Raw genomic sequence first — 144,179 nt, 5'->3', positions numbered from 1 at the left:
GAGACATTCTCAAATCAATGTTCAAATAGGTTTATCACCCAAAATGCTTTACTAATAATATAATTTTTTAAGAAGAAAAAAATGGCCGCATTGCAAAAGATTGCAAAAGGGAAATTTGGGACCAACTCTACAGTGAAATATTCAGGGCCAGCATCAGGAAAAGTGTTTGTGTGTGTACTTGTGTTTTTTCTTCTCACTCTAGAGTTGTGTACAGATTTACAGACCTGCATACCGTATGTTTCCCAGCCTCCATACCATGGAGAATTGTGTTTTGATTCATCTCCTGCATAACTCATATGATGGCGTTCCTCAATGGACTAGTCCAGGATTATTAACCCTCGATTTCCTGGTAATTATGTTTTAAATTTACACACTGTTTGCATTTATGCTCCTGACAGATGCTTTCTTGCCAAATAAGCTCAAAGTAAAATTCATACTGTATGTTGCTAAGGACATGCATTTCAGCCAAAAAGGGGAATGAATGTGGGAAAAGATCCATCGATGGGTAAATGGTAAATATTACATATACATATATAGAGAGGCTCTTTCTAAATATATGATTATTTATGAAAAAAATAAATTAAATAAATAAATAATATATATTATTTATTTTTTTCACAAATAATCATATATTTAGAAAGAGCCTCTCATATTCAGCTGCCTGTAACAGAGAAAAGATAATAATTATTTAAAAAATAATAATAATAAAAGCAAGTAAATGAATGTTAATTTTCTTGGTAGGTAAAATACAAACAATTTTATGTCAAAGTCTGTGTGTGTGTACAAAAATGTTACGCAGTAATCATCATATTAGAAACATTTCTGAAGGATCATGTGACACAGAAGACTGGAGTAATGATGCTGGAAATTCACCTTTGACCACTGGAATAAATTACATTTTAAAATGTATTAAAATAGAAAATAATTATTTTAAATTGTACACACACACACACACACACTATTTTTAAATTAGTTTTCTAAAGATTGAGACTATATTTGGCCAAAATTGTAGCTAAGTGGTCATGGTTTGGGGTAAGCTGGGTCAGCGGATCAACAAATAACTCCAAATCTCCAAATGCAGAAAATATTATAAAACGTAAAATATTACATTTGTATGAAAATGCAGATAATGTGAACACCCTTGACGCAACACAATTTCCCAGCTGACACTTTCTTCTAATTTCAGTTGACAGCACACATTGTAAAATATTACTAGGCATGTAAATATTTAACTAGTTCATTTCTCCTTGACCAGGGGACACATAAGTAAAAGGTGTCGCTGCTTAGCCCACTCTCCCCTAGCCAGAACATGCATATTGCTCATAAAACAGCCAGCTACAAGGGAAATCCTAACCCTTCGGATCGTGCTCAACGAGAGTCGGGAACGCACACACAGCACAGGCTGCCTCCTGTGGCTCCTGAAGGGATTCGGAGAGGAGCGCAGTATAAGCCCGGCTTTATTACGGCTGGGTACCCAACGAGCACTTGGGGAGGCACGGAGACATAATTATATCCCTTCTCTGTGCCGTCGGCCCGCATTAGCGTCTCCTCTCCTTCAGCGGCCGCGACAGAGACAAATGAGGGAGTTTTTCCAGCTCGGCCGGCTCATCCGTTACTGCCAGTTCCGTGCGATAGATCACCGCAGTTAAACGTGGCAATAGATCACGGCGTAAAGCAGACTCGCTCGCGAGCGTACCCCAACGGAGAGCCGCTACAGATCAGTAGCTGCCTAATGCACATGTAGGTAAGAGTCAGATCCCGTTAGTTGACACCCACATGCCCATTAAGCCCCATATAAATGAGGGCGCGCCGGCACGCCAACCTCGGGCACAGAACGGCTTTGGCATTTACAGGAAATTATGGGATCGGTGGCATTTTGACCTTTGGGATGGCTTATCAGCTGAGCTGTTGTTCACCGACAACAAAAAGACAGAGTGCAAACGAAGACACTTAATATGCAACACAGTACGGCAGCGGGAAATTAGCCGATAAGAATTCTGCGGCATCCGTTCTTTGTTTGTTTCTTAATTAGCGGAAAACAGACATCTCTAAATAGCAAAAAAAGTGTTTTTTCTACCTTATGCTGTTAGTAAGGCAGCGAATTAGCACTGCTGCAAGCATTCAGGATTTCAATTAATTCACATCAACACAGATGTTCAATCCTGTCTCTTAAATGCAGGCTAATTCTTATGCTAATGGGTGTCAACAGACAGACACACAGCAGACGAAACCTTAGCAGGAAAACAAATCTCCGCGAACGTCGGGCCAAGGTCTTCCTCGCTATTTTTAACAGACATTTCAATCGCTTCGGGGGCCGTCGAACTCGTCACATAACAAAGAGCTGGTCATCTGCCCTCTGACACTGTAAAAGAAAGATAGTACGAGAGAAAGAGACAGCGAGGCATCGTCACCGGCTACTGTGCTTTCCTGTGTTCCTCTGCTAAAACAAACCAATGAATGCCTGCCATAATCAAAGGCCAGGATGTGCCAATGTGACAAATGAGGGTAAGAAATGAGACCCCAGCTGAAGTCTGTGCGTGTGTCGCGAAAATCACGGACGCTGCAGGAACTCTGGGAAATTAGCACATCCTTACTCAAACAGGAAGCTGTCATCATGCGAAAGACTTGTCGAAATAAAACCCTTCCCTGCGCAACTAGCATGATGACGTGTCTTTTGTAGCTCCTGCATGGTGTTGAGGTGTGGGAACCAAGGTTATGGAGCGTCGCGTCTGAGCTCTTCCATTGTTTATGTAGCCGTATTGTTTTATTGATGAGCCTTTGTTTGGTTTGGGCTTTTACGTAATACTGACTGGTGCTAATAGATCTCAAGAGTACCTCTCCGAATTATAGGAGACTATCAGAGTCACCGCCACACAATAACCGTAAAGTGTTCAGAGTCAATGTTTCCTGTAAGACAAAGACATGCCAAGCGGCTCTTGTGTAATACACAAGCACACACATCCAAGGAACCAGATTTTTATCGCACAGGAAAAACACTTAAAAGGTCAAAACGTCAGGTTGAAAATCAACAAACTTTATCTAACATAGTAGTGGATAAGGATTTACCAACAAGCATGGATACTTCTTCAAGTGATGTGGACTGTCACTTTTGCACTGACATTGATGCCAAAATCAAGGAACACAGAAATCATATAAGAAATGAGTTGCTCTAGCAGACATCCTTTTTGGGATTTTGTTTTTAGCAATATGTACACTGTAAAAAATGATCGTGATTTTAACGGTAAAAGACTGTTAAAATGCTACAGTGCAAAACTGTTAAATGGGTTAACAGAAAGTTTCCTTACTATATACGGTAAATAACTGTGATAGATCTAACGGTACATTTAATGTAATTTTACTGTAAAATACTGTTAAATTTACAGTTTTTGAAAGTGAAAAGAACAACTCATTGTATAATTTACAGTGAAAAACCGTAAAATGACATTCCCACAATTCCCTGCATGACACTTCACATTTGATTTATTTTTGTTGAAATAACAATGTTTCTTCTTAGTTTTCTTAGTTCTTTTCTAATCAGTTATGTACATTAGGGTTTTATGTTACATTTAATGTTGTTAAATTAATGTTTATTGCATTTTTAAAATGTCATGTGTGTTACCATGATGGTGTTTAATGTTTGTGCGAATAACACTGTGCAGCTTCAATATAAAAGTATTAACTTCCTTGTGGAAGAGCTGATTATAATGAGCTTTGATTGATCATGTGACTCTCATCACTGCTGTGATTGGTGGTTGTCAGTGTATCACAATGGTACAAAACAGATATTAATACTTCAATAGGTTGGTAAATGATCATTATATCAGATAATGAATTTCGGTTTATTACTGTAAATTTTAAGTTAAGTCTGTAAAACCAAAAACGTTGATACCGTTTTTTTTTTACGGTAAAGTTCTGGTAACCACAGCTCCCAGTTTTTTTTTCGTAAAAACAACGTTTTTTTTTTACAGTGTAGCAAAAATACAATCCTATAATGTAGTTTTACAGTTAGCCAATGTTACTCTAGTAAACATTACAATACATTACACACACACATATATTTACACCACTGTTCAAATGTTAGGAATCGTTAAGATTTTTAATGCGTTTGAAATAAGTCTCTTAAGCTCAATGAGGCTGCATTTATTTGATAAAAAATGAAGTAAAACTGTAATATTGTGAAATATTCTGTTACCATTTTATATGTTAAAATGTGATTTATTCCTGTGATCAAAGCTGAATTTTCAGCATCATTACTCCAGTCTTAAGTGTCACATGATCCTTCAGAAATCATTCTAATATGCTGATTTGATGCTCAATAAACATTTATTATTATCAATGTTGAAAACAGTTGTGCTGCTTAATATTGTTCTGGAAAACTTGATACATTTTCCCCTGGATTCTTTTACATTTATAGTAGACAATTCACTCACTTTGTCCACCAACACTGAGCTTTCACTGACATTCGTGCAATGAATTCTGGGATTACACCCTCCATCAACGATTTATTTGATGCTACCTTTGAGTTTAGACAAAATAAGATATCTTTGTTTGCAGCATTATATTCCTGCCTACCTTTTGGTCTTTAATATATATAATGTCTAGGCAAACAGCTCACTAGGTTTTGCAACAGAGCTTGTCTTTGCTTTGAATCGAAGCCCATTATACCTGTCTAAGCACAGGATTCAGCACAACAGGTGTAGGGAGCAGAGCTGGGGTCACAATGTTCACATTTCGCTTGCTAAAGACTGGCAACAGAACGCGAAACCAGGGAGAGAATCCAAGATATTAGGGAAGATGATTTATCTCCGCTGTCAAAAATGTGACAGCCAATAAAAATGCATCAGGGTGAAACTATGCAAAAGATACACTCGGATTTCAGTAGAAATGCTGATGGGTCTTGTTGTTCCCTTAAAGTTCCAAATAATTATTTTCAAAATGTATGACTAAACTGTGTGCTATTCACTCTTTTTTTACTCTTTTCAGGAGGTTTATTGGAACAATCATAACGAGGCAATGAGACGTTACCTTCTTTTTATTTTCCCATTTTAAAAGAGGAGGTGACTTCCCCAGAAGTTTACAGCAGTGATTCTGTAAGATGGGGAACGTCTAAAATCTTACAAAGTGAAATGAGGTCCACATGACTAAAGGTTTTTATACAGCAGTGGATTGAGCGGAGTAGAGTGGGTGTTTACAGTTCATTCACAAAAGTTTATTAAAGTGCTCCTTTTTTTTATTTTTTTTTTTTATGTGTGTAATGGCAGTTCTTGTTATTGTCTCCTAAATGAAAGAACAGATTCCGAACTGCCTGAAACAGGTCATCAGTAATTCTATAGTCTAACTTCCTGCACAGCCTACGTAGGTTTGTAACAAATTTGCATAATGCCAGTCTATGATCTTCATTGGCTGCCGGCGAACAACGTCAACTTTGACCAGCCCTCAAACACTAGTTTTAGCTGAGGCCTGGAAGAGTTTGGTTCGTGTTGTCAAGAAACAGATCCACTTTGCATGCACTTCCAAAGAATGAGGACTCGGAGCTGAAATTCCAATATGGAAATGGACGCTTTGTTGCTGCACGTGGTAGACCAATCACAACAGACTGGGCCAACTGACCAATAAGAGGAGAGTAGGGTCTTGGAAAGGAGGAGACTGAATCCTTTATTGAACAGTTTCAGACACTGTGAGAAAAGAGCTGATGCTGCAGTGTATATTATGAGAAAATGAAAGTGTTTTATGATCTTTGAATGCATGTAAACCTATTGTAGGAGACTCCAGAACAAAATTAGGAACCTTTAAAATAGCATAATAAGGGTGCTTTAAATTGACGCTGTATCTGTAATGTAGGCATTCGGAAACAAAGCTTGCATCTTTCCAATTGTAATTGTATATTTGATGATTATATTGGCGATGCGCTAAAAAACACGGTACAAAACAGTTGTAAAAAACACGGCTGTAACCCCCCCCCCCCCAAAAAAAAAAACACGGCTTCACCTCAAGAAACTTGCCAGATTTTCAACGTTGGATAAAAACGAAGTGTCAGCACGCGTTCACATACGGGCGTATACTTCGTTAGAGGTCGCCGATTTGATCAGATTCAGCGGATGCACGGGGGACTGGCGGCACTGGGATATGAAGCCAGTGTCAGAGCGAGAGGAATGACTGAAGATCCGACAGCCTCCCAGAGAGAAACGCCAGGACCCTGAAAAGCTAATTTACTCTGTTGTAAAAGTGATGGCATCTCAAAAACAAAGTGACATTGAAAGATCCATCTGAGAGGCCCAAGCCAGTCACGTCCCCCTCCCCAGCCCCGCCCCAGGTGTCGATATATAACATCCCTGCTCATATCAGCTCAGAGGGAGGGGACCAATCAGTGTCCTCCGAGCTCACGCTTGATACCCCTCCACCTCCCCGACAGCATAAGGCTGTCAGCTCCCAAAACAAGATGTCGTGTCAAAGCCGGAAAATTACACAATAACGAGGCCCACTTGAGATTAGGCTAATGAGAAAATCAAAACACAATTTAATTCTTGTCAGCGACGAGACATCTTTAAATTACCTCTCCTTGCATGCTGATTACCCGGCGCACGCCACTCAGCCAGAGGCTGCTTAAAATAACCCTCCGGCTCTTTGGACGACACATTTGCTTTGTATATCTGCAGTGGAGGAAGGGAAGAAAGGAACCGTTTCATTCCGCTCTTGTAATAAAGACCTGACCTGAGGTGTGACTCCGGGCGAAGTTTCAACGTACAGTTCGGAAGCTGAGCGTGCAAACCAATTACCTGAGTGGAATTGGAGCTGTGATGCAATTCAGAATTGCTGAATGCTAGCCCCCTCATACATGCCACTAATTTAGATGGGAAGTGCTTAGGGAGAAATGGTAGATTTGAGATATCTGCAACAACAACATATGGCAAATGTTTTAAATTTAAACCAAAATGCAGAACATTACCTTTTTTTTCCCCCTTTATTGGTCTCACAAGGGCTCGTCTTGTCTCGTCTCTTTGTCTTTGGCGTCTGTCGTCCAGTCGTGGTTATAGATGTCACCGTGGTAATTAACTGCCAAAATGTTTGTTACATTCAGTCACACAGCGGCTCGTTTTCTGTTCCCAAACAACCAGCTAGCATATGGCACAGAATGTTACACACTCCTAATAGCCCATGAGAGCTGCCACTTCCTAATAAACCTGCGGCTGCAAAAGCGCTGAAAGCACAAAACCTGTTAGTGTAACTCACCTAAATGTGAACGCATGAGATCGGGAAAGTATTGGTGTTTGCGAATGGACGATAACAAACTGTCAACGAGGGAAAAAAGCAGGTATTTCCAAGACGAAAATATTTTTCCAGCTGGTGTAAGATGGCCATTGGGCGGTCCAAGCTAATAGATCATGTTAGACTTGCAACAATCAAGCTACAACTGCAGGTGTTCAAACTGGTTTTTGGGCACACATTGGCTGGCCAACCAGAGATATGACTGGTAACCAAGTTCAAAAACACAAATACTTGGTAGCCAGGTCATTGCCTCTTCTAGCATGGCATGCTTGTATGCATAATTACGACTTATTGATTTCCAGTTTACATCCCCAGTAATGAGATGAACTGTTATTGGTGGACTGATGGACCTCAAATCATCAAGTTGGGTGGGGATGTCAAATGTGTGTTGTTGTTGCAGTTGATTCAGCCTACAAAAGCACAAAACCAACACAAGGGTTACATTTCAATTTGCACACTATCCATCTTAAACAGTTTGCAATTACAATTAGTGCATCTCAAATCAGTACAATAATGCAAATAGAGCCAAATATATGGACACTATGGATTTTCGAAGTGCATCCCTAATGTTAACATTACCAAGAAAGAAACGTTTTTGAACCATAAAAAAAAAAACTAGACGTTTTGAATGTTCAGAGAGCATTCACAAAACATATACGAATTAATAAACCATCCTAAACAGTGTGTAATTGCAATAAGTGCATCTCAAATCAGTATTGCATGCCAAATACATGCTTATGATGTATTTTCAAAGTGTGCATATGTGATACGAAGTTTGTGAAGATTCTCTTTCAATTTATCAATCGATGAATACAAGGCTAAAGCTAGATTTTTTTAACCTAAATGTTATGAATTGTAAGACAATTAATATACAGCTGGATGCTAGGGCTTACATATGAACATAAACAGTATGTGACACAATGGATCTGTGGCATCATAATTGGGGGTCGGTAACGTTGGGGGTCGGTAAGATTTTGAAATGTTTTGGCTGCATTTATTTGATGAAAAATACAGTACAACTTTAATATTCTGAAATATTATTACAATTGTAAATGATTCTTGTCCATTTGAATACATTTTAAAATGTACTTTATTCCTCTGATGGCAAAGATGAGTTTTCAGCATCATTACTCCAGTTTTCAGTGTCACATTGTCCTTCAGAAATCATTCTAATATGATTATTATCATTATCAATTTAAAAAAAAAGTAGTGCTGCTTAATATTTTTGTGGAAACCATGATATTTACATAGCCAATTTTAACTTCTTCCTCATGAAACAAACAAACCTTAGCACTCCCTCTCCCCATCGCTCAGCCTGTTTTGTTGTGTTTTTACGAGACGTCCTCATCCGGATGAAGGATACACTGGCCAGCACGGGGTCAAATGGTTTTACCATTTTTTCCTGTCACACAGGTTAGTATCTGGGCCGGCGCGGGGGAGGGGGTTCTTTACAGGTTCGGCGGCTCTTTAATATGACTCTGAATCAGTAGAGCGAGTAAAGCGTTTCCACCTCATGGTTTCGCCTGGGCACTCCTGGTACCTCCAGCTGAGCCATATGGCCCCGGGACTCTCCTCATCTCTCAGATTTCTGCTCATGTGAGGGGAGGAGAGACATGTCTTACACACATCACTGCTTTTATACACTCCATGAACACATGAGCTCCCAGATCTACTCCGATCCATTCTACAACCACTGTCATGACTATTGATGCTACATTTTTTTTACACAAAAGCTTTTCACTTTCACAGCTTTTACAACTAATCTTGCAGAACGTATGTTTGTTTACGATCAATTATTTTTTGAGAATGTTTTTGTAAACAAGAACATGCTGCTATTTGCACACAATCAATTGTAAAAAGACAACATAAAAGTAAAAAAAAAAAAAAAAAAAAAAAAAAACGTTTGCACTGATATTTTTAGCATGCAAGAGTCATTCCTTTGAGGATTATTTTGAGAAACTAAGTTTTACCATTTTCTGAAAAGAAAATGTTTGTACAACAGTTGATACGTCGTGACTAAGATCAACCAATTAACATTCCATTCAACCAATCAGATTTGAGGGATAGCTTTTTAGTGAGTGTCAAGTTTATGTTTACAACAAGGGTTACCGTTCTTATTCATCTATCATTTCCCTCTGATTTAAAGGATTAATTATGTGTTGGGTTAGGTTTAGGGGTAGGGATAGGGTTAGGACTATGTTTTTGGACAGGAATGTTGTTCCAGGATCAACAATAGATGTTGATCCACATGTCTTAGCAAAATCACAGTGACATTCTAGATGGTTGCTAACAGCTTGACATTAACACCCACCAACCCGCCCAACGCAGGGGATTTGGTCACTTGGTCAATTTTTCAATTGTAGTTTTTCCCTTTTTCAAAAGGCATCTGAAATAGTAAGCTAAGTGCAATGAAGTGTTGTCAAATATATATATATATTATGCATATCAATGCAATTTAAAGATGTCTTGTCACTCACAAGAATTAAATTGTGTTTGGATTTTCTCATTAGCCTAATCACAAAAATACTTGGCGAGTATTCATGTAAACATAGTCAGTTATGTTTAAAGTGAACGTAAACAGTTGAGAAAGAAAACGCGGATCAGTGTGTCAGGTCATAAAGCTACACTGTGTGATTTTTACCCCCATCTAGCGGTGAAAAGGTATATGACCATCGAGTGAATATTAGTTTCTGTTCCTCTCAATTCCGATTTCGTTTTAACTCCTACGGTGGCCAATGTAGTCCAAGATTAACATGGCTTCCAGTTCGACCTCGTCTATGAGTGTTCCTTCAAGTGATGAGGTTATTTTAGAAAACTATTATAATTTCCAGTAATTTAATTTGTCAGGTAACATAGGTTATGACATCTATGTAAAATGAATAATAGTTTTATGTTTTCGTTATTTTTTTACCATTTCATTGCTAACATCAGTTATCAGGTTGCCAGACGAATGCAAGCTAATCTTAGTAAAGTAACTTGTATCAGTGCTATCGTTACTCGGTATGTTGTACGACATCATAGCGTAAGGCAAAGTTTATATTGTAGGCTATATTATACTTTCAAAAAGGCTTTCAGGTTTTTATATATCAGTCTCAAGCAATTCACCTCTTGACATTCGACACGGTGCCATCGAGTGTTTAAACGCGAAAGGCGAAGCTTGAATTAACAGGTATGTCCCTCTTTGGCTAATGTACTTTCAAGATGGAGGGGCAACATGGCGACCGACATTAGCACCCCTTACCCGTATGTATTTTCAATGGCATATTATACACTCACGAGAATACTTTATTGAACGAAGTAAATATACATTAATGAGCACATATATTTTTGAAAGAACTAAGTGTTTTTAGCTAAGAATAAACTAAAAAAGTCACACAGTGTAGCTTTAAAGCATAATACCTGCTGCCAAATTATGCGATAATATTAAAAAATATCTAAATGGCAGTTTTTCCCCATGATATCGATGTCAAAATTGTGGCCAGTGAAAATGCTGAGTGGCTAGTAACTTTGTAAAAACCACTGGTGAGAAAAAAAAAAAGTTAATATAAAGCCCTGGTTGCTAATGTTGTTTTAGCACATTTCTATGCAGTTTGCACACATTGCGATGTTCTTAAGGTGTGATGCTAAAGTAATTTTAGCATGTTGCTATGCAGGCAAAATGTTGAGAAAAATGAATTTTAAGGAAAAGACAACAGGGTGCAAAATGGACCGAATGCATGAGCATTTAGTCCACGTGAGTCTCCTGCATGAGCACCTGGGCTCAATGTGCTTGAAGCCTGTACGCTTTCCGCTAGGCTACGGCTCCGACTAACACTTTACCGTAAATGAACACCTTCCTTCCAGTCTCAGACCTCAATATTTTGTGCTGATAAAAGGTTACAGCTGTGTTGTGGAATAGCTGTCCCTACCTAATCGCATCAGTCTTGCCTAATGTATAGCCTTCTCGTGGACTGATGTGGTATATAACCTTCAGCGCGTATGATTTCCCACTGTTTCTGCAGTGGAGGGATTGGCCAGAGCTGCCAGCACTCGGTGACAGCATATGTAGGCATGACAGATGACAGTGCAGAAGGAAGTGACTCGGGAGAGGAAAACGATCAGGAGGGAGATGCACAAGCACACACACACGCACACACACACACGCAATCCTCCTCAAAGGCATCTTCCCATCTATTTGACACAGTAATTACAGCACATGCTGATTCCAATGATGGATGAAGTCCCAGTCTGGGATGCACTCTTTCTTCATTTTTCTCTGTCTCTCTCACTCTCGTTCTCACTCACACAGTCAACTGTTTATGTGTTGAAGCCCATCCTAATGAGGGCTAAATATGCACACTTTTTCAAACACATGCAAAATCCATTGTGTCAAATAAGTAGAATGTACAAAAACTAAGTCATGAGACACAATTCCTGGATGATTGCATCTGTAGAGATTCTGCAACCAGTGTGCAACCAGTGGATCATTCTATCTTATAAGACAATGGAACCCTTGTAGAAAAAAAAGTATACTTTTAAAAAGAGTATTATAACGAAAATAATATACTTTAAAAGGAGAGTACTTCAGTGCAAACTGAATGCAATGTTTACGGACACTTATTTGCATGTCAATTGCAATTAAATGAAAATGTATCAGTTTCAATATGCATTAAATGCAACTCGCTGACATTTAGAGTGCTTTATTGGTCCACTAAAGTATCACTCTTTGTAATGTGGACTCATGCACTTTCTGTAAAGCGCTATACAAATAAATGTGAATTGAATTTGCTTTAACATGTTAGTGAACACATCAAAATATGCGATTATTGAAACATTCTGATTTAAAATGTATACACTGTACAAAAAAAATTCATAGTTACTATTTCAGTTTTTTTACTTCGAAATTCTTGTTTTAACTTAATGTGTTACTTGCTATTTCTTAACCGTTTGTGAAATTTACTGGACAATTTCTGAGTGAACATTGTTTCTAAACTAATTTATTTTTCAGTGCACTTTAAATATGTACTTTAAAATCTGACATTTTACAAAAATGTGTTAAGAAACGTAGCCATGAAAGTGTGCTCTTTTATTTCATTCATATTATTTTTTCTGCAAGTACAGTTTTTTTTTAAATATACTTTTTAAAGATTTGAAGTGCTCATTCAATACAATTAAAGACACTTCTTTATCACAAGGGGAAATTCGAGAAACTGTGAAAAAACATTATTGTTGAGAATTCTTAACGAATTTAGTCCATGCCATGAGGTAATGTATAGGAGGCAATCCCATCATGCACTGCGGTTCTACTCATATCTTTTACTTCCAGGCAAAGGTGACAAATGACTAGCGGGTTGCCTTTCAGTCAAGCTAGACACACACACACACGCACACACATGGCAGATCGCTCTCGCAGGGTGAGTAAGTGAACGGTGTTTGCCTGTTCAGCGGTAGCAGATGTTGGCTAGCGTTTAATAGAGATGTTAATGCCGAAGCGAAGACGGAGCTCATTCAGTTTGGCTGCTCTCCCTTCGTCTCGCCTGCTCTTTTCTCTTTCATTAGCACGAGTGTGAACACCTGGTGGGAGCCCCGGGACACCAGCAGAGCTGACGGACCAACATGCCTCTCTGCAACCCCTCTCGCACCCCTGCTCACCACACACACACGAGCACGCAGCAGTGATGTAGACGGCCATGTTGGCAGTGATGGGAAGGGGATGGAGAGGGTGATCATAGCCTGAGGGTCTGAGAAAGAGAGCGAGAGACTGGGGAATTGAAGCATCTTTGGCTCACATCCTCATCCTCCTCAGTGTCGTCCCCTCATGTTCCCTTAGTAATAGAACCAGCGACCCCTGACGCATCACAGTCCGGGCAGTATATATGTGTGTGTGTGTGTGTGACAGAGACACTGTCAGCTGAATGTCTGACCTTTAACTCTGCCTTTATATGAAGAGATGGAGTCACATTTGCTGCCACATGCACCAGGCTAGTTGAATGAAAAGCATAATTAACATTAGTAGTGTTGGCTAAAGCAAGAATCTGTATTATTACTACTTTCTTTAGAGCATTGCTAAGAGATTTGAATGAATCCCTAATCCCTAAATATTACACATCAAATATTTGCAGTTCAGGCATAAATGATTTCTCAAATTGTGCGACTTGTTAAAACCTGTGCTATTACTTTTTAAACAAACAATTGTTGTTATGCGAACTATAAAACAGGTGGAGCAAAAAGTCATATAACCATTCAAAATATTGGGGTCGGTAAGGTTTTTTGAAAGAAGTCTCTTAGGCTACGTTCACATTGCAAGCCTCAATTCAGATTCCAGTGTGAACAGCTCATCCTGAACTGACCCCGCATGCGCAAAACAACGATACAAGACAGCATGCTGTCATAGAAGTAAACACAGAGGACATTAACGTCAACAATTACACATTTCTTTATTGTGTGATCTGTCGCGGAAGCCAGCTAATTTATGCGCAGGCTATATTGAAAACTAAGACGAGAATGCAAAAAAAAGAGAGCAGTTTTTAAACATTTATAATACAAGACTTCATATTTATGCTTGTACCGTATACAGAGCTGTCACTGTAATACTTATGAGTACTGACACATCACTGTCCTTCACTGACTACCTTTCGCAACTGTCTTGATAACTTTGTGTATGTCAAATCTTTAAAGTGACTCCCATGAGCGCAGAACTGTGACGGATGTCGATCTAGAGTGATGTAAAAGTCACACGAATTCCGATATGACTGTTCAGACTGTGGTTGCATTGCAAAAGACCTGACCTGTATCTGATTAAGGACGACATATGGAAGTGGCACAAATCAGAATGGAATAGATCAGATTCAATGTGGTTTGTGCCGTTCACACTGCCAGAAAATCAGATCAGAGTCACACATGACTTTAATTGAATGTGTCCTTCTTAAATAGAAGTACTAATGTCTTCTTTTTTAAGTCTTACTAACCCCAAACGTTTGAACAGTAGTGTAATCTGACAATATATCTGAGACTTGGTGGGGTTTTGACCTCCTAAAAACACCCCATTAAAATCTAGCAGGAACACAATAGTGCACTGAAAACAGAGAACTGCAACATAACGTGTTAGGTTTGTGTTGGATATTTTGAATGAGCAAGTACATCAAAAAAAAAAAAAAACTACAATTTCTTCAGAAAATGTAAATAAGTAGGGTAAAGTGGGACCTTTTCTGATTCATTGTCATTGACTTTGCCAATTGGATTCTATTTGAAAAACATTGGCAATGTCCCATACTTTTTTTCCCCAAGTTTAGAATAAACTCATTTTTTTGCTCAGTGGTGGAACATACAGAAAATAATAAATGTTTAAATGTCTTACTTTACCATTCACCCTGGGCAAAATCTCTTGCAGACTTTAAAAAACAGATTTTTTAAAAGACCTTCATACACAAACCTGCATGTCAGTCTGTATGCATGAAAAGCCTTGTTCCGTTGTGCTTAATAAGTTTCATTTAATTTTACATCCAAGGCATTAAGCAGATGCTCGTGTCCACACAGCATCACATACATGCCCTCAATGCCCTATGCCTGCAGACTGCAAATCAAACCTGTCAAAAGACAAAAAGACACCAATTGAGTGAAAATGAGTATTACAAAGCAAACTCGCAGACATATATAGTCTGTGAAATATAGTACAGATAGTGCGCAGTATAGTAAAGAGTACGAGTGACTCAAACATATACTCTTTTTGACTCTAATGGCATGTAAAAAAGAGGAAGTGGCTGAGAAAGGTAGCGTTTCCAGAGAGGATGTGAGCACGTTTGTTGGCCTTGAGTGCTTTTCAGCTTTGCGTTGTGCCCGTGAGCTTTGGGCAACTTCACTCCACCTACACCAACTTTCCGTCCCACTGGCATCGTCCCCTGGCACTCTGCAGAGCAAGAGCAGCCAATCAGAGTGGAGAACGTCCCTGATTGACGTCAGAGCAGCCGGGACTTCCTGTGTGTGTTGAGAGAAGTGTGCTCTCTTCCTCTGTGGCAAAGCAGATCAATGACAGAATAGAATTAAAAGTGTCTGAGTGTGTCTAAATTTACACCGCCTGCACTCTGGAAATAGTTGCACATATTTGAAAAATGAATAAGATATATTGTTCACGGTTTTCAGCAATGGATCATTTTCTTTCGCCCCGCTGGAAGTAACTTAGGAGTTGTTTTGTTATAATGCCACTATTCTGAAAATAAAAAATTGATTATAATATCATAGAATATAACAAATATTGTTATTAATATAATATATTATTAATATTAGTAGTGTATTTTTTATTATTAGCTAAAAATGTATTTATAACTTTAAAAAATGATAACTTTATTTATTATAAATTGCAACACATTCAACATTCAATGTAATATAGTCATGCAAAATAGTTCAAATGATTGTAAAATAATGCTTCTATACGCATGGACCAGAAATGAATGAACGTGACATTTCCACGAAACTAACTACTATGTAGGAAAATGTTTTCCATTATTTTAGTTGAAATAAATATATATTTGACCACAGAATTCCACGATTTACTTTTGGGTGCATACTATCATATCAATATATGACTATTATTATAAGCCCCGAATCTCAAAAAATGGGCCACTTGATGCATTGGATAGGACTGCATTATTCATCTCACTGCAACTAGATTTATCCTTGTCATGATTTCTCCAGCGGTCGAGATAGCAGTGTATTTCTGTCAGACAGGTTATATTTACTCTGGTCCAGAGAGAGAAGCTCCACCAGAGGAAATGACAGAGCGTGAAATGCTTTTCTGTGATTAGTAAAGACACGGGATATGGCTCTCAGCACATCTTTTAGCGTGAGAGAGTTGGCGCTGTTGCCAAGCAGACGCCACTTCCTAAATGATCCTCTACAGTAGTGTTTGGTGCGGAAAGAAAGATTTACGCCGTTTCCTGCTGCATTTACGAACTCCAATGATCGCCCGTGGCTTGTTGTTTTCAAAATGATGACAATCATTTTACTGCTGTAAAGTTCTCATGATTAGATCATCTCAATGTCAAATGAAAAAGACTGTGAAAACTCAATTGGAAGGCGTGTTTGGAGAGTTGGCAGGCTTGGTCTCTGCAGCGCGGGACTGAACTTTACACGCTCTGTCAATCACTTTAAAATGTTTGAGATGGTTTGCAGGTAGTGTATGCTCTCTTTGGCCTGTCTGTACGAAACGACTTAAAATAACCTCACCGACTCAACGCCTAACTGCCTTTCATCTTTGTTTTTTCAATCGTCTAGTTGTTTTATGTTAACATTTAATAGGAAAATGACTTGGTACAGATACCAGACTCCCATAAACAATGGCCGTGTTTGCATTCTATCCTATTCTACGGGAGAAATGAAGACGTCACTGCTCAGATCTTGACTTGACTTGCTGGTGGTTTTAACAGAGGCCGTTAGTCTCAAAGACACCTTGAAGAAGAGGAGAAGACTCTGTCGAGGTAAATGGCACAATGAAAGGAAGGATGTGAAGGGAAGACAGCGGCCCAGTCTAGTAGAGAGAGCAGATCGATAAATCAATAAGTGTGTATATGTGTTTTATAAGGGTGGATGGGTGAATGTCTTTAAATGTCTGACAGTTGACAAGTCGATTAAAGATATTGAAGATGACCGACAACAACAACAACAAATAATAAAAATCATCATCATTATTATTAGCTAAAAAAAATAAAATAATAATTATAACTTGCATATTTATGCAACGTAATATAGTCATGCAAAATAGTTCAAATAAAAGGTAAACATATGCATTGACCAAATTAGTAAATATATAAACATGAAATGTCCATGAAACTATTATTATCAATTGTAATTATGAAAAATATTTGACCACAAAATGCCACAATTCACCAATCATAATGATAATATAAATAAGAGCAATAGCAACAACAATAATTTACATACATTTAATATAAAGAACACTTATATTTATATAAATAAACTATTTTTATTATTTGTTAATTTATTACATTTTTATACATTCATTTACCTTATATTAATACTTAAAACATTAATTTAGTAACATAAATATTTTATAAATATGATTATTATTATTAATAATAATAATAATAATATAATTGACCAATATGAGGTCACTTTGTCTGCATAGACTCTTTCTTTCATTATGTTGACCTAAATTCTTTCCAAATATCATTATTGTCAATAATAATATATATTGTTTTTAATGATTTTTTTTTACAGTAAGTTTTGATATAAGCATTTTCCCCCCTTGACGTTCAGTGTTTGTTTATAGTTTTCAGGGCATAAATCTGTACACACTGATATTCATCAGACGAGCGGAAAGCATTACCCTTGTCCACAGTCCAGTCCTTCATCGCCCGTCATGATCCCATTGTGTGAGCGGGACACAGCGGCCCTCTTTGATGTGAGAAGTTATTTAGCAGCCAAGTGGATGCAAACAAATCGCTCATACAGGAATTGTCCAGGAAGCCACTCCGACATCAAACAGCACAGTGCGAAACAATAGTCTGGGACAGCCTATTCTGCACAGTTTCTGCTGCTGTAGATGGATAAGTGTGCGTTGCACGCAATAACCCCGGAACATATTAGTCATTCGGCCGGTCACATAGTGAAGCAGAGACAATGTCTCCGTGTTATTTCAGATGGAGATATTTCGGAGACTTATGGAAGTCTGATTTCCTCATCTCTCGCTGTGAATCACAGGCACTCTTCTGTCTCAGAACATGTATTTCCAATCTCCAGTATTAGTTAAAACAACCACTACCCTTCATCATGTTGAATTATAGCTATAATTATAATACATTTTACAAACCATTCAGGATCATTACTACTACAGACTCCATGGCAAATAAATTGCGACATACTGGACAACTATAGAAACCCTGATATATATATATATATATATATTAGGGCTGTCAAATGATTAATCGTGATTAATCACATCCAAAATATTTTTTTTTTACATAATATATGTGGGTGCACTGTGTATAATTATTTTGTATATATATAAATACACACACATGCATGTATATTTAAGAAAAAAATATAGTTTATATATAAAATATGTATATTTATATATAATATAAATTATATATAAATCTATATACAGTATATACATGAAAATATTTCTTAAATATATACAAGCATGTGTGTGTATTTATATTAAATAATTATACACAATGCACCCACATATATTATGTAAAAAAAAAAAAAAATTGGATGTGATTAATCACGATTAATCATTTGACAGCCCTAATAATATATATATATATATATATATATATATATACTGTATATATATATATATATATATTTTTTTTTTTTTTTTTTTTTTCAGGATTCATTGATGAATAAAGATCAAAAGAACAGCATTTATTTTAAATATAAATGTTCTGTAACATTACAATTGTGGGAACATTTTACAATAAGGTCTCATTTGTTAACATTAGTTCATGTATTACCCAACATGAATTAAAAATGAGCAATACATTTGTTACTGTATTTATTAATCTTTGTTAATGTCAGTTAATGAAAATCCATCTGTTCATTGATTGTTCATGTCAGTTCACAGTGCATTAACTAATGCAAAAAAATACAACATTTAATGTATTAGTAAATGTTTAAATTAACATTAACTAAGATTACTAAATGCTGTAGAAGTGTTGTTCATTCTTAGTTCATGTTAAAGAATGCAGTCCGTAGTTTTTCCTCTTTGTCGCCATCTCTGTTCGAAATCTGCAATTGCAGTTATTCACGGAATTATCAACTTTACGCGGGTTGTGCCTCGGCACGGCACAGCGCGGATTAATCCAATGTTTTGAGGAGAGTGTGCAGCTGTCAGTCACCGCGTCGGTGTGGATACTCGCATTCGCAATCACAGAATTTACTTTTTGGAAGTATGACCGACATAATAATTTTCACCGAAAAATGTCATCTGTAAGTAACATCCACTTTTGTTCTGAACAAACAAAAGGGAAAAAAAGCATTTTAGTTAAATCTAACGATCGCTTATCATATCACGTCAAACCGTGCAAATTATACTTTGTTCTCAAATTGTTAATGTTGACAACATCAGCATTGCGTGACTACATTTAATGTGTATTAGGGCTACCTGTAGTTCAGTTTCCATTTCTGTGCAGTCTAATTTCTAATACCAACAAACTATTGTTCCTTAGAACTGGTTCTCGTTGAAATACAAACACACGTATCTGTAATCAGATACATTTTTAAAACTAGAATATAATCAAATTTTTATCTTTCAAAAGCCCTTCCGATATGTATCCTTGTTTTCGCATGGGCCGGTCACAGTTTTTTTCTGTAGCCACTCCGAAGTCTTTTGCATTTTACAACGAGTGAATCTCCAGTTGCCACTTGTGATTGTCGTTTAAACCTTTCTAGATCCGCCAGCTTGATAAGTTTAATTATATCAAGTGCTGTGAGAAAAGGCTATAAATCTCCACCTCCAGCATCCTCACACGCAATATAGCTTATACTAGCCGAGACTCTTCTTTATGTGTACAGATGTGACGTAATGACGCAAAGACATGATCGAATCTTCCGCGAAAATCCACCAGTACCACTGGAGTTAAAAACATTATTACAAGCTTACCGCTTTGAATCGAGTTACGGCAAGCAGATAGTTTTGAACACTGGTTGGTTATGTATTTTCTCAAATATGTATTTTGGGTCATTTTTAACCCAAAAAAGTTACGGACTGCAGCTTTAACTAAAGTAGTTAACTAATAAAACCTTATAGTAAAGTTTTACCGAATTGTATTAAGTCACTTTTGATCAATTTAATAATGTATACTTTCTGAATAAAATTATTCATGTCTTTCAAAAAAAAAAAAAAAAATCTTACTGACCCCAAACTTATAAACGGTAATGTAAAAATGTAAATCACCAATGTGTGTGTCTAACGTGTCCCTCCACGCCTGGCTGTGCTTGTTCTTCTGTTCCCCAAATGTTCTCCAGGGACGAGGGCCCTGCAGTGAGACACAGATCCAGCTAGGTTACAAAGTGAGAAATAATCATTCATTAACCTCTGGCCCGCTGGGTCTGGAGATCGACCCGCTCCGGAGACAAACCCCATTGTTCCCCGTCCTACTGCAGCTGGGTCAAGCCAATTGACTACACTCATAATGATCTTAACGGGATTAAGTGGGCAAACACGCCCGAGAGTTCTTTTTTCAATTACACCACGAGTCATTTACATGAAGTGAAGCAGAGAGCCAATAACCCAGACCTGAAACACAGCGGCCCTCTGGGAATAACGGCCCCGAGCTGTCCTGCCTTCAACACGGGCTGGATTTAAGTGTGTGTATGTGTGTGTAATACAGAGAGGAGAAAGCTTGTCTTTGACATGTTGTCTTGTAACTCATTCCCCAGGGAAAGTGCTTTCATTCACACAGGGCGACAAAGAAGTTAATCAATCTGGCAATTTAGTGCAGCTGCAGCATGAAAAAGTGAGTTTATTTATTTATATGTTTAGTCCATTAAATAATTATTTCCTCCTTTGTCCTCTGAGATGTTTCATTTATGCACCATATTGAAACCGTGATCATAATGTGGCAAAGAGATAAACAGATTGCAATTATACACCCCAGAAATTTCTGAAGAAAACATTTGTGTTTGCCCATGCATCATACAACACTAGGGTGGTTGTCAGGGTGTTGCTATGGAATTTCTAAGGTGGCTGCCAGGGTGTTTGTTATGCAACTGCTAGGGTGGTTGCCAGGGTATTGATGTGCAATTGGAAAGGCGGTTGAAAGGGTGTTGCTATGGGATTTCTAAAGTGGCTGCCAGGGTGTTCCTTTGTATCTGCTAGGGTGGTTGCCAGGGTGTTGCTATGGAATTTCTAGAGTGGCTGCCAGGGTGTTGCTTTCCAAATGCTAGGGTGATTGCCAGGGTGTTGCTATTGAATTTCTAGGGTGGTTGCCAGATTGTTGCTATGGAATTTCTAGGGATGCTGCTAGGTTGTTGCTTTACAACTGTTAGGGGGATTGCCAGGGTGTTGCGTTGCAACTGCTAGGGTGGTTGCAAGGGTGCTCCTGTGCAACTGGAAATGCTATTGAAAGGGAGCTGCTATAGAATTTCTAGGGTGGTTGCCAGGGTGTTGCTTTGGAATTTCTAGAGTGGCTGCCAGGTGTTGCGTTGCAACTGCTAGGGTGGTTGCCAGGTTGTTGCTATAGAATTTCTAGAGTGGCTGCCAGGGTGTTGCTTTCCTAAATGCTAGGGTGATTGCCAGGGTGTTGCTATTGAATTTCTAGGGTGGTTGCCAGATTGTTGCTATGGAATTTCTAGGGTGGCTGCTAGGTTGTTGCTTTGCAACTGTTAGGGGGATTGCCAGGGTGTTGCGTTGCAACTGCTAGGGTGGTTGCAAGGGTGCTCCTGTGCAACTGGAAATGCTGTTGAAAGGGAGCTGCTATAGAATTTCTTGGGTGGTTGCCAGGGTGTTGTGTTGCAACTGCTAGGGTGGTTGCCAGGGTGTGGCTATGGGATTTTTAGGTTGATTGCCAGGATGTTGCCATGCAACTGTTAGAGTGGTTGCAAGAGGGCTGCTATGCAAATGATAAGGGGGATCTGATTGAGGTTGCATGATTTTCTGGTTTAAAATGGCTCGGGTTTTTCCTTTAATGGTGGTTTATGGTATCTGGGACGGGTTACACACCGAAGTTTAATGCTTAGTGTTGAAATCGTTAAAGCAAATGATAGTAACAGTTATATAGTGATGCTCACCTTAGCAAGAACCACAATTAACACATGACTGCCCTTTCCTCTCAAAACAAAAACACAATTTTGTGTGGTCTTTTGGATTTCACATATCAGCAGTTTCTTATTAGTGCACTGGAAGATGTGTAGATCTACGCCAGGACAGACCGGAGCAACTGATGACTGACTGGTGATGAGAGGATGAGAATAATGTGATAATAATGACCCTCCTCACCTCGCTGCGCTGATGTAAGCACTGCTGTCACCTGTGTCCATCAGAAGAGGTCATAGGTTAGGAGATAATGATGTTACGTTTTGATAACAGAGAGGAGGCGAGACAGCGATCGATGACCATGCGTCTCTGTCACCTTGAGCTGGCCGGAGGACGCCAACTCTTAGCCGACACACACAGATCTGCTGAAAAACAGCACATTCAACTCATATTATTGGGATATGAGAAGCATATGCATAGTGTACTGTTGCTTTATCAGTTCTCTAACACGGATAAATGGCAGATTGTCCAATTGTTTTATATGGTACTGTATTTACACTACCGTTATTTTTTAAAGTAATTACTTTTGTTCAGCAAAAATGCATTAAATTGATCAAATGTGACAGTAAAGACATTTATAATGTTACAATATATTTCTTTTGAACTTTCTATTCAGTATATAATGCGATTTTTTTTATTGTAAAACGGTTTTCACACAAATATCAAGCAGCAAAGCTGTTTTCAACATTAATGATAATAATAAATGTTTCTTGAGCAGCAAATCAGCATATTACAATGATTTCTGAAGGATCATGTGACACTGAAGACTGGAGTAATGATGCTGAAAATTCAACTTTGATCACAGGAATAAATTGAATTTACAGGTCTTAAGTTGTTATAATATTTCACAATATTAGATTTTAATTAATCAAATAAGAATAAAGCATTATACAAAATTATATTTAAGAAAAAAAAAAAAGGTATTGTTAACAAGTATAAAAATACTCTACAGTTACATTATGTCACAGATGTTGTCTTTAGGTCTTTCAGGCTGTTATTTGAGAGCTTGTGCTGAGTGGAGAGAGTTCCCACCGTTCAGCTGAAAGTAACAAGACTTTGATCCCTGGATCTAAAATCCCAGAGAGTTGCAGATTCCTTGTCAATTACGCTCATCTTCGGAATGCTCACTATGCAGCCCTTCCTTCGTAAGCACTGAACTATCCCGCAGTACCCGGTTTCAGACCAGAGCAGCTTCGCAAGGCCTTGTAGAAAACTTTCATTTGCAACATGATTTATATTTGTACATTTTTCTGTCTTCGTACATTACACTGATATATAATAATCATAATATTAATAATAATAATAATTGTATTTCCATAAATAAAATTGTAAATAGTTACAATACATATATATATATTTAAAAAATAATTTAAAAAAATCAGTTGAATATATATATATATATATATATATATATATATATATTCAATTGATTTATTTTTTTAATTATTTTTAAATAAATTATTCAATCAGTTTAAAAATGCTACACATTTTATAAAGCACAATTATCATTAAATTTAAAGCCCTTGAAATATTTTTGTAACATTAATGTGATATTAATTGATTAATCGCCAATGCTCTTGCTGTTAAATACGGAGCCTCTAAAGGGACCTGGTGATGGAAAAAGAAATATGAGATGGGATGAAAAATTACATGTCAATACCTTTGTATTCGCTTGCAAATGTTCTTGGTTCCCCCGATTCACTCTCAATACCTTTGCAATCCCTCGCAAGACTTTTGCGGTTGCTCGCTTAAGAACTCAAATGTTTTTGCGAGTGAACGCAAAAGCATTGACATGTATTCTTTCCTCCCATCACATATTTTTTCCTTCACCGCGTCCCTTTATGGGTTCCGTAGTTAAATAACTGAAATTATATTATTTTATTAAAAGAGTTGGAAAGAAATAAGCATAGAATAATCAACAGGGGATGATGATGATGATGATGATGATGATGATGATAATAATAAATGTTAATACTAACAATACTTTATGAAACTAACATGCATTTGCTGGGATGTTTTCATTTTGAAAGGCCTGATTTATATTTCCCGTTGTAGACAGTAATTTGTCATTCATTATGTGAACATAGAGCTTAAAAAAACAGAGCTTAAAAAATGTAAAAAAAAAAATGTAAAAAAAAAAAAAGAGTAACAAAGGACAAATGTACAGTAACCATTACTCATGTAATGCAACTAAGACAAATGGGCTCCAGCGAGAGTTCTAGAAGACAAAGTTACTCTAGAACAGCAACACAGTTTGATCTTTACCCCTGCAGAGAGACAATATGGAACACAAACCTTAAACACAAAGCAGCAGGACACCCAAAGATGGAGAGAGTGAGGAAGAAAGAGAGGGCGAGGCTACAGAGGCAGAGAGAGAGAGAGAGAGAGAGAGAGAGAGAGAGAGAGAGAGAGAGAGAGAGAGAGAGAGAGAGAGAGAGAGAGAGAGAGAGAGAGAGAGAGAGAGAGAGAGAGAGAGAGAGAGAGAGAGAGAGATGCCAAAATGCCAGTTTCAGTTGCTTGGGGAACTTAAAACCACAGATGACAGCGAGGGTCGTCTTAAACGTCAAGATGGATTGGCTCCTTATGACAGCGCCAGGCATGGTTAAATGTTTGTCTCACTTGATACAAATGAGCATTTCAACAACTAGTGCAACTGAGACTGTATTAACTATTGACGACGGCTCATAAATAAGAAAAAGCTAATGATTTACTCTATAAATATACAGTACATGCCTTTGCTGTAAATGATCAATTTTATACCAAAAAAAAAACAACATTTAAAGACAAGTAAAGACATGTTACAAAATATTTCTATTTCAAATAAATGCTGGTCTTTCTATTCATAAAATAATCCTGAAAATCTTTTTATCACGGTTTCCACCAAAAATATTAAGCGGCACAACTGCCTTTTTTCAACATTGATAATAATCAGAAATGTTTCTTGAACAGCAAATAAGCATATTAGGATAATTTTACTGTATTTACATTTTCTTTTGAAGCCTTGAATTAGCATATGCTTTTAAAATTTATATTTAAAATGTATGTAATGTCTCACCCTCATGTTGCTCCAAGCCCATAAGACTTTCTTTCATCTTCTGAACACAAATTCATATATATAAAAAAAAATAAAAAATCTGTGAGCTTTCTGTCCCTCCATTGAAATTCAAGCAACTCCCACTTTGACGTTTTAAAAAAGGTCATAAAGAGATCGTAAAACTGAGACACGATCACTTTATATTATAAACAGATTGAATTTAGTCTTTTATTCACATTTAAACATTAATCAGAAAATATAAACAGAAGCTCAACTGAGCCTGCTTGACAAACCTCATTGGCTCTTGCTGAAGCTCAAACGTGCTGCGTAACATGAGAATGAACCTCATTGGCTCTTGCTGAAGCTCAAGCGTGCTGCGTAACACGAGAATGAACCTCATTGGCTCTTGCTGAAGCTCAAACGTGCTGCGTAACACAAGAATGAACCTCATTGGCTCTTGCTGAAGCTCAAACGTGCTGTGTAACACAAGAATGAACCTCATTGGCTCTTGCTGAAGCTCAAGCGTGCTGCGTAACACGAGAATAAACCTCATTGGCTCTTGCTGAAGCTCAAACGTGCTGCGTAACACGAGAATGAACCTCATTGGCTCTTGCTGAAGCTCAAGCGTGCTGCGTAACAGGAGAATGAACCTCATTGGCTCTTGCTGAAGCTCAAGCGTGCTGCGTAACCCGAGAATAAACCTCATTGGCTCTTGCTGAAGCTCAAACGTGCTGCGTAACATGAGAATGAACCTCATTGGCTCTTGCTGAAGCTCAAACGTGCTGCGTAACATGAGAATGAACCTCATTGGCTCTTGCTGAAGCTCAAGCGTGCTGCGTAACACGAGAATGAACCTCATTGGCTCTTGCTGAAGCTCAAACGTGCTGCGTAACACGAGAATGAACCTCATTGGCTCTTGCTGAAGCTCAAACGTGCTGCGTAACATGAGAATGAACCTCATTGGCTCTTGCTGAAGCTCAAACGTGCTGCGTAACACAAGAATGAACCTCATTGGCTCTTGCTGAAGCTCAAACGTGCTGCGTAACACAAGAATGAACCTCATTGGCTCTTGCTGAAGCTCAAGCGTGCTGCGTGACACGAGAATGAACCTCATTGGTTCTTGCTGAAGCTCAAACGTGCTGCATAACACGAGAATGAACCTCATTGGCTCTTGTTGAAGCTCAAACGTGCTGCATAACACAAGAATGAACCTCATTGGCTCTTGCTGAAGCTCAAACGTGCTGCGTAACACGAGAATGAACCTCATTGGTTCTTGCTGAAGCTCAAACGTGCTGTGTAACACGAGAATGAACCTCATTGGCTCTTGTTGAAGCTCAAACGTGCTGCATAACACGAGAATGAACCTCATTGGTTCTTGCTGAAGCTCAAGCGTGCTGCGTAACAGGAGAATGAACCTCATTGGTTCTTGCTGAAGCTCAAACGTGCTGCGTAACACAAGAATGAACCTCATTGGTTCTTGCTGAAGCTCAAACGTGCTGCGTTACACGAGAATGAACCTCATTGGCTCTTGCTGAAGCTCAAACGTGCTGCGTAACACAAGAATGAACCTCATTGGCTCTTGCTGAAGCTCAAACGTGCTGCGTAACACGAGAATGAACCTCATTGGCTCTTGCTGAAGCTCAAACGTGCTGCGTAACATGAGAATGAACCTCATTGGTTCTTGCTGAAGCTCAAACGTGCTGCGTAACACGAGAATGAACCTCATTGGTTCTTGCTGAAGCTCAAACGTGCTGCATAACACAAGAATGAACCTCATTGGTTCTTGCTGAAGCTCAAACGTGCTGCGTTACACGAGAATGAACCTCATTGGCTCTTGCTGAAGCTCAAACGTGCTGCGTAACACAAGAATGAACCTCATTGGCTCTTGCTGAAGCTCAAACGTGCTGCGTAACACGAGAATGAACCTCATTGGCTCTTGCTGAAGCTCAAACGTGCTGTGTAACACGAGAATGAACCTCATTGGCTCTTGCTGAAGCTCAAACGTGCTGCGTAACACGAGAATGAACCTCATTGGTTCTTGCTGAAGCTCAAACGTGCTGCATAACACGAGAATGAACCTCATTGGCTCTTGCTGAAGCTCAAACGTGCTGCATAACACAAGAATGAACCTCATTGGTTCTTGCTGAAGCTCAAACGTGCTGCATAACACGAGAATGAACCTCATTGGCTCTTGCTGAAGCTCAAACGTGCTGCATAACACAAGAATGAACCTCATTGGCTCTTGCTGAAGCTCAAACGTGCTGCGTAACACGAGAATGAACCTCATTGGTTCTTGCACGTCAAGCGAAGATGCTTGAGCTTCTGTTTACCACAACTGATGTGTGAGTTGATGTGTATAAAAGCCTAAATTAAATCTGGTCATCGTATAAAGCGATCTTGTCTCTTCAGAAAATTTGGACTAAACCCCTCAATTCATATGGATTAGTTTTACGATCTCTTTTTGACCCATCAACGTGTAGTTGCGTAGCTGTCAATGGAGGGACAGAAAGCTCTTAGATTTAATCAAAAATAACTTAATTTGTGTTCTGAAGATGAACGAAAGTCTTACAGGTTTGGAAAGTATATGATGACAGAATTTTCATTTCATTTTTAACCCTTTAAGTTCAATCAAATTTGATTGTTGAACCAACATATTACATATATTGGAATCAGATCATTATTTCCAATAATTAAGTTATTTAATCTTATGAATGTTAATGCATTTAATAAAATTAGTAAGAAAATGACTAAAAGAATCTAGCATCCTTTAAAACTGGATTTCACCCTGTGTTTAAGAATGCGTCCCTCTTTATCAAAGCTCAGCTGCCAGCGCTGGGATCCTCTCATTTGTGGGACAGCCGACGATAGGATGAAAGCAGGTAGCGCCCCGTGCGGCCGTCCACATATGGTCCACATTAGAGCTGGGACGTCCTGCTGAACTCCACCCCCGCACCCCTGAGTGGCTCAGCCCGCTGACAGACAGGTTCTGGTTCCACATATGCTGAAATCCAGAAAGCGTTACATGGCCTCTTTGATACTGGCTGATTTATTGGGCCTTGGCACCAGTTGTGAATGTCTTCAGCGACGGAGAGGCTCGTCTGTGTAAGAGGATAGTGTCTATCAGATGGCAGGCCGACAGCACAACAAATGCCGCACCATTTCCACATATTATTCAGGCTTACGAAGGCTATGCGTTTCACCCGCCCCCTTCTGCGGCCTGCGCACCAACATATGTTACCAGGCCCCCATAACCACTATTTAATTGCTTTCGGTAAAAGATGGACCCGCTCATACTCTTGTACAATGAGCAGTCTCTTGGCTGAGCTTTTCTCTCTTTTACGTTTTCATCACCATTCTTTCATTTTCATTTTTCAAGCTATGTCAGCTATTGGAGCTGGTTGTAAGGCTATTATAATATACAGGCTGAAAGGGACTGTTCTTAAACGTTTAATTCAAAGGAACTGTCAGATGTTTCCAATCACAGTTTAATTGTCTGATTGTTCATCCTCTCTTTCTCTGAAGCACGACCGGCTCGGTTCCAGGTATTCTCCAGAGAGACGATCTAAAATCTTCTGTTTTTGGTTATTAATATAGACTCGTACCCGGAATTGCACTGCACACTCATGGATATTTATGACAAAAACTAAAATGGAATCAATATTGACCATATAAATAAATGTTCCTGGTCTTATTGTGCATGATTTATCAACTTTATTCGAAAGAAAATAAAGTTTTTCGAAGTCTTTCATCAAAATGTAATATCTTTCTCAGTCTCAGAAACAACTTTTCCTTTCTGCTGACATAACCAAGGCTGCATGTTTAGTGGAAATATATTGACTAATAATATCATAGCCTCGCAACTTTTATGATTTCCCCTCCCAACTTCGTAAATTCAGAAACTTAATCCTGATCTACTTTATGTCCTGCTGAATACTTAGTTTCACTTTTAAAAATGTCATATAAATGCACTACAAATGCAATGTCTTAATGTTGGCATAACAGACAAAAATTTCTTCAACAGACAAAAGGAAGCTGTGTCCTGCACAGCAGGTCTTAAATGCAACTGAACAAATGTAATTTATGTAGCTTGTTCTTAAAAAGCATTCAATATTTTGCATTGTTCATAATGTTATTCCTTCACTGAGATTAAGGCTGGAGTTTTTTGTCACAGGAGCCGTGAGACGCAACAGAGAGGAACTGTCTCCACTGTGAACCAGGGAGCCAGCAGAGGTCAAGGGTCAAGGGTCAAAGCTGTGTCACAGCAGTTATGTTAATAATGATGTGCCTTCATAGATTCACTCGGCTGCTGAAAGATATGATGATCACCCTCCTTTCTTACCCTTCTTCACTATCTCTGAATCAGCTCACTTCTCTACTCTTGCTCAAATGCATGCTAATTTCTCTATTAAAAAAATACACCAGCTTTTAACAATACACAGACTGCCAGTTTGTAAGTCACACTGAAAATTTTAAGTACACAATTCCAAACTAGAGTAGAGATAAAATGTAGAAAAGAAGATAACTAGATTGAAGGTAAGTAAATAAATGTTAGTGTAAGTGTATAGTGTCAGTGACCTATAAGTGCCACAACATTGCTATTTTATTTCATTTAATTTATCATATTTTATTGTGCACATTTTCTTTACAGCCATATGAGGCAATAATAAAACATGCTCTTATAAAAAAATCCCTCTAATAACAATCTGATTGTTTTGTGGCATATGCTGTGCAGGTACTGAAATCATTCATTGAATCATATTTTTGGACTTCCGGCTTTCCATGAACCATCCAATTAACCTTTACTAAAATTGACTAAAATCTAAAAATTTACTAAATTCTAAAATGAATTACACTTTCCAACTACATATGAGAGACTTCACTTTTGCCTTACATCAAACGGCTGTAAAAAAAGATTAATGCACAATACAATTTGATATGATAAAAGAAAGCAGGGAAAAATAGCATGTTGTGTTTTGTCTAATGTTGTCTAATGCTACATCATACTCAATAGAGTGGTGCAGTGGTGGCGCCAATCCGGAAGTTAGCATCACCCTGGTTCCCTCGACAAAAACCCAATATGATTTTGGATTATTGTAGAAAATAAGGTCTGTGACTAGCAAAAGCTTATGATTATTACACGTTTTGTTCATTGTGAAAACCTTCACGCATTAACACAACATTTATGAATTTTGAAGGATAAATACAATCAGTAGGAGTCAAAAGCTAATAAATGAACTGCATCACGGTTGCATGATTTCAATGTCACCATCACTAAGCTTCTGACGACTCTTTCAGTCGGTTTCACCCTCTGGTGCTCTTTGGTCATTTTTGATAGAAGTCATAGAATAGAATTGATAGAAGAGGTCATTTTTTAAAATTGTTTTTTAGATTGTTTTTCGTCATTGGGATGGTACAAAACTTGGCTTTACTGTCAACAATTACCGGATTGGAAATTAATGGGAAACAAATTTCACCTAGTGGAAATTTTTGGTACTGTGCCCAAACTATCTTAATGAATGCTAATTTCTTTTTGAGATATCAAGCTCAAATTTGGAACTCAAATTTATGGAATTTGTGGCTTTGATTTTCTTGCAGTCTTAGAGTAAAACTTTTTTGAGAAAATATATATTTCATCTAAAAATTTCAAATAGTATTTCTGTGCATTTTTCTATGACGATGAACATAAAATTCAATAACTTTTTTAAAGTTCACTTTTTAAAATTTTGTTCACTTCATTTATGATCTGCCATGTATCATCGTTAAAAAGAGACCAAAACTTCAGTCTGTGCTCCAAAGCATTCAAGATTTATGAAAGTTAAAGTTGGAAACTTCATTTTCAGGTCTGTGCTTTAATTTAAACATATATAATTTAATACCGCAAAATCCCATACAAATACAAAATATAAAACATTTTCAAACTAAAATATAGTACATTCATTTCATTGAAAGAAAAAACAATTCTCTCATTTTTACCACTTTGTGAAGTGCACCAGAGGCTTAAATAAATTTTCCCTAAAATATCGAGTTATAACAGTTTGCAAAAGAGTGCAATGATAAACACAACGAGGCTGTGAAAGCAGACTAGTGCGTAGATGAGTTTACCTATTCGGCTGATGACGTTTAATGTCCCAGACAAACTCTAGTCCCATTTAGACACTTATTGGCAACTGCCTTTTTCAAGACAAGCAACTGATGTATTTTATATTGTAGAATAAAACATGAATAAATCTTGAGCCTGTGTTTAAAAAAAAACATTCAAAAAACCCATCGACTTGGAACCAGAAGTGCTAAAATGCTAACTCATGGATTTGGCCTACACAAATATGTCATCCCTGCACCTCTATTGAAAAAACACTACTGAAAAATGTGTTAAAATGTCATGTCCCCTGACACTACTGACACCTAAAACACTGCCCAACAACAGTGGCAAGCAGGGCGGGGCCGAGAGCCATGGGAAGAGTTAAGAGTCATGTTTCAGAGTTAAACAAAACCAAGTAATTCCTATAATAATAAAACACTCGGCTAATCTTTGTAACGTTAATCTCCTCAGCTGAAATAGACGCCTGACAAACTTTGTTGTTTTGATTACTCTCAACAGGGAGCTTTTCCCTCAACACTGTAACGTGCTCCATTGGGCAAGGTTGCGTGAAAAAGTTTCAGCTTTTATTTTCCTTGAACGCCCTGAAGAAGATATCACGGGTTCATCAAGTTCGTTCAAATTATCCATTCTCGATCACTTTTAGTCAGCTTTGGCGAAACTCCTCTCAGCTAACGCGTCTTTTCGAAGTGATTAGCAGCCTTGTCACCTGACCTGAATACTGCGCGCTGATTCGCTAAAACGGACTTATCGGGTTGTGTTCACAAACAACAAGGGTGCTTGTCGGTTTCTGCTGTAAAACATAAAACTCGCGATGCCTTGACAATGGACAACACCGGCTTTTGTGACAAAACGTGTTTAGGGTTCAGAACGTGCTATATGTGGAGAATAACGCACGGCGGTTAGTTCATTTTTTTCAAACGTTGCGTTTATCGGTTTTTGCAAATGAACTCTTCATTTGGCGATTAAACTTACGTTTACTGTTCTCGGGTTCCCACATCCTTATTGTTGCATTTACATAATGCAAATGATCTACGCATAAGGTTGATCTACATGAAGACTGTCATGTCAGAGTCCAGCAGTGGTGGGAAAGAGGCTTTCGGGCAAATGTTTACATTGCAGATAAAGGTCGTATCGGGTCCATATTCTGCACTTCATAATTATACCATGCTCTAATCCCAGAGCTCTGTGACAGAATGCTATAAGCACGTCTCCAACCAAGCTCTTCTCAAATTTAAAACCAAAACAGCACGCTAATTCAATTAGCTAATAGAGGATAACACCCCACTAAACAGGGATTGATTGGAATATACACACATGTTCTCAAAGGCTAATTACCTATAGGGTTACTCCAGCCGGCATCAAAGCGATCGCATAACTCCATGGCTGAATCCGTGCTTAGCTTCCCAGCATCAGTCTATTAGCTGGGAATAACTAGTGGCACCTGCTCATCACACAGCCTTCTAGAGTTTGCAGCTGACTCATGACCCTCTCAACAAGGTACAGCACGCAAACAAGCTATTTAGCCACGTCAGGGGATGTTATAATGTGATTTCTGTTGCATCCATGAATAACCGAGCACCAGTGATGTCCATTCTAAGTGGATACATTCTGCATTCGAACTCCAGAGCAAATCCTGACAGCCGATTGTCTGACAAACACTCATAATTGGGAGTGGAGATGTGCCAAAGAGCCGTCTGATTTATGATTCATTGTCATCTAATAACCATTGAATCATCCATGTGACAACTCGCGGTTTGGCAACATGTCAAGCATTTGTCATAGACTTTCTCTTGATCCTGACAAAACAAACTCACATGGGAAGACGTCTCTGTGGTGGGACTTCTTGAGCAGGGACACCCATCTAATGACTGAAAGATAAGAGGGAAATGGAAAAGAGCATAAAGACTGGTGTGATGATTGGACGGGTTTTAACTCTTCTTTGCATTCATAATCAGAAATCGTGATGAATAGTCATTCCTTCTGCAAATATTAAGCACAATCAATAATGGTACATTCCCTGAATTGTAAAGCAAAACTTAAAAGAAAGAGTCTTAGTTTATAAGGTTAAAATACACATTACTATGGATGGGTCAGTATGGTCAACTAGTTGATTAGTAAGGTTTTTGAGGGTGTTATTTTAGTTTTATTTATACAGTATACTATTATAGTATAGTATAGCATATCATATTCTGAATTTTGGTAATTTTGTTATGTGCTTTTGTCATTTTTATTAGTTTTATTAGTTTTTATATCAATTCCAGTTTTAGTTTAAATCTTTAATAGTTTTAGTTTAACCACAACACACCCTTATCCACAACTTAATATGAAGTTAGAACAGTCCCATTCAGTTATTAACAACTGAGCCTCACATAGTATTCAATATACTGCAACCACTACTGTAATACACACTCCACATAAGTGGATTGACATTTTATCATTGTAGTTTTGAGTTGTGAATATGTATTATTGAGTATATTAGACAAAATGTGCCATTTACAATTCTTTAAAATTCACATATAAGAGTCCAAATCAACAGAAAAACAATACAATTGTTGCTATTTTTTCAGTTGTTACCAGTTTCTGTTCATAATTTAGAGATACTGAATAAAAGTGGGGTGTCCTGTAAAAGGAACAGTTGCCTGCCTTTCACAGCCTCGATTTTAATCGCAAACAAATTAAATACGGTGTCCTCGACTTAAATCCATTCACCAAGTATAAAATCAAAATCAGGTTATATAATACATAGGGGTGTAACGATACCCTCATGTCACGATTCGATACATATCACGATACGATATTATTGCGATACTCCAAGACATATGATAAAAGGTTAACAAAAAATGTACTGTTGATTAAAATGCTAACTTTGATATTACATTGTGGGTTTAAATGAATAGGTTTGGACTTGGTGCTTGTAACCCAAGGAGAATGGTGACACCAGAATAAAAATATTTAAGAATACAGAATTATTTTAGACGAATATGCTTTTCTCTGTCACTGACTAGATATATTTAAAATAATGTAAGCCACTTTTTACTGGTAACATAAGACATTTGGCATTATCCGGACCCACAAATATTCCCCCATTGCATTATTATACATTATAATCAACATTATGTATAGTAGTTTAATTTAGTACTGACACTAAAACTCAGAAAAAATGTAAAAAAATTCTCACACAGTAATTTTTATTTTGGGGGAACTATCCACGATACATATTGTCACTATCCACGATACGTATTGTTGCATTTTTGTATTGCGATATATTGTGGCACGATATATTGTTACACCCCTCAGATAATTTTCAGCATGTTGCTGTATCCGACGTGACCCACAGACATTGCTTAGAATAGCGGGTTCAGGCATGCTAGCCTAGCAGTAGCTAATCTAGCAGATAATGCAAAGTAGAGTGGATCTGCAAATACATTGTGTGCTGTGCACTGGCAGCATGTTTGTTTACACATGGGCCGAGATAATTAGCCAGAAGTAATGACCGAGCTACGATGACAGCCGCGGAAACTCAATGCCGTTGCACTTCGTGCTCCTCCGCCCAGTCGGAGCAACTGCGGGGTGGAGGTGTCACATCTATTTTTGCCCACCGGCTGCCGAAGCGCTTCTGGCGCCAGCCCTAGGGAGCTGCAGTGCAAGAGCTGACATGGCCAGTGTGGTTATTTGGCCCCTTGCACCCTCCCACAACCCCTTACCCTCCCAGGAGCCGGACAAAACACTACACTAAGAACACTGTCAGGCCAGGTCAAGAGCCGGGCCTTTGCAGCAACTGACATGAGAGATGCATGTACGTGTTTACGCCACAGAACCTGTCCATGGCGCCTCTAGAGAATTACTTTTCCCATGAATCAAGGTGTAATTTGGCACTCCAAACTATAGTCCCACTGTGCAGAGATTTGTGCACTTCTTTTAGGATCACAGGTGAGATTTTCCTAGTGTGGCAGAGTAAACACATTGTGTCCATTATACCGCAGTCCTGCACCAGATCGTCCTATCAGAATATACAAGAGCGGTATGAAATACTTTACTGTGGCTTTAGGAGACATACAGACATCTCTTTGGCATCAAAAGCACAATGAGTAAAAGGTTTAATAATTCATAGTTCTGGCTCAGAGATTGTGGTCCATCTAGTTCTCTAAACACCTACAAACATATTATTTATCTGTTGTAGAGGCATAGTGCTTTCTGTTATATCATCTTTAATATAAACTAGGTTGAACCGGAATCCTCACAATTTCATCAAACACAAATAATTAGGACATTATTAAAAACAGATTAAGCTATATTAAAAAAAGTAACATATACGCGCGCACGCACACACAAACCAAAATATTTTTGCAAAAAGTCACCAAAGCTGCAATTATTTAATCAAAAACAGTTAAAACAGGAGTACCGTGAAATATTATTACAATTTAAAATAACTGTTTTCTATTTGAATCTATTTAACAATGTAATTTATTCCTGTGGTGCAAAGCTGAATTTTCAGCATCATTACTCCAGTCTTCCGTGTCACATGATCCTTCAGATATCATTATAATACGCTGATTTGCTGCTCAAGAAACATTTCTATCAATGTTGAAAAAAGTTTTTGCTGCTTAATATTTTTGCGGAAACCTCATATCATCTTAAAAATGGCATATGGCAACTCCCTGCCAACCATCCTGAACAGAAAATGTAAACATCTAGTTTATTCTTGCTTGTGCGCTCTAAAATGGTGAAACAGTGTAATTCTGATATTTGATCCACATCTTACACACACCGTAAGGCATCTGTCAACGACAGCAAACCATAAAACACACGCGAAGCATGTTCTAGCTGAGAAAACGTAAATGAAATTATTGACAGAACATTTCAACTGATCAATTATCAGTAATGAATCTCTCTGTAATCATTAGTAGCTTGCAAACCTAAACCACTAGTGTTCAGCTGCGTTGCAGTTCCTGGAGGAGGTGGCGGGGTGACACCCCGGCTCTTTTCAAAGGCGGACGCTAACATTTGAAAGGGGGGGGGGGGGGGGGGGCATTGCTGACCTCCAAATGCTGCTCATTCCTTGCCGGTCTTGTGCGTGAAACATTTATGTTGACACCCAGCAATGTGGCGTTGATGAGTTAATCTAGCAGCTGAGTGTGTCCTTTACCTAAGAGCCTAAGCCTCCCTCTATAAACTCTTCTTAGAGATCTATGAAAAAACTACCAGTCACCTTTGCATTGTCAGTGAACTGATTCATAATTTCAGCCATTTCACCTCGAGTTTATCTGAAAGTCACCTCAGCCGTGTAACTGTGGCAGAGGATATATCATGCTGGGAAGGGGAGGGTAGGTGGCTATAAAAGGCTGTCTCAGCTAAGTGGGACGATCCAGATACGTTATACAAACACATCAAAAAGACCCTCAAGATGAATGGGCCAAAGCATTGTCACTGTCTTGATGGATGGAGATCCTGAATATAATGACGGCTCACGCGGCGTATCAGAGTCCACAGCTGTTTGTTCAACTGGTATAAGGCAGAATTAGTGTTAGCTATTACTTTAGTATTTCTGGACCCCAACCTGGGCTAGCATTAACTCGAGACACTATAAATAGGCTTGGTGTGTGTTCTGCATATATGAATGTGAAATCTATCCCGGCGAGCGATCGTGTATTGTTTGACTCACGGCGTTACAGAATTAGAGCTCCCAAAATAAGCCATGTCAATATCTTCACTGACTTTTCCGACGTTTATATGATATACATTAGTTATACATACACATATAAACATACATAAATCAATGTAAAATGTTTTTTTTTGATCTGATCTACAAGTGCATTTATTAAATAAAATAAAAATAAGATTATCTATCTATCTATCTATCTATCTATCTATCTATCTATCTATCTATCTATCTATCTATCTATCTATCTATCTATCTATCCATCTATCCATCTATCCATCTATCCATCTATCCATCTATCCATCTATCCATCTATCCATCTATCCATCTATCTATCTATCTATCTATCTATCTGGTTTGTAAACCTTCAAAGTTAAGGCAAGACACTTATAGCAGGGAAAAAAGAATAGAAATCACCATACTTCCTCAGTTGATTAATCACAGCATATTGAGACAATTGTTTTGTGAAATGTTGTTTACATTAAATGATGCCTCATTTGACTATCTGATTAAATGTGCACTAATTTGCATAGATTTCCAGCACAGAAATCTGAATATTTGTTTTTTCTACAAAATACTATTAGAGTTAAAGATTTTTACAAAGGGGATTTGGGAAATCATTTGTTATTATATTTATTTATCCATAAATTAGAAAATACTGCCAGTTCTCACAAAGAAAAAAAAAATATATGTATATATATATATATATATAAATAAATAAAATCAGTCGAATTATATATGAAAAAAGCCTCTGTAAAAAAACCTTCTGAATATAGATAGGTATAATACTGGAAAGTTTGGCACATGTAAGTGCTATTGAAGTACTGAAAAATATATTTTTGAGAAAACTGCCAATGGTAAACAGTGTCATAAAATAAACACTTGTATGTATATTTTGGATGTTTTCTTCCAGTCTAAGAGAAAACATGTTATTAAAGCAAAATAGGCCAAAATCTCAAAATGAACCAGTGCATAAAAAACAAACAAACAAAGGTTTTGCCTGTAGTGTCTCGCCATGAAGGCCTTTTAAACTTTTTAGAAACTTTCAAACAAGGCTTTGTCAAGCCAACATTCAAGGTTTTTTTAAATTAAATTAGTTTCTTTAAATTCCAATTTATTCCAATTCCACATCATTGCAATCAAATCTGAATTGCAATTCATCATCATGTTTGCTACCTCAATTTAAACTCGGAAACCTAAATGGGATTTTAAATACATTCCCATTCCGATTCGGAATGGCGCACAAACCTGGCACACATATGCATTTTGTCCAAAACAAGCACAAGAACTGACTGACCATGAAAACTTTAGGATATTTGCATAACATTGTGACATGTGAATGAGACTCAACACCAGAGGACTGTAAAAGACTAGCCTCTGGTTTATGGTTATTTCCAGAGGATTTCCATAAAGCTCTTCAAATGAATGGGAGAATGCCAGTCATGTCATTGTGATCTTGTTAAAACAGTTTACTGACAAAACAACCTATGTCTTTTTTAGCAAGCAGGCACATGGCTATGCGGGTGAAAATCCTCTAAAGCAAGACATGTGGTATGCTCCAAACGTGAGGGAGCTCTTCAGCGTGGGAAAATCCAAGTCCCTCTCAGCAGGGGTGCACCACAGTTTACCACTAAACTAGGTGTGTGTGGTGAAATTAGAGAGCATTACAGTGACAGTGTGAGCGAGCGAGTGCTTGGAATGTTTTCTTTGATGCACATTTTTACAAACGGGCCTTTCAGTCGAGAGTAAAGATGGATTTGAGGCTGGTGTGAAGACACCGTTTATTTGTTGACACTTTGAAGCCATAAAACAGGTTGTTACTAAGATATACGGCAGCTTTTGCTTTGAATATCTGAGTGTTTGTATGAGGCATGGTGAGAAAAGGAACAGCTCGAGGGTGTTTATGTGATCTTTAAGCTATCGGACCAGTGCTTCAAACCAAGTACTATCTGATTAGAGAGGCCATTCGATTTAGCCTGTCAACACACAGATAACCCTCAGCGACTAAAGATAATACTCACACCGCTTCACAAAAATATATAGTAAATACTGACACTAAAGAAACCATTTTAATTTACAAAAAAATACAGTGATGCTCATGATGACCATATACAGGTATCAGTACTTAAATCTGCCTTTATCTTAATATATAATGTAAGATCAAATGTGATGTCATGTGGTAGTGTCCTGTAGTTTTTTACTGTAATTTTTAAAACAATTCTAACTTTTACCTACAATTCATTTACATTTTACTGCAAACATATGTTGTTTAATCTAATAGAATTTTCACCATATGGTAACATTTGGGTATGCAATCTACCATTTTTATTTCTTTATCAGTTAAAATGACAAAGATTGCTACAGTACAGTATATTTGAAAAAGTAAGACTCTACATTGTATGTTCTTTACTACTGATTATTTATTTATTTTAAAAAAAAGTAAATACTACACTGTAAAAAATTATTGTGATTTTAACGGTAAAAGACTGTAAAAAGGCTACAGTGAAAAACTGTTAATTGGTTAACAGAAAGTTTCCGTACTATATACGGTAAATAACTGTGATAGATCTAATGGTACATTTAATGTAATTTTACTGTAAAATAATGTTTAATTTACAGTTTTTGAAAGTGAAAAAGAGCAACTCATTGTATAATTTACAGTGAAAAACCGTAAATTGACATTCCCACAATTCCCTGCATGACACTTCACATTTGTTGTATTTTTTACAGTAAAAATTACGGTTTATTTTTTACAGTGTATACTAAAAAAAACTAAACACATGGTTTCCTGATGATTTCACATTGTCTGGACACTTTTTTTCAATTGTGGATCTCTTTCAAAGATACTCTCACGTGAAATGAGATGAATCTAATCTGTTCTGATTACTTATAAGAATAGTTAAAACATGTTCAGCTTATAAAATAACAACCATTGACTTTGTAAAAGAACACAAAAAGCTTCAAGTCTGATGGTGTGAAATCATGGGCTGGTTGTGAAGATAATCTTATGTAATTACCCTCGTCACGGTGTGTGTTCATTTCCTGTAAAGTCAACTCATCTCGTTTGGCTCTGATGGTCAGACAGGAAGCTCTTTCTAACACCTCTGGGTCATTAGGCAAATTCCTTCAAAAGAGAAATTGAGAAAGAGATAGACTGTGAGACAAGATGACAGAGAGAGCGATATTATCCGAAGCCCTGCTGAGATTCTTTGCTTTAGCGATGGATGGTGTGATTGTGAACAGATGAGTAATGAATGAAGTGAGGCAGTGCTGCCCCTGTCTGTCCTGAACCGCAACACTCCTCTTTCCTTCCTCTGCCTGCTCTACTGGGATCGAGACATTGGATATGTTCAAAATGGTACTGTACAACTGCAAATACTGAATGGTTGCTGAAAATATTATTCAATGCATTACGCACCATTTTCTAACAGATTAGTATGCTATAATGCTGTCACGTGGCACATTACTCATGTTTAATTCAGTGAGTGGCATCCAGTTGTCATCTTAGAAATAGAAATTTTGCATTCATAATCCAATTTTGTGCAAAAAGTCTACATTTTTGGCCGTTTGAACAAGTAAGAAAACAAGATGAAAATAAAAAACACAGTATTCCTTGCAGTGAGCCTCTGTTGCACTCCACATACTGGCACATGTAATCCAGGCATTATGCATACTGACACTATTATACATACTATTATACTGCAGAGAAAGTAAGAGAAGTTATGGATGGATGGACAGACGGACGGACGGATACTCCTGAGAAATTTTGTTCAAACCGTATTAATATGTAGCTTGTGTCAATCAGAAAAAAAATGAGACACAGTAGACATTATAAACTCCAAACACTGTGAACATTATATTCTATAATGTGCCTCACTCCTGGTTCAGTGATGCATATTTCATAATTAAAGCCAAAAGCAACAGTGGTGGGAAAAATTGATTTTAGCTGAAGACATATTGCTAAACCAAAGAAAGAGCCGCTCAAGTAACTACAGATTACAGTTCATCTTGTTCATAATTAATTGGATATAGATTTCTATATATATATATATAAATAAATAAAGGACCATCAAGCTGAAAAATATAAGTATTGACATCTCAGTTGCCATGGTGATGATCTATATCCTTAAGAAGTGACATTTACCTCAGATTTACTTTAAAATAAGTGCTTTGCTATATTGCTGGCAGCCAGTTGACCTTATACCTCATTAGGAGACAATTCACTTTTATTAGAAGGAATCAAATATTTGTAACACTGTTGTATTTGAGATTATATTACTGTTTGATTATCATATTTACACCATTGTTCAGTTTGGGCTTAGTAAGAAATTAGAAGTCTTATGCTCACTGCATTTGCTTGATTAAAATATATTAAACACTTTGAAATATTATTACAATTTAAAATAACTGTTTTATGTAAATATATTTTAAAATGTAATTTATTCCTGTGATCAAAGCTGAATTTCCAGCATCATTACTCCAGTCTTCAGTGTCACATGATCCTTCAGAAATCATTATAATATGCTGATTTGATGCTCAATAAACATTTCTGATTATTCCAGAATTTATTTAAGAAAAAATTCTAAATACAAATGATATATACTATGAAATTAAAGTAAGTAAGTGTAAGGTCCTGTATCATGTGATTCACTTGTTTTATGACCTGAACTACATGCACCAAAACAGCCAGAAGTTTAGGATATCCATCAGGTCCGATTCACTTCTAAATCCAAGAGCACACCATGTGATTTCTGCCACCGTTTCACCATCTGGGACAAATTTTGGGAATCATTCAAAATCATAACAGGATTATGATATCAAACACTAAGTGCAATCCTTACCGATGAGTTCCTCATGCTCCCTGGACATGTAGATCTACAGTGGACATGGAAACGTGACCCAACACTTCACAGAAACTCAACGTACGTGACTCTTCGCTAAACACTGCCCTGCCTGCCAAACACTGAACATATTAGTGACACATGACAATCTCAATAAGCATGTGTTTGAAAACTGGAACCTAATATTTACACTAGAAGAATAATTTATATATAAATCAGTTTTATTTAAAAGCTTCGCATTTTCTTTCATTTTGCTTTTTTTTTCTAGTTATCACGTGAGGGTTTTTAGGGTTGACTTCAAAGACAGACACACACATGCACAAAGAAAGACACATGTTACTACATGAAACATGCACAGCGTTAAAGCATCAGTGAACAAAAGGGTGTCCGTACAGCTGGTTATTAAGGTGTGTGTGCATGTGTGTCGGGCCCTGGTCTAGTGCCATCTGGCTCTGGCGCTCTCCGGAGGCTGGCACAGAGCCATAACCTTACTTCCATCAGGCCGGTAATGCTTGCTTCTATTTCTACAGACAGAGCAAATGGTTGAGCGCAGACTTCACACAGCAGCATTAGCAGGGCCAGATTTTTAGCCAGGAACAAGTCGAGTTCATTGTCTGGCATGGGACGCAGGGGCTGTTTAGGATGTTTCAACCAGTGAGGAGAAAAAACTGACAGAGGCTATTTCTGTAAACAGGAAACATAGTGACATTTTGAAAGATTGTGAGGGAGTAAAAAAATGTGTGGGAAAAAAAATGTTCATCCAAAAATTTAATTATTGTCATTATTTACTCACCATCATGTTGTTCCAAACCTCTATTTTTTCTGTCCAAAACAAAACTAGAATTGTTTGAAGAATTATTGTGCAACTCTTACAACACACTGAAAAAAAAAAGCTGTATGATGGGGTAGTTCACCCAAAATTTTTAATTCTGTCATACATTACTCAACCTCATGTCATTCCAAACCCATAAGACTTTCCTTCATCTTAGGAACACAAATTAAGATATTTTTAATGTAATCTTAGAGCACTTTTGACATATTAGAAAAGTTCATAAAGAGATCGTAAAACTAATCCATATGAATAGTGCGGTTTACTAAAGCTCAAACGTGCTGCGTAACACGAGAATGAACCTCATTGGCTCTTGCTGAAGCTCAAACGTGCTGCGTAACAAGAGAATGAACCTCATTGGTTCTTGCTGAAGCTCAAACGTGCTGTGTAACACGAGAATGAACCTCATTGGCTCTTGCTGAAGCTCAAACGTGCTGCATAACACGAGAATGAACCTCATTGGCTCTTGCTGAAGCTCAAACGTGCTGCGTAACACGAAAATGAACCTCATTGGTTCTTGCTGAAGCTCAAACGTGCTGCGTAACACGAGAATGAACCTCATTGGCTCTTGCTGAAGCTCAAACATGCTGCGTAACACGAGAATGAACCTCATTGGTTCTTGCTGAAGCTCAATCTTACTGCGTAACACGAGAATGAACCTCATTGGCTCTTGCTGAAGCTCAAACGTGTTGCATAACATGAGAATGAACCTCATTGGTTCTTGCTGAAGCTCAAACGTGCTGCGTAACACAAGAATGAACCTCATTGGCTCTTGCTGAAGCTCAAACGTGCTGCGTAACACGAGAATCAACCTCATTGGCTCTTGCTGAAGCTCAAACGTGCTGCGTAACACGAGAATGAACCTCATTGGCTCTTGCTGAAGCTCAAACGTGCTGCGTAACATGAGAATGAACCTCATTGGTTCTTGCTGAAGCTCAAACGTGCTGCGTAACACAAGAATGAACCTCATTGGCTCTTGCTGAAGCTCAAACGTGCTGCGTAACACGAGAATGAACCTCATTGGCTCTTGCTGAAGCTCAAACGTGCTGCGTAACACGAGAATGAACCTCATTGGCTCTTGCTGAAGCTCAAACGTGCTGCGTAACATGAGAATGAACCTCATTGGTTCTTGCTGAAGCTCAAACGTGTTGCGTAACATGAGAATGAACCTCATTGGTTCTTGCTGAAGCTCAATCTTACTGCGTAACACGAAAATGAACCTCATTGGTTCTTGCTGAAGCTCAAACGTGCTGCGTAACATGAGAATGAACCTCATTGGTTCTTGCTGAAGCTCAATCTTACTGCGTAACACGAGAATGAACCTCATTGGCTCTTGCTGAAGCTCAAACGTGCTGCGTAACACGAGAATAAACCTCATTGGCTCTTGCTGAAGCTCAAACGTGCTGCGTAACACGAGAATAAACCTCATTGGCTCTTGCTGAAACTCAAACGTGCTGCGTAACACGAAAATGAACCTCATTGGTTCCTACTGAAGCTCAAACGTGCTGCGTAACATGAGAATGAACCTCATTGGTTCTTGCTGAAGCTCAAACGTGCTGCGTAACATGAGAATAAACCTCATTGGCTCTTGCTGAAGCTCAAACGTGCTGCGTAACACGAGAATGAACCTCATTGGTTCTTGCTGAAGCTCAAACGTGCTGCGTAACACGAGAATGAACCTCATTGGCTCTTGCTGAAGCTCAAACGTGCTGCGTAACACGAGAATGAACCTCATTGGTTCTTGCTGAAGCTCAAACGTGCTGCGTAACACGAGAATGAACCTCATTGGTTCTTGCTGAAGCTCAAACGTGCTGCGTAACACGAGAATGAACCTCATTGGTTCTTACTGAAGCTCAAACGTGCTGCGTAACACGAGAATGAACCTCATTGGCTCTTGCTGAAGCTCAAACGTGCTGCGTAACACAAGAATAAACCTCATTGGCTCTTGCTGAAGCTCAAACGTGCTGCGTAACACGAGAATGAACCTCATTGGTTCTTGCTGAAGCTCAAAGGTGCTGCGTAACACGAGAATGAACCTCATTGGTTCTTGCTGAAGCTCAAACGTGCTGCGTAACACGAGAATGAACCTCATTGGTTCTTGCTGAAGCTCAAACGTGCTGCGTAACATGAGAATGAACCTCATTGGTTCTTGCTGAAGCTCAAACGTGCTGCGTAACACGAGAATGAACCTCATTGGCTCTTGCTGAAGCTCAAACGTGCTGCGTAACACGAGAATGAACCTCATTGGTTCTTGTACGTCAAGCGAACATGCTTGAGCTTCCGTTTACCCCCATTGCCTTGACTGTCGGGTAGAAGTCACACCAAATGGGCTTCAAAACCACACGGCAGCGATTATGAGTCCACAGGACCGTAATAAAGTGTGCCATTTGGGACAGGGCCAATTACCACCGCAAATTAGACTAGTCCTTTAGTTTAGTGAAGAATGGAATTTTGTTAACTGTAATGTACTCACAATGGAGGCCAGGTACACTGTAAAAAAAATTCCTAATTTTACAGAAAATTACTGTGATTTTTTGACGATCATTTTCTTTCATTTTAAATTGTACTCAAAACACTGTAAAATTACAAATAATATCTGTCAAATAAAAATTCAGCTGTTATTTTAGGTATTGTGACATTAATGACAAATTGCAGTAATTCACATTTTTTATACAGGAAATTGATTGTATTTTTCATACAGTATTTTTTCTGTTTTCTTAAATTACAAAAAAATGTATGTAAAATTACAAATATAATCTGTAATTAAACAGTAACAAAACAGTTAAATGATAAAACGGTCAAATGACTGGCAGGCCCCAAAAAACTGTAACATTAAAGTAAAAAATCCTAAATTAAATAAACTAAAAAACACTGTGATAATTCAGGATATACCTGTAAAATAACAATCATATACCTTCAGTGGAAAAAAAAATCGTAAAAAAAGGGTCAAATGACTGGCAGCTACGGCTGCCAAACAAAAACCATAAAATTAAAGTAAAATCTTCTAATTCAAATAAAACAAAAAAAACACTGTTATTTCACAGGTATTTCCTGCATTATTATGATCATATCCCTTTATTGTAAAAAAATCGTAAAAAAAGGGTCAAATGACTGGCAGCTACGGCTGCCAAACAAAAACCATAAAATTAAAGTAAAATCTTCTAATTCAAATAAAACAAAAAAACACTGTTATTTCACAGGTATTTCCTGCATTATTATGATCATAAACCTTCATTGTAAAAAAATCTTTAAAAAAGGGTCAAATGACTGGCAGCTACAGCTACGGAGACATCAAGAATCAACATATGAATCTCAACAATGGTGACTATCAACAAAGCCTTTTTGTGACTTTATAATAGGTCAGAATTTTTTCTCATTGTCACCATTGTTGAGATTCATACGCTAATTCTTGATGCCTGAGTGAGTCTGTATGATCCTGTCAAAACATTTTTTGCATAATGACTTCATAAAATCTTATATCAAAGCATTGTAGGATCTTCTATAGCAATACTGGCATTCTAAATTAACAATTAACATTTTACAACTTATTCAGTCATTAAAAAGTCATACCAATCAGGTGGTATCAATACAGCAGACAACTGCTTGATGAATATTATCACTATTAAGTGACCAACATCATCTGATCTGAGTTTCTCTCGATTTACAATAAGAAATATGCATCAAAGACATGCACAGTTAAGAGAAAAACTAATGTTAATATATGAAGGGTCAAGAGCCCAACTAAAGCAAACACTGACCTCTATCATGGTGACATCAAACTTTATTATTTTCAATAAAATATCAACTTCTAAACCTCTGTTATTTCTCAATAGGAATGTTAGTATGAAAGAAGTCTGGATTGTAATAAGTGAAGATGCTGAGATCTTGAGAGATCTGTTAGTGTTTAATGTTCTGCTGGGATGTAAAGTGTTTCTGTATGGTGTGTTTTGTGTCTGTCACCATTGTGTTGAAGAGTAGAGCCTGAGCTTCAGTCCAGGATGAGTTGAAAAACGCTGAAGAAATGTTGTGTGTTGCTTTATTTAACAGACAGTAACTGTGTAGTTGCTGATGACATATAATCAGTAAATCATGCGTGTAGTTTATAGCAAGATATTTACTTTTTACAGTGTTGTTACTTTTTACAATTTTTACTATGTTTTTTAGTAAAAAATTCAGTGAATATATATATATATGTGAAAGAACAGTGTTTCTGTTAAAAAGCTTAATGAAGATTTCTGCAATAGTATTTATTTAAATTAGGATATTTTACATTCATTTTATGGTTTTTATATGGCAGCCATTGCTGACAGTCATTTTACATTTTTTTTCACAGTGAAGGTATTTGATCATAATAATTCAGGAAATAACTGTAAAATAACAGTGTTTTTCTGTAAAACATTTAAGGACAAAGTTTGGAAAAGTTTTTTGCACTCAATTTAAATTAGGATATTTTACTTTATTTTTACGGTTTTTGTTTGGCAGCCGTAGCTGCCAGTCATTGACCGTTTATTTACGATTTTATTTTTTACAGTGTAGGCAAGCTGGCCAGAGAGTTTAAAAGCAGAAAAGCTTTTCCCCTTTCGATGTATTATGACTTTTCTGAACTTAATTATGCATTACCAACATAATACTTACACACCAGTCTGTTAATAGGTATAATGTTACATTGAAAATTAAAACGGTTTCAGGTTCACCTGACCCCAATCTAATGTGTATAATTTTAATTTATATATTTCTCCTCTGATGTCGCAAATCCTTCTTGTTATTCAAACACTCCAATCAATTCCTGATGGATCAAAAATAATTATACCCAAATTGAAAATCTATTTTCACTCCGAAATACATTAGATTACGCAAGTAAGATATATTTTGAACAGCTCTCTTTGACTTTAAGTGTGGTTATGACTTGTGGTTAAGTTGAAGCTTGTTTGCCTGCTTGGCATAAGTGTATTACACAAACTGACAGCAGGTCACAGATCGTGTTGTATTTAACCAGTCAGGACAGTCCACCCACAAACATACAAGTCTGATTGTATCACGCATGGCCGTAGCCAGCTATGAGGTCACCGAGGTCCGGACCTCGGTCATTTTTTTTACATTCAAAAATAAAATGTCAAGCTCTCTGAATGATTAATTAGCAGTGTTTAAACCACCTCATATGAGTGTTTGCAATTCATGTTGCTGCGAGAAGCTGGCGCAGTGAACTGAACGGGGCTTGAGAGCGCGTTGTGAACGCGGGTGCAGCCTCCGTGTTGCCAGATCCACCTAATAGAAAGGTGGCAGTAGTCACCTGTTTTTCTGATTTAATGTGACACTTTAGGAAGTTATTAATGTGGAAAGGTTTAGTGATATATTAACCTTATTTCCAAAACACAAGCTTTGAACTTATTTCGGATTATTATTATTATTTTGTTTTGCTTGTTTTTCGTAGCAATATCTGGCAACATTTAACTGTCGGCATTAATGTCATTTAAAAAAAAGAAGCTTATAGACAAACTGTAATTGCATAAAGCTACCACATTCGGTAAGACAAACGCAATGACAATCGATTATCTGTAAGAAATGTATAACACTATCAAAAACAATAGCATAAAACAGATCTGTATGTTAGCCTACAGAATGAAATTTGCCAAATAACTTACTGGCCAGCTGGAAGACGGCGCATGCTGTTTAGTTAACCTTTCACAAAGCCATCATAAAAACATGAATTAAAGCAGTGTTTCTCAACTAGCAATCTATTCAGTCAGCATATTTGTGTTTGATCTGTGTGAATTTCGTCCGAATTTGACGAGTGATTAAAAGATGGCTAATTCGTAACAGTTCGTACGACCTCACTCGTACGAATTAGTACGATTTTTGCTAAAACGTACATATTTGACGAGTTGCCCAATTCGTATGAATTCGTACGAATGACCCTGACCCCGCCCCTAAACCTACCCATCACGTGGGTTTAGACAAATCGTACAAATTCGTACGAATGAGGTCGTACGAATTCGTACGAATTAGCCATCTTTTAATCACTCGTCAAATTCGGACGAATTGGTCGTGAGATTGCGTTGCACTTGCTAGACCTACTTTTTCTTTGCACAAAACTCTCCAGAAAGTGCCATTTTGGTTTATTTTTCACAAAAAAAATCCCGGGGGGGCAAACCCTCGGACCCCCCTAGTGAGAGACTACCCCACACATAATTAAATCCAAATTTAACCCCTGTATATATATATATATATATATATATATATATATATATATATATGCCAAATTCCATTAAAAAAAAGGGTCACAGCTTAATGTCCATTGGGAAATGTGGGTCCAATGGCCAAACCATTATTATAGCAAAATTCTTTACACAACACCCCGGACCTCACTAATTTTCAAACCCTGGTTACGGCCTTGATCACACATACAGTCAACTATAAACAGAAGTCGGACCACCTTGGCAGGGCATCACACATTGTTTCTGTGCACGGATATTGCCACAGCGGCATTATGGGACATCTGCTGGGCTGCAGAGAGCACCTGTTTCCACAGTGATATGGGCAGGGGCTCCATCACACTCATGTGCAGTTGTGGGATGTATTAGTTGCGGGCGATCATGTGCAGAGACAGCCTTCGCCCCTGGGCCTCCACACACTCTCAAATTCCCTATTAAAACAGTAATATGAGAGGCTTGAACACAGAAGTGTGCGTGTGTATGTGTTTAGTTGCTAGGGTTTAATCTGGTATAGGATGTGTGTATTTAGTTGCTATAGGATTTGGTCCTGGCAGCATTAATGTGTGCTTGATCACTTGCCATTTTTTTGGTCTTGGTTGAGGGCGAGAGGGTGATACGAGTCACTTTTTCTATGGTAAAATGTGTCCTCCTATCCCAGATTTATACGTAACTACAAGATCAGAAACATATACATGCTTAAAGTATTTGTTGTGAACAAACCTCAGTACTCCAGGGGACGATAGTTTTCCTTCAGATCCCCGTGTCAATGAATCGAATGTGGTAAGGCAGTTCGCTATAAATATGTTTCGGAGATCCAGCTTGATCAGCACAATTCTTGTAAAAATGATCGCTCTTGACCCGAAAGAGAACAATGGCAGACAAGGTGAGAGTTCAACGGAACCTACATTACTTTTGCAATTCTGTTTGGTTCCACTAGTGCCAGATAAATGAAACACAGAAGCTTTAAAATAAAAACCACTAACATGTATCCACTGCTCTATTACAATTGCATTATTATTAATTTATAAGCTTTTATGAATTGACTAACAAATGAGGAACACAACAGAGTGAAGATTGTCCGGTATATGGCATCTGTTTCTGATTGATGAGTTTGGCTAGTCCTTTAATTATAGGAAAGAAAAATATTTATATTATATTATACATCAGACTCGGATTTACATCCACATATTTGTATGCGAATTTTGGGACATTGCATAAAATTGCTGGATGGAAACACCAAGATGCAAATAAAAAACACTTGAGATGGGTAAAGTTTTTATTCGTTATGAAGACAAACTACTATGGAAAGACATTTACCTAATAAATAACTTGAATGTGCATCAAATGTTGGAGGGCAAATCTAGTGGGAAGTGCTTCCATTAGGGTTGAGGTTGGGACACCCTATTAATGCCAATGCTTAGAAATAAAATATTCAACAAGCAACACATGTCATGATTGGGTTTCCACATTCTTTTGGCTACATAACCGGCTACTAAAGTTGGCATATTCAAATAATTTGCAATACAACAACATATGTATCAAATTCGGTTTGCATTTTATTTGACAGTATGTGTGCTTACAGTGTACTTACCTAAGAAAGTACTGGGTAATATAAGGTAACTACATGTATTAAGGTTAGGTTTAGGGGTAGGTTCAGGGTTAGTACCTAGTTATTAATTACTATAATAACTCCATAGTATGTACATACTGTCAAATAAAATGCATAAGACATTTCTGGGAATAATACAGGCATCAATGGGTTAAAGAACACACCTCTTTCCTTACACCATTACATCTAAAACATTATCCGCTATGCCAGAAATCTAACGATGCATCAGAAGAGACAAAAAACGAACAAAAAAACCCAGAACAAGACGCCTCCACCCTGCTTTACAGGAGCAGCTGATGTCAGTGTGGATGAGGAGCAGAAAGCTGAGGGATCTCGCTATGTCCATCTGCTGTAACCTCCACCCACGACAGAGCTCGGGTTTTTAACACCGAGATCCAATTGGACCTGGGCGGGTTATACATAGGTTTTGGTGAAGCGCATGGCTGTGGGCCAGCATTACCACACGTGGCAGTCGTGACTGAATGTACTTTTGTGAGATGCTACAGCGTTAATAAGGTGCCAAGAAAAGACACAAGGACAAAGAGCTTATAACTCTAACATTCAAACAGCTTATGACAAGCTGGCGTATGTATGAGGCCACTGGCGCTGAGTGAGCGGAGATGAGCGGGCATTTTCAATTCATCCTCGACAGGCAAACGTCAGGGATTGTGGTAAAGGCAGCAAGCAAGCAGTGAGAGAGCAAAATCTACATCCACATAAACATATAGATCTTATAAGACCTAAGCAATATAAATGTTCTTTCAGAAAGCTTACTCATTATATGACCACAGGTCGCCAATGGTGTGGGCATGAACGGGAGCTTGTCGTTTAATTCCAGGCTCAACTTTCAAGCACAGAGCTTCAAAAAAGGCAAGTTAAGGGTCAGAAGAAATGAAATATCATGTCCGGGAGCCCTTCTTTCCTCTGTAATGCGTAAAGGACACAGGCGCTTTGTGGTACGACAGGCTGTAGAGACCAGACCAGTTCTCACTTTTTATACTGGAACTGCATCTCCGATTTCCCAGCTCTCCAACCTGAGCAGAAACATGTTATGCTTGGAGATGAGCCATCTACTGTACCAAGCCAATAAACCAAATTAAGCTTTAGTGCAAGTGTGTGTGTTTATTCATGCATCTTAGGTATTTATTGGCTTTAGTTGGCATAAAGAAAGATTAAAATGAGTTTAGCACTTCGGATTTCTCTTTCTGAATCTCACTCGCTCCCTGAACTGGTGCGTTGTGGGAAAGCAGTGTATCTGGATGAGTGACAGAGTTCCTTACTTTTTTCAATCATTACCGGGTCCTGCAGAGGATCTGGCATGACAGCTGTGTGGAGATTTAGACATCATCATTTAGCAAGTCAAAGGAAGACACTGAAACGATTCCTCAAGAGACCAAAGGAAGGTGGTAGAGCGAGCGAGAGAGATAGAAAGAGGGAAGACACAGAAGCTGAATTTGATACGTGCTCATCAGCTGCAGTTGGTCAGAGATGGTGAATCTTGCTGACAGCACGATGTCTCCCAAATGAGTGTGTAGAAGTGCTGTATTCTCACGGAATTATGTTATTTCTTTAACACTCTCTCCTGCTGTCCATCTTTCCTCGAGGTGGGCTTTAAGCTGTAAATTTGAGCATTACAAGGGAGAAACTTAAAGGAAAATGTTATTCTGGGTGTTTTTCTTTTCCAATGAACAAACAAACAATCAGACAACATAAAAAATTTGTCACAATTATTTATCACAATCTAATTATTATGCAATTCCAGTCACATATTGCCATCTAAATAATGGAAGCAAATATATATATATATATATATATATATATATATTATTTATATTGATTGATGTTGTAATAAATATTATTTATAATTATATTTATATAATAGTATTATTATAATTATTATTGTAATAAATATTACAAAAAACAATAGTAAATTGTACTAATATTATAATAATACATTATTTAAATTCACCCAAATTTGTACCCAAGAGTGTACCCAAAATATTCTAAACATTTGTAAATATTTTAATATTTAAAATATCATTCGTGTCATTCTACCCTTGTTAAATATTTATATACAATGCCTTTACAAAGGGAATGTTACAATTTATTGTATAACTCCAAGTTAAAAATAAACTTATTTAAAGTGTATGTGTATTGTAAGGCCCAATGGAGGCATATCCGATCAGCGGGTGAAGGTCTCTGCGCGTTACTGTCTTTCCGCATGGCAAAGGGATTTGATTAAATGAAATACATTTTCTCATGTATTCTCTCATTATTTCATCTGACTCAATAAATGAAAAGGTTTTTAATGATATCTGTGCATCATTAAATGTGAGCGAATGTTTGACTGACATTATTTCCAGTAAAGAGTTAAAAGAATAGAATAAAATGTTTACAATTTATTATGTCAGGTAAATGTATCATGCAAATTCCATAATCAATTCAAAGATAATAAATACAAAACATCAAATGCTCTGGAATAGAGAGAAGAGATGCAAACCCCGACATTAAGAAATACATGAAGCTGAGAGTCTCGGCCGCTCTCGGCCTCATCTCAAGTACAGAAGGCCCCGAACCCTTTACTGTGTTTCTTTATATAGACAGAAACTTGCATTCAGAGGTTACAACTTTTGAGAACAGGAGGGTTTAACCATCCCACCCTCCTTTGTGCGCATGTTATCTCTAAACTCTTAAAAACCTTATTACCTATTGTTTTACTTATTTGGAAATGAGACATTTGTACCAGTCACACTGAGACATTTCAAATGATACTAAGCATTGTATAATACTCGATGATAATTATTCACATTAAAGCATATAGATTCTTGTGTGAGTTTGGGTGATCTCAGCAAGAGTGGGGGATGAGGGGAACAAATGTATGTAGCGCCCCCTATGCTCTGAGTGTAACCCAAGCGACGCTCCGGATTCTTTAAATGTGTCTCTCGACTTGCAACTATGCAATAATGTTATTCTTTCCCTTTCTTTGAGATCTAATAATCTGTATCTACTAATGAATTGCAAGCAACACCATTCGGTAAGTATAAACAAATAATAACATTTAATCACACACAATAAAAGAAATATTAAACAAATGAAAACCCCTTGTATTGAGTCTTAATATACCAATAAACTTCAAATGTAAATCAACACTTGTCTCTTGTCACTTATTTTATCTTTCAGAAACTAAATAAACTCAATTCACTTTCACTTTCACTTTGTGACTTTAAGCTAGACTAACTCACTTTAAATTATTCCAATAGAATGAAAAAATCGAATTTAGAAATAACCTTTTCAGTTACCTCACATAAATCCACAATAACACTTCTTAACACTCTTGTTATCTTTGAGAAAATTTAAACACTTTACCGTAACCCTTCAGTGATCACTCGTATATGCATGCGCGCACTCACACACACACACAATGTAAACAGTCACCACCCAACCCCTCGTTGCAGGCCTGTACCGTTGCTAGAGTTCGTTGTGGCCTAGAAACAACAAATGGCCTCTTCACTCTATTGAGCAAATAACACAAAACCAGATCACCTGAATTCCTCCTTCAGCAAACGACACTTCAGCAACTCTTCATCCGCGAGCACTTACGAACACACTGGCTTTACTTGAACCATCAGCTCACCATCTTCTTCCCCGACAGCAGTGAACGAAATCCAGAGCTCATCCGATCTAGACCCGCTCTGATCCAAGTCCAGCAAACCGGTGTCCTCTTCACACGGATACGATAATCAACGTGCAGTCCATTAATGTCCGTGATTCTACCGCATTTCCATACTAATGTATTTTTCACACTATGAAAATAAACACCTAGACGAACTCCTGTTTGGAGTAACTCTTTCACAAATGTTTCTGGTGTTTTAGAAAAGTCCGAACTGAATAAATCACGAATTAAACACTTATACAGCACTTAGATTACATTTCTTCACCTCAGCTTTTCGAACACCCCCTTCTCTCTCCCCTGTCTCAGACTCTCCTCCCCTCTCATCCAATCCGAAACACCCTCTGACTAAAGAAGGCGGGATAAACCACACAACAGCCAATGAGAATAAAGCAATACAAGAATGCTAGGCAAAAACACATTTTCCCCAAGTGCATTACAGACAAACTTTAATCCCCCTCATTATTCTTAAGGCAACACATCTCAGTTATAATCTTATTCATGTGAAACCCTTTATATACTTATAAATCCTATAAATGAACTTCTCTGAATGACTAAAACTATTGTTTAATCAATAATAATTTCCTTCTTACTCAGAACTAACTATTTTCTGTTATATTCTCAAAAATAAGATATTAATAACCCTATATGGAATATTAATAAACCACCTGGGTTACACTCTCCCCCTGCTAAATTACTCATGTCCTCATGAGTCTCCAACTACAACTGTAGTAAGACTTCAGACTTCGGATTCATCTTCTGCTGAACACATTGTTCACAGGTGGCCATAGGATGACACCACAATGTTCTGCAAGCACTCTTCTCAGAAGACTCCTGAATCTTCACAACCATACCCCTATACACAATAGTCAAAGGCTGGTCAGAAGACTTTCCAAGTTCATCATAACTCAACTTCTGAACTGGTTTAATCATCCTCTTCGGATAATTCCTCCCTCGTTCAAGTTCCTTTTCCCCACTTGCTACATTCACAGTTTCAATTCCTTCTTCTTCAGACACTGAATCCTCAATGTTCTCCTCCATTTGACCATCAGACTCCTCTCCTCGAGTCACTTCCACCTGATCAGGATCCTCTCGAGACCTATTAGGACTCTGTACGTTTTCCCTTTCAGCTGACGGAAAAGACAGTCTTTCAAGGTTCACAGTCCTTCCAACTGGATAATAAACACAATCACTACTATCATCACTCATAGAATTCCAGTCCGCTGATTCACGATTCTCTCTCTCATGATTCACAACTTTCTTCTGTCTTCTTTCCACAGTTTTATTTCTGGTCACCACACGGCGTGAACTGTCCTCCCTCTCTGAAGGTAAGTTTATTCTCACTCCCTCACCAATCGGCAACAAGTGATCTCTGTGCAAAGTTCTCACCCCTCCTGTTCCAGTCTTTGGCTTCACCCTGTATACAGGTAAGTTCTCAAGCTTCTCCAGAACAAGGTAAGGTACTGAACCCCACTTATCTCTCAACTTCTGCTTCCCAGTTGTAGCCAAGTTTTTCACCAGCACACAGTCTCCTTTTCCGAGCTCACAAAACTTCACTCTCTGATCATAAAGTCTTTTGTTCCTTTGCTCCGTTTTCTGTGCATTCTGCAGTGATAAATCAAATGCATTTCTCAAATCCTCTTTCATTCTCTCTACATACTTCACATGCGTTTCTCCTCTTCTCCCATCTCCAGCATTTCCAAAACGCACATCAATTGGAAGGCGAGCCTCTCTCCCAAACATAAGATAGTAAGGAGAAAATCCAGTAACTTCACTCTTCGTGCAGTTATACGCATGCACCATCTGACTCACACTCTGACTCCATCTCTCCTTCTTAGAAGCATCCAAGGTCCCCAGCATGGATAACAACGTTCTGTTAAAACGTTCCGGTTGCGGATCTCCCTGAGGATGATATGGTGATGTACGAGACTTTCTGATCCCCAGAATTCCCAGCAACTCCTTGATCAGTCGGCTCTCAAAGTCTCGACCTTGGTCAGAGTGTATCCTAGCAGGTAATCCGTAATGAACAAAAACTTCTCCACTAGAATCTTTGCAACCGTCAGCGCCTTCTGATCCCTTGCAGGATACGCTTGTGCATAACGTGAAAAATGATCAGTTACTACAAGAACATTTGATACTCCTCTCAAGTCTGGCTCAATTGATAGGAAATCAATGCAAACAAGATCCATTGGTCCTCTGCTTGAAATATGATTCAAGTACGCAGATCTTTGCGGCAATGTCTTCCTCACAATACACCTCCCACAATTCTTCACATATTTTTCCACTTCCATGGACATATGCGGCCAGTAGAATCTGTCCTTGCACAGCTCTGTCGTTCTCTCAATTCCCAGATGACCCGACTCATCATGTAGCGAATTTAATACTTCCGGTCTGTACTTTCCAGGCAAAACCAACTGTACTTTCTCTCCTCCAAGAGAATTCTGTGTCACTCTGTACAACAGATGATTACGAATAACCAACTTTTTCCCTTGTTTCCTCAACAAAGTCTCCAACACATCTGAACTCTTTGTTGTTTTCAGACACTTTCCAGACTCCACATCTCGCATCACTGTACCAATGACCGGATCTTCCCCTTGTGCCACTCTCAACTCCTGGTTAGTCAACGAATCTCTCTCATTGGTGTCCAAACGAATCGGGCAAACATACAGTTCTGGAACACCTTCCACTCCAACACCCAACTGATCAACCAGTCTGTCCTCCCCTTCTTCAGCCCAGTAAGTACTCTTCACACGTCCACAAATAGCTTTTACCCCGGATCTAGGGATATCCATCCAGTTTGTAGTTCCATCTGTATCCGCAGGAAAACGTGACAGTACATCAGCATCAACATTCTGACTTCCAGCCTTATACCGTAGGTTAAAATCATATGTGGCTAAGGCACTCAACCATCTATGTCCAGTTGCATTAAGTTTCGCACTTGTCAGAACATACGTAAGGGGATTGTTGTCAGTCCTTACTGTGAATTTTGTTCCATACAAGTAGTCATGAAATTTGTCAACAACAGCCCATTTCAGCGCCAGGAACTCCAGCTGATGAATGGGATATCGTTGTTCCGCCTCACTCAGTTTCCGACTTGCGAATGCAATTGGTCTCAACCCCTCAGGGTACTCTTGATTTAGAACTGCTCCCAGCCCTTTCAAGCTAGCATCCACATGCAGTACGTATGGCTTAGATGGATCAGCATACGCCAGTACAGGTGCATGAGTCAAACACTTGATAATAGCATGAAACGCTTCCGTGCATTCGTCAGTCCACCTCTCTCCAAAGGATTCCTTCTCTTGGAAGTATTTCCCTTTCTTCTCTACCTTCTTTTTACCCCTCACAGGTGCATACCCTTTTGTCAATTCCGTTAAAGGCCTTACGATCTTGGAGTAATTCTTGACAAATCTGCGATAGAAACCACAAAATCCAAGAAACGATCTTAATGACTTCAGATCATGAGGTATCTTCCACTCCTTCACAGCCTTCACCTTCTCTGGATCTGGTGTAACGCCTTCTGCACTCACAATATGTCCCACATACTTGACAGACGGTTGACAGAATTGACACTTATCAACTGATAATCTCAGCCCAAACTCCTCCAATCTATCAAGTACTTTCATCAGTCTTTCTTCATGTTCTTCCAAGGTTCTCCCGAAAACAATCAGATCATCCAAGTACACTATCACTTGTAGTAAGTGCATGTCTCCAACTGCCCTCTCCATCAATCGCTGAAACGTCGCAGGAGCTCCCGATATCCCCTGAGGCATCCGCTCAAATTGGTAGAATCCAAGAGGACAAATGAACGCAGTCTTCTCTTTATCCTCAGAAGCCATTTCGATTTGATAGTAGCCACTCCTCAAATCCAACACCGAAAACCACCTACTTCCCGTCAGACAATCCAAAGCATCTTCTATCCTTGGCGTTGTATACTGGTCAGGTATAGTTCTGGAGTTCAGAGTTCTATAATCAATACACATCCTTATAGCACCATTCTTCTTTCGTGCTATGACTATGGGTGACGCATAAGGACTTCTCGATTCCTTAATAACTCCTGCAGCCAGCAGATCCTTCAGATGACGACGCACATCATCTATGTCAGCTGTAGCAATCCTCCTTGACCTCTCTCGGAAAGGTGTACTATCCTTCAGCCTGATTGTATGAGTAACATCCTTCGCTTTCCCCACATCCCACTCGGATATTGAAAAAACATTCCCTCGCTCAGACAGCTTCTTTCTCAATCTTCCTTCCCAATTACTTGGTATTGGAGAATCACCAAAGTTAAAGATATTCGGATCCAACTTCGTCACAGATGTCTGTTCTCTTTGCATCACAGTTACAGTATCCGTATGAAACACATTCGCCATCACAGTTCCTTCAGAAATAGCTATGTCCTTCCCAGTCTCATTACACACTAGCAACTTGAAACTATCCACATCCACATCAGATGAATGCCAGACAGACGAAGGAACAAACACTCCAGCAGGTAACTGGTTCTCATCAGTGGCTTCCACCATCAGAATATCTTCTCTAGTCTGTTTCTTGAGTTCCACTTTACACTCAGCATACTTTTCACCATTCTGAGGTATCTTCAGATCTCCAGGACCCATCCACTTTACACTCCCTTCCACACAGTCATTCACTTCTTCCTTCCTCTGCAGCTTCTCAAAACAAGGTATGGAAACTGTCGACTGTATCCTCAAGGAATGTACAGTATCAGAAACTTCTGCGTCCTGTCCCAATGAAATAAGTCTTTGGAAGAAACTTGCATTTGTTCCGATGATAACAGGAACCTGTTTAGGACCCTTAGGTTCTGGACACACCAGCGCTAACACAGGCACTGTTTTCTGCACTCCTGTGAGCGACTCAGGAAAAGACACATCCACAAGAATATATCCCTTGTATGGATAAGTACTAGCACTCAGTCCCCAAATTGACAATCCACTCAATGGTTGAATTGGAACATTTGACAAATGTTTCTCATGAAAATGCTCAAAAACAATGGTAACTTGCGACCCACTGTCAAGCAATGCACTACATGAACGTCCATTCACTTCCACTGAAATGGTAGAAACTGGACCCACAAGACCTCTGGGCACACCATCCTTTTCACTGCCATCAGTAGTTCCCTTCTTTGAGAAACAATCTGAACGACCGGACCCTGTAGAATCATCCTTGGCTCTGCTCACTTCAGCTTTAGCTCTATGTAGGGATTTCACCAGCTTTTGAATCACCTTTCCGGTATTCTCTGTTGCTCTGCACTTAGTGGCAATATGTCCGTCTTCACCACAACGGTAACAGAAGAAATCCTCCTTAGGCTGCAACCTTCTCTCAGCATTTCTTCGAAAAGGCATTTCTCTGTAATCCAGCCGCTTTGTCTGAGTCTGCTCAGCAGTTGAGGTTATGGTCATCACTTCCAGACGTTTGTTCAACTTCTGAATCTGCATCTTCAACTCTTCCACCTCCGGGTCTCCTCGAGTAGGCTCTCTTTTCTTCTCCTGCTTCTCTGCAGCAGTCCTCATGGAATCAGCAGGCACCTTAGATGAATCTTTTCTCATCTTCAATTTCAGCTCTTGAAGTTCAGCTCTAAGCTTATTCACCACATCAGAATCAACTTCAGACTCAGTTTTCAGATTCAGTGATTTCACTGGCATTCCAATCCTACGTCTCGCAAGCTCATTCTCTTCAGCTGTCTTTATCTCATTCAACAACTCTAAGAAACCAGGAGGTTTAGCTTTTCTTTCTCTTAGGCGCAATTGTAACAACATCAGGTCAGACTCAGCAGAAGCACCTCTGATAAGTTGTTCAAGTCTCGCTCTATCCATTGACCGTGACATCAACCCTCCTTTCTGCACAACTTTCGTCAACGACTTCTCCAATCGGGTCAGGAAATCGGACAGCATTTCTTTAGCGAATTGTCTCAGCAATCTGAATGCAAAGTAAAGATCTTCACCTGATTCAGATGATCCAAAGGTATTTTCCAGTGCCTCCAAGTACTCCAAAGCACTAGCCTCAGGACTTGAAAATCTCACCACTTTCACAATATCAAAAGCAGGACCTTTCAAACTCTCCAGAATTCTTCTCCTCTTTTCCTTTTCTGAACACTCGCATTCAGATGTCATCATTCTGGCCTGTTCCAACCAGTTCTCAAAACTCTCCTCTCCAGCCGGAATAGGAATGATACCAGAGAACACCCTCAATCTTCTGTAAGCATTGGAATCTCCAGAAGGTTTTGTCTTCTCCAACAGATCACCAACAGCACGAATGATGGACTCAGGCGACGCAGCATTCGAACCAGACGAATGGAACAATGATCCCACATCACTCATGGATTTTCCTTCTTCACGAAGAAATTTTTTCAACTTCTCTGCGAAATCAGAAGCATGGAGATCAGCCGATGATACAATAACTCTCCATGGATCTTCACCATCAGCTCTCTGCAACTCAGCTGGTATGCGAGATGAGTCAATTATTTCTCGGCATTCACACAATACCATCACAGTATTTGGAGTTTTCCCCTCTTTGGAGCCTCTTACTCTCACTTTGCCAACAGCTTTTATGGTTTGGACCGCTTCTTCAATGTATGCCACCTCCGTTGTTGATGGTACCCCCATTAACATGATAGCATGATTCTCATCAATCAAAACTTCCTTACTCCACTCTGTAAGTTCAGCAGCCAACAGTGCATCACCCTTGAACTCCATCTTCAAGCTGAAAAAAGTAACTAACAGCTTCTTTAGTCTTCTCAAATCTTCAACAGGATCTCAGGAAAAGAATAATTGATCCCGGACGAGCCCCCAAAATGTGTAGCGCCCCCTATGCTCTGAGTGTAACCCAAGCGACGCTCCGGATTCTTTAAATGTGTCTCTCGACTTGCAACTATGCAATAATGTTATTCTTTCCCTTTCTTTGAGATCTAATAATCTGTATCTACTAATGAATTGCAAGCAACACCATTCGGTAAGTATAAACAAATAATAACATTTAATCACACACAATAAAAGAAATATTAAACAAATGAAAACCCCTTGTATTGAGTCTTAATATACCAATAAACTTCAAATGTAAATCAACACTTGTCTCTTGTCACTTATTTTATCTTTCAGAAACTAAATAAACTCAATTCACTTTCACTTTCACTTTGTGACTTTAAGCTAGACTAACTCACTTTAAATTATTCCAATAGAATGAAAAAATCGAATTTAGAAATAACCTTTTCAGTTACCTCACATAAATCCACAATAACACTTCTTAACACTCTTGTTATCTTTGAGAAAATTTAAACACTTTACCGTAACCCTTCAGTGATCACTCGTATATGCATGCGCGCACTCACACACACACACAATGTAAACAGTCACCACCCAACCCCTCGTTGCAGGCCTGTACCGTTGCTAGAGTTCGTTGTGGCCTAGAAACAACAAATGGCCTCTTCACTCTATTGAGCAAATAACACAAAACCAGATCACCTGAATTCCTCCTTCAGCAAACGACACTTCAGCAACTCTTCATCCGCGAGCACTTACGAACACACTGGCTTTACTTGAACCATCAGCTCACCATCTTCTTCCCCGACAGCAGTGAACGAAATCCAGAGCTCATCCGATCTAGACCCGCTCTGATCCAAGTCCAGCAAACCGGTGTCCTCTTCACACGGATACGATAATCAACGTGCAGTCCATTAATGTCCGTGATTCTACCGCATTTCCATACTAATGTATTTTTCACACTATGAAAATAAACACCTAGACGAACTCCTGTTTGGAGTAACTCTTTCACAAATGTTTCTGGTGTTTTAGAAAAGTCCGAACTGAATAAATCACGAATTAAACACTTATACAGCACTTAGATTACATTTCTTCACCTCAGCTTTTCGAACACCCCCTTCTCTCTCCCCTGTCTCAGACTCTCCTCCCCTCTCATCCAATCCGAAACACCCTCTGACTAAAGAAGGCGGGATAAACCACACAACAGCCAATGAGAATAAAGCAATACAAGAATGCTAGGCAAAAACACATTTTCCCCAAGTGCATTACAGACAAACTTTAATCCCCCTCATTATTCTTAAGGCAACACATCTCAGTTATAATCTTATTCATGTGAAACCCTTTATATACTTATAAATCCTATAAATGAACTTCTCTGAATGACTAAAACTATTGTTTAATCAATAATAATTTCCTTCTTACTCAGAACTAACTATTTTCTGTTATATTCTCAAAAATAAGATATTAATAACCCTATATGGAATATTAATAAACCACCTGGGTTACATGTAGATTAGGATGAGGGAGGTGAGACCTTCGTCTCGATAGTGCGCGAGGGGGAGTTCAAATGTTAATTTGCAGCAAGGTCCTTTGTCCACTAGAGGAGTGGTCGTTCCTCAACTAGTTTTTCCAGTCTTACAGTATTAAGCTTAAATTGTATGATAAAATAACATATACTCCTCATCCAAATTTTTATGATCATGGAAAGCCTAATTTAGTGCAACATTACACTATTATTTAAAACGTATCTTATTTTTTCTCCACCAACCATGATTAGTTCCCATGTCACCAGCATTTCGACTACACTTTCAATAAAGGATGCATTTAAAAAAAGTATCTGCCAGTATTTTTTTTTTGTCCTCCTAGATCTAATCATTCATTTTCCAACTCATCCTTTGATAATTTTACCCGATGAGCAGGAGCGATAGTACAGGCTGTTATTTTTTCATCTCCGCCTCACTCGGCTCGATGCTGACCGCAGAGGGAATGCGAGGCAGGGATGGAACGTCAGAAGGGATTCCAAATCAATTTGTCAGGTCAGCCGCTGAGGGCCTGATTGCAGTTTGTTCGATGAAAAAGCAGGAATGCTCAGGTGACTGACGTGGCAGCTGCGACCGTTTCACAGGGGGGATTTGGGAGAGCATCCCAGCACTGGGCAGCCATTCCCATCCGGAACGCTGGCTCCATACCAGCCATCCATCAGCAGGGATTTCTACTCCCACTCACTTGGACGCATACAGGATGTGCAGCCCCGAGTACATCGGCTCTGTATCGGAATACCTCTGCCAGTAAGCTTATCGGCCAAAAGCACAGCTTCTTCTGAGTTAGACACCAACAAGGCAAGATGTTCTAGAATTATCTGCACTCTTTAAGTGTAGTTCACACAGTATTCAAGATTCTCTAGACATTACAAAAGGTCTTGCCTTGATGTTACATTATTGGATCATCAGATGAGCGTTTGGACACCCTTGACTTAAAGGTAGGGTAGGCAATTTCCGAGAGGCTAGCAATAGCAAGCTAGCTTTGAAAGCATGAGATCCCACCCTCCCTTCAGAGCGTCTACAAAGCCATGCCTCCTTCAAAACACATGAACGCACACAGCCAGAGTACAGTCTGCAAAGAGTCACCAAAGATGGCATTAAATTACCTCATGTCTCAAACCACAATAATAATGAACCTAAACAACTTACAGAGCTCTAGTTGTCCCACCTGACTGCTGCAGATTCATTTCAGCATTGATAGTGTTTCAACCAGAAAACGGGTTTATGAAAAAAACTTGCCTACCCTACCTTTACTACTTTGAATAATTCGTTGATTTATTAAACATTTTTGATCTTTAAATAATTCTCATACCTCCCATTTTTGTAATTTAGCGATTTTTTGTCATTTCCATAATGACCAAAAACTGTTTTAAGACATGCTTTCTTTGGGCGGTAAATAATGGGGCAAATACAAATAAATGAACTAGCGCAAACCTTAGTAAATCACCTTGCGTGATTCATTTAAATACTCTGCTCCCATAAATTTTGCGTCTGAAAGCGAAACTCCTACAAATGGATATGCGATAAGGTCAGCCGCAAAAACAACTGTGTCCACACCTTTTCAGCGCTAATTTTTCACTGCGTGTCTTTAGTAGATCCTGACAGTAGTTTTTTAACGCCAGAAGAGGGTTTGCAGTAGTGCAAGCTGTTAGTAAATCTGACCCTTAATCTGGTATGTTTACATTTAAGTATTTTATACTGATGTTCATTAATGTGCATTGTCCCTATTAAATAAACAAATAAATAAATATATATGCTAAATAGAATACATGCTTCAAGTAAATATGTTGTTTAGTGGAAAAAAGTTTGAGAATCCCTGGAAACCTCAAACTTAAAAGGTTCACCTGTAGAATCAGGATGTCCAACTCTTGTGGAAGTAAAGAGTGAATCTGAAGAAGAAAAGATGGTTCCACAACAGCCCATGCTTTTGGTCCGATTAAACACAAACCAGCAGTGGTAATAATCACACAGAATTCTTCTGTGGACAGAGAGGCCCTTTCATAACCTGGATCAATACTTCCTTAAAAAGAAGCAAAGAAAGCAGAACATTAACATATGGCTACAATTAATGTGAACAAACTGCAGAAATGCAGTTTTCAATCAGCTTTGATAGAACAGACTAATACACATCTCCATTTGTCAAGAAACACATACCGCAAAAAAGGTGGTGTTCCATTTCAGTTCCTCTCCCCCGAAACTTTCCCCAGCAGAGACGTTTATTTCCATTGATCTGGGAATATTTAATAAGAATTTATATTTCAAAACGACATATTTTAAGATGTTTTTCCTTCAGAATTAATAGAGTTTTGCATGCAAGTAACAGACTATAAAACAGGCCTGGCCTGATCTCACTCAGGATGGTCCTCTAAATGGAAAATACACATGCTTAAAGCTAACACAGCTGAAATGGCATATCAACATCTTTACAATTTAACTCTTGACCTTTACAATTCCTGCCTCTTGCTTCTGTAATACGAAGTACAGGTTTAGTTCTGTGTAATATCTCTACACATAGGTCTAGGCGGTATGACGACATATATATCGTTACCACGGTATGTCATGTCTAACGTTCAAGATTTTGCTATATTGTGTATATCGCGGTATGCTAATATATTGACTTTTCAGAGTGATGAAATGCATATAAAGAGCGCTGCTGGTGCTGACTGACACACTGCCAAAGTTACGCTGACACACAGCGTAAGAGTGTGCACAGAAAGCCACGTCTCAGCATGCGATCGTAAATTCAGTTCTCTTTCACGTCTTATAGCGCTTGAATGGTCGAATACACACACAATTATGTAAAAATGCACATCGTGTGGAATATTCATGTAAACACAGTCGGTTATGTCTTAAGTGAAAGTAAACAGTTGGGTGTAATCCGGATGTGTATCAGTATAATGGATCTGTGCGTTTGGTTTTAAAGTGACAGCAGCCTAATATACTCGCTGCTGCTCTCTGTGTCATTAATGTGAATCAAACAAAAGAGAAAATAACTGCTCTTGACTGAATAACTTTTTTAGTATTAATAAGAATGCATTTATATTTAATTCATACAGTCAAGACTATGCAATGTTTTATTTTACATTTGATTATTATATTTCTGTACAAATTATATGTTAAATAAACATATTGTAGGCATAGGCTACCTGAAAAACATAATTTCTATTTGTCCTATTGTTTGTTATTTGCTTCTTTTTTTCTTATTATTAATACAGAAATGAGATAAAATGACAGAAAATAAATTGTGATATATATTATTATCGTGAAATAAAATGTATCATATAGTGAAATAAGAATTTGGTCATATTGCCCACCCCTATTACACATGTAAGATCCAACAAAATAGGAATGAATTCATGGCTTAATTTTTCTTAAAAATACATGTAATAATAAATATGTAAAAAAATATATCTGTAAATTTTGAAATGTCGTACTGAAAACAAAAGCCAGGAGAGGAAAAACCTATTGCTTGTTCTTGCAATGAAAAAAGACACCAAAAAGACAACAGATTGTGTTCATTAGGAACAATGCATTCCTTTGATATCGCTGAAAATGAATCATTTTTTATGCATTTTCAAAGAAAGCTGCTTTTTTCAGCACCAACCCCAAAAATGGAGAAACGTATTTGCTGTGACATGTTTTAACCTGTGACTCAGAAGGTCTGAGTGTGTGATTAACGAAATGACCTCAAACCTGAGAGAGTTCAGGAGAGAAAGATGGTCTCCTTCTATGATGCATCACAGAGATTCTTGCTTTATTTAATCAAGTGAAATCAAGGCCCTGTATCTGTCATCATCTACAAAAGCACATCAGTCTCTCTGCTCTCTGAAGCGCAGGTCGAAATGCTCCCAGGGTTCGGTTTCATACTGAAAACACTGGAAGAGGACAGCAAAGCGATCTTCAGGCTGCGGAGCTGATATCCATCTCTGTAGAGGAAGACGATTACAAAGATTTAGATTTTGATGAATTTATGATCTCTGCAGGTTGCAGCTGCAAGTGAGACAGTGCCTTCCTAAATCAATTAGACTCGAAAGCAATTGACAGTACAAAAATAAAGACAAATATTATGAAATTTGAGATCAAATGGTGATGTGTAATATACAGTATGAAAGCAACATGAACAAATGCAAAGGGGTTACCGCAAAAGATAAAGTGAAAAGTCACGTGAGAACAGACAATGTTCTCAAAATCAATATATATATATATATATATATATATATATATATATATATTAACCTTATTATAAAAACATAGACTTTATTTAAAAAGTAAATAAACTATTTATTTTTTAAATAAATAATTTAAGTGCTTGAATAAAAATTCAAGCTTTAGCGGTTTACTTCAAAACCATTGTTTTCTAATCAAAAGCATGCAACAGATGCTATCAATTGATTTGAACTTATACAAAGCTAGTCAATGTCTTTTAAAATGACAGATTATCTCTGTTCAAATATGTTTTGCCATACATGCAAGTCTTAAAAGGCAAACAGACGATTCATAAGAAGATATGGAAACAATTTAGTACAACAAAATCTTATGCAGATCTTAAAACGGTCCCGTGGCATCATATTTCAGAGCATTTAATAAACTAAGAAACATTTCAATCAGATATTTCCATCTCCTATAACATCAGCCACTGAATGCCTGTACTGTTTACAGCCCACTCTCATTTTCAGCCATAAATATTTGATACCACATGCCACACAACATTTACAACCATCTCTGCTGTCAGAGTTACAGCTCCTATCACCAGGACAAAGCATGTGTGTGTATGTGAGTACAAACTGTTAGATTTCAAGGGGAAGGCCGCAGTAGCAGGCATTGTGAACGATCACTCGCAGGCCGCCCGACTAGCTGTTGTTACTGTAATTGTGTACGATTTACTTATGCTCTGTGAAACCGCACTTGCGTCCAGAGAGCCGTCATGCCTGTTTACATCAGAGGGCTCTGATGTCATTACAGAGCGCCCGAGCCTTTGATAGCGCTTCCTCTGGAATGTTACGCTCTGTGTGCGCCTCGGATATCACAAGAAGCTCAGCTGGCAGGTACAGTAGAAATCGCAGTTTTATTGCCTGGGGCCAAACAAGAGGACCCCACGCCACACACAGAACAACCTTCAACCTCCCGACGCTCAGAAGAGCCCGTTCTCACGCCATGAAATTTCATGGCGGAACTTGCTTTGGCTAATCTCTCAAAGCACAATAGAATCCGGCCCGTCTCAACATTTGCACTCCCGGAGGAATGCAAACAGTTTATTGATCTATTTACGGTGGGAACACATGCTTCACACTTCTTCGGCACACACGGATCGTGCATTATTTTCGGCAGGAGGTTACGGCGGCGTTGACCTATTCCGACGTTAAGAGAGTTAAATAATAAATACGTATCTGAATGGAACACGACGTGCAGAGATATGCATGAGACCCATGTGTTGGAGGCATCCATCGTAGGCGAGCAATATGGCGTGGCAGTTCTGCTATATGCGCATGCCAAGATCTTTCTGGAGCCTGTTCAAACCCTAAGCACATAGATAAGTGAGCCGCATGAATACGAACAAATTTAAAAGCATGTTGTACATTGAAAAGACGCAGGCTCAATTTCCTTCACTCCACATAGATCTTTCTGACTCTAAATAGTGCGGTAGGACGTCAGGGGAACAGGTGAGCGTACAGAAGAGTGATTTCCTGTGGCACCCTAATAATGTCACGGGGCTTGTGGCGTACAGCGCTCTTGCTGCAAACGGCTCGGGATATATAGCATTCCTGCTCGATCCCATGAGGCGGCAGTCAGAGCAGATCTCCTCCTGACAGGAGTACAAATGTATCTTGTGCTTTACGATATCCCCAAAAATCAGTTCAAAATGCCTTAAGAACAGCTATGAGCAGGCGGCGTATAGCGCACATGTGTAGAGCTGCTGCACGCCTGTGCTTTCTCTCTCTTTATAGCATAAATTGCTGTCTTTCTCCGAGTCTGTCCGCCGAGAACATACTTTCTCAATAAAGAGCAATCTCAAGCACTCCCCCATAAGGTTGAGCAATAACTTTACATTGACTGACCTTTTAACCCGCAGTCACTCAAAGCAAGCCTCAAGTTGGTTTGATAAGGCTATTTTGAGTCTTTAATTTATTCCGACTAGGGCGATAAATTGATTAAAATATTTTATTGGATATTTCACATAAAATGTATTTTATTAAATTAAACACATTTGATTTGCTTTTGTGAAAAGAAAACAAAATGATTGAAATGAAATAATTTTGAATAACTATTAGCTTTGGCAATAAAAAAAAAAAAAATCAACAGTGTTAAACAATCACATCCATTAACATTTAATATTTTATCTTATGAGTTGAAAGTGAAATATTGACTCTTAAACTTAAAAATGCCTTTGATATTAATAAATTATATTATGGCTTGATGCAAGACAGGCTTCTGCTCAGTGTCGTTTATTTAAGATTTGGAAAATACTATTATCTCACTATACACGATATTAAGAAAGTTTTGTTTGCGTATCACAGAAAGCACAACATTGTAGCTTTCAGCAGAATTCCGCATCGCTCTTATCGGCAGTAAAAACATTATTCTGTAATGCACATAAATCCGTCACACAGAACAGATAAATGCTGCGATATTGCCTTGGCTAATTTATTTACTGAGATGCTTTCAGAGAAAAAAAAAAGCAATGAACCAGCGAAACATTGTCTTTTTTTTCTGTGAGTGCAATAACTAGATTAGATGATAGATGTGAGTCTGGGGATGACTGCTGCATCCAGTCAATTACAGAGCGCCGCTTTCCCCGAGTCCTCTTCAAACACGGTGTCGGATGACAATTTCATTAGCTAAGATTAGAGGAGGATGTGGGAAATTACAGAACATTATTGCACTTTACTGCCTGAAAGATCCACCTTGTCATAGACAGCCTGACAAGACCTGACAGATGTATTAAGATGTGTGAGACTCGGGCAGAATCTTAAAGACTTCGGCTCAGCTGGGTGCTTGGAAGGCCCTGTGCGTGAAGGAAGAGTGTTTTTGAGTATGTACTACTTTTTCCCCAGAATGCTCTTCATACACAATGGCTATGAGTTATTCACAATTTGATAGTCTGCATGGAAAATCAGAGCATGTGAAAAACAGTCACACCAAAGCCTGAGGGCACGAATATCACCACCAGCATGTGTCATTTTTTCTTTTTCTTATTTTGATCTACAGTTTTTCCAAAAGCTCTTAAATGGCTGCTGAAAGTTTAATGGAGGTGATAACCAGCTCTGGCTCGGAATCATCTCACGGACTGATTTGTGGGCACTGCCTCTTGGGCAGGAATAGCTCATACAGCGGCAGCCATTTCTGTGCACAAGCAGCAAGTTTAATGAGGAAAATAAAAGCAGATCAGCAGCAGATGCTCTTGGTCAAAAGCCTGAAAACCACAGCTCTTGTTCCTTTCCTCCTTCGAAATTTATGTTTGTCGTGGCTGTCAGCAGCCTTGAGATGCTGAAACAGGATTTGTAGAGCACTTAAGACTTCATTTAGTGAGTCTCTGGCAGGACAGAACTGTAGCCACACAGGCCCTCAGGATGAAGAATGCACAAGGAAAACAAACTTTAATGTTTGGCTCAAACATCTCGATGGCTCAGAAAAGATAATGAAGAACCTTGTAATTAGGGCTTAAATGGCTTTTCACCCAAAAATAGATTTTGTCATCATTTACTCACCCTCATGTTTTTCCAAAACCGTTCATCTTCGGAACGATTTCTGAGCGATTTCTGTTCCTCCATTGACAGCTAACCACTTTGATGCTTCAAAAAGTTCATAAAGAGATCGTGAAATGGTCCATAAATTGAGCGGTTTAGTAAAAATTTTCTTAAGACACACAACTGCTTTGACGAACTGATTACATTTAGGCTTTTATTCACATAAAGACATTGATCAGCGAACATAAACAGAAGCTCAACCAAACCTGATTGACGCACGAGAACAAACCTCTTGCAAAAGCTCAAACGTGCTGCGTAACACGAGAATGAACCTCATTGGTTCTTGCTGAAGCTCAAACGTGCTGTGTAACACAAGAATAAACCTCATTGGTTCTTGCTGAAGCTCAAACGTGCTGTGTAACACGAGAATGAACCTCATTGGTTCTTGCTGAAGCTCAAACGTGCTGTGTAACACGAGAATAAACCTCATTGGTTCTTGCTGAAGCTCAAACGTGCTGTGTAACACAAGAATAAACCTCATTGGTTCTTGCTGAAGCTCAAACGTGCTGTGTAACACGAGAATAAACCTCATTGGTTCTTGCTGAAGCTCAAACGTGCAGCGTAACACGAGAATGAACCTCATTGGTTCTTGCTGAAGCTCAAACGTGCTGTGTAACACGAGAATGAACCTCATTGGCTCTTGCTAAGGCTCAAACGTGCTGCGTAACACGAGAATGAACCTCATTGGCTCTAGCTGAAGCTCAAACGTGCTGCGTAACACGAGAATGAACCTCATTGGCTCTTGCTGAAGCTCAAACGTGCTGCGTAACACGAGAATGAACCTCATTGGTTCTTGCTGAAGCTCAAACGTGCTGTGTAACACGAGAATGAACCTCATTGGCTCTTGCTAAGGCTCAAACGTGCTGCGTAACACGAGAATGAACCTCATTGGCTCTTGCTGAAGCTCAAACGTGCTGCGTAACACGAGAATGAACCTCATTGGCTCTTGCTGAAGCTCAAACGTGCTGCGTAACACGAGAATGAACCTCATTGGTTCTTGCTGAAGCTCAAACGTGCTGCGTAACACGAGAATGAACCTCATTGGTTCTTGCTGAAGCTCAAACGTGCTGCGTAACACGAGAATAAACCTCATTGGTTCTTGCTGAAGCTCAAACGTGCAGCGTAACACGAGAATGAACCTCATTGGTTCTTGCTGAAGCTCAAACGTGCTGCGTAACACGAGAATGAACCTCATTGGTTCTTGCTGAAGCTCAAACGTGCTGCGTAACACGAGAATGAACCTCATTGGTTCTTGCGGAAGCTCAAACGTGCTGCGTAACACGAGAATGAACCTCATTGGTTCTTGCTGAAGCTAAAACGTGCTGTGTAACACGAGAATGAACCTCATTGGCTCTTGCTGAAGCTCAAACGTGCTGTGTAACACGAGAATGAACCTCATTGGCTCTTGCTGAAGCTCAAACGTGCTGCGTAACACAAGAATGAACCTCATTGGTTCTTGCTGAAGCTCAAACGTGCTGCGTAACACGAGAATGAACCTCATTGGTTCTTGCTGAAGCTAAAACGTGCTGTGTAACACGAGAATGAACCTCATTGGCTCTTGCTGAAGCTCAAACGTGCTGCGTAACACGAGAATGAACCTCATTGGTTCTTGCGGAAGCTAAAACGTGCTGTGTAACACGAGAATGAACCTCATTGGCTCTTGCTGAAGCTCAAACGTGCTGCGTAACACGAGAATGAACCTCATTGGTTCTTGCTGAAGCTCAAACGTGCTGCGTAACACGAGAATGAACCTCATTGGTTCTTGCTGAAGCTCAAACGTGCTGCGTAACACGAGAATGAACCTCATTGGTTCTTGCTGAAGCTAAAACGTGCTGTGTAACACAAGAATGAACCTCATTGGCTCTTGCTGAAGCTCAAACGTGCTGCGTAACACGAGAATGAACCTCATTGGTTCTTGCTGAAGCTCAAACGTGCTGCGTAACACGAGAATGAACCTCATTGGTTCTTGCTGAAGCTCAAACGTGCTGCGTAACACGAGAATGAACCTCATTGGTTCTTGCTGAAGCTCAAACGTGCTGCGTAACACGAGAATGAACCTCATTGGTTCTTGCTGAAGCTCAAACGTGCTGCGTAACACGAGAATGAACCTCATTGGTTCTTGCTGAAGCTCAAACGTGCTGCGTAACACGAGAATGAACCTCATTGGTTCTTGCTGAAGCTCAAACGTGCTTCTGTTTATCATAATGGATGTGTGCGTTGATGAATGTTTATATGTGAATAAAAGCCTAAATTAAATCTGTTGCGTGGTTGTCAATAGAGAGACAGAAATCGCTCAGATTTCATTAAAAATTTCTTCATTTGTGTACCAAAGATGAACAAAAGTCTAACAGGTTTGGAACAAAATGAGGGTGAGTAAATGATGACCATTTTCATTTTTTGGTGAACTGACCCTTTAATTTCAGTAACTCTTTAGAAAGCAGAAGATGTGTCTTCTACCAATGTCCAATTTTCATGCAAGGCATTGACATCTATTCTTCAGTGACTGTTTCAGTGTCTAAATAGTCTAATATTAATCAAAATATATTAATCATAATCAAAATGTGTATAGTCTCAAAAAGGCTACAGGATAATGTAGTAGCAAAATGTTCAGTAATTCCAGTAAAAATCTTCAGTCAATAATCTTGAAATTTTTTAAAATAGAAGCGTAAACCAATTATTGGAATAAATCTTTTTAAAATTGAACAGCGGTACCTTTCCAGTAACATACAATATCAAATTTGGACCCGTCACATCTAACTGATAACCCAAGCATTAGTTTCAGAGCGGATACCAACTCAAGCATTGGATGAGTGCATCTCTAGACAAAAATAGTGTAGGGAAAACCATTGCCCTTGAGAACGAAATGTGATGTAATGTTTGCGTCCCACAGTCCTTCAAACCACAAGACCATTTGTTCACTTGCATCACGGGGGGCGGACAACAACGACTCCATGAAGTGTCAAATTTCCCTTTATAATAACTAAACACCAGCATCCCTCTCAGTGAAGAAAGACGAGAAGATCAAAGAACTCATTCAACCCCGATTCGGATTCTGTTTAGTGTTTCTCAATCCTGCAGAGGGCTAGAAAACAGCATCCATATATCCTGCACTCCCAACAAGGCGCCCCTGCAGCGAAACAGATCAGGTGCTGAAAGAGGGACGTCTCCAGATCCCGGCACTGCGAGACCATTGCTCTCTGTGACCGGCTGCTCGTCCTACGAGGAGATCCTCTCAAACGCATGCTAATCACTGCCAGTTGTTCCTCCGTACATCCAGAGCTACACAATCACGCACTTCACTTTTGGCTTCGGATCAATCGCATCACAAATAGGCCGAAAGTTGGCCGTCTCCGAGAGAAGAATCATTGCTCAATCTTTCTGATTGCTCCTCAGAGTGTTTGTGGAGCAACATTCATCTGCAGTGTACAAGTTAAAGTTTCAGCATTTATCACTTACTTGAGGAAATCTTCCAAGATGGCACAAAGAACGCGTGTTCAGGGCCGAGCCAGTAGACGAATTCTCTTTTACGCTGTAAAATTCTTTTTCATGAACAACACCAGATCCATTTCAGCGATAAACGCGCAAAAGCACCTCCTGTCAAATAAGCGTCAGCACATCGGAGCACTTGAACATGGCATGACCTCTGAATCGACATTACAAAATGACTTCAGAGATAACAGACCAACATTTTTAAGTGACACTTCCACACATCAAACAGCGGACAGCATCTATTTTCCTTTCCAATGGGCCACTTTAAGCTCCTATCGCTAATGGCAGTGGGAGAGATGAATCACTTAGAAAAGGAGACACACTCCCAGACCCTCCCTATACATCATTATACAGAGAACTTCACCTGGATATGGCCAGGGTCACCCTGGAGGTTCTCCATTAAACTTTACGGTTCATTGATTCAGAGAGCCGGCATATGGTTCCCATCAGGCACCACTGCCTTTATCAAGAACACACTCCGGTCCAAACTGTCAGCTGGATCCGCCCAAAAAAACTTTGACTGACAAATTTATACAAGTGTTGAGATTTTCCTCCCTTTCACCCACTCTTTCTTTCTTCCGTTCTTTTTTTCACAACATTACTCTCTACACTCGCATCAAAAAAGAAAAGTGGTGATTGGACTGTGTGTGTGTGTGCCTGCAAGTGTGTGTTGTTGAGGAACAATTTTGACGGCTGGTAAATTTGAGACTGGACCAAAATGCACAATGCTGTAAAATTATAAATGATAAAAACAATATTTTAAAAAATCATAAAAAAAACTCACATGCTGAGGTATGAATAACATTTTGAAAGCCTGATATTTTATGAATAATATTAAATGTCCTCACACAGGGGTCAAGGAAATTCATTGCAGGTTAATTTCCATTAAATAAACATATTTTTAGGCATCATGCTTAATCTTAAAAGGTTAGATCACCCAGAAATTAAAATTCGGTTATCATTTGCTCATTCCAAACATGAGTTGTATGACTTTCCTCTTTGAAATACAAAATAAGATTGAAAAATGTCTCATGTGAAAAATAATGCACACCTGAGGTGGTAATGTGGCCATGACGCGAAGCTGAGGTGTGCACCTTCGGTGTGCATTATTTTTCAATAATTAAATGGCCTGGAGTCAATTATTCCGCTTATACTACGCTTACCACACCTCAAAACATTGTTCAGATGATGTATGTCAAGACGGTTCAGGTTTTTGTCCTTAAAACACGACTAATTTCTTACGCATTTAATCCCGAGCCTCTGTTGCTAACTCCAAAACGTCATTTTAGATGCAGTTATTAGAGAGAGAGAGAGAGAGAGAGAGAGGGGGGGGGGGGAGAGAGAGAGAGAGAGAGAGAGAGAGAGAGAGAGAGAGAGAGAGAGAGAGAGAGAGAGAGAGAGAGAGAGAGAGAGAGAGAGAGCGTCTCTCAACAGTGTTCAGCAACAGCGTCTCTACTAATATCAAAACAATAAGTTTATCTGCTTCAAGAACAGCTGCGTTATTACCTCGCCAGTGAGAAATGTCATGTGGCTTTTAAGTTGTTAAACTATGTTACTGATAAAATCGCAGAACAGCAGTGACAACACGTTGCTGTGAGAGTGTGAGAAAGTGCTTTCCATAATAAATAATAAACATACATAATAAAACAAAATCTTGTGGCATAAAATTTGGAAATAATTCAAACATTCAACAGCCCCGTGTATAAAAAAAAATAAAAAAATATATATAACACAAGATGGAAATTAAGACTAATAGATAATAAAATTAATTAAAAAATATAAATAGATTAAAGCAACACTAAGTAACTTTTCCTCTGCGGTCGCCCTACAGGTTGGAGGCGGAATTGTCCATTACCGCTGTTGTAAATAATTTAGCCTAGCGCAGCCTACTGTCGCACGCTCGTTGTTTATCCAGCACCGGGTTTGGAATGAACGATGTCCACAGACAAGGTAGAGTATGTTGCATGATTTCATAAAAAACTATGATGTATTGCGACATCAGAAACGAAGAAAAACTAAATAATGACTATTGTAACGCTTGACGTAAAGCAAGTCAAATTTGTAGTTTTATTATGTCTCATTCAAACTACAGAAACGAGACCCGTTCTGGCAAACTTACATAGCATGGTTATAGCAGATTTTGGACCGCAAAGCAGAGGCATAAGTGCCTTTCACCCTGTTACGACTTGATGAACCGCTGAAACGATTTTGGAAACATTATTTTAAGGTAAAAAAATCGTACTTAGTGTTGCTTTAAATGATTTTCTCTTTGGGTGGACTATTCCTTTAAGGAAAAAAAAAAAATCACTGTCCCTTTAAATACAAAATAAATAAATAAATACAACAACAAGTATGTACTTTCGTGTATTTATAGAAAAGGACCATATTGTTCTTCTGACAACACTTGATATCATAACCTGAGAAGTTCACAGGTCAAATTACAGACACATGGCGAGCTTTCTTTGTGGACACTATCTTGCTTTCTTTGTGCTGAGGTAACCCAAGTAAGACGACTTAACGACAAAAAAGCCTGGACTGAAGTGTCCCTTTAATCACCAAAGACATTTTAATGACAGTCTTATGGAGAGTGACCACCACAGGCCAGAGTAAAGTACGAGTCTGTGCTCGACGACCTGACATCTATAGGACCCATTGCTACAACTGAGAGTACCGGTTTTATTTCAGAGAAGAGGAATTACGAAAGGAAAGGGGAAAAAAAATGACAAAAATGTTTCCGCCACAGCCAACAACACCAGAACTCCCAGAAGTTCTTGATGTGAGTTATATGAATGTATCATTTCTCATGCACACACAACCCCCCCCCCAAAAAAAACCTAAAGATAAGATTTTGTCAACCCTGGAGTCCTGAATAAAATTTACAAAAGGACAAATTATCCTCATGCAGTGATGTTTGCCAACACATTCGACGAGATGTGCTGCGCTCATTATTGAGACTAATTAGACTTTTAGCTACTCTTCCATTTCTGTTAACCATTTTTCAGCGTCGGCCACAGATCTCGTTTCCCCCTGTGTGCGCGAGTCGGTTGCATCTGGTTCTTTCACAGTTTGTCGCTAGCGTTGGACACGGAAGACAGAGAGGACCAGGTGCTTTTAACAAGACCCTTTACGCTCTCTCGGCTCTTTATTGGGTTAACATTGAAACACTGTGGAAACGCAATCTTGGTATCAAAAGCAGATGCTTTGCATGATGTCGAATCTTACATAAAGTCCAATTGATTATCGTTGGTGTCTTTCAGGAAAAACAAAGTTGCATTTGTTCCAGTGCCACACAAAAAAATCATCGTCTTTAAGCGGCCCGCTTGGATTGACGCTGACCCTTAAAAACTCCTGCGACGTGAAACCGGCACGAGATTTACGGGTGTTTTCAGCTTGTTACAGGAGATTTATATTTACAATAAAAAAGAACAACAATCTGCAGAAGCCATTAGCGAGGGAGCAGGGGAAGAGTGCTAAGCTAGCAGACAGGGCAGTCTGTATTCTTGTTTTCACATCACTAATAAGTAACCAGCATTCATTAAATCTCTTGTAACGTGGACAGAAAGTAAACACTCATAAATAACTTAAGACAAACATTACCTCATGTTCTTTTTCTATCTTTTGCAGATATTTCAGAATAACTGAAATATGTGGTCATCAACTGACCGCAAGAATGCTGCTGAAAAAAAAAAAAAAGATGGTCTGGTCTCCATGGAGTCTCGGAATCCGTTCTCAAAGATGATGTCGTCAGCACCTGATTAAGATGGATGTCACCGAGCGGCGAGGAAACGGAGAGGCCAAGTGGAGATAGAGAGAGAGAGAGAGAGAGAGAGAAAGAGGAAACTAGAGAAGCGTTTGGCTCTGGTATGTGAAGCAGCACGTCTTCATTCCCTGCATTGGACGTGAAAGATCTTCTTCCATTCTCCACGCTCTCAGGCCTGCTGACCCTGGAGCTTGGTCCTCAAGGGCTGGCCCCTCGCCACGGTCACTGGCTGCGGAGCTCCTAAGCAGGCTTGACCGTGGGTAGTCACACACAAGTGCGGTCAAGCCCTGGGCAGCAGGATTTGGGACGTGACAGCATAATCAATTTCCATGATTCATGGCGACCCAGCGGAGGAGACACAGAGTAAGATGCTGACAGTGTTGTCTGGGTTAGAGTTCTGATGCGGTGTGACGGAGGTCTCTGCTTCTGTCTGCTACAGAAACTCTTTACAAAGCCACGACAACTCGAGAAATACTGCCAAAGCGATTACAGTAAAACTGAATGCTATTTTGAAACAGTATAGGCCGCAAGAATCTGTATGTTACAAGAATTTTACTAGGGTTGAGGGGTGTTTGTTGTTTGGCTCAAATTGATGATTTTATGCAACACATGTTGCACTTTCAACACTAAATAGTGGCCATAGTACTACAGTGTGAAAAAAGCTACTTTTTAAAACTTTATATTAATATGTTATATATATATATATATTTAATTATATAACAGATTTAATTTATATATATAGATTTTTCCTCCAAGTACAACAGTTCATATTAAAAAACGTCACAATGTTAAATTGAATTACAAAATTATGAATACACTATTTTTAAATAGTTACACTATTTTTTTAATTGTTCGTGTTATAGTGTAATTATTCGTTTAAGTGCTGAGTGATACAACTAACTACATACTATAGGGTTAGAGTTAGGAATAGGGGTTGGTTTAAGGTTAGTTTCATGTAATTATGCATATTTTATAGTTATTACTGTAACTACAACATGTGTAACAAGAACACTAAAATAAAGTGTAACCTCCAACTGATCACAGGTCAACAGCTTAAAACTTAAAACAGAGAATGAAATTATTTGTATAAAAGTAAGTTCTATCATATTTTGAACTTATGTTGATGTAAATAGAAAAGGACATGAAAAACAAAATTTCTAAAAATCGCTCCCCATTATTGAAAAAAAGGCCATTCATCAACATCCTGTGATAAACGGTAACATGAGAGTAATCACTCTCTAAGGGTCAGAGGTCACGGTCAGATTCACTCTCCTTCTCAGAAAACGATGGTTATTACCACTCAGAAACACTAGAGGTTGACATCTACCCCACTCTCATTACACATCCATCCGCTCGCCGATATTACAAGCACTTCTGTGACGTGGATGCATCTGTTGACAGGTTGTGGTGTACATTATAGTGCATACCAGCTTGTCAACAAACAGTACAGCGCAACTTGTCGTTTAACATTAAATAACTAAGGACCAGTCTAACAAAAACGCAACCGCATAGGATGATCACATTTTGCAAAACATTGTCACCATGTTACAATGACATGCCAAATTCCATATATTCTGTATGTAGTACTTACAAACAACAGCCTACAAACACAATCACACACAGTCTAATTGTCTGGAACTGTTATGAAACCAGTTTGTAACAGGCAACAGGTGAATTTCACTGGCATTTCCTGAGAGGAAGAGCCAACTTCTCTGGACAAATATAGACCTCTGAAAGACTCTATGTGGCAGTTGAATAGTTTGAGTTCTAATAATGACTCTCCCTTAATTATGAATGTCATACTTCTCTCATTGTCCGTTGTTGTCTATTATTACTTTTATTCTTGCTCTATTTTTATATTAATGCTTTCACCTGAGAAATAAGTTCCAATAAATTCCTCCAGGAAAACATCAATAAAGTCCACGCATTTATGATCTAATAAAAAATAATAATAATTGTAAAAATATATTTTTTATTAATGGCATTCTATGGAGAAAGATGTTGTATAGAACCAGATTTTGTAGGCTAGTTACAACATCTACCAGCCGGGGCTAACAAGGTCAAGCTAACTAACCAATCCTTCACCTCTTGATTCGGACTTATGATCGGTACACATTGTATGATTTTGGGCTGTCCCAGACGAAAGATTACTAATCGTGGCGATTTTTGTAGTCGTGGCTCCTAAGCGGTGGTCCTCCATATTTTCCTCTTTCGCATCCTCATCTTTTTTCAGTGCACATAAAAACCACAGTCAATCGCCAAAGTCTGATTCATCTTGCTCTATTTGTTTATGCTAGTGAATGCTGATGAAGTTTTATTCTTCTTTACTAACTTGCATCATAGCCTACAATTCAATAGGTTTCTCCCAAGTTTATTATATCCATGTCGTACAGTGTGATTTGTAATGATCTTATAGGATTGCCGAAATGTCTGTACAGGCATTAGAGAAGACAGTTTCTACCTTGAGACACAATGATCTTTGAGTGCACAATTTGTCTTTATTTATGCAAGCAAAAAATTACCAAGCAACTGGATTTGATAAATGGAAGCATAACAAGGCCAAGCATGCAGTTAGACTCTCCTAACTCACAGGTCCATCTACGGAGGTACGGAATATGAAGTTGGAATTGTATTTCTGCACTTCAGCCAGATAACAAGAACAGCAAGTCTTTGAACTCGCTCTCACTCTTTCTACATCATCTTCTCTCTCTCTCTCTCTCTCTCTCTCTCTCAGCTTCTGGTTATAAGACAAGCGAAAACATTGTTTTTCAGCCATGTAGTAAATCTCGCTGGCGGACACGTTCTTTGATTTCTTTGCCCTCCCCTCTCCCGTTTCCACACTGAATCAACCTGTACAGCACATGAACATTTTCACGACTAAGCTGGGGATTTTGGGCACAGTTTTACCTTAGTCTAAAGCAAAGCCAGTAAATATTAGTAGTACTAGTCGGAAGGGACTTGGAGTCTGTGTGGGCCAAATTTTACCGTCCATGCTTTGCTGAAATTATTCGCTGGCCTTTAACCAGAATCTCTCACATTACCACATGCTGAAGCCAAAGCCTGCTGTGTCAGAGGATTCAGGAAAACCATCTCAGACCCTGAAAAACATTTTTACCATCTCACATTTCTGAAAACTTGCCACATTGTAATCACTGACCATTGCAAATTAATGCTGTTAATGCTTTAGAGAACGAGAAACAGGGCAAGTCTATTCATATAGAGGGGAAATGCTAATCTGGTCATATTCCAAAGGTAATATATCACACAGGAGCTTCCAACAAGCACCCTAGGAAGTTGAAAGGTGGAATGATGGTTTTATTTGCATTGTATATGGATTCGATCCAACAAGATGCCAGAATCCTTGACAGTTCAGATGGATTGGAACGTTCCAAACAACACGTCTTACCTTTGGCACCATATCCAACCCTTATTTGCCCCTGAACCACAACCATGAAATACTTAAAAGCAACCTGACAACCCCCATAAAGGAATCAAGGTGCTAAACAGGTGCTAAAGGCACAAGAAAGACAGGCTGGCTTGAAGGGAATACTGGCTGGGGTAAGAGAAAAGAAAAAAGAACAAGAGAGTGGGGTTTTATGGGGTTCACCAGGTGACCTCTGACCTTTTGCTCTCAGCAGGACGGTGTTGTCATAAATTGCTGGTCGTTAAGGGCCCGGACACTTCTTGGCCCTCACTTCAAACGTGCACCAAGGTTGTGCCTGTTAGCTGGAAGTGGCGTGGCAGACAGGCCCGGTTACGGCCCAATCTCCTCTTCGACTCGCGCACATCTGGAGGGCAGCACCTTAGCCGAAAATGAGACTTTGTGTCTCTTGATGTTTTCACATGACATCTTTATTAACGCTCAAAGCATCCATCCCTGCACCTCTGGCATATTTCTGTTGTCTCGCTCTCATCGTGAGGCTTTAATGCGAAACATTTGCGGCGTCTTCGGAACCGTGCCATCTGCGGAAATGTTGCTAAGTAGCTTGCCGATAAAGGTGTGTGTCAGCTTGTTTGCATTAGCAACCAAGACCGTCGAATATCTATCTCGCGCTGATCTGAAAGTTTTATTGTTTCGCTCAAGAACGCAGTTCATCCCGGTCCTTCACCCCTCTTTCAGATAAGGTACATCAGCGGCAATTGCCTTTTCTACAGGCCTTTGACCCGCTTTAGCCCTGGCAGGGAGACAGAGCTGATTGTGGAAGCTCAACAGGTGCGAAGCTGAATCGCAGAGCCAGGGAAGATACATAAATTACCACAGCGGCTCAATCACACTCTTCTGTGGCTCTGTTAATCTGCCAAAGGCTTTGAAGGCTGAAATAAGAGTTATGAACAGCACAGCCTGTGAAGACAGGAAAAAAAAAACATGCATACACAACTAAGTGCACAGGCACGTAAAATCATATTCTGAAGCTCTTTTGGATTTTATAGTAAAAAGAAAACAAAACTATATTATAAATCCATGATTTACAACAATACACACAACTTTGATGGTATCACTATGTACTCAACCATGGGAAAGCTATTCAGATGACAGAATGAGAGAAACATGGATATGCATTTCTTCTCTTCCGTATCAGTCTCTGACGCGCGTTCCCGAGAGCACCACGACACATTCGTGTGATACATGTGTCGTCTCAACGTCTGAATTATCCAAACTTTCAAGATGTGGCATGACAATATCACAATGGATGCAGCACACACACTCTCCTAGGCATCGCTTGGCACTGATGACATCTACACCACCAGCTCTCCATTGCTCTTTCTTTCAGAAGCTTGTGGCTGTCGTTGTGTTTCTGCCTCTTCTATCTCTTTTAGTTCGTTCTCTGTATATTCTGGTTCGAATAAGTAAGGTTGTGCAAAAAAATGCAATTCACCCTCTGTGTCGAAATCTGCAGACTTATGAACTGTTTTATGTTGAGCGTTCGTCTTCCTCTGCTTGTAAACACAGCCCTGTGTTTCCGGGTCATATCAGAGAACGCCAGCTCCTGCATCATCATTGTGACGCATGCGTTGTGACGGAGACTGATACGGAAGAAGAAATTGTTGAATAAAGTCGTTATTTTTTAATAATAATTGCAAGTTACGTTAATGCATTTAGGCAAAGAAACAATGATGATTTTTTTCATAACTTGAAGTCAAAAGTTGAAAACCATGTGTGTTTCTAACCCGATCTTACGGCAATTTGTACGAATTTTACGAGGTGGCTAATTCGTACAAATTCTTAAAATTTTGCTAAATTGTACATATTTTACAAGTTGCCCAATTCGTATGAACTCGTACAAATGACCTACCCCTGACCCCGCCCCTAAACCTACCCATCACGTGGGTTTAGACAAATCGTACGAATTCGTATGAAATAGCCACCTTTTAATCACTCGTACACTAGTACTCGTGAGATAGCGTTGGTGTTTCCAAATTGGAGAGATTTTTGAACGACATACAGAAAGAACAACTGATAGAACCAATGAAAGGTATTAAAGGGGTCTTATAATGCCATTTTTGTACAAGCTAGTATGATTCTTTAGGGTCTAACTTAAAAGTTTGTAATATACTTTAATTACAAATTCTCATTAGTATTGTAAGAAAACACTTATTTTACCTGGTCAAAAACAGCTCTGTTTTCAGCACGCCGTTTCAGTACATATGACTTTAAATGATAATGAGCTTTGCTCACCCCGCCTCTGTTCTGTGCGTACACCGTTTGTAACTCAATAACACAATAACCATAACGCATTGTTCATTATAAACGTGGGATTATGAATTATATTGAGAACGTCATACATAGAAAACATGCCGTAATGTACCCTGAGTGTAAACCTTAGACGCATTCATTGTGAAGCGTGCAGCTAGCGATTTGCAAAGATTAATATAAATATTAATATAAAGTTTAATAAAATGTTACACTCACTTCCGTTCTTCTGGAGATTCAGCAGGAACACGAATAGTTGGTACCGATCCTTTTCTCATGAGCAGCTTCTTAGCAAAACCAGCTTTATACTGACCCTCGTTTATAAAGCTGTCTGGTGAGAAATGATTCGCGCAAACATGAGAGCATTGACGTTGCTCGTGGGGAATATTCCCTTCGAAAACAAACTCAGCCACTGCGTCTTCAGCGATTCGGATTTATGAACATTAAAATGACTTCTGTGTTCGTTATTACACCCAAGAACAGAACACCACAATCGCTTAGACGACATTCTGCTCATAGACAGTGCTCCAGCATATCAACAATGACCGCGCCGATCCGCGCAGACTATGATTGACAGCTCGCTCACGAGGGCGGGTCTGTGTTGAAACGTTGCTGTCAATCAACAATCGTGGGAGGGGCTTCCGAGCGTGTGACGTCACAAGGTCGAACGGCTTGATTTGAGACAGGGGGAAACATATAAGGAGATTAAAACAAAAACACTGGATGGATTTTTATCATTATATGATGGTTGTGTACAGGCACTGCCAACACACATTTCAGTACAATCAACTTGTAAAAGTGCATGTACCATATGACCCCTTTAAATAAACAATAGAATGAACAATTGCTCTATAAAACAAGACAGAACGAACGGTAGTTAGAATGAATGAAAAAATTACAAACAATAACAAACAGAACAGACAGAATAAAAGAAAAAATGACAGAACAAGTTGTAAAAAATGGAGGAAAGAACAAGTTAAAGAGAACAAACAATATACAGATCAATTGCTTGTATTTTTAATTTGTAGGTCAATTTGGATAGAGGTGTCTGCTAAATGATTAAATGGAAATGTGCTATAGTTAGCATGAGCAAAAGTAAGATATTAGATAGATATAGAATGATAGATAGAGAGAACGATACAGATCTCAGTGGAAGACAGGAAGCTCTGGGATCTGAGGCAAAGGAACCAGTGCAAGATAAAGAGCAGCTACAGGAACGAGGACAGGTCTGGAAGAAGCTTCCACTGCGGAGCGGATCCGAAACAAAACAAAGGGAGTCAGCGGAATAACAGAAAATATCAAGTTAATCTGACCTATCATCCTGCTTGTGTTATGATTTCAGAAATTTAGTGCTAAGGGCCGGTTGATGCTAAAGACACATTTCTATGAGACGCATTTCCACATAAAGCGGACATATTCAGAGAGAAACGCTGTAAAACGGGATTTGATTGGATCATTAATCTTAAACTATGTTATTCATAATTCAAAGTCATTTCAGAGTTTGAGAAAAGTATTATATTTTGATTTTAAAAATCCTGTTGTTGTTCTTTAGAATCACCGGCATTGATTAATAATAATGAGACCATGAATACAGGATCGATTTTGATTTCATGTTGTCGCACCAATGTTTTCACTTTTTGTTTATGATTGTTAGTTTATTTTTACAAAAAATAACCAGATACGGGTAAAATAGAAAATAAAATGCTACTTTGTTCTTATTGCAGCAGTTTTGTATTTTTCAATACATTAGTTTACATACATCAATAATAACAATGCTTAAACCATTTAGCTGTATTCATTCCAGCTAAATGGTTAAAACGGCTTTTCTTTCTTGAATGCTCTCAAGTCCAAATGCTCCTTCTCGCGTCTGTTCTTTCTTTTTCCCTGTTCCCCATCATTTACAAAGACCATCTGACTGTTTTTCTTCATCTTCATTCCTTTATTCTCCCTCTCATTCTCTCTTGGAGAGCAGGACAAGAGGAAATTGGTGTAATGAATTTAGGGTGCCTGTGTTGGGCGAGCTGCGGTCCCTCTGGCACGGTTCGGTCATTTATCTTCCGCACTCTGTCAGAGGGAAATACAGCACAATGGGTGAAGGGGGAGTGCAAATTGACTACCAATTACGCGCCTGTGAATAAGGAGAGATTAGAGGAGGGAACGCAATATGGTTCACTGCTAGCGTTTATTTTAACCCTGCGAGCAGCGGACCGCCAAGGTCTGAAAGGAGAAGGAGGAGGGGTTAGAAGAGAGAAAGAGAAAAAGAGAGTGATGGTCAACCAAGGGTGAAATCTGTAAAAGATTCCGTGTGTTTGCAGGGAAAAGAGCTTTTTTTCCTCTTTCCTTTCTGAACACAGTGCAGAATGGATAGAGTTAAGTGCGTCTGCCTTTTATAATATGTATAAGTGTGAGTGTGAATGCAATCTTCAAACCAATGGTTGTTTCAAAATCTATTCAGTGTCTGTCTTTTTCAAAATCTAAAATGTATTCATTGGGTCAGTCTAGAAGTCTTTTGAAATTTATAATGTTTAGCATTTTGTCTAACAATAAAATCTTGAAAATAACTATTGAAAATAAATGCACTTACTTAATATAGTAATATAGGCACTTACCAAATATCTAAAAATTCTTAAATCATGATGCATTTACTAGACAAGTAGAATAATATTATGTCTTGTTTTCTAAAAAAAAAAAAAAAAAATGAAGTGAGTGAGTTTTTGCTTGCCAATGCGGTAATAAAAATAATCTTAATTCAAACGGAAACATTATTATTTTTATAACCGCATTGGCAGATAATTTTGCTTATTTTAAACAAAAAACTCAATTAATTTTGATATTTTTTCTTTCTTTTTTTTAACCAGAAAACAAGTCATAATATCTTATGCCATTTTACCCATAGTAAATGCATCTTGATTTAAGAATTTTTAGATATTTGAACTGGAAGCAAGACAAAAATACTAATTAAGAATAGCATTTTTTGCAGTGTGAACAATTGACATTTCAGTCACAACTTAATAATAGGTTTTATATAAAAATTATATAAGCGAAAAGTAAAATAAACAGTCAAATTGCTAGTTCAAAAATACTCTACACCACAAAACAACAAAACGAAATAATTTTAGTCTAACATAATCTGACATTTAGTTCAGTGTTTTTTGTTTTTTTTTTCATATTCTGAAATTTTCAGAATGGGTTTTGTGAACATGCAAAAGTACTGACTGGCGTCCGCGGCCCGGATCAGCCCCTCGACCTAATCAGGTTTGACTCCCCGACAATAAGAACTTCAACATGAGCCTGGAGCACCATCACTAATGCCAGGCCAAATGTTTGCAGCTAAAGTAACTCATTTCACGTGTTTGTTGTTAGACAGGGTCGAAGGAGCATTCTGTGGATTTTTTGAGGGTGGGAAATATGAAGGAGGGAGAACGGTCGGGCTGGAATGAATGCAGACGTGGAGTGTGTTGAACGCCTGTGCAGAGAGGAAGAAGAATGTGAGGAAAATAACTTATACTGATTGACAATAGAGAATGTGAGGGAAAGGGAAAAAGAGAGACAGATCAGAGCCTCATCAATATATTCTGTAATTGTGAATTTTGTCAAGCAACCGGTCTCCTAAATGTCTGACGACTTTTGAGATAGCAAAATAAACTATGTTTGCATTTCCTAAAGGAAATACCTGTGCATGCAAGGCAACAGAAACAGAATGTGAAAGTTTTAGGCAAGCTTATATTTTAGATGAGAATCATCACATGACACGACACTGTTTTACAGTGTAAAGGCTATAAATGGTTAAACAGATGCAAGAAAGAAAAGTGATTTCAGCAAGACCAATCAGAATTCAAGCATAACATTGCTGTTGGTTAGATTTTAAATGGAGAACATTACATACATGTAAGTCAATGGGATATTTTTAAACTTTAATCTTACATTTATTTAGAAATATATAATGTTTGCACAAAACTAAACATAGCTCTTCTACATGCATTAATGATTGACATAAGGTTCTGTATATTATGTTGAAGCTGAATTATTTGCTGAAATTTGTAGAGAAGAAAAAACAGTGTTGCCTCACAAGTGCTGTAATAAAAACTCAAAGGTAGATCAGGCTAGTGGGACATGACCCAAAAATGGCTCAAAGGTCTAAATACAAAATAATAAAAAGCAAATGACCATATAATAGGGAAAAAAGAGGAGGGAAAACGCTTCACATATCTTTTGAAGTCAAAAGCTGTGCATCCAGTCAAACTCTATTGAAAATGTATCAGTCCTTTAGTAAAATACAGAGAAATGAAACAGCTGCCAACATGGACAGGTTCCTCTCATCTTAAAAAAAAAAACAGGATCGACTGCAAAATTATTAACGTTATTTGTATTAGGGCTAATATTATATTGTGCATATCGTTGGTTCTATTATAGTAATAATAATAAATGCCCTTTTTTTTTACTAATGTAGATTTTTGCTACTATGTTGGAACACCCCTTGGTGTCTATTTTAAAACCACAGAAAACACACACTGTTTGGCCTCTTTTAAAATTAAAACTACTTCACATACAGTAGTTGGGTCATGATCACAAAGCAATTTGGATGACTATATTCTCAATCAGATTTGATGCATCTCAGACGAGAAATAGAGAAGCTGCAATGCCCTTATGCGTTAGCAAACACATCAAACCTGACGCTGCTATATCATCCTCTCTACAGCGCAGGTTCACAGCGGTTAATTCCATCTCTCTGGTTTTCTGTTTCTGTCTCTTCTGAATTCTCAGGCATCAGATAGATAGATGTTCAGAGTGTCCTTCAGTGGTCAATTCCTGTTGCATGAGCTGTGTGCTGGTAACGGATGTGGAAAAAACCACACTGCCACCTACAGGCCCAGAGAAGAACATCGTCCACACACCACTCTCAGACCTTCACTGACAGTGTGAGCTATGCCCACAAGTTTAGATGAAAGATTATTATTTACAGCTTTATAAACTTCATTATATTTTAATGCCATTCTAAGAAGGGACAAATGCAGCTCTGGGGGTTTTCATACAGTACTCATCCACACATTCCACATATTCAAACGGGATTTCTGGCCTCACGTTTACACAGGCGAGTTTTGACAGCTCTGACAACAATGTTTAGGCAGCTCAAAAGACTTCCTGACGAGAGTTTCTCCGGTGCAACAGCTGACACGTGCTATGCAAGGTCTAACTCTTGTTTTCTTTAACATTACCAGCTAAGTGCTTACAATAACTTTCTTTAACCCCTTACACACACACACTCTCTCTCTTCCCAGCGTAGCAGTGCAACCAGGCGACGTGCGTTGCTTAACCCGCTTGCAGCTCTACAAATATCTTATGGTCTTCCCTGAGCACGGGGACATCAATCTCTTCCTAATTCCATCAAGTGTGAAAGGGCCCTTATGCGAGTGCGCCGGGGACACGCCAGCTCTTTTGTAGCTCGTTGAGGGGAGTGGGGAGACGGGCTGCACCCTCACAATGCCCCTGTCCCAAACCCACCGTGCTCCTGACAGCTGAGCAGATGGCCTCGCCACTAACCCAACAAAAGAGATCTAATTAGAGGAACAATGGAGGCGAGCCGCACGGGACGACGGAACAGCGGATCAAGGCTTTCTGGCTTTGACGGAAGGAAGGAGCAATGGATAGGTGAGGAGAAAAAGAGAAAGGAGAGCAGTCAGCCTGGCTTTCTCTCTCTCTCTCTCTCCTGCCCCCCCTCCCCCTCTGGCACTAATATAAGGGACTATGACTTTATTACCCCTCATTAACACAAATTAGGGCACTCAAAGCCCACTGAATGAAGGTGACAAACTGAATTAAGCATGTGAAAACAAACCCACCCCACCTCGCGCCAGGCTGTGACCATATTGCGTTTGCATTCATGGGGGTCCCTCTACAAAACGACTGCTCTTATGGGATTCCTCCCTGAAATGTGAAGGGAGAATTCCAGGAGAAAACACTTTTATTGGGTCAAGTACTGACTTTGGGCTTCAGAAGTTATCATGAGTAAAAATACAAGTCAATTTTTTATGAATTCTTTTGGGTTTTGTTGGTAAAAAATAAATAAATAAATAAATATATATATATAATAAGAAATTTACAGTTAAAACACACTAGAACAAGAAATTGAAGAGTGCAGCTCTTTTATACATACAATAGCCTATTATTTATTATATTAATATTTATATTAAAAATAGTATGTTATATTTTTCATGTATACATATTTTATATATTATATAAAAATTAGAAATATATGTGTGCGTGTGTGTGTATATATACATATATATATATATATATATATACACACACACACAAAATTTAAATGCTCATATTTATTATTATTATTATTGTAAAGCTGATTTGAAACAATCTGTATTGTAAAAAAAAAAACGATATATAAATAAAGTTGACTAATAAAAATTACACATTTTTCCTTGAGCAACTGAAAGCATCCACAAGATCCCTGAAATATCCAATATTTTGTCATTTCTCCAAAACACAGAACAGATCTTTCAGTAAGCACTTATACCATTGAAACTGGTATAATTTCCACTAATCAAACACTGTAATAAACCTCACAAGCTAACACATAATTTGAGAAGACCGATTGCCTTTACCATTACCATTCACAATAAAATAAAAAATAAAATAAAATAAACCAAACTATATTCACACTAAATCTACTCAAATTTGGTGTAACTAAAACCCAATAAAATTAAGACACATGAATTCAAATAAATCGCTTTACAGCTATCACCTAGCAATAGCAAACATGCATGTGATTATATCACAATTGATTAAACATAACAATGACTGTAGAAGAGCAAAGAAGCTATCACTGCACATGTGCAGCACACAGTCAAATTAAACTGTAACGAAATGTTCAAGAATTGGGCTAAACTGGGCTGATTTGAATTAAACTGAACAAGCTACTTTCAGTGATATGTGAGTTAACTTAACACGTTTCATGTATTAAATTATAACTAGCAGTGGTTTTACAGTGCAGTTATTTAGATTAAGAAATGTTGCTATCAGACAGTGCCAGTGAGCAATTATTTGCACCGTGGACATTATCTAAAACACTAAACTAAAAGTGTGACGTCTCCTTATCATGCCACACACAATACTTCAACTACTGTATTTGTAAGCAAAGTGTGTTTCATAAACATAAAAAAAAAAAAAACTTTTTAGTTACACATTCAATAATGGTTCTCCAGAGTCATACAGTGAATGCAGAGATACTGTTTCTCCAGATACACAATAAACATTTAACATTCAAAAGTAATGTTCCCGTAAGCCGTAGCATACTAATGTTAGCAAAATGATAAAAAAAAATCATATCTTCTCTTACATTTACATAACCAAGAAGAAGAAGAAAAAACGTTTGAACTTTCCGAGAATCATCCAGTAGAGCTGGGCTATCCAACAATAATTAATTAGACACATTTCAGTAATAAATAAGACTGATTATATTTGTTTACCTTTTGTTAGTGTGGTGGAAGGGACTCGAGTATGAAAGTTACAGTAAGGTAGACAGATTGTTGCCATAACGTTTTCAGCCTTTGGTTGGTTTAATGACGTCACAGCTGATCGTCTCAGGATTCATGTAGGCTATTTCACCTAGTTAACCCAGTTTTTACGATTGACTTGATGATATACTCAATTTCTATAGTCTCGTTTGTAAATTAACTCAACATATATGTTAACTAACTTTCAGGTGTCTGACGTCATAAAGTTATCGCGAGATGATCGAAACGTGAATTCGGCGATATTATGCTGCCATATCGACACTGCTGTACCGCATAAAAGTGTTTTAATGTTTTACCTGCATATTGGGCAGTAATTGTTATTGGTTTACCAATTATTTCATGATTATTTTTTTCACCTAAGTTAGACCACACCTCAAGAAGGAATATTAGTCAGATGGCTCGCTTAGGCCCTTGTGTCTTGACAGGTGCATGACGCTGAAGACGATTTCCAGTATGTTTTTTTTTTTTAGTTGCAGGATTTCGATGGATTTAAGTCTCCCCAAATCAATTAATGTAAGACTGTTAATCCGACTGAGAAAAAGTGTTTCAGTCTGAAATATGGGAGTCTGTTGAGACGCTTTACCATGACCTGCGCAACAGCGACATCTACTGTTACTTGTGTTGCCGCACAGGCTATAGCAGTGAACCAGGTCCTAGGAAATACTGACTCGAATGCTTTTTTGCAGACCACACACACACACACACACACACACACACACACACACTGAAAAAAAAAAAAAAAAAGTTTGTCAGTATAACAATTTGAGTGAAGTTTAATTGAGTTAACATTTCAGAATGTCTTGTGTTTTTATGCGTTAATTTTGTGCGATAATGATACTAGAGCTGGCATGAACTTTGTGTGGAAAATCCGTGTTGCCTATAGCTTAATTTGTAAATGTTTCAAAGAGCATATTGAGGTTCACTGGAAGCAAGAACGTCTGACTGTGCAAAACAGATAATATGATCAATGTCATAAATTTGTTTAGCGAGCTAGTGCTGAATTTCACGCCATGTCTTTGTTTTGTTTTTCCAGAAATCCCTAATCCACAACACCACCGCCCCCCCCCCCTCCATTTTTAAATGGGATTTTAAATCAAAGATTTCACGATTTTTCTTCACTAGCCTATATGTCCCTCATAAGTAACACTAGAGGGCAGAAGAGCTCTATCTTTAAATCCAGTAGGCTACATTCATAGATGCAGTTATATTACAGGGTTTTTTTTGGTGTAGTAATCGCTTACACACGCTAAAAGTGCATTGTAGGCCTACTTGAGGCACACTCGGTGAAACCATTCACTCATGTACCTAATCTTTAGACCAAATCTGAAAAATTGCAAGCACATTATCTGCTTTACACTCAGTTTACAATTGTTAAACAAACTTTTTGCAAAATGCTAAACACAGTTCTTTTGATACATCACTCACATGAATGGCTTAATGGGAAACACGCATTTAAATGAAAATAAAAATAAAAAAATCATCCAACGATCATGTGTTAAAACACTTAGGCCTACACATAGCCTACTTCGTTCAGAAATCAAAAGAGAAATGAATTATTTATTTATTTATGCTCCCTTGCATTTCTGTTTATAGTGTAAATATAGCCTAATTTGATCACTCAATATTTGATCCTCAATATTTAGATAAAAAAAAAATCACCCTTGCATTTCTGTTTATTTGGTAAATATAGGCTACTGAATTAGCTTACAAGTCAAGTCACCTCTATTTATATAGCGGTTTATACAATACAGATTGTTTCAAATCGTCTTCACAATATAGTGACAAATTAAAATCCTCCTGAAAAGCAGCTAACAAGTCAAAAGTGTCATTATTCAGACAGTTGAGGCACACATTGACTTCTATAGGAATAAAATACTATGGAAATCAATGGCTTCCGTCTAACCGTCTGGTTACCAAGATTCCTCAAAATATCTTCTTTTGTATACAACAGAAGAAACTCACATACAGGTTTGGAACAACACGAGGGTGAGTAAATGATGACATTTTTTTATTTATTATCATTTTGGGGTGAACTATCCCTTTAAGCTTTCTTTGTGTAGGCGGATTCTCAGCTTTCTGTTGTGGTAGTAGACATGATTTGTGCATTTTATTGTAATTGGCTTTGGTAAAGAAAAAAAAAATTGTCAGCTAAGAACATTAATGCTAAATTATTAAGACAAATTATTTTACCCAGACTCACAATGTGCAGTACCAAAATAGAACAACATACAACTAATAACCAAACCTTTATAAATACTAGAAAAGTATGTGTTGGTTTAACTGATGGCACAGTAAGAAATATATTGTGTGTGTATCAAGGAATGTGTTGCGCTCATGCAGCACAGGGTACAATTATGTGGGAAATGTGTGTTTCCGCACTGTGAAGTGTGAGGCGGTTCTGTACAGTTATGCTGGATGTGTGTGTGGTTTGTGTGCTGTACTTGAAGACTTCGTTTAACTTACACATGAACAATATTTATTACTGTGTGTGTGTGTGTGTGTGTGTGTGTGTGTGTGTGTGTGTGTGTGTGTGTGTGTGTGTGTGTGTGTGTGTGTGTGTGTGTGTGTGTGTGTGTGTGTGTGTGTGTGTGTGTGTGTGTGTGTGTGTGTGCTCAGTGTACCTGGTGGCACCATATTGCAGGAAGCTGCAGTAATTTCCTCCATCCTGCATCCCCATCGCTCAGCCATCAGCCCAGAGCCCAAACCACAACCACATGGGATCATAGCTCTCGTTCGCTCAGTGGGAACATTCCAGAACCCAATGACCAAAATAAAGTATATAGTCAAGCAAAATAACCTCAAATTCTATTTAAAGGAATATTCTGGATTCAATACAAGTTAACAAGAACAAGTTACAAGCTTCAATACAATTTGATTACCACAAAAAATAATTTCACCTTGGCCCTCGTTTCTTGCTGCAGGATTCAATGGGGCCCAAAAGCAGAATTTTTTTTTTTTTTTTTTTTTTTTTTTTTATCAAAGCAATAACATTAATTCCTCTGTGTAAAGTTTTTGTTAATTGTAGGGATGTTTTTTTTTTTTTTGGTTTTCATTGTCATGACAATGATTGGATGCAATTTTACACAGACTAAGTTAGTTTGTGATTCTGAAAACACATGTTTTTATGTCTTGGCTGTTCTATTGAAGCAGTGTGTTTTTTTTTTTTTTTTACGTTTACGGATTTGCATCCATTCACTTCTATTGTAAATGTCTCTCTTTAACTTCTTTAAAGAAAAAGAGGTACAAGGGCAAATTAATATTTGTGTTAATCATTATGCTACAAATGAATTTGATTAAGCAACTTGCACTGAACCCGACATATTGCAAGCAGCAGAATGAGAGAGAACCAAAACATTGAGTTGAGCAAATTAGACTTGAAAGAGACATAAGACCTTAATTCAGTTACATAAAACAGTGACACTTTCTAAGGTAATCTGAAGCACTGCTATTGTACATACAGTACTTAGGGTTAGTGATTGAAAAAACTCATAACCGTGAGTATAACCAAAGTCCTTTTAGGCAAGTCATGCCACTCGGCCGCCATCTTGGCAACGCCTCCGGGCAGCTATTTCGGACTAACAAGACCAGGCTCCTATCTAAACGAATGGGCAGAGTGTCAGAACTGCACTTTCACTGGTCACCGGGACATAAAAACTGCTTGTATAGAAACAGCACTAAAATATGATAAAAATCGCTGAAAAAGTTTGATGACTTTGCCCCAAAATAAGGTTTAAAACACCTTTTACCCCACAGGTTATACGTTTACTACGCATGCGCAAGGGTTCTCGTCTCCGCTGTCGCAAACCTCAACTGTGTGCATGCGTCAGTGGAACCAGACGATAGGCTTACATGTTTCCCGGCTTGACTGTTAAAAGCAGATGATTGGCTTTCCAGCGGGAGGGGCGGGGCATGTGCATACAACCGCCATCTTTGGCGTTACAGGTTTTCCCTATATAGTTGTATTGAGGATTGAGGAAGTGGCATGTCTCTATATAAATTGTCTCTGGTATAACTTGTCTGTTTATGACATGAACTCAAATACTGTGGCTTTTTGAGAAGAAGTGTGTTATTACTCTTTGGTCAGACTTTCTGCTGCTGGATAATAAATATAGCATTTACTGAAGGGACCCAAACCATATAGTGTATAGAAACCAGACAATAGAGACACAGTGGTTGTCATTAGTGCTCCTGATAGTGCTGCTATAGTGTGAGGCTTTCTGTTTGATAATGAACCTGGAAAGCCTCTGAACAACATTGGAACAACGTGTTCAAGTCAGGTCTCTTTGTAGCCAAACATCAAAGAAGAAATATGTATTTACCACTGATTTATCTGATCTCATCATGGCAATGGCAGGCCACAGCTGATTGGAATCAAAAGCAAAGCTACATGAAGGGAAGAGTTTACTACACACACACAGGCACAAGCTTCTGATATCCAAATCCATCCCATCAATTCCCTTGATTCCCTTTTATTGACTCCCCAAAACTGAAATTATAAATCAACAACATATTTGTCCTTTTTCCTACAATTTTCCTGGATTTGAATGTGCTAATATACAAAGAGCCGCAGGTCGCCCCCAGTAGGACGAGTAGAGTATGACAGCTCAGTTACTGCTAGACCAACACACAACACATGGCACCCTTTAGCGTCAGTTAGTTGACGCTTCCGTTATGGGTAGGTTTAGGTCTGGGGTAGGGTTAGGGTTAGACCACTAGGAGGCGCGTCTCATATTGACGCTTAAGGGGTACCATGTGCGTTGGCATGTTGAGGCATGGTCAAAAGCGTCAGTTAGATGACGCCTTGGGATGAGAATGGGCTAGTTACTGTAGATCAGTTAGGCCAAGTTACTTTTTTATTAAAAAGTTAAGTGCATATTTGTTTATACTACAAACTACCTCATTTACATGTATACATTTGGCAGATGCTTTTCTCCAAAGTGAATTACATTGCATTGAAGGTAAACAATTTATCGAACCCATGACATTGCTAGTGCCTTGCTCAACTGTTGGACTTACAGGAAACGTTAAAAAAATAGGGGTCAGATTGATTGAAATTAATACTTGTATTCAGAAAAGACACATCAAAAATGACAGTAAATACATTTCAGCTTTGCCATCAGAGGAATAAATTATTTTAAAATACATTAGAATAGAAAACAGTTATTTTACATAGTAAAAACAGTAACACTGTGACATTATTACAGAGTTTTTGATCAAATAAATGCAGCCTTGGTGAGCAAAAAAAAAAAAATATATATATAATAATCTAACCAACCCCAAATATTTGGACAGTAGTGTATGAAGTAATTCTAGCATTAAAAGTTATTAGAAGTTTGCTGTTAAAATGAATGAATACATTTTGATAAAAAAAAAACTTAAATTGCATTCAAGATGTATGTTCTGTCAATTCATTGGTTGCTAGCACATGCTGTTTGAGCTATACATGAGTAATAGAAATCTGAAAATAAACACAGCTTTGTTTTGCCTGTTTTAGTAACTTTCCAAGCTTGTGTGAATCATTTATGATGAAAACAATGTTTGTTCTGACATGAAAGCCTATTCTCTCAAATCTTTAAAGGCCGGGCTTGTAGTTTTATTAATGACTGTTATGATTTTCAATGCTGGTGCAGAACATTCAGACATCTTTTTATGACATGATTTATTGCTATATACTTCTACTTTCTTTAAAGTCAGTTCCATTTGGCTTGATACGTTTGATCTAATATAATTGCATTCATATTTCTAAGTGAGACTTATGTGTCCAAAAACGTTTCGGGTCCTGGATGTAAGATTATGTTCGAACACGTCATAGGTGTGCATGCATGTCTATATAAGCCATCGAATTTCTTACAATTGTGACTTCTTATCTAGCATTATGTCTTCTTTTTTAAAACTTTATCTTGCAATGAACTTTTTTTTCTGGAGGTTGAAAACAGGCATCCATACATGTATTTTTGCATGTGTGTGTGTATTACTAGACCCTCCATATTAAGTCCAATGGTGTTTGTTTTCTTCTTTCCGTCGATGCCTTCACCCCATCAGCCCTCTGAATTAAAGGGTAAGTGACCACAAGACTGACTGTAGATGAGGTCACATGATCCCTGCGAGAGGATGTAACACGAGAAACAGTTCATGTCAAACACCGGTGCTAAGGGGACGTTTACACAACCGTTTTCAACTAAAAACGGAAAACTTTCTATGTTTTTTGGCCATTCATGACAACTTTTCAGAAAAACCACAACACAAACATAGAGCGATTTTGAAAGTTGCAGAAGAAATGTTTCTCACAATAGATGGTCTATGCTTTGGCTCCACGGATCACGGGTCGGCTCATTTGTTGTGTATTTGCGACCGCAGAGTGAAACTTAGACTCATGGGAAATCATTCGGAGGCCACTGAGAGGAAAACTCATTTTAGTTACAGTACTTAAGAGTTCGAGTAAAAGCATTCTGACTTAAAGACCGCAGAGCCCTTTCCTCCCGAAGAAGAATTCCTGTTATTGTGTTGTACCGTATAGCAAAACACGTCAGCTCAGTGGCTGCTGGAATAGGTTATGACAGCTATGTGCTTTCATCTCAGACGAATGCAGAGGAAGTCTAGTTAACCCCTGTGCCCTAGAAACTGGCTCGGACCGAGCTTTAAAACCAAGCTCACCCACCCAACAAATTCTTGGAGCGAGATCTCGAACCTGATCCAAAACATTCGGCCACATACACGCAGCCACTGTAGGCCTCAGAAGCATGCGCGATCACGTGATCCCGACATATGTTTCCATTCTGTTAAAAAGCCCTGGAAGTTTCCGTTTGACGGGAGACAGAAGTGCAGTACAGGGGCAGAGTGCATCTGGCTGGCACACAGCCAAGTCTAAGAGATCCCGAAACGCTCAAGCAGGGCCGGATACCATGCAGACAGACCCGGTTAGCACTGAGGTCACACCCCTGATTTCCATGTACAACCGTTTGCACTTTCACCAGGTTAGGAGGTCCCATCAAGCCGAGATTTGTGTGAAATACACCTCACTTTTTCAAAGTTGTTCCTTTTGAATTGAGTCACCTCTCTTCCTTTTTACTCTGCTGTGGGTTGAGGGTTCGCACTGCTGTGATAGATATCGTCCCATCTGTTAGGCTACTTTGCATTCAGAAATGCAGAATCTGAGTTACAATGGCTCCAAAAGCAACATGATTCTAGAGCATTCTCAGAACAAATGTAACTTTTTTTGCAAATGCGATTTTTTTTAGTGTATGAAACAAATCAGTTCCCTTGACTTGCTTGACTTTTTTTTTTTTGTAAGTTAGTATGACATCTATTTTCTAAATCCATATTCATCTTATTGTGAATGACTCATCCATGCATGTTTCATTTTTAATAAAAAAATGTCTTACCTCGTAATATTTGTAATCAAAATAACTTCCAGTTAAATGACAGACTTGTCTCTTGTGAGGTATGAAGGACTTCTCCGATCCATTTAGTTAGCTTGAACCCTTTTCTTTTAGATGCCTGCAAGCTCACATTCAGATCCGTCTTCATCCGAATGGATAGAGCCAAATCCTCAAATTCCATTTGATTGTGACTAAATATTTTGCTTGTACTATTTGTACTATTCAAATATAGTTTGTAATACTATATTAAGCTTGCTTAGAAATTACACATTGATAGTTTGTTCTTTAATGCATTGAAATGTATACTTTTTAAAGTCCCCCTGTGGTAAAAATCAAGCTTTTAATGTTGTTTATATGTCTATGTGGTGTTTTTAATATGCTTTAAGACAAACCTGCAAGTCAACACCATTGCTTTATTATATTCTCCTTAAAACGGCAGTGAACCAAAGACAGTCTCAAAGTGTTTCTGACGTCACAAACCACCGTATAACCAATCATGTCAACATGTGGATGTTGGAGCTGGTGTGAGTGAGTGGGGCCGGGGATAATTTGCATATTCATAGAACCGCGTACACTAAGAAAAAACTTTCAATATTTCATTTTGGTGATCAAAGATGAGTTTTAATGGATAAAATGATTGACTACAGGGGGACTATAAAGCATAAGTAAATTTTTGGTGCCACTGCATGTTTTGAGAAGCCAAGAGAGTAAACATGGATCAGGCCTTGTTTTTATGATTGAATTAAACAAATATAGAAAGAACGAAACGTGCAGCTAGATTAGAGAACTTTAATACAGTTATCACAGACTCTCTAATAATTTCCATGCTGTTCAAATGCCATAAGTTGATCAGTATGTGGTCTCAAGTCTCGAAAAACACACACAAAGGAGATTAGAAACATTACATGAGTGCAAAACCTTCCATTAATCCATAACTGTCTAGAAGAGAAATCATAGGGGAGCGAGTTCAAGGCTCTGTTATAATAAAAGCCATCTTTCCTTCTCCATTGTTCTGGCTAAAATCATATGAGACTCTCGGTATAAATGGTGGAACTAACTTAATTATGAAAATCCTCCTGCTGCATTGAAAATGGGCTGCAGTAACAGGGGAATAAAAGCTGTTATCCAGACGTGTGTGTGTGTGTGATACCCACCGGGCTTCTCTGCAACTGTCTGCCGTAATAAAAAATCCCTATTGCACTTTGTATTTATCCATTTTTAATGAAGTGTCTCAGCTGTGTGTGTCTCTGAATGAGATGAGAAAGGGAAAAAGGGAGAGGGGATGGAGGGAAAGATTTGGACGGGCCTGTTGACAGGAGAGAGACGCCCTCTGTTCTCTCCCGGACGCCCCTCTCTCTCTCTCTGAGAAGACCAGAGGTTGCGTGATGACATCGCCATCAGCAAACCACTGAAATTGCTTTTCTGTCCTGTGTGGATGTAGTTCCTTTTGAACCAGGAAGTAAGGATAAGGAATAAAAAATCACGAGTTGTTTTTATGTCAGTCTTGATATTGTTAGTCAGTTGCAGGCGATGGTGGGAGAGACATTGTTATTCAAGAGAGCATCTAGGACAGTAATCTGTGTAGTGCAACATGAGAAATCAACATTTTTGGTCTGTTTTGGTGGAAGATAAAAGTTGTAAATTATATATTTGTATTTGATTTAATGCTGGAATACACTATGCGGCATTTGCCCAGATTTTTTTATCCAAACTATGATTCCATATGAGTCTGAGGATATCAAACATGTTTAATATTTTGAGTTGAACTTAGAACACATCGTTTTCATTTGTAATGCACACAAACATGTTTCTGTGTGAGTTTGTTGTGTTTGTAAGAACTTCTGTAAGTCTGTGATCCTCAGTTGTTTAGTGTGTGAATTTTTTTCTGCAACCATTGCCAAGTCGACAACTGTATGATATAGTGTTTTAAAATCTGTCGCGTAGTTTATTCCAGCCTTTAGCAGTACACTAGCATATACAGTAGATGCTTTAATGGGTAGATAGTAGATGCTTTTTACATTGGTTGTTCAAAACGATCAGAGAGACTTCTCTTTTGTTCTCCTTTTCTTTGTTTCTGTTTTGTAACATTTATGAAGAGAGGGAAGGGCTGTGTATTTGAAGAGAGGTCTCGAGTGGTGATGGGAATGAGGTGGGATTCACAAAGACCCTTATTGTGACAATAACACAGGCTCACATGCACTGTAAAAAATAATCCTGTAAAAAAACGGTAAACTACTGGCAGCTGTGGTTGCCAGCATCATACCTTAACAATACGGTGTGTTACTGTTTGTGTTACAGCATATAGCTCTTAAATTAAAGTTTTATACTGTATCTGACAATACAGTTTTTAGCTGTTAATTTTAAAAACAGTAACACACTGTATTTTACGGTATGATGCTGGCAACCACAGCTGCTAGTAGTTTACCTTTTTTTTTACAGGATTATTTTTTTAAGTGTGGGCCTGCTAAACACAACCCGTAGGGACAACAACACGAAAGCACCAGTTAAACCGTTTCATAAGCTGTTTATTTATCTAGTGAGTTCATCTCTTTAATTTCTGCACAGCAGCATACAGGGAAATTGTGACAAAATATAAATAAGAAAATCCAACAGTGTTTCTTTTTTTTACTCTTTTAATTTAATTACAAAAGTGGCAAATTGGTTGATGTCTTCAACATTTGATTCTCAGTCTCTCTCTCACAAACCAAGAATGTCACATTGAACAACAACTTAAAATGCATGACGTCATCATCATGATTATTAATATTATGTACAGCTGTCACCTATTAGCAAACAATGCTTAGAGCTTATTGGGATTTCACTTTCGTCCGTAGAATGCACTGGAAAAAAAAATACAATTATGTTATACAAAGATCAAAAATATTATTATAAACCCTTGTTATAAATGGTACACTATATTAATAAACTGCTGTTGACATTTTACATGTAAGTACAAAATCTCGGTGAGGTAGTTCCCTCTGAAGTCACTTTTTAAAGGTAAAATACTGAATAGACATCACTTAATTATTTTCCATTTTTCTGTAATTATTTACAGTACAGCAAATCTATGTTCCTCACTTCATTAAAATTGAATTCCTTTGGTAAACATAACTGTCAGAAATGTGCAGTCCTGCAAGTGTCAAATTGTACATTCATGTTTGCATCCTTTTTTTCGTTCTTGTTTTTTGGGGGGTTTATTCTTGTACATAATGCAAAAAGGGGCAAATACATTGTTTTTACAAAAAAGCTTTTTATTAAGAACATTCATACGTGCTTTATTCCACCGTGGACCTTGGAGAACTGATTTGTTGTTGGTTTGTTTTTCATAGGCCTCTCCCTTTCTCTTTTGCTCTCCCAGGATGTTTTGGAGAAAGGTGGACTTTGTATCGAGCTGAAGAGAGGCACCCATAGGATTTTTATTTTCCCTCCAGTGTGTGTTCCCCTTCCTCGGGGTGTAAACATTGAAAGGGCACCTCATACAGAAGAATAGCCTGCGGACACACTTTACATTACAACGTTCATGTTTACTAATGAGCAACACTGCTGGTTTAAGCTGCAGGAAATCCACTTATTGTTATCAATATGGTTACATGTAACACTTGTAACATGGACTCTGCAATGTAAAATGCCCGACTCTGTCAGTGGGGTTGGAAATAATTTGGCCGATTATGAAGTTATGCTGACAACATGAACGCGCAACAGAGCCTCTATTGTGTTGCTCTGCGCGTCCGTGCTCGCAAATGTCAGGAAATTGTGGAGTGGACTTTCAGGAGAGAGCGGAATGGGACTCAGGTTCATAAACGAAGACATGTGGAACATTCTTTAAAATCGCTTAATGGCAAACTAAACTTTGGTTTAAAGACAAAAACGAGGTGCAAGCTTAGCTTACAGTAAAGAAAATACTTGAGTTGAACAGAAGAGCAACTCCTCTGGTGCCAACATTCACGTTTCCCCATTTTAAACAAAAATAACATCTTATTTCACACAAAATGTGACTATGAATCGTGAATAAACATCTAAAACCTATGCGTGAAAAGGAAAAAATAGCTTTTTATGAATAAAGTATGCAATAAAACTATGGAAATAAAGTATCTATAAAAATATAAGAGTTTTTTTTTTCTTCCGTTTAACAAAAACATTGATATCATCTTATTTGTTTGCCTAGTAGTTAAGACTCGGAAAGCCAGTCAATCAGAACAGTCATCTGAAAGAAAATGTTCAGTGCAATACGTGTAAGTCTATAGGGGTCTTTTTAGAAGATTTTCACTCGCTTACCACCCACAGCTCTGCCTCCCTTCAGCACTCTCTGGGCAGGCTGGTCTTTGGAGAGAGGGCAGTATTTAATTGTATGCGCGTTGTCCCCGTTGGCACTGCATAGGGGGCATGTGTACGCCCGCAGGATCGGGCACACCACCCTCCCGTCCGGGGTTTTCAGGACGTGCGAGCCGTACACCTCCTCCGGCGCGCCGTTATTCCGACAGAAGACGCAGATCTTTGGCTCCTGCTTGTTGCGCGCGGCCGGTTTCCTCATCTTCCTTTCCACGCCGAACAGATCAAATCCCGCGAAGCCTCCTCCGATGCCCATCTCCCGCTCCTGGGAGGAGGACAGCAGCCCCCCTGTGCCCTGGTTCTGGTTCTGGAAGGGGCTCAGGATGGAGAAGCGCTCTTTCAGGTCCAGGATGGAGGTGGGCGGGGGGCAGCAGCAGGAGTCCAGGTGTCCACCGCTGTCGCCTTCGCCGCCGGCCGCGATTACGCACGGGCATGGAGGGCTGTCGTCCAAGCCCAGAGTGGCTTTCAGGGACTCCGTGATGGAGTTGGGACTCTGGGGAACGCTGTGCTTGTTGTTCTTGGTGACCAGCGTGGAGAGGCCGAGATAGTCATTCCAAAAATTGAAGGTGTAATCGTAGGAGGTGCGCGCGCTCAAGTAGTTGTGGTTCAAAAAATCCATGTTTCTTCGCTCAGCCAAAATGCTTCTCTCAGAATAAAACAAATGCGATACGCGTATATTCCGTCTCGTTTCTTTCTGTCTGCTCTCCGGGATCGTAAGTGTGCTCAAGTCCAGTGCGTTTCTTGGGTATGTGCGTCTGAAGAACAGGCATCTGGTTATAAGGCTCCAGGAGAGGCAGGAGGAGGGCGGGGCTCTTTTTCAAACCAAGTTTCTGAGCAGCAGATCCACAGCGTGTTTTCTTCCTGCATGACCAGTGACTGTTCACTGCAGTGGAATGACACCAGGCACTGCTTTGTGATGGCAAAATAGCCTAAGAAGTGCTTGTTAGAGAGAGATTACACCCTTCATATGACATGTTTTTACTTTCTTTCTTAATTAAAGGGGTGGGCGGCAAATAATCATGTCCAAGATGATACAAATGAATTGTTAAAAGCTCAAAACACACATTTTTCAAATCATAAGAAAATATACCTTTGTATTCATGTTGTTGTTGTTTTTTCAACAACGTTTTGATTTAAGGACTTATTGTGTCTTAAAATGTGTATAAAAAAGAAAGAAAAAAAAAAGGTACTAAATAGCCTACGCACATTGCTATAAAATCCTTTTTGACCCAGTGGTGGGGGTCTAAAGGGGTCCTCTCGCTCTATTTTATGGTCACATGACTACAAAATGGCTTCCTGTATACTGATTATGCCATTCTGACTTAGATTTGGCAAACCCAATCTTTTAAAATATTAATACTATTCTAAAATAAACTCATCTCTAAGTTTTGAAATACACTATAATGAAGGAATATAGTACCTTTTTTTTTTTAAAGAGTCTTTTTACAGTCTTCAACCAGTCATACCACCCAAAATTAGTTTTAATTTGGAAATAAAAAAAATAAAAAGTTATTTAAAAAATAGAATCTGTCTTTTTATGTTTTAGAAATCTGGACAAAAAAAGTAGGCCTATTAATGCTGCATAATTGCATAATGTAAGGTCTCGTTTAACAGATTCAGCTCTCGTTCAAATATTGAATGCTCCTCTGGCAAATTGAATGCTCCTCTGGCAAAATAGGAAGGGAAAATGACCAGTCTATTCACAGATGATACATTATTCCATGGGATTTCCTCTCTCGCCTCAGTGACATCTCACAGTCACAGTAGCTTCTTTCTTTGGTGTGAGATGCTGGGCTTTGGGTGCACTGCCGAGGCTTTACAGTGCAGCGAAAGGAGCTGCGGTTTGTATGTGTTCAGGATTACGTGACACGATCAGATTACACGTGTGTCATTAGAAACAGAGGGTCTTGGGCGCACATGGGCTCTTTGTTCTTTGAGAACATGCCATGTGTGCACCTGCGGGCCAGAGACATCGTGGAGTCGATTTTACTGTCGATTAGCATGTTTTTGTCTTGGATATTTCAGACACTTATTCGGTTTGAATGATATTAAAATTTGAGATTGACTTTGAGGAATACTATAGGTGACACTTTGAAATAAGGTTCCAGTTTTGCATTAACTAACAATGAGCAATACATTTGTTGCAGTAATTATAATATTTTTTAAGGTTATTTAATAAAAATGCAACTGTTCATTGTTAGTTCATAAATAGCAATGTTTAAGTAAATGTTGAAATTACACTAAGATAAATAAAGAAGTAGTTTTTCATGGTTAGTTCATGTTATGTTAACAAAAACAAAACCTCATTGTAAAGTGTTACCATAATTGTTTATTTCCCTTTAAATTAGTTTAATATGTTTCTTTGACCAATTTGAGATTTAAGCTTTGTAGTTTATGTTATCAGTTGAACTTATTTCAAAAGATTAGAAGTGGTGGTTGCACTTTATTTGACAGTACGTGTACTTACAGTGTACTTACCTAAGAAAGTATAAGATAACTACGTGGGCTAAGGTTAGGTTTAGGTAAAGGTTCAGAGTTAGTACTACCTAGCTATTACCGAGTTATTACTATAATAAGTACATAGTGTGTACATGGGGAAGGGACGGTGTTTAGTATAAGTAGAAAATATGATGCAAAACAATCTAAGTAGGCTGATTTGGAGACAATAACTGTACCAGTGGTTTAGATATAATAATAAAAAAAAACTGCAGTACATCCAATGCCACTATAAATGAGACTCGGGATTGTGTATCTTGTGCGAACTGAAAGGCTCCAGCTCAGATGACAGTAAATTTGCTCGGAGCCTGAAGATCTTTTATGCTCCTCCTGCTGTGGCCTTGACTCTGTGTGAAAAGCTGCAATGGTTGAGGGTCATTATTCGACAAGCTCTTGGCTCAGAGCTGTCCTGGATCCGGCTCAGCCCACACTGGCCAGAAAGACATGTAATGAGCGTCTCGCCAAATTAACTCATCTTTGGGTAAACAAAAGGCTAATTTGCATTTTTGTGTTTTGTTCAAGACCCCATGATTTGGGGACACAGGTGCACAGCAGCTGATTTTGCACCCCACACATAAATAATAGCCTAGTGTGTCTGCCACAGAACATCACTGTAATAAATTAAGTGTGGTTATATTAAATGATTGATTCAGAGCTTGCCTACCAGAGACAGGGAATTATGTTCACAACTCACGTGCTCGTGCAATTAGGTATAAACTTATTTTAAGGCAGGACACCTGAAACACGCAGTACCTCAGTCCGACCACCGGGGGTCTGTGTGAGCTCAGAGGAGCATCTAATTGGCATGACGTCATCGAGTCGGCCTATGCTGGAGTGCAGCAGCTTGTATAACAAGATCTAAGAACAATACAGTAAACACTTACACTTGCTGTGGCCCTACCAGAAATAGAGCGCAAGGCACAGCTGTGAATTACAATAATCACTGAGGACAATATCCAGGTCATTCCTTCAATGCACTTTTCATATCCTCATCTTTGTCATCGGGGTACATATTCATTTTACATTTACATTACATTTATGCATTTAGCAGACACTTTTATCCAAGAAGAATAAGCAATTTGTTAAAGAACCAACAATATTTGTAATATACAATGTCTTTACAATGGTGTGTATGTGTTTGATGGAAATCATATTAGTTCATTTTTATTTTATCTTATATCACAAGTAAACAGAGGGGTGCATTTTAAATAGTTTAACTACATTGCATTGCATTTTAGCCACATCCCCATGTGTGGCTCTAGCTTCTATCATGAAAAAACCTGGCATGTCAAGTTGGCCTCTTGTCTTTTCCCAAGCCGTGACCGCGCCCATATTCTCCTCTTTCGATTCCTCCTCTTTTTCCAGCACACATAAAAACCACAACTGCCAAAGTACGATTCATCCTGCTCTATTTGTTTTCCACAAGCGCTTGCTTGTGTCGTAGGTAGCCTACGATTCAATAGGTTTCATACAGTCACAAACATGTCGTACCCAAGTTTATTGAAGTATTAATGATCTTAAAGAATTGCCGAAATCGCAAACTCTGTAGCAGGCATTAAAGGGACTATGTGTAGAATTCAGAAATCCTTGTTATTAGCGACACCGGTGGCCATTAAATGAACTGCAGCTTAGCAATTCACTGCTCATGCTCGTGTACACCTAACATACAAGAGAGTGAACATGATATAAGGCAAACCCACGGCAAAGTTCTTTTTTGTTCTTTGCTTAGAACTAAAAAAAAAGTTGAAATTACCTTTGCAGCAATATATTGTAAATTAACATCCAGACTCCAATATGTGCTGCACGTTTTCCTCTCAATAACAACATAAACACCAAACAAAAATGACAGCCTGAGAAAACAGCAGTTAAGAAAGCATCTGATCATGGCTACGAGGATAAGTTTGCACCAGCTCTGCAATTATCCTGAAATTTGCACCTGTCTGTAATTATCAAGTGCTCCTAAAGAACTTAATAAGCTGGCTCAGATGTGTTTGATCAGGGTTGGAGCTGAACTTTGCAGGAACGGTACAGTAGATCTCAAGGAACAGGATTGGCAACCCCATTCTACAGGCATTCATAGACAACCTACAGTAGGAAGTCGGGGAATGTCTCATGTTTTAAGCTTTGTTAAAAGATGTTCACACATTACTTATAAAAAAGCGATCAATGCATACAAATTCTTACATCCAGTATAGCCTCTTTAAAATATGCAAGCATTATTTAAAGGTTAAAAAAAAGAGTTCAAATAGAACGGCAGAACAGGAATGACCCTTTTATGATTCAAAAGCATAATTATCATTCTTAACCTGTTATATGGCAACGCTCGTTTTTCAGTGGTGACTCATTACCTGAACCTAACTGCATTTCAGGTTGCTGTGGTATTTATGTTTGATGACTCCAAGTTTTTAGAGAAGAAACATTATAAGAACACTCTAAGTAATGAAGTAAGAATCTATGTAATGACAAAGACCATTAGTATTCCCTGCAGGGAGGAGCATAAGAGTAAGATTTCTATCGATAGCAGTGGTTCCTGCCACAGCGTGGGCAGAGGCCACACTCAACCATGCTGGAGTACAAAAGGCCTTCCTCTATTCTGATTAATTATATTCCTTCAGGAATGTGGACACTGGGCTCCTCCAGCACGGCTACCATCGCCAGCCACTGTACGTCTAATTAAAAGTGGAGGAGAGCTCTGTGAACCTCTGCCAGAGCGGAGGATTAAGTCTATTTAAAGAGGGAATTCAATAGAATGCCGAATACCTTGCTGCTTATCCGAGCGGAAAGTGGTGAAGAAGATGTGCTTTGTGTAAATTTGCACTCGGCTTAGTGGCTTTTCTTTCTTATTGAGCACTGCATTGTCTGGACTTTTGACCCCTTTGGTACTGGTTGTCGCATGTGGAGGGCAACAGGTGCAGATGTTTGTTTCAAAAAGACCCTTTAGGTGTTTGCACACCGCTGACATCAGAGTTGTGTGTTGTATGTGAAGAGATCTCAAGACAGTTAAAACAAGCACTCTGAGTGTTTATAATGAACAGTTATCTAATCTGTTCTTTTTTTGGTTATTATTAGTTGTATACAGAAAGTTGAAAGTATACATTGAGTGCTGCTTGTCTAAACAATGGTCCTCATATGTCATTGCTATGTGGTTGCTAGGGCATTGCTAGGTGGTTTCTTTGGGTGTTATGTAGAGCTGCACGATTCTGAATAAATTGACAATCAGGATTTAAAAAGGAAATCACGATTCTCCCTCGATAATACACAACTAAGCAAAATAACATGTAATTACGTCGTTCGGAGCCCGAATCTGCGCCGTAGTGATCCTGAGGTGGAGCCGTGGCATCAAGGTCCTGCACACACTCCCGCTCCCACGGACTCAATCACAAGCACAGCTGTCAATCATGACATTACACCCCCGTTTTATAGCACCAAATAGGCTAGAAACTATCTAAAACCAACCTTACTGGGAAAACGAACACTTGAATATAAGTCAGCGTGATAAGAAATACCTAAAATTACAGAAACCATATTTGGAAAAAAAATGATTTGAAGTGTAATTGGATTTTTTCCCATTCGATTACATGGAGAAGGCGGGGTTTAAGCACTGTACTGCAGCCAGCCACCAGGGGGCGATCAAAATACTTTGGCTTTACTTATGCAACACACTTGGCCTTTTAAGGCACAATATGCAAGATTTGTACCTTAATATAACAGCTTCGAAGTCATTGCGATGGTAAACGAACTCGTATTAGGGCAAATCATCCCGAACCAGAAATGCAGGTTTGAGAGGTGGCGCCCCGCCAAATCTCGCCAAAATCACGACTTGCTTTACGGCACAATGTCACATACATCAACAACATATGAAGCAGCCTCTATGGAAGACACTAGAAAGACGAAGTCGACGAAGAAAATGAAGAAAGCGCGGTCAGAAGAGTCAAGGAAAAGAAAGAGACGGCTCTGTGTGAGTGGTATTTATGACAGTAACGTTAAATACAAGTACTCCACAGCGACTAGGGGTCGCTGTTTGGTAAAAACGGAAACTGCATAGTATGCCTTTAATACATAGTTCCCACATGACGTCACAACATACGGGCATTTGCCGACCCGGCGCCATTTCTGTGGGCATGTTTCGGGCAGAATATTAGAAGAAGCTGAAACGAGTTAATTTCGTGATAAAAAGTGAAAATGGTCATCTCCTGCTGGGTCAATGGATGTTCAAATCGTGCCGGAGGTTCAATTAAATTTGGATTTTACAGTATACCTGTCTTTAGACTTCATGAATGTGAGAAGACTAGCTTTTGTCAGAACAACGACGGAGGTTAGGGCTGGCGAGGATAATAAACAAGTTAACACTTTGCAGTTTGAATGATGTCCTGTATTAACATAATGACAAGGTATTAAAAACAACAGTTTCCACTGTTCGATCACGCGCGCGACACACACACTCCAGCATTGCAATCTCAGATTATGTCCCTAAAGAACCCACGTATAAAGTAGTTCCACATTACATTAATTAATTTGCACGCGAGTTTTATTTATTTTTATACCGTGTATATTCATGCACTGAACCGTGACGCCCGTACAGTTTCGGTTCAATACGAATACATGTACCGTCCCAACCCTATTCTTCAGTGTACAAATAAGTACATGCATATTACAGAAAGCGCCGTTGACTGTTATGAAGGTAACAGGAATTATATTGTGCAGGCTATGGCTTTTTAATAGACAGATAGTCTAGCATCACGCTAACGCTACATACATTCGCTATGATGACTACTTTTCCATTGATTGCACTTGAGCAAACGTCACCAACCCAACCCTCGACAAACTGATTGTACGCCTCCAGTGATTTCCAGGCTCGGAATTGCTCACATGTGTATGAAACACCAGATAATGGTAACGTTACACATACAGTATGAGGCAAAGCTGCATAATCATCACATCATCATAATCACCATTTATGACTGAAATTTTCTCATTGTACCTCTCTCTGTCTTGTGTTAATAGAGTCTCTTTATAATCTCTGCCACTTTGTCTCTTTATGATTTTCGTAACATTATAAACCGAAAGAAATATTCGAAATTTGCTTGTAAAACTTTGTAAACAGAGCAGCTTATGCCCTCAAAGATGGCGTCTCCGGGGAGGTCACGTGACATTAATTGGCCTGTGGGAACTATGTATAAGCACCGCTAAATTTTCCTCACAATCACTATTTCTTTTGAACAATTTCAATTTGGAGCCTTTAGTGCAAGTGTATTAGAAGGTTGTTTTACAAATTAGATTTAAAAAACCCATTATTTTATTATTTACCTCTGTGGCGTGACTCTTAGCGGCTAATCCATGGATCAGAAATAAAACAGTGTCATTTCCACGCTACATTCATAATGCTGCAACATTACATCACAAGACAGGATGAGAAATTAGAACTGGCTCAGTTTCTCCCTCGGTATGACTGTCTGATTTATCGGCATCATCAATTATGCAACGGTATATCCAACCGGGAGTCTCCATGGGGCGCTGCTCTCTATAGCACCAAATGATGCAGTACATAGCAGGACAGAGCGGGAAGACTCTTATCGAGAAAGTTTCTGCTCCATCAGAGTTTCCTCCTTTATGCTTATACCCTTGAGTTGACAGGATCGTTTAAAGTTGCAGAGTTGGGTAATATGTTCCTAGCATCCCTCTCCCATCCCCTCCAGCTACAGTATATGTCCAATATTACAAATGATTGAAGATCTTGGTGGGGGCTTCTTTTTCTCTGACTGAAATATTAATGGTCACATTATTACTTAATTTTGTTGTGACTCAAAGGAATTAATATCCATCCATTAAAAGGCGCTAATTCAGCCCCTGTCTGGAGAAAGCCTGCCCGCACCGAACAGGGAATCACATTAGCTCGTGAATGATCTATGGCACCGGTATGGCGTCTGTTGCTGCAAACTGATTTAGTGGTTTGAGCTGACAAACTGATGAGTGCACAAGGAGTTGCTGACCAAGGGAAACATTTACTTTTAATGAGATATATTGTTGCGCCCATCACTCGGAGTGTAATGCTCGCATTAGCTTGATGCATAACCTGACTTCCATATGCGGCTCTGGTTCTAATTGCAGCCCAGTCAACAGAAGTTGACAAATGGGATATAAAGCACTTTATAAATACTAGTTTTGTGCACTTGCAATTGGCGCTATCTTTGTGTGAGTTTAATCAACACATTTAGCTTGTATATTGAACAGGGTTTGCTGAGGTAATGCTAAAGCGCTGTGCTTAAGAGTGCCATGTAGGCCCTGTTTACACATGGCGTTACCATCCGACATGTGTTATCTGATAACAAGTGGTCAGGAGAGACAGATCGCTGGTGGTGACAGTCATTTCAAGTGGATTTCAAGAAGTCTTCCCGAGTTCTCTGAGAAGGGTATTGAGACGCTGCGTCATGTTGCCATACATCCGGCATGCCTACGTCTTCCTTAAGACAATATGAAGCTGATGACATGTTCTCTAGGCGCCCTTTTATAGTCAGGCAGTGCGCCTGTGACGTCATCTGACTGCAGTAGCCAATCAGAAATTGGCGTGCCTTATTAGGAGTGTTCCCATAGCGTCGACTGACGACGCACCGAAGAGTTCCACTTCGAAAGGGAACCGATTTTAATAGTTTTAGTTTTAGTTAACAATAACATCATTGGTTACTGCATATTGACAAATGTCTAATGTCACAATGGTCGACACTGTTGCTTTCCAAACACATTTCCATATTTAAATCTCGCTGCAAACATGACGTTTCAAGCAGAATGCTCATTGTTATTTTAGTATCGCCTATATTAGTTTCACATGATCTGTGTCACTGCATGTTGATGTCAGGCAAGCTGGAGAAGTTTTGTGCATATGGGTTGCATTTTGTGCATAACGTTTTAGAGCAGATGGTTATTTTTGAAAAGCCATGCTTTAGCACAGTGGTTAATTGACAGATAAGTAGGTGGGTGCTTCACTGCTGTCCAGGACACACCAAGGAGGATTTAGCATTTACATTACAAATGCAGTGTGGTCACATGTGTTTCTGGCTACCTCCAAATGTGCTTTGATTGGATCACAAAAGATTCCACACCTCAATTACACATGTATTTACACTGTAGTAAAATATGTTGTGCAATGTTTACAGCTGTATTTACACTCCAATAATATATATATATATATATATATTAGGAATATAAATACTACAGCCACTTCTAGTGATGGTTAGGTCCATTAATGAGATGTCTGGTCAGGTTATGTAGTGGTGCATTGTCAACCTCAAAAACTATAAGTGGCTGTAGTATTTATATTCCTCGTTTCTTCCACTCTCTGTTCTTTTCTTCCTCTCCTCTCTCTTTCTCCCAGCGCTTTCAAGACATACTTCTTGTTCTTGTATTGATCTGTGTGACGGTACAGATTAAGTCTAATCCCTGCTGGTTACATTATCGATTACCAACATGAGGATGATTATGGGCTCAATTTGAAGGGGAAAAAAGTCATTTTTCACCATTTACTATTTCTTTGGGCTGGTCTCCTCCACTATCTGTCCAGTTCTCCAGTGTTGATGACACAAATTGCCTTCACTTCCAACAGTGTGGCATATGTGCTAATCTAATCAGGAAGCTAAACTCGTTCTACATGATTTCGTCCTTTGGCTTCTCACGCTTAGGACGAACCGTTCAGGCTCTGCCAGCTTAATTTCTTTCAGACATGCAGGAATGAGTGTCTGTGGAAATCAGTGCATTCAAGATGCTAAAGTCTCCGGGCCAATACTATCTTGTGACATTTATGTGAGTGGTTACATGATGGTATATTTTCACACTGGCATTTTCGCCTAATTTTCATCCTTTGACATCTCTATGGATTTGAAGTGGAAAAAAGCATAAAAAAATTATTTATTTAGCAAACAAAGCATGTGCTTGGTGAATAACAATAGCTAAACTACATTGCTAAACTGGTTCATTTGCAACAACCATCTTGCTTCAGCAACAGACCGCCCTTGGCTCAAGCGTTTCCAGCAGTGTGATGTTCATGGGATGGTTAATTTATTAAACTGCATGTTGTGTTATTTTGTATGCATCTCACAGACAATCTCCAGTCTGGTTCCTGGAAACCAAAGAACTGTTTCATCAGGCACTTCTCAGCATCTCTTTTGTGTAAATCAGTGCATTCCTGTTGAGTCTTGCTATCATCTAAAGTAAACAGTAAACAATAACCCAAACCACACCAGAAGTAAGAATTTAGAGCATACAAAAGGTGGCTCCTATGGTACACAAAATAAAACAATGGGCTGCGTGTTTGCAAATCCATAATTCAATTTTCCTAAGGCAGCAGTTAAAAGAAAATGAAAATCATTATTTACTTTACATCATATGGCTTTCCAAACCCATATACTGTAAAAAAATAAATAAATATATTTATTATTCACTTAAAAGCTTCCTCAAATCAAATATGGTAGCAGGTTTGATTTTAAAGATGTTTGGTCGTGAGACACTTAAAAAACACATTTTTGCTGTGAAAAATGCTTTAAAGTGCCCCTATTTTAAAGATTCCTAATTTTGTTCTGGAGTCTCCTATAGGTTTACATGCATTCAAGGGCAAAAAACACTTTTGTTTTCTCATAATATAGATTGCAGCATTACCTCTTTTCTCATAGTGTCTGAAACGGTTCAGTAAATGATTCAGTCACTCTAAACCCCTCCTTTCCAAGAGCCTACTCTACTCTGATTGGTCAGATGGTCCAGTCTGTTGTGATTGGTCGACTGCTTACAGTGCATGTCGGAAACTAAATACTTCCCTAGCACTGTGATACAAACAGTAATGTTGGCGTCGGTTTTACCATATAATTTCGAACGCAAGTCCTCGTCCTTTAGAAATGCAAAGTGGATTTGCTTTCGCATGCAGCACAGAAAACAGCGTCATCTCGACACGTCAACAACACAAACTAAACTCTTCCAGGCCTCAGCTAAAACTACAGTGTTTGAGGGTCAGTGCAGACATCGTCAGCAGACAGCCAATGAAGACCATAGACTGGCATTATGCAAATCTGTTACACATCTACATAGTTCAACCAGAAAGACTCGGGAGAATAAATACTGTAACAATAAATACATTTATTGATAACCCAGCAAGCAATAAAGTTATTTGGCGTAGGCCCCGTCCATAGCTCGCAATCCGAGGGTCCGAACTCTGCATTTCCTGCCTGAAGACGAAGGCAGGGGCGCAGCCGACCCCCCGGGAGGTATAGGAAGGGACCATCCTGGTGGTGGTGGGGAGGTAGGAAGGGACCATCCTGGTGGTGGTGGGGAGGTTGGAAGGGAAGGAACCATCTTGGAGGTGGTGGGGAGGATGGAGGTCAATGGAAGCGTCAGCATCTGCGAACTCAAACACGTGTAAGTACCGGTCTTTTATACCGTAAGTATTAGATGCGATTGGACAGATGAGAAGGTAATTAGTGACGCAACAATTGAGTCTTCCTGGCAGAACTTAACGCTAAAGCTTCCATGTTCGAGCAGGAACTAAGACTGGAATTACTGATGACTCGTTTCAGGCAGTTCAGAATTGGTTCTTTCACTTGGGAGACAATAACTCCAATTATCGTTCACTTTGATTTTTTAAACTTTGCATACCTTTTACATTCACAAACAGATATATTACACTATATGAAATGTAACATCTGAAAAAAGCACAATAGGGGCACTTTTAAATTCTGTTCGTTCTGTTGCCACACAGTGATTTTGTATTGAACATTTGGAATATAGCACACCAGTGTATGCACTGGAGGATTTGATCATATTTTTATGTCTCTTTTGGAGACTTGGTCACAATGAATTGTCGCTGTAAAAAGAAATGCATGGAGATTCTTCAAATTCCCCTTTTGTTTTATGGAACAAAATACAGATTTGGTATGATAAATGGAAAATAATGGACAGATAGAAAATATGTAAATGGTAAATAATTAAATTATAGGAGAAAAATGATAGAATTTACAATCTACAAACATACATTTAATAATTTGCCATTTACATGAGAATATGTTTCCATAGAGTTTGTTCTTAATAGAATGCAAATAAATAAAGGATGTGTAATGGCAGAACCCTGATGTTCCTTATGCTCAAATCCAAAATAATTTGCCACATAAAATAGCATATTAGCTCACAGATAGCTCTTTATAATAGCATGCATTTGTTTGGTTCATATCCAAGGTCCTGCCTGAATGATCATAACTGCCTGGGTGAGTTTTGAATGGAGCCAATAAAGCAAGTGGGTCGATAACACACACACACACACACACACACCCTTTCATTATTGCACGCTGAACTGAAGCTACACATTGGCTGCATTATTTCACAAAACTGTGAAAATGAGCTGCCGTTCCCGCATGAAAGAGTTGATTTATTCTGCTGTGTTTGTTTCTAATTCAAACCTGATGATGATGTGTGTGATTGTTTTAAATGCACAGGTTTTTTTTCAAAGATGCACAGGGCATTTAGTTCTCCACTCGTGCATAAAATCCTAACAATTCCGGCGCAGATCTCATGCCTGCTGTTGCAGAGACGTGTTTATGCTGCAGATGTACTATAAAAAAAGACCTCACATCTTGAACGTGGGGCTCTGTTGATGTTCACCCTTTGAATCGGTTTATTTGTCTCTTAAAGGAGCAGCAGAGAGTCTGTATTACCTGCAACGCTGCATCTCGGCGAGCTGGGCCATATGCTCAATAAGTTAATTAAAATGTTACGAGCTTTAGCAGCACCACAATGAAATCAGATTTCATGTAATGAAGGCTATTAATATTCCAATATGGCAGGGAGTTTGGAATCACAGACCCGGGATCAGTGGAGGGAAGAGAGCTGCAGAATAACAGCAGCATGTTCATTCATCCTAATTTTTACTCCGTTTTGCCTGTGTGTGTGAGCGTGTGTTGTCTGGCACATATATGCAATTACACAAGCGAGCGTGATGAATTTCTTTAACACCTCAAAGCCAGCACAAAGAACTCCTCACATGTCACAAAGCACAAGTCACTTAAGTTGTTCTCTGAGCGGTGAGGGAAAATGAAGCAAAATCCTTCCCGCTGTGCTCAGACCTGTTTGCACATTTCACCTGGAAATAACTCCTAATTGGCCCAGTTGTGTCTCTGTGAAGTAAGCTGATTTTATGCAGTGCTTGATAAGGCAAATATCACTATTATAGCTCATACTTGTGTACAGTTTGGTCTTTGAGCAATCCTTAACCTTTTGAACTTCATTGTGTAACTCATCCTGGTTGTGTTACAGATATGAATGATGCATCAAATCTTGAGTAGAAGTGGAGAGAATTTCAATTGTTTGCCAATGCCACACTGTAAATCCCAAAACATTTGAAAAAACAAACAAACAAAACAATTTCCCTAATATGAATACATTCACAGTACTTGCAAATAGTGTTTTTAAAATAGTTTGTGTACACACAAAAAAGAAAATATTTCTTAATGATAAATCCAAATCCTCCAAATCCCAAATGCTATAGTTGAAACGTAACTAAATTGCATAAAACACTTTATTTTTTTGAAAATATCAACTTTAACTGACATTTCTTGCTGTTAATTAGTGATGTCCAGGTCACGAAGGAATCAGTGTTGCCAAGTCCGCTTATTATAAGCGACTTTGGGCTTGCTTTTCTGTAAAGTCGCTTACAAATATTGGTAGTCGCGGGTCGCGGTTTTTTTGGGCTTGTTTCTAAAGTGTAGTTGCTTATTTGGGCTTGTTCCCAGCTCGTTGTCAAGCAGATATTTTCTATATGTTATTTAAACGTAGGAGTTTGTCTTGCCTGTTCCCTCTGTCCCTCCCCTTTCCCCATACACACAGGAGACAGTAGAGTTTTTTCTCACCCACATCCTGCTTCTAATTGGCTCTGACCCAGATGGCAACGAGTACTAGCCAATCAGAGGCAGAGCAGGGCAATCGTTTTTTTTCTGGTTAGGAAAACGACAACGTCAGTGAGTGACGTTTAAATGAATTGCGACTGTCGCGACTGATGGTGACTGGACTGTAGGAGAGTTTTTATATATTAATTATATTTTAGATATTATTGATATAGATATTATAGTTTAATAATTGTTTAATCCTTTAACTGTCACTCCCCCTTTTTTCGCATAGATAGACATGAAAATCACTATCCAAACTTAAATGGTTGTAATTCAAGAATGCTTTGGAATATAGACCTATGGTTGGTCTTATTTTAAAGAAGACATTTGCCATATTATTGTTGAAGTGAAGTATTATGAAATTATGAAAGTGAAACAGAAAAAAAGTTATACAAGTTTGAGTTTATGAAAATGAACAATGTAAAAATATAATTATTTATATTTTCTATAATATATATATATATATATATATATATATATTACAAAATATATTTTACTCTAAAACTGCAAGAAAATGTAAGCCAAAAATCTAAAGAAGTTGTGTTCCAAATTTTAGGTTGATATCTCAAAAAATTAGCTTTTTAGTGAGATTTTATTTGGGCGCAGTACCAACATTTTTCACTAGATGGACAGCCAAGCTTCATTACTGAAGAAAAATAAACTGTACTGTGCACAGTTTTACACAACTGCGCTGTTAACAATCTGTCCACATGGATGTAAATTGACAATCTGTACCCACAGTTTAAAACTATCCGTCCCCACGGATTGTAAAACCGTGCACACAGTTTATTTATTTTTCTCTTCCCGGAACCTAGGGGGGCTCCGTAGAAAAAGCTCTTTTACTGTCTATCTATGAGAAAAAGTCGCTTGTTTTGGGCTTGTTTTCACGGGCCTGGTTGCTTATTTGTCTCGCGAGATCTGGCAACACTGGAAGGAATCAGTTCACCAGATTGGACTGAATCGTCTGGAAAAGTTTGTGCCTTGATCAGTACAGATCTACAAGTTACTCAATCAAAACTCACTTTCGGACTTTGGCGCATGCAAGCACCACTCATATTTTATTCAGGAAAATTGAATTATATGTGCAGATGCATTCATATATATGTGCATTTGCATTGCTGTCAGTTCATGAAATTGCACACCAAGTGTACACCAAGAGGTGCAATAGAAAATTTCAAATGTATGTAAATCCTGGAAGTGGTTTAATTCCAGTGATGGCATTCCTCCAGGTAATCTAACATCCTTCAAAACCTTGCATTTTCCCCATCTAATGCTCTGTTGTCGAGTCTGTTTAAAATGGCCCCTGCTGTTTTTTTCCCTCCTGCCTTCTTTCTCGCTCTCCTGTCCTTTAATGCATTGTTTGAATGTGCTTCACTTAAAGCCTCGCAGGGCTGCCACAATGCACCTGACACCCTCACAATGGTGCTTTTGTTACCTTGCATTAGACAGGGAAGGCAGCTAACCTTTCCCCCTCAGTCCTTTCATCTTCCTCCCAGAACCATGCACCTGAGCTCAGAGCCTGGCGATCCAATGAGTCTTTCTTCAGAGAACTCAGTCCAGGCAGCACACAGCTGGATTATGGACTGCGATGTCTCAGGGAATGTCTGCTTGTTAAAATTTGATCATTCCAAAATGTCATGAAGCGAATTATAAAATGTTAACATGCAGCCATTCTCTGGGACAATGATGTAAGTGCTAACTGAAGCGGATTTTTGAATAAGCATACAATATATAGCACTAAATTGATCAGAAGTGACATTTGTAATGTTACAGAAGATTTCTATTTCAAATAAATGCCGTTAGGGTTAGGATAATAAGAGATGTTTCTTAAGCATCATAATCATGGTGCCTTTTGGTTTGCCTTCATGTGCGAATCATGATGCCTTTAAATGTTGCCTACAAAGAGGCTCACTATGTCACCAAAACTATTCGCCCTGAATGCAGCACACATTTTGACAGGCACATTCTCATTTGGTCTGCTTGTGGCTTGTCACTGTGGGTTTCTTTACCTATCATTCTTTTCTTCGCCTTTCATTTCCTAGCATGCATGATGCCTTAACATGATGCCAGTGACTTGCAACAGAGCAGTTCAAAGGTGAATGGAAGAAATCTGTATATTTTATCACCTCTAAACCTACCATCACAGACAACTTTCTGCATTTTTACATTTTCAAAAAACATCACTTAGTCGGATTAATAAGCTGTTTTCCTCACGGGGACTAAAACATTTCCCCATAAGGACAAGGATTTCAGATATAGGCATCTTTGTGAGGACATGTTCCCATAATGTAGGGATCACGAGGCAACACACACGCTTGTGTGTGTGTGTTGTACTCAAAATAGTACTCAGAATTGAGCTAAACATGACAAAAACTCCCAAAACCTCTTTTTGGGGAAGGTCTCATTTGTAAAAATGGAATAATAATAATAAAGTAAATACAGTTTTTTACATATATATATAAAAATGCAGAAAGTTTTGTGTTAGTGGGTGTGGGTTAGTGTTAGGTTATAGTATAACTAGCTGCATATGCAAACAATAGAAGTCTATGTAATGTCTCTATTTAGATAGCTAAGTAAACGCGCGCGCACACACACACACACACACACACACACACACACACACACACACACACACACACACACACACAGTTGTTGTTGTGTGTGACTGGACGTTTTCCTAATCACTTGTGTAATATAGTGGAGAGAAACCTGACCGCTCACCTTTCACCATCCCACCATCATTAGTGTTCTGACCACCCCATTTCTATCCCCAGTGGAAATCTATTTACCTGTGTGTGTGCGTGTGTGTGTGTGTTTCAGAAGGGGAGGCCTACATGCCAGTTTCTTTTGGAATCTGCATCTTTAGGAAAGTGTTTTATTGAGTTTGAGTTGGTGTGCAGTAGAGTTGAGTGGAGCTTGCAAGTGTGTGTGTGTGTGTGTGTGTGTAGGTAGACCACAGCTGCGCTCTCATACTCGTCTCCCTCTCTAATGAGGACCTTTTCCAGATGAAAGCCCTGCTACCGCTGCTGTTCCTGTCATAACCCATTCTACCTCTCTCCCTGCCAATCGAGGCCGACTGAAACCTCTCCAGGGCTCTGCCAGTTTAATCACACAACTACCCGATTCCTTAAATCTTCCTCTTCAATTCCCTACAGCAAGACCCGCTTCCCAAAACATGACTATATGCACACGAACGGCCTATTCTTACAAATTTGCACATACTCATAACCGAATTGACGGTGTCTTTTAAATTCCAGTTCAATTGAGATAATAGCAAATAGGATGCAGAATTGCAATTCAAATTTGAATGTAAGGAATCTTTGACTAATAGTACAAATTAATACAAATTCATTTGAATCTTTGTATTAAGTAAAACAGCAAAGTTTGTCAAGATACATTTTGAACTTGCTGGAAAGTAAGTGATTTTATCCAAAACAACTTACATTGCATTCAAGCTATGCATTGCTAGTTCATGCATCCCCTAATCAATCCCATGACTTTGGCTAAATATATATATTTTTTAATCAAGTGTTGCTAAATAAATATTTCACGGTAAAATTACTTTATTTCAGTGGGAATCATACTTTACACTCAATGCGTACGCCGCACAAATTTGTGCGTGAAGTACGAACAATTTTGAGAACAAATTCACGATTCACCCAAAATTTCATAATAAAATGTATTCTAAAAAAAAAAAAAAAAATACAGGAACAACTGAAACCACACTTGGCTTCGTTCGAGGATCAGGCGAGAGCACGTCTGCAAACAGCTGCAAGTTTGACGAGAGAGACGGAAGCGTGTACGGAAAGCCCTTATGGAGATGTGCGTGCGAAATGTGTTGTGAATTAGGCGGAGGTTTTTCGTGAGAAGTTCTCCTGTGTGTGTGTGAATATAAATATCTTCCAATATGTGAAATCTTCTTGGTGAAATGATTTAGTCTAAGATTTCTGTTGTATGATAATTGATTAAAGTCTTATTAGAGAGTGTGGTGACATTTTTTGCAGGATTCGTCTTTCTGTTTGTTCTCTTTCTCTCTCTCCTCTGTTTTTGTGTCCATCCCCCACCACCTGAATCCCGCTGCTGTCCATCACCTGTTCCACTCCATTTAAATCGTCTGACGTTTCCATAAACATCCTCCCTTTCTCCTCGCTCCAACTGGGATGAATAGCTTTATTTGCTGCTGTTTTTCGCCACAGTTGGCTGACGGCGTAACCACCTAAGTGGCGAGGTAACATTTGACTCCTTGCGCACCTTTGTACAAGTTGTTGTTCCCAGGGAGTGAAAGAAAACTCCCCTCCGTTTAGCATTTGACTAAAGCTAATTTACCCTTCGACCTTGTGCGCTAAAAGCTCGGAACTGCGGCGGACAAAGCGCCGGGTATCGGGTTTGGTCCGTTGCTGTTGTGAGGAGAACTCGATCCGTTCGGCCACCGGAGATTCTCAAGGACAGGTTGTTGTTGTCGTGGGAAACAGCAGCTGTTTCCAGGTGAAGGTTTTTCAAAGCGCTCTGCTCCCGCTGGGAGTCTGGAGCCACTTCAACCTCCTGTTCGCCCCGCAAACAAAGCTGTCAACCTGAAAGTTCACCACAGCATGCATGTCACATCCAGTCACCTTAGCATAAGCCACATTAAAGTGAGCAGTGTGGATATACTTGTTAAGAAAATTTCAATCAATGCTGTTGTATTGGCCCGGAAACAGAGTTTGTATTGGTCAATTGTCAAAGGTTAGGGAATCCACATATTTAGCAGTTCGTTTTTGTGGCATCACTTCACACATAGACCACTCAACAGAGGGTTGTGAGACCATTTTAGACAGCTATATAGTTCTAAACATACTGTTCTGATGTCTCTGCCAATTGTTGTGACAGTTACTGCAGCTTAATGAGCAAATGCAAGCACTGTAGCAACTATACATCTGTAAGCATTCTTTTTCAAACACTCTCAGAACAAACAGAACACGTTTTTCTATTCCTATTTTCTATGCAAGCATGCGCTAGACGGACACGTTTCGCCGTTCGCGCTTGCTTCTCGCGTCTTTTGCAGCATCTCGCGCATGACACGATGTTCTAAATGTGTTAAAATGTGCTTCTTTTTTTTATTCCACTGACCTGCGTCTCGCATTTTAACCGCAAAAACACATTTTGTGTGAATGGCCCCTTTGAAATTAAGGTTACAAAAAAGTGTTTTTTACTATGCAGCCATAGAAGAACCATTTTGGGATCAGTTCCGTTTTCAGTTCTTAAAATAACCACGTTTTTTTTCTAAGTGTGAAGAACATTTTAATAGTCTAAAGAACCTTTTCCCACTATATAGAACCTTTTGTGGAATGGAAAGGTTCCGTGAATGTTAAAGGTTCTTCATGGAACCATTTGCCAATGAGGAATCAATAATTTGCAATAAGAAGTACATTGTTTTCCTCAATATCTTCTTTGTGTGTATGTGTGGCCTTTGCAAAATGAGTAGCATGTTCTCTTATTTACCCTGTTTAAACCAGGTGGTTTCGCTAATCTTAACTGTTGTCTCAGGCTTAGGCTGCTTTAAAATGTCCTGCTCTGGTTCTGCCTGCAAAAGTATTCAGTTAAATCCAGATCCCTCTTTTTATGGCATCTTAGATTAATTCTGAGATGAGAGTCTGACTGGTATTCTGGGTTCTTTCTGGCAGATGCACTGCTAGTCAAGATTTATTAGTTGTTATTTATATCCCGATGTGCCAGTGCAAACAAGGGCAACACAAAGTACATTAATAAAGATTTCGAAATAAACATCAAAATGTGTCTATTTCACTGCGTACGAAGGAAATTACAAGGAAATGAAAGAACAACTCAACCTGGACGCAGACAAAACATCAATGCAATTTAGCAGTGCAGATCTTTGTTTTCACGTGCAGAATATTATCTAGGCATACAAATAGATCTGTTCCCACCTCACACGAGGCTCTCCCGTGTCAACATTGTGCAAAACATAATGAATTCTCCATGTCCATCATTCTAAGGATTATGGGATACGTCATTATCATAGAAGGTGATAAGCATGGCTTTGGGCAGGATAAACCCCGTAATGAGCTTTAAGCTTTACGCAATTAATTTTCTTTTCACGAGGGGAGGAAAATTCCACGCGTGGGGATCCGTGGTCAATAATTAAATATAACCTCTGTTAACTCTCAGACTATCATAGGTAGTGCTGGATATGTCGGAACGGAACGACAGAAACTAAAGGGACACAGAGACTCAGAGGTAAAGCTATTTGTTCCACAAATACATTGTCGGTCTGTGAGATGTTGTCCACTGGCATCTAAGGCCGCATTTACATTGCATGGTTTAAGTGACCCAATTCAGATTTTTTTTACTCCCATGTGGCACAGATCGGATATGATGACCCACGAACGTGTAGGCAGTAAAACAAGTAAACGAATTCCGATATTCTCTGATCAGTTTCAGGTGTCATTCATTCAAGGAAATAAATCTGATGTGAATCGGATAAGTGCATTTGCATCTGCCATGTGAGCCAACAGATCAGATGTTCCAACGCTATCTCACGACCAATTCGTACGAATTCGTACGAGTGATTAAAAGGTGTAGCCTGGTTAAAACCAGACCATTCTCAGTTGTAACTGAGTTATGGTCTGGCAAAGCGTCATAGACAAATCATTTCCAGAGGGGCGTCACCAACGGACGTCGCGGATAGACCTAAACCCAATCAGAGCGATGAAGGAGATGACGTATGCAGAGCGGCGGAGAAACATCTCCGAGTGTTGTTCTTTGCTCGGTTTTTAACTAAAAGGAAACGTTCAAATCGCTTAAAACAGACGCGATAGCTGATTCGAACGAGTGATGTTCGACGGCGGCATCCATCTTTGTAATGTAGGCTACAAAATCTGCTTCAAAATCCCAGCGCTGTCGTCATCGTGTAAAGCCCGCCCCAACGTTTCTGATTGGTGCCTCAATTTCGACGGATTGGAAACTTGAATGAGCTCTTTGCCAGACTAATTTTCAGAGCAAATCTAAATTTGCCGGAAGTTGTCTGGGTTTTCCCAGTCTATAAAAGGTGGCTAATTCGTTCTAATTCATACGACCTCACTCGTACGAATTTGTACGATTTGTCTAAACCCACGTGATGGGTAGGTTTAGGGGCGGGGTCAGGGGTAGGTCATTTGTTCGAATTCATACGAATTTGGTAACTCATAAAATATGTACGAATTAGCAAAAATGTTTGATGAATTTGTACAAGTGAGGTCGTATGAATTAGTACGAATTAGCCACCTCGTAAAATTCGTACGTATTGCCGTGAGATCGGGCTGGATATTCCCCTGTCAATGCGAGTCGTACGTCATTGAAAAAAACCACGATGGCGAATGACGTCAACTCAGGTGGACACCAACTGTGATCACATGACTTTCAATAGTGCAATGGAGGACCAAGGCTCAACCCAATGTTTTGCTGACCTTTAAAGATGGTGAGGAAAGCTTGTTATTTCATCTGTGTCTGTTGCAAATTTGATTTCCTTTTCAGCCTAATCTTTTCCAGGTCAGTACGTCTACCTTGGGTTGTTTCGCCAAGTGTAGTTTAAATGCAGATATTGTATATGGGTAATTTTTTTAAAGAAGATGTATATGGTTGTCAAAAAATCGGACATAGTCAACAAATCAGAATTGGTCATCAAGAGCTGCATTGTAAATGTGGCCTTAGAGCTGCAGAGAGAATATTCTGCCATGTTAGATTAGTTTGTTTCATCAATCTATCTCGCTCATCTTTAGAACTAGACCAGAAGAAAAAGTTATTGCTCAGAAGTTGCTTAAGTAAAGAAGCTCTTTATATATTTTGGTGAGTTTTTCATGTTTTTGAAAGAAGTCTCTTATGACTGAGAGACTCTTAGAGTGTGACTCTCTGTGACTCTCTTAGAGTCACTGTCTTCATGTTTTGTCATTTACGCCTGTGTTATGGAAATCATCATTATGAACAGCAGCTACGCTAATTATTTTCCCTTTGCTTTTCTGCTGTTATCTCGGGACGCGAGTCCCGAGAAAATGGCGTTCGTCAGCTCCAGTTTGTATCCAGCCTCTCACGGAGACTTCAGATGCTCCAATCACAAAGCCTATGAAGTGACGACTCAACACGGGCGATATGGACTCTCTATGGTGGACGGCACTGATCCTCAACAACTCGTCTTAAGACCGGCGTGCATACTTGGACTTCCAAAAAATACTCTAAATGTTCCGATCCAATCTGACTTGTAATGCTGCCCGAATCATGCACTGTTCCTTCGTTGGCCAGAGGAGAACTGGCCCCCCGACTGAGTCTGGTTTCTCCCAAGGTTTTTTTCTCCATTCTGTCACCTGATGGAGTTTTGGTTCCTTGCCACTGTTGCCTTGGCTTTTGGCTTGCTTAGTTGGGGACATTTAACATTTAATATTATTGATCTGCCTTACTTAAGGTGGACGTTGACGCAATTTCTTTTAGAAACAAACTTTGTTATATTGTTTTCATGTTATCACTGTGAAGCGCTTTGATACAATCTGTATTGTAAAAAGCGCTATATAAATAAAGGTGACTTGACTTGACTTGACTTATGCTCACCAAGGCTGCATTTATTTGATGAAAAATACAGTAAAAACACAAATTTTCTAAAATATTATTACTGGTGGTGGAAAATAACATTATTATTATTGTCAATGTTGAAAATAGTTGTGCTGCATTGTTATTGATGTTATTATTCTTTGATTCAGATTTCATTTATTTGAAATATATATTTTTTGTAACATTATGCATATTTTTGATATGTTATAAGTGATCTCAGTTGTGAATTATCTTTCTGTTGGGTGTCTGTGATGTTTTAATGCAATCCTAGACCTGTCCTTGTCATCGACAAGCCACTTGTCTGGCCTTGATTCCCCTCCCAACCCCAATGGAAATATTTTGAGCATGTGCTCATTAATGCTGGTTTAATTTCCTGAAGGTACCAGATTCCAAAACATGCATTAGTTTCACCAAATCTGCGAATGAGCTCTTTAGATTCTGCTAGATGAGTTTACCATGTTGGATAACCACAATGCATCAGTCAGGTGCTCTAAGAAATGACACGAAAGCTGGAAAGTACGACAGGTGTGATCCATCATAGGTAGTTCAGCGTGTACTGCACTGGCTCTCATTTTAGACCTTCATTGCTGTGACTTGGGTCTGATTTGCACAGATATTCCTTCCCGCTGTCCTTGATTCAGTTCTGTTCTTTCCCCTCAGGGTCTTTTTTTTTCTCCCTCCCTACATCTCTTTCTCTCTCACACACACACACACAAAAATAGTGAGCTTCCTCGCTGCGTTTTTAGCATCCCAACCTTTAGGGAACATTCTATGTAGGCAGCACCACAAAATTATTTTAACAAGTAATTAATAAGTATTTTTAATAAGTAATTGATTTTTTTCCTTTTCGAATTTAATAAAATAGATAAATAATTGACAACGTAATGCAGGATACATGCAATGCTACCTTAGAATTTGGCTAAAACTAGGCATCTAAGTCGAAGATATTATTCTATTTTATTCCCTAATTGTTTTTGTCTTTTTTTTTTTTTTGCATTAATTTAATTTATAGTTTGGAAGGAAACATAGCTTGAGATGCCTAAAAAAATGCCATATCCTTTCACAGTTCAGGTTTTGGAACTGAGAAATACTGTCTCTTTTCATTTCCTCGTGCTTTATCTGATGAGCTCTTCCTGATTAGAGACAGGTGGTCAATTCATATCGACCCGTATGGCTGCTGTTTCTTTCCTTATTTTTAGCGAAAATTATAAATCCTTGCATATTTAAATGAATTAGCTCATGCATATGCATGATCTCACTAAATGGTCTCCTCTGACACCGCTTACCACAGTTGCACCAATCACACCAACCCTATGTGGGTAAATTTGCATGAGGACATTGGAATATTAATCACTCTTGACAGCGATGGCAGCAATAAGGTGAAAGACTGAATGAGGCAAAGTGGTCTGTGACCTATATAGTTCACGAGACCAAAATATCTAGCCTCCTTTAAATACATGTATAATCCAGCTGGCCACATTTGCAGTTTGATTATATCTGTTATTTACCAAACCCACATAATCTGTATTTATAGCCAGCAGAAGGAGAGAGCAAAATTAGCATTGAACAAGGATGCTGCTGTCTCTCCTCTCTATCTGTTCCCGTGTTTACTGATGTCGACGCTCTATTTTTGTCGACAGCCGCCTGGAATACAACACACTACATCACTCACAGAGCGTACGCATGTCTGACAGATGACCAAGTTTACTGAGTGCCGTTAAGAGATGGATTCTGGGGCAGGAACCCAATTTATCTGCAGCTACCACTCTTCTCCCCAGGTGACAAAGAGATAGAGGATGAGAGAGAGAGAGAGAATCAGAGTGAGGGCGTGAGGGAGGGCTGGCTGTGCTAAAATTAGCAACATGCTACAGACTGGCAGGCTTGTATCAATCACATATGTCTACTTGACAGAAAGAAAACTGGGGGAAAGAAATAGAGAGAGAAGAGCTTCTTCTACTACTTTTATGTAGCATTTTAGCCCAATTCCTTTCTTATTCACGTCACTCCCACAATCTAGTTTATCCAGATACTAAATAGCACAGTGAATATTTAAATTAAGTTATTGTCATTTTTTTTTCAGCACAATCACCCCTCATTTGTATGTAAATTAGGCTCATTTTAGATTTTGCCTTACAAAACCCCGCGCTGTTTGCCTAGTGAAATTAACATTTTGACATTACGGTGGAAAGCAGACAGTAAACTGAATTTTATTTCAAAGTAATGTCTGTGTATTTTTAAGTGGTCAAGGCAGCTTTAATTCATCAAATGATGATCATTCAATGGAGAAAAGTGTTTTTATCTTCCCCTCCCTCTTCTCTGATGATGTGTTTGATCGAATTGAAACCCGAAACAAGAATGTTGTTGTTGTTGAATGAAGTGTCAAATATGACTGACATATAAATGTCCACATTAACCCGATCTCTTTATTTAGCATTCATGTAAACACTATGTTTGGATTCATCTATGATCTGGTATAGTTTGCTACGTTTACATGGACACGTTTTGTTTCAATTGAAACAAAATGTGTCCATGTAAACGTACAGTAAACTATTACCAGATCAGAGTAGTCTGTTGCATCCACCACAACCTATAGCTTAACTGGCCTTTGAGATGGGGAATTTTGGTCAGCAAATTGCATTCAGCACAGATTTTTGCATGTATTTGCACTGATTTGCATAATTCCTGAATAAGGAGCTAAAATAATACAGATAGTACAAATAAATGCTGATATCAGCAGGTGCAATTCATTATTAGTGAATTACATTTGTATTTAGTCATTTAGCAGATGTTTTATTTTTATTTTTTGGTTATCCAAAACTACTTACAACTGAGGAACATTGCAAGCAATTTGTCATAAGTGGCAACAATATTTGCAGTTCATAATGCCAAGTTTCAAGTATATGCTAGAGTCGCACAAGCTTTGACAAGTAAAGAAAGAGAGGATAAGAGTACTGCCCCCAAAGACTTATGCAACACTCGGAACAATCCAGCAATCTCTTTCCTGAATGTTTTGTCTGTTTTAAACAGGGTTACCAGACATCCCGATAAAATCAGGACAGTCCTGATTTAATGAGCCATGTCCTGCATACAGTCAGAACAAAGTTTGTCCCAGTTATTAGTCTTTGCTTATGTTTGATTGCTACAAATAAACATTTTAAACTGATCCAGTGATGGTTCACGTTTTGTTTAGGTGTAGGTACTTTATTGATCCCTCTGGGGAAATTGTTTTGCAATATCAGCCACATAGTTACAGGACAGTCTTCAGAAAAACACATTTAGAACTATAAAAATACACATATATACATATAAAGTTCACATTCAAACATATAGTACACATATAATACAGTAGATACAGGACATAAAAAAATAAGATTGGTGTGCACAATAATGGTGAGCAAAATAATGAGAAAAAAGAAGAATGTTACATTTTATTGACTGACATCTGAATTATGAATTAAGTAATTTCAACTATGTAAAGACTTACTCACTTTGGGAAATAAAGTTTGATTTATGGTTATATGTAATATCCTTTCTGTTAAACAAAACTATTGACTTATTTCACACCAGGCTGGATTCACACATTTTGTCACACACCAAGTTGGAGTATGCGAAACACGAATGATCATCTGGTTACCGAGTTTTATATGACCCAGTCTGGGGCAATTCTTCTTCATTTTGGCAAGGTGAAACGGGTCGAACTGGTTATTTGGACCTCTGCATAAAGGTCAGGGAACAAGAGACCTCATTGTGTGCTCACATTGATTTCACTGATACTGACTTCAACTCTCATTGCCGTCACTGTTTGATTTAATTTACTGGTGAAGAAAGAAGCGGGATACAGTAATGTAAGATTGAGCGACATGATAACGGGCTAAATGATAAATCTGCAATGCCAGTTGTGAAGATAATGATCCAGCTTGGCATAATTCGAACAGACGGATGGATGGACAGAATGCCAGATAGATAGATAAATCGATAGATTGATTGATGGACGGACGGACGGACGGACGGATGGGTGGATGGACAGAATGCCAGATAGATGGTTGGATGGATGGATGGATGGATGGACGGACGGACAGATGGACGGACGGGTGGATGGATAGAATGCCGGATGGATGGATGGATGGATGGATGGATGGATGGATGGGTGGGTGGATGGACGGATGGATGGATGGATGGATGGACGGACGGGTGGATGGATAGAATACCAGAATGCCAGATGGATGGACAGAATGCCAGATGGATAGATGGATGGATGGACGGGATGGATGGATGGATGGACGGGATGATTGGATGGACGGACGGATGGATAGAATGCCAGAATGCCGGATGGATGGACGGACGGACAGATGGACGGACGGGTGGATGGATAGAATGCCGGATGGATGGATGGATGGATGGGTGGATGGACGGACGGATGGATGGACGGGTGGATGGATAGAATACCAGAATGCCAGATGGATGGACAGAATGCCAGATGGATAGATGGATGGATGGACGGGATGGATGGATGGATGGACGGGATGATTGGATGGACGGACGGATGGATAGAATGCCAGAATGCCGGATGGACGGACGGACGGACTGAATGACTGATAGATGGGTGGATGGATGGATAGAATGCCAGAATGCCAGATGGATGGACAGAATGCCAGATGGATGGATGGATGGATGGACGGGATGGATGGATGGGCGGATGGACGGACGGGTGGATGGATAGAATGCCGGATGGACGGACGGACGGACGGACGGACTGACTGACTGATAGATGGGTGGATGGATGGAAAGAATGCCAGAATGATAGACAGATAGATGATAATGGATGAATGGATGGATAAAATGATTGATGAATCAATGGATAAAATGATGGATCAATGGATAAAATGATGGATGGATGGATAAGGGTCTCAGTCGTGAGCAGCTTTAGAGCTGTTCGAGTGTTTTAAATAGTCTTGTTTTCTCCTGCACTAGTGAACAAAGGTTGTCCACAGAAGATGGACGTGCTGCAGGTGTGTGGTCTCATCTTGAGTCCATTAACTGAGGATTAGGGCACTTTATTCCATTTCAGCCCCGTAATCATTCCAATGTCACTCTGTGGCTTCCTGCACGTTAAGCTTTCAAGCGTTCGCCTCTCCTGACAGGAAAGAGAGGAGGAACGTCAGCCTCTTTAGTCTGATTTTGTCTGTCTGTTGTTGAGCGTGATGAATGAACAGACCTAAGCCAGCCGGCCCTTCTCGCCCCGGGGGTCTTCGTTTGATCTCTGACCAGGAGGGCTGGCGAGGGAGCTGGGGCATGTCAGGACCTCTGGGCCAAACTGACAGCAGAGCATCCTGGGACCCCTAAGCCCGACTTATCCCCCGGTCAGAGGCGTGTAGTGTATGGAGGGATTGAGCCTCTTAAAGTCAGTTTAAGTTGTTTTATTCTTTGTTTGAAGGAGGAAATGGAACTGATTTGGGGCTGGTTGAGCAACAGGCTTTCAAAGGCTGTCAGGGTCCCCCGGTGCCCTCGCTGGAAGATAATTAGAATTAAACACAAATTAGGCAGCGATCTGAAATTATCCAAGTTAAAACAGAAAGGCAAATCTGTTTATTCCCTGGATGACTGAAAGTATTTTCAGGCTCGCCCTGAGACATAAAGCTCAACTCGTCTCCAGCGAGAGCCCATCTCTGCACAAACCTGCCTGGCTGCCGCACATATGTTTGCAATGAATTCAGGCAGGGCTTATGGAATATTATTTCAGGTATGTGCAGTGATCCATAACAATTTGGCAGGTTTCCATGGTTACCAAGGGGTCCAAAACCCGTGTGATAAACAGACTGGGATACAGTAATCAGAAAGAGAATCAATCCCCGTCAGCTCAAACACACACAATTGCTGCTTTTAAATGAGAATTTAAGCTGCTGATTTTCAGTCAGACCAATTGTGATTTTAAAAACCCTGTTAATTTTCGTCCTTGCTGGCGTTAATGAAAGTGTGTAGTGTTTATTAATATAAATTGGCCATGCTACATTGATTGACATATATGTAGAGTAACTGAGAGAGAGTGAATTTGTTTATTAATACGGTCGGGTTGCTCATGCAGTGCACATTCAATGTCACATCTGCACACATTTACCTAATCATGTCTCCAAGGTGACTATTTGCATATGTTAATTACAGAATATAAAGTAGGAGGGTAGGCCAATTCAGCGTCAAACAAAGCCTAATCTGAATAACGTGAACACACAAGATGGGAAATTATTATAATTTCGAGGCCTGTGTTGATAGAAGTGATGCATTTGTTAACCGCTGTGGGATTCTGTCTCATTTAAATCGTGTGTTTGGGTATTTGGTACTAAATGGTTGAAATGAGTACTAGAAATATAAAAACGATGTGCTACACGCATCTAAAAATAAAACAACGAGTGTGATTGTCTGAAAAATACACACTCCCTGGCAATATATATATATATATATATATATATATATATATATATATATATATATTGTATGTAAAGAATTCCATGTCAATTATTTATTTGTATTTCTTAACAAATATTAGGAGACACAATTGAGAACTCTTTTACATTTCCTCTGGGTATTTTTCTCCATCTGTTAAACGTTGTTAATCACTTTAGTGTTAAACCACATGCACAGCATTATATTTCCTTGGAGATGTTCTTTATTGTTCATGTTCTTTGTTCATTCTGTTAACGCTGTCTTTTTCTCTGTAAGCGAGATCGAAGGACCACAGTACGCCCTCATTCTGTGTGTTTACTGAGGTGTGCTGTAACAGTTTTAACTCGAGGTCTCATCCAATCAGCTCTCTTGGTTAGGTAAGCACCTTTCATCTTATCACGCTCCTTTCATTCAACCTCATTGTTTGCTTTGGCACTGTTGCTATGGCGACCTGGCTGAGGGCCCCTGTTGATGGGACATACCATTATGGTTGGGGGTGGGGGTGGAGGAGAGGTCTACATACAGTCTGGGCGAATAATGGGCCCGTGTGTCCAGGGCTATAAATCTATGAGCAGGGAAATGCCTTTCTGCTGACAGCGGGGTTGTCATGGTACAATAAAGTGTGGGATCTGATGCTGTAGGTCTCTGTGCACAGGTGTGAACCATGCAGGTGTGAGCCTGAGTCTCTCTCTCTTTCTTTACCTGCCTCTCTGCCTCTTTGTTTTTCATATTTTCTCATTGCTCATAGCTATTTTTTTTTTACTTTTTCCACAAATGTGTTTTTCTAATGATAATGCGGTTGCTTGGGTGTTTCCAGGGTGTTGCTATGCAGTTGCTAGGATGTAGTTTCCAAGTTGTTTCTAAGTAATTTTGCTAGGGTGTTTCCAGTGTGTTATATGCAGTTTATAGGGTGTTTATGGTGTTGCTATGCAGTTTCAATGATGTTCTTGTGTTCTGGGCGTTTTCCATAATGTTGGTTTAATGTTGGTATATTTGTGGTTCTATTTTTTCTATTTATTTTTACTGCAAAATCAAACAAAAAAATGTTTTTCTAAACAATGCGGTTGTTATAGGGTGTTCTGGGTGGTGGCTGCTATGTGGTTGCTGAGATGTTCTAGGTTGTTTCCAGTGTGTTGCTATGCATTTGTTAGGGTGCAAGATGAGTTGCAAGGCGTGAAGTGTCTGATCAAATTATCTCTTCATTTATTTTTTTTCTTCTCGTATAAATTGGCATATTTTTTTACATTTACTAATAAACAGTTGCTAGGGTGTTTCCAGGGTGTTGCTATGATGTCCTGAGTCGTTTCCAAGTTGCTTCTATGTAATTTTGCCAGGGTGATTCCAAGTTGTTGCTATACAGCTAGGGTGTTTCCAGTGTGTTGCTATGCAGTTTCTAGGGTGATTCCATGTTGTTGCTACAGTAGCTAGGGTGTTTCCAGTGTGTTGCTATGCAGTTTCTAGGGTGTTTCCAGGGTGTTGCTATGCAGTTTATACTATGCAGTGTTGCTATGCAGTTGCTAGGATGTTCTCATGTTCTGTTTCCATAATGTTGCTACACAGTTGATCTTTCCAGGGTGTTGCCATTTGCCATTGGCAGCCTTTTGTTTGTACTTTTGAAAACCTTTCATGAAGTGTGATTTTCTGCCCTTTTCCACCACTTGACTTCAAAGGTCTCACGAAAGCAGTCGTGTTGTTAGACACCCGGTGACACCTCTCCCCATCTTCTCAACGTCTCTAAATCACTCCGTGTTGATTGACCTGGGACTTGGGACACACCTCCACCCTTTTCCCCGGGTTTTAATCATGCGCTTTCCACTTCTTTCACCCCAGCCGCACGCACCCAGACACTGCTTAAAGTGCAGCTGGTAAAGGGACCTGCAATTTGTTTCAATAAAGCCTGTTGAGGAGGGGTTGGTTGGGCGATATTTTGTTTGTGGTTCCACATGTGGAGATGCTGACAAGAATACTGATGGGTCCGGAGTTGTCTCTACGGGACCCTCTCTCTCTCTTTCTCTCTGTCTCTCTGTCTTTTTCTCTTCAGCCCAGATGGTTAAATGGCCATTAGATTTGCAGAGTGGGCTCTTAACACACACTGATCTGCATAGACGGGCTCTCAGCTCATTCCCAGCGTGATGACTATGTGATTGGGCCCTGCGGGACCTCAGTCATTTCCATCCAGTCAGAACCTCGACTTAATAAACCACGAGGCCAACAGAGCTCCAACAAAAGACATGGGCTACTGCACTGACAGGCATATAATCATTAATTAGGCTGGTGAGTGTTTGGTTGGACGTCTTTGATTTTAGGTTTCAGTTTTTGAGAGGAAAATACATATTTGAGGGTTTCAAAGTGTTTAAGTATCAACAGACTAAACAATACAGGGCTGATGACCAAGAAAATCACTCTAGAAGGATCTTAAAGGGATACTCCACTTTTTTTGGAAATAGGCTCATTTTACAACTCCCCCAGAGTTAAACTGTTGAGTTTTACCGTTTTTGAATCCATTCAGCCGATCTCCGGTTCTGGCGGTACCACTTTTAGCATAGCTTAGCATACATCACTGAAGTGGACAAGACCATTAGCATTTCTCAAAAAAAAATGACCAAAGAGTTTCGATATTTTTCCTATTTAAAACTTGACTCTTCTGTAGTTACATCGTGGACTAAGACCGACGGAAAATGTAAAGTTGCGATTTTCTAGGCTGATATGGCTAGGAACTATACTCTCATTCCTGCGTAATAATCAAGAAACTTGACGCAGCGCCTGAAAATAGGCTACCTTCCGTCAACACAACGGAACTATTTTCAGCCGCTGCGTCATATCATTACGCCTGCTGCACTCATGGTACGGCAGTGAAGTTTCTTGATTATTACGCAGGAATGAGAGTATAGTTCCTAGCCATATCAGCCTAGAAAATCGCAACTTTACATTTTCCGTCGGTCTTAGTGCACGATGTAACTACAGAAGAGTCAAGTTTTAAATAGGAAAAATATCGAAACTCTTTGGTCATTTTTTTTTGAGAAATGCTAATGGTCTTGTCCACTTCAGTGATGTATGCTAAGCTATGCTAAAAGTGGTACCGCCAGAACCGGAGATCGGCTGAATGGATTCAAAAACGGTAAAACTCAACAGTTTAACTCTGGGGGAGTTGTAAAATAAGCCTATTTCCAAAAAAAGTGGAGTATCCCTTTAAACTGAAATCAATCTTGCAAAAATAATGGTCATAACAGTGGGCACATCTAGTTTGCATGTTCCTGACAGCTAATTTGACCAAAACCAAATAATACAGACGATTGAATCGTGTTGGTCAGTTCTCACTCTGGTGCTGGAAATTTGGGGCATCTGTTCGTTTCCAGCTCTCCATCTTGCCAAATTCCATGCTGGAAAAACCTCCAGTGCCATTCATTTTAAATGTATGATGTATTATTCACTGTATTTATTCTGTTCCTGCCTTCAATTCCCTGTCCTCCCATATTCAGAGGGGTTATCTAAATGCTAATATGGCAATGCATTAAACCGGAGAAGAATCGCGGGTACACGAGCGGAGCACTGACCCTTTTGACAGAGGAGAAAGACGAATAAAAATAACCCCATTTTATAAGGAAGTGTGGGGGCAGGAAGGGTTGCCTCTCTCATTTCGTAAGTGTTACCCTGATAGAAAATGCATGGAGGTTTACCAGAGACATAAGATCTCTCCGTCGAGAGTGAAAAGGGACTGAAAAAGATGTTCCAATCTGCTTCTCTAGTTTCTCAATTGAGTCAAAATGACAAACGTTTACTTTATAGTGGCTTTGAATGACACAGCAGATCCACATCCATTAAAAGTGTCCGAGTGCATCCCTCCACAGACAGGAAACACACACAACGGCTGGAGATTTCGATAAAGGAAGGATGTGTAAACACTTGTTAAACTCAGCCCCACTGTCTCCAACAATAAATTATTAAGGTATTTAGATCATTGAAGGAACAATAGCTGGAAACCATGTTAGTGAACATGTCAAATGAAACTAGTGGGCCTATATAAATCTTGTCAGGACTTGTAAATCATGCCTCTGTTTCAAAACCTTGTGAACTGCTGATTTCTATGGCTGCATCCTAACTGAACCTTGTAAGTGATTGAGTTGGAATGCATTTATTGATTTTTTTTTTACTTGATTTCTAGTAACAATGTCAAAAAAAAAATCCATATACCTTAAGACTGCATCAGAAACTTTAACACAAGTGTATTCTGTCCCAGTGCACTGGAAGATTTTTGACTTTTTTTTAACTTTTTTTTTTTACTTTAAAAGAATTGGAAAAATCTGCAGACATTTTAACTACAAAACACAAGACAAAAACACCCTATGAAAGTGAATATGATTTGTGCAGTGTGTGCGCCATAAAAATAAAGGAGACTGGACTCATACATAATCAAGAGTTTGGCTCTTAGCATGTTGACAAGCAAAATAAAGTATTGTATACACATTGAGTAAAATAGTCATTTTTGGTAACACTTTTTTTAAATGGTCAATTTTAGAAATTCTATCTACCTTATTCCTGACGACCTTACGGCGTTTTGAATTATGGGTGGCACTTCCGGTTTGGGGAACTTCCATTAAAAAAGGCTAAAACGAATCATTTCAAATCATAAGGTTGCCCTACAAATAAAGCTGATTCATGATTTATTTTCAGACATCATGAGAATAACGTTATACTTGGTATTTTAACGTGACATGTTATTACAAGAATATCTATGGCAAGAGCTCTTTTCAGTCGCTGCTTTCTTTTCCTCATGATGATTTTTATTTTTTCCTTTGCAATCCGCTGTAAAAGTATGAAAAAGGACAACATATACGGCACATTTGTGGTCTGTTCTCCCGAATTTAATTTACGATATTCCATTAATAATTCACTGGAATGCACGAAGAATCTCTCGCTATTCTCCTCAAATCCTCACGCCTCTTTCCAGGTTTGTTTTCACAGGTAAATGCCATTTATAATCTGTCAAAATGACGGAAATCACTTTGATATAGTGTCACGTAATGCTGAAGTTAATGAACATTTTTGATTAAGGCTTGTTTGTTATACAATACAGATATACACTCACCGGCCACTTTATTAGGTACCCCATGCTAGTAACGGGTTGGACCCCCTTTTGCCTTCAGAACTGCCTCAATTCTTCGTGGCATAGATTCAACAAGGTGCTGGAAGCATTCCTCAGGGAGTTTGGTCCATATTGACATGATGGCATCACACAGTTGCCGCAGATTTGTCGGCTGCACATCCATGATGCGAATCTCCCGTTCCACCACATCCCAAAGATGCTCTATTGGGTTGAGATCTGGTGACTATGGAGGCCATTTTAGTACAGTGAACTCATTGTCATGTTCAAGAAACCAATTTGAAATGATTAGAGCTTTGTGACATGGTGGAAGTAGCCATCAGAGGATGGGTACATGGTGGCCATAAAGGGATGGACATGGTCAGAAACAATGCTCAGGTAGGCCGTGGCATTTAAACGATGCCCAATTGGCACTAAGGGGCCTAAAGTGTGCCAGGAAAACATCCCCCACACCATTACACCACCACCACCAGCCTGCACAGTGGTAACAAGGCATGATGGTTCCATGTTCTCATTCTGTTTACGCCAAATTCTGACTCTAACATCTGAATGTCTCAACAGAAATCGAGACTCATCAGACCAGGCAACATTTTTCCAGTCTTCAACTGTTCAATTTTGGTGAGCTCTTGCAAATTGTAGCCTCTTTTTCCTATTTGTAGTGGAGATGAGTGGTACCCGGTGGGGTCTTCTGCTGTTGTAGCCCATCCGCCTCAAGGTTGTGCGTGTTGTGGCTTCACAAATGCTTTGCTGCATACCTCGGTTGTAACGAGTGGTTATTTCAGTCACTGTTGCCCTTCTATCAGCTCGAACCAGTCTGGCCATTCTCCTCTGACCTCTGGCATCAACAAGGCATTTCCGCCCACAGAACTGCCGCTCACTGGATGTTTTTTCTTTTTCGGACCATTCTCTGTAAACCCTAGAGATGGTTGTGCGTGAAAATCCCAGTAGATTAGCAGTTTCTGAAATACTCAGACCAGCCCTTCTGGCACCAACAATCATGCCACGTTCAAAGTCACTCAAATCAACTTTCTTCCCCATACTGATGCTTGGTTTGAACTGCAGGAGATTGTCTTGACCATGTCTACATGCCTAAATGCACTGAGTTGCCGCCATGTGATTGGCTGCTTAGAAATTAAGTGTTAACGAGCAGTTGGACAGGTGTACCTAATAAAGTGGCCGGTGAGTGTATATTTGCCTACTACAGTGATATTTAACCAAAGACTCACGCTTTTGGGGCCATTTTTGGTCTGTTGAAAGTGCCTTGTTGATTCTTTTAAACTTTTAAAATTAATTTTAATGTTCGATGGTTGAAGGGTGAGTCGATTAATGTCATCTCATTGTGTCACTTTTTTAACATATTGCGTTCATAGATCGAGCCTTTCAGTGATTGTTTACAGTTTAACGGAAGTTACACCCATAATTCGCGCAAAGCGAATTAGATTATTAGTTTCTCATTTTTGGATTATTAGACTTTCTGCTTAATATCTGCTAACTCTTTATTTTGATTCTCCCCAACAGACATTCTACTGACTACTTTTCAAGTACAAATCAACTTACTCTACTTACCCGGATATTTGCTGCTCAAGAAACATTTCACATGTTGAAAAGAGCTGTGCAATATTTGATACATTTTGTTCTAAGGATTTAATGAATAGAAATCTTTTGTAATACTATAAATTACTTTACTGTCACTTTTGATTTATTTAATCCATCCTTGATGAATTAAAGTATTCATCAAAAAAAAAACCCATCTTATTGACCCTAAACTTTCAAATGCTAATGTATGTTGCTCACTAATTTTGGAAAAGAGATGCCATGCAGGGAAGATGCATTCTTTGTGTGGGCACGTCTTCATACTCTGATTCGCTTTGATGTTTTGTTCTCGGTGATTCTTGTTACCTTGCATTCCAGAAAAGGGGCAAGATTATGTTTCTTTCCTGACAGGGAGCTGCATATTGCAGTATAATACCTTAACGTGCGCTGTCAGGTTTACAATGGCCAAAACGTAGTTTGGGGGCCAGTAGCTAAAATTAAAAGGCATCAGGTTCCCGTCACCGCCAGAGCAAGGCTCATTGGTCTCAAACAACCTGAAACAAACATCTGAGGAATCTGATAAGAACTCCAGCAAATGTCTCTCGTGAAAGAAGGGAACAAAGAGGGATCTCTCTCTTTCTCTCTCTCGTTGTGGAGTTTCAGGATAGTTTAATGTGTTATCCTCTGGTTTTGACCTTCAAAATCCTCCCAATCTTGCCCTGCAGCTGTTCCAACAGAGTTTTTTTTTCTTTTTCTTCTTCACCGCGGTCTGGTAAAGTGGAGTGTAAGATCTTTTTCCTCCCATAGAGAGGATGGATAATGTGATGATTCATGGCCTACCCAACTGCAGGCTCAGTGCAGGGCAGAGCTGTATTACGATATTATCAAACATGGCCTGGAGGCTGCGGCCTTCTCTCAGATCATGTCACACAGTATGAGCCCAGCATTTCTCATATGCACCCTCACTGTACATGGACAAAATGAGTTTATACTCACACAGCCATTTCTGCGGCAAACACTCACTCTTTGTCATTGGGTAGGTCTGGATGTGTTTGGAATGGAAAACTGCATACTGTGCATGTAGGGTTCAGAAGTTTGTAGTTAAAATTATTATTTTGATATATATATGAGGCGAATTCGCGTCTACCGCGCTAAACGCCTCATTCGCGCAGCAGAGTAAACGTGTCTTTAAATTGAAATCACTCGTGCCAGACGCTCTATTCGCGTTTGGTGTGAACGCACCACTACTGTTCATTCTTTCTGTAATAAGAGGCTGGATTGATGAGCCTCTAGTGAATAAAGAGCAATAGCCTGACTGCTATGTTCAAAGCAAACTTGAGAAAAAGAAAGTAATAAGCCATGGTTTAACTGCACTATAGACTGAGTCATAGTTTACCTTACATGTGCACTTTGTAATTTTTTTTTGTATCGCCCTGTTTTGATCCCTTAGAAAGGGCTGTTTGTGTGACAAAGTATTTATTCACCCTTTTATTGATGGACAGTGTTAGATGGTGTAAAGATTATTTGCTCCAAGTGTGGATGTTAGTGTGAAATTGAACACTACAGTATATGCCAATATTGTTTTCAATAAAAAAAAAATAAAAAACATTTGCACAAAGCAAGCCAATCCACTTTTCCATGTTGATAAGAGCATTAAAATGAGAAAAAAACAATGGGACAAAAAGAAATCAAGGGACATTAAGAATAGATAAATATGTGCGATTAATCGCGAGTTAACTATGACATTAATGTGATTAATCGCGATTAAATATTTGAATCGTTTGACAGCACTAATATACACTCACCTAAAGGATTATTAGGAACACCTGTTCAATTTCTCATTAATGCAATTATCTAATCAACCAATCACATGGCAGTTGCTTCAATGCATTTAGGGGTGTGGTCCTGGTCAAGACAATCTCCTGAACTCCAAACTGAATGTCAGAATGGGAAAGAAAGGTGATTTAAGCCATTTTGAGCGTGGCATGGTTGTTGGTGCCAGACGGGCCGGTCTGAGTTTTTCACAATCTGCTCAGTTACTGGGATTTTCAAGCACAACCATTTCTAGGGTTTACAAAGAATGGTGTGAAAAAGGAAAAACATCCAGTATGCGGCAGTCCTGTGGGCGAAAATGCCTTGTTGATGCTAGAGGTCAGAGGAGAATGGGCCGATTGATTCAAGCTGATAGAAGAGCAACTTTGACTGAAATAACCACTCGTTACAACCGAGGTATGCAGCAAAGCATTTGTGAAGCCACAACACGCACAACCTTGAGGCGGATGGGCTACAACAGCAGAAGACCCCACCGGGTACCACTCATCTCCACTACAAATAGGAAAAAGAGGCTACAATTTGCAAGAGCTCACCAAAATTGGACAGTTGAAGACTGGAAAAATGTTGCCTGGTCTGATGAGTCTCGATTTCTGTTGAGACATTCAGATGGTAGAGTCAGAATTTGGCGTAAACAGAATGAGAACATGGATCCATCATGCCTTGTTACCACTGTGCAGGCTGGTGGTGGTGGTGGTGTAATGGTGGGGCAGATGTTTTCTTGGCACACTTTAGGCCCCTTAGTGCCAATTGGGCATCGTTTAAATGCCACGGCCTACCTGAGCATTGTTTCTGACCATGTCCATCCCTTTATGGCCACCATGTACCCATCCTCCGATGGCTACTTCCAGCAGGATAATGCACCATGTCAAAAAGCTCAAATCATTTCAAATTGGTTTCCTGAACATGACAATGAGTTCACTGTACTAAAATGGCCCCCACAGTCACCAGATCTCAACCTAATAGAGCATCTTTGGGATGTGGTGGAACGGGAGCTTCGTGCCCTGGATGTGCATCCCACAAATCTCCATCAACTGCAAGATGCTATCCTATCAATATGGGCCAACATTTCTAAAGAATGCTTTCAGCACCTTGTTGAATCAATGCCACGTAGAATTAAGGCAGTTCTGAAGGCGAAAGGGGTCAAACACAGTATTAGTATGGTGTTCCTAATAATCCTTTAGGTGAGTGTATATATATATAAATCAGTTTATTATAATGATTTCTGAAGGATCATGCTGAAAATTCAGCTTTGATCACAGGAATAAATTACACTTTAAAATATATTTAAACAGGACATTTTTCAATAATAATATTTCACAACATTACAGTTTTACAGTATTTGTGATCAAATAAATGCAGCATCGGTGAGCAGAAGATAGTTCTTCAAAATCTTACCAACCCCCAAATTTTTATGTTTATAAACAACATAACAATTTGAGTTCAAAGTTTAATTGAAAAGATTATTATGAATGTAAGCATTACTTAGTATGTGATATGCATGCTATTTGGCACTTGAGCCCGTATGAACACCAGAAGTTTGTGCAGAACAAGATGATTCATGTTATTAGGCATGATTTGAGAATACTCCAACAGAACCATCCAAATGTTTAAATGCATCCGAGGAAAGGGCATATAATAAGACATCAAATCACTGTTGCAATTTCATTATGTTCTATTGAAAATCCAGCAAGTGGTGTCCCCTTACCATCTCAAATAATAAGTATGGTTATATTTACAAAAATTTGTGTAAAAATGTCTTAACATTTGGCAGTCAAATCAAATGTCAAGATGTTAAACATTGTGGTAGATATTGCTTCAGATTAATTTGTCAACTGGAAATGAAAGGTCAAATCAAGCAACTGTATTATTTGCTATATGGTGGGCCTTCTGCAAATGTAGTTTGTCATCCAGTTATTCCATGCATACAGAAAACTGTGCTCATATTGCCGTCTTTCAAAAATAGTGTTTTATGTCAGTACCGTCTTTTCTTCTCTTTTTCTCTTGCCCTGTCACTCCTGAGAAACATAGGAACTCCACATTATATATGACACGTCATCTGCATAATTCCATCTGTCATGCTGTGCATGTGTCAACAGTATATCTCGACTCTATTCAGAAGCACCGCAGGGAAATTTCTGTGCATTTAGGAGGGAGGCAAGAAATTACATGATCGAATGCCAGTAATGGCACTTACGAGTTTACATATTTGGTAGAGCCTGGGGAGTTTTTGGGATGGGATCAACTTTAGCATACCTGTCGGGGGAGGTTAATGTTCCACACAACAATTCACAGACACAGACAGCTCAGAAACATTTCTCGCTGAACAGAGGAACCTGACTGGCCAGGACACTTGGAGAGCATAATCACCTGTGACTGTACACATCTTCAGACTTACAGAACAAGCAGCGCTTCAGTGTGACGCAGCTGATTCCTTTGTTCATATAGAAGCCACACAAAAAGCCATTGAAGCGTTCCAGGGAAACAGACGGAGCTGTATCTGTAACTCCACTTTCTTCCCACTTTCATTCGCCCACGCTGTCCTGAAAACCCCACTCAACCCTATTTGTGTCTATTAGAAGAATTATCAGTGACAGTCTAACTCTGCTGTAGACTGTTAAAAGGGTTTCATTATGAAAAACATAATTTTTCATTCATTTTGTTCTATAATATAAAAAAAAAAAAATCAGTGCAAAAACTTTTTTATATATTTTATATAAATCTCAGTGCTTTCGTCTGTTAAAAGTGTTAAAACATCATGCACATATTTTACGTTGTTGGTTTTTAAAAATGTATTTCATATGACTGCTTATATTTACCTTTTGGAAAGGGTTTTCGATGTATAACTGATGTCAAAATACCATTTAATGCTCCTATCCAAATCTGATTCATCTGTTTGTTTATGCAAAATTACAATTGAGACATGAGAGCTACAGTGAAGGGAAAATTTGCAGCAAATGTTGATTCACATTTTCATTTGTTCTCACACAAATCAGTCATTTGGCGTTAGATGTTTTGCAGTACAGTGATATGAGGGTGAGTAAATAATGGGGTGAGTAAATAATGACAACATCTTCATTATGTGAGAAACAGAGCAGTGTCATACACAAAAATGTTGGTAAATCACTGCAGTTTCCTTTCCATGGCCAGCGCTGATGTTTTACTTTTCTCTAGGAAGTTTTGCTCGCTTTAATCGCTCTCAAGCGTTCATAATAAGGCTTAAAGATTGGAGCGGTGGAACATTGTGAAATCAGTGAGTGCTAGTGAATGAAAATGTAAAGATTCCCACAGATAGAATTATTATTATTTTTTTTTTTTGCCATATAATCAAGATTCATTTAGCACTATAAAGCACAGATACGGTGTAACTAGGGCATTTAGTATCTACGGCAATGAAGGACCTCCGAATCTATAGCGCTGAATGAATGTAAAAGTTTTAAAGAGATAGTTCACTCAACAATTGCTATGCTAAGCAGAAATCTATGCTAAATCATTCTAGTTTCATTGCCAGTAAATGTTCTCAATTCACTCAACATTGGCAGGTGAGCCATAAAGTTAATTTTGGGACCTGCCCGTTTGCTATCGAGTCTGAAGCCGAAATATAAATGGATATATTAGTTGTATAGAATTGGTAAGCAATATCTGACTTCCCAGCTTTGTGAAAATCCATAATTTCAATTAGGAAACAATAGATTGGTGTATCTGTGCTGAGCTGCTTAAGACTTTGGCATTGGTGCTGAGCTGGAAATATACACGGCAGCATCCAGCACATATCGACGTCTCCTGAGGATTTGAATAAGATCTATCGCACTTCCCCCTCAAAGAACCTTAAAACAGGATCTCTCCCCATGACACACGGTTGGTGTGAAACCCAACAGATTGCATGCTTTACAAACAACTTCAGTTTAAACTCGCGATTGTGACTTGGTCAGCATGCGGGTAAATGAACACGTATTTCGCTCCAAAACCATATGCTGATATTTTTACCGTCTATTCATACAAACCTTTTTTTATAGATACTTTGATTCTTTTTTGTTTTAAATCATTTTGAGCTTGACATGGAAAAGTCCGGCCATCGAAAATGTGTTTGAA

At 38.9% G+C, this 144,179-nt stretch overlaps 1 protein-coding gene across 1 annotated transcript; it reads right to left on the bottom strand.

Annotated features, from left to right (window-relative positions):
• Positions 1 to 100,385: 100,385 nt before the first annotated feature.
• Positions 100,386 to 102,971, bottom strand: nanos1 (nanos homolog 1). Its single transcript, XM_056250146.1, has one exon. It carries the CDS (start codon positions 102,823 to 102,825, stop codon positions 102,130 to 102,132), a length of 696 nt encoding a protein of 231 aa, XP_056106121.1. The 5' UTR covers positions 102,826 to 102,971; the 3' UTR covers positions 100,386 to 102,129.
• Between the last annotated feature and the right edge of the window lie 41,208 nt (positions 102,972 to 144,179).

The sequence above is a fragment of the Rhinichthys klamathensis genome, unplaced genomic scaffold (assembly GCF_029890125.1).
Source record: "Rhinichthys klamathensis goyatoka isolate OS25496 unplaced genomic scaffold, OSU_Roscu_1.1 h1tg000068l_1, whole genome shotgun sequence".
Taxonomy (NCBI): Eukaryota; Metazoa; Chordata; class Actinopteri; order Cypriniformes; family Leuciscidae; genus Rhinichthys; species Rhinichthys klamathensis.
Note: the sequence above shows the minus strand (reverse complement) of the source record. Positions and strands in the feature narration are given on the sequence as shown.

What these genes read in the sequence shown, in the direction of transcription:
- nanos1 (XM_056250146.1), bottom strand. Translation starts at nt 102,825, where the DNA reads ATGGATTTTTTGAACCACAACTACTTGAGCGCGCGCACCTCCTACGAT.